General features: G+C 51.1%; 24 protein-coding genes across 24 annotated transcripts; 11 read left to right on the forward strand and 13 right to left on the reverse strand.

The window, feature by feature from the left end:
• Positions 1 to 238: 238 nt before the first annotated feature.
• Positions 239 to 4375, forward strand: MRS44_018341 (uncharacterized protein; the record flags this gene model as incomplete). Its single annotated transcript, XM_065616536.1, has 1 exon — positions 239 to 4375. The coding sequence occupies one exon, from the start codon at positions 239 to 241 to the stop codon at positions 4373 to 4375; it is 4137 nt and encodes a 1378-aa protein (XP_065472608.1).
• Positions 4376 to 5897: 1522 nt separating this feature from the next.
• MRS44_018342 (uncharacterized protein) lies at positions 5898 to 8041 on the forward strand (the record flags this gene model as incomplete). The annotated part of the gene is made up of 3 exons (XM_065616537.1): positions 5898 to 7664; positions 7718 to 7906; positions 7961 to 8041. 3 exons carry the CDS (start codon positions 5898 to 5900, stop codon positions 8039 to 8041), a joined length of 2037 nt encoding a protein of 678 aa, XP_065472609.1.
• Positions 8042 to 9765: 1724 nt separating this feature from the next.
• On the reverse strand, positions 9766 to 12263 carry MRS44_018343 (uncharacterized protein; the record flags this gene model as incomplete). The annotated part of the gene is made up of 2 exons (XM_065616538.1): positions 9766 to 11766; positions 12018 to 12263. 2 exons carry the CDS (start codon positions 12261 to 12263, stop codon positions 9766 to 9768), a joined length of 2247 nt encoding a protein of 748 aa, XP_065472610.1.
• A 1086-nt stretch (positions 12264 to 13349) lies between these two features.
• On the reverse strand, positions 13350 to 13832 carry MRS44_018344 (uncharacterized protein; the record flags this gene model as incomplete). The annotated part of the gene is made up of 1 exon (XM_065616539.1): positions 13350 to 13832. The coding sequence occupies one exon, from the start codon at positions 13830 to 13832 to the stop codon at positions 13350 to 13352; it is 483 nt and encodes a 160-aa protein (XP_065472611.1).
• A 390-nt stretch (positions 13833 to 14222) lies between these two features.
• MRS44_018345 (uncharacterized protein) lies at positions 14223 to 17413 on the reverse strand (the record flags this gene model as incomplete). The annotated part of the gene is made up of 4 exons (XM_065616540.1): positions 14223 to 15306; positions 15363 to 15957; positions 16019 to 16186; positions 16279 to 17413. The coding sequence occupies 4 exons, from the start codon at positions 17411 to 17413 to the stop codon at positions 14223 to 14225; spliced, it is 2982 nt and encodes a 993-aa protein (XP_065472612.1).
• Positions 17414 to 18718: 1305 nt separating this feature from the next.
• On the forward strand, positions 18719 to 20416 carry MRS44_018346 (uncharacterized protein; the record flags this gene model as incomplete). The annotated part of the gene is made up of 3 exons (XM_065616541.1): positions 18719 to 19587; positions 19719 to 20235; positions 20288 to 20416. 3 exons carry the CDS (start codon positions 18719 to 18721, stop codon positions 20414 to 20416), a joined length of 1515 nt encoding a protein of 504 aa, XP_065472613.1.
• Positions 20417 to 20562: 146 nt separating this feature from the next.
• MRS44_018347 (uncharacterized protein) lies at positions 20563 to 21669 on the reverse strand (the record flags this gene model as incomplete). The annotated part of the gene is made up of 1 exon (XM_065616542.1): positions 20563 to 21669. The coding sequence occupies one exon, from the start codon at positions 21667 to 21669 to the stop codon at positions 20563 to 20565; it is 1107 nt and encodes a 368-aa protein (XP_065472614.1).
• A 2506-nt stretch (positions 21670 to 24175) lies between these two features.
• MRS44_018348 (uncharacterized protein) lies at positions 24176 to 24939 on the forward strand (the record flags this gene model as incomplete). The annotated part of the gene is made up of 2 exons (XM_065616543.1): positions 24176 to 24187; positions 24568 to 24939. 2 exons carry the CDS (start codon positions 24176 to 24178, stop codon positions 24937 to 24939), a joined length of 384 nt encoding a protein of 127 aa, XP_065472615.1.
• A 758-nt stretch (positions 24940 to 25697) lies between these two features.
• MRS44_018349 (uncharacterized protein) lies at positions 25698 to 27414 on the reverse strand (the record flags this gene model as incomplete). Its single annotated transcript, XM_065616544.1, has 6 exons — positions 25698 to 25726; positions 25810 to 25993; positions 26211 to 26630; positions 26701 to 27044; positions 27097 to 27343; positions 27400 to 27414. 6 exons carry the CDS (start codon positions 27412 to 27414, stop codon positions 25698 to 25700), a joined length of 1239 nt encoding a protein of 412 aa, XP_065472616.1.
• A 2384-nt stretch (positions 27415 to 29798) lies between these two features.
• MRS44_018350 (uncharacterized protein) lies at positions 29799 to 33642 on the reverse strand (the record flags this gene model as incomplete). Its single annotated transcript, XM_065616545.1, has 3 exons — positions 29799 to 30474; positions 30672 to 32169; positions 32553 to 33642. The coding sequence occupies 3 exons, from the start codon at positions 33640 to 33642 to the stop codon at positions 29799 to 29801; spliced, it is 3264 nt and encodes a 1087-aa protein (XP_065472617.1).
• A 246-nt stretch (positions 33643 to 33888) lies between these two features.
• On the forward strand, positions 33889 to 35987 carry MRS44_018351 (uncharacterized protein; the record flags this gene model as incomplete). Its single annotated transcript, XM_065616546.1, has 2 exons — positions 33889 to 34837; positions 34891 to 35987. The coding sequence occupies 2 exons, from the start codon at positions 33889 to 33891 to the stop codon at positions 35985 to 35987; spliced, it is 2046 nt and encodes a 681-aa protein (XP_065472618.1).
• A 423-nt stretch (positions 35988 to 36410) lies between these two features.
• MRS44_018352 (uncharacterized protein) lies at positions 36411 to 36965 on the reverse strand (the record flags this gene model as incomplete). The annotated part of the gene is made up of 1 exon (XM_065616547.1): positions 36411 to 36965. One exon carries the CDS (start codon positions 36963 to 36965, stop codon positions 36411 to 36413), a length of 555 nt encoding a protein of 184 aa, XP_065472619.1.
• A 3174-nt stretch (positions 36966 to 40139) lies between these two features.
• On the forward strand, positions 40140 to 42578 carry MRS44_018353 (uncharacterized protein; the record flags this gene model as incomplete). The annotated part of the gene is made up of 1 exon (XM_065616548.1): positions 40140 to 42578. The coding sequence occupies one exon, from the start codon at positions 40140 to 40142 to the stop codon at positions 42576 to 42578; it is 2439 nt and encodes an 812-aa protein (XP_065472620.1).
• A 1094-nt stretch (positions 42579 to 43672) lies between these two features.
• MRS44_018354 (uncharacterized protein) lies at positions 43673 to 50933 on the reverse strand (the record flags this gene model as incomplete). Its single annotated transcript, XM_065616549.1, has 5 exons — positions 43673 to 44090; positions 44144 to 45150; positions 45456 to 45600; positions 45663 to 49502; positions 49543 to 50933. The coding sequence occupies 5 exons, from the start codon at positions 50931 to 50933 to the stop codon at positions 43673 to 43675; spliced, it is 6801 nt and encodes a 2266-aa protein (XP_065472621.1).
• Positions 50934 to 50972: 39 nt separating this feature from the next.
• On the reverse strand, positions 50973 to 54489 carry MRS44_018355 (uncharacterized protein; the record flags this gene model as incomplete). Its single annotated transcript, XM_065616550.1, has 2 exons — positions 50973 to 51522; positions 52199 to 54489. The coding sequence occupies 2 exons, from the start codon at positions 54487 to 54489 to the stop codon at positions 50973 to 50975; spliced, it is 2841 nt and encodes a 946-aa protein (XP_065472622.1).
• Positions 54490 to 54876: 387 nt separating this feature from the next.
• Positions 54877 to 58460, reverse strand: MRS44_018356 (uncharacterized protein; the record flags this gene model as incomplete). Its single annotated transcript, XM_065616551.1, has 4 exons — positions 54877 to 55955; positions 56013 to 57229; positions 57415 to 57422; positions 57960 to 58460. The coding sequence occupies 4 exons, from the start codon at positions 58458 to 58460 to the stop codon at positions 54877 to 54879; spliced, it is 2805 nt and encodes a 934-aa protein (XP_065472623.1).
• Positions 58461 to 58476: 16 nt separating this feature from the next.
• Positions 58477 to 62022, reverse strand: MRS44_018357 (uncharacterized protein; the record flags this gene model as incomplete). Its single annotated transcript, XM_065616552.1, has 5 exons — positions 58477 to 58623; positions 58688 to 59869; positions 61027 to 61418; positions 61477 to 61599; positions 61650 to 62022. The coding sequence occupies 5 exons, from the start codon at positions 62020 to 62022 to the stop codon at positions 58477 to 58479; spliced, it is 2217 nt and encodes a 738-aa protein (XP_065472624.1).
• Positions 62023 to 62310: 288 nt separating this feature from the next.
• MRS44_018358 (uncharacterized protein) lies at positions 62311 to 64680 on the forward strand (the record flags this gene model as incomplete). Its single annotated transcript, XM_065616553.1, has 1 exon — positions 62311 to 64680. The coding sequence occupies one exon, from the start codon at positions 62311 to 62313 to the stop codon at positions 64678 to 64680; it is 2370 nt and encodes a 789-aa protein (XP_065472625.1).
• Positions 64681 to 65548: 868 nt separating this feature from the next.
• On the forward strand, positions 65549 to 67285 carry MRS44_018359 (uncharacterized protein; the record flags this gene model as incomplete). The annotated part of the gene is made up of 4 exons (XM_065616554.1): positions 65549 to 65955; positions 66016 to 66137; positions 66190 to 66530; positions 66701 to 67285. The coding sequence occupies 4 exons, from the start codon at positions 65549 to 65551 to the stop codon at positions 67283 to 67285; spliced, it is 1455 nt and encodes a 484-aa protein (XP_065472626.1).
• A 3202-nt stretch (positions 67286 to 70487) lies between these two features.
• MRS44_018360 (uncharacterized protein) lies at positions 70488 to 76715 on the reverse strand (the record flags this gene model as incomplete). Its single annotated transcript, XM_065616555.1, has 4 exons — positions 70488 to 71140; positions 71325 to 74091; positions 74152 to 75700; positions 75754 to 76715. 4 exons carry the CDS (start codon positions 76713 to 76715, stop codon positions 70488 to 70490), a joined length of 5931 nt encoding a protein of 1976 aa, XP_065472627.1.
• Positions 76716 to 79149: 2434 nt separating this feature from the next.
• On the forward strand, positions 79150 to 80592 carry MRS44_018361 (uncharacterized protein; the record flags this gene model as incomplete). Its single annotated transcript, XM_065616556.1, has 1 exon — positions 79150 to 80592. The coding sequence occupies one exon, from the start codon at positions 79150 to 79152 to the stop codon at positions 80590 to 80592; it is 1443 nt and encodes a 480-aa protein (XP_065472628.1).
• A 25004-nt stretch (positions 80593 to 105596) lies between these two features.
• On the forward strand, positions 105597 to 109917 carry MRS44_018362 (uncharacterized protein; the record flags this gene model as incomplete). The annotated part of the gene is made up of 3 exons (XM_065616557.1): positions 105597 to 105996; positions 106041 to 109832; positions 109880 to 109917. The coding sequence occupies 3 exons, from the start codon at positions 105597 to 105599 to the stop codon at positions 109915 to 109917; spliced, it is 4230 nt and encodes a 1409-aa protein (XP_065472629.1).
• Positions 109918 to 111116: 1199 nt separating this feature from the next.
• MRS44_018363 (uncharacterized protein) lies at positions 111117 to 111335 on the reverse strand (the record flags this gene model as incomplete). Its single annotated transcript, XM_065616558.1, has 1 exon — positions 111117 to 111335. One exon carries the CDS (start codon positions 111333 to 111335, stop codon positions 111117 to 111119), a length of 219 nt encoding a protein of 72 aa, XP_065472630.1.
• Positions 111336 to 111979: 644 nt separating this feature from the next.
• Positions 111980 to 116923, forward strand: MRS44_018364 (uncharacterized protein; the record flags this gene model as incomplete). Its single annotated transcript, XM_065616559.1, has 4 exons — positions 111980 to 112464; positions 112530 to 113750; positions 113897 to 116717; positions 116771 to 116923. 4 exons carry the CDS (start codon positions 111980 to 111982, stop codon positions 116921 to 116923), a joined length of 4680 nt encoding a protein of 1559 aa, XP_065472631.1.
• Between the last annotated feature and the right edge of the window lie 7115 nt (positions 116924 to 124038).

The raw sequence follows: 124038 nt of genomic DNA on the forward strand, positions 1-124038 counted from the left end.
CAAGGAGTCAAGGGCTTCCCGCAGATTCTACCAGCTTCTCGTTCACTGATTTCACTACACTCTCGCTGATTCTACTACCTTCTAGCTGACTACACTAACCCCTCGGTTTGTCAACGCTCTCTTCGCCACTGGGCTTCTATCACCTTCTGTGTTGGCAGGCACTGGCCATAAGAAGCACGCCCTGGACTCGCTCTTGCGATTCAGTTCACGAAACAACATCAGCACATTACACTACAATATGTCAGACGGCAAAGACTCGAATCTGAGCGGAAATCTTTCCGGAGTTGCCAAGCTTGAATCCTCTGAAGGCTGGATCAACTGGAACGAGGAAATCCGAGATCTACTGGCCCTGTCCGGTTATGACGATCTCCTGGAGAGAAAACGAGACCCACCGGTTCAAGGCAATCTCTCGGACGTCGACTTCGAAGAAAAGCTAGATGCTTGGCACAATAGACAAGCACGGGCGTGCGGAGCAATTCGATATCGGCTTGGTTTCCGTCCCAAACAGGAAGTCCAAGGTCTCAGCAACTTGGCGGACATCCTTAAAACGCTGGAGCAGCACTTCAAACCCAAGGGTAGCAGTGTATTCCACGACCTCCAGCAAAAGTTTGATCGGCTCACTCTTGACAACTGCGAAAGTGTATCCGATTTCTCTCGGAAATTGCAGAAGACCCGAGACCAAATACTTCAACTAGACGAAACTAGTCAGATTGGACAACCACAACTGATAGACAAGTTTCTCAATGGACTTGGACCCAAATATCAAGTGTTCCTTACTGCATTTCTTCAGAGCCACAGCCTGCTACCCGAACAGAACCTCGAAGGCATCATCATCAAGGCAGCTACTACTATCGAAGAAGCTACTAGAGCTGCAGAGCGGGAGGAACATAGTCAGCGGATGCAACAACAAAACCAAGACCAAGAGGCAATCAAGCACGCTGCTATGGTCGCTGCCATCAGGGAGCAAAATTTCACGACCTGCAGCGGCTGCAAGAAGCTTGGGCATACCTCAGATGCCTGCTGGTTACTTCATCCAGAGCTCAAGAAACGCCTGAACGACAAGCGATTCAGGAGAAAGCAGCGCCAAGATCATCCAAGAACCAACAACCGAGCCAGAGACGTGGACCAGGACGAAGTTACAAATGCTCTCGCCATCCGTGCGGAACCCGTCATACAGCTGATGGCATACCAGGGCCAAAGGGTGAGCGATTTACTCGAGCAAGTACATGTGCTGGACAGCGGAGCTTCGATGCATACCTTTTGCAAAAGAGAAAACTTCAGTACCCTTCACCCCTGGAACGGCGGACAGACAGTTGGAATCGGCGAAACACAAATCACTCCTCAGGGTCTGGGAAACTACATCCTGCGGCTAAAAGGACTTGACGGTCCGCGACCCCTGGCGCTCGACAACTCAGTATACTCCCCAGAAGGACGTGTCAACCTTGTTTCGATATCTGCCTTAACAAAGAAGGGCGCAAAAATCTCTTTCGACGACAACCAAGCCAGGGTGATACACAACAATCGAGTAATCCTGACAGCCACTGTACGATCAGGGATCTATGTTGTGGACCAACCAGGCGAAGCGACCAACGCTGCCTTGGCGTCACTTGTTATTAGCGACCCCGAACTTCAAATATGGCACGAAAGACTTGGACATCTAAGCGAGAGCGGAATCAAGGCACTGAGGGGGATGGCACACGGCATTCACCCCATTCTACGCGGACAAAATTGCGAACCTTGCATAGCTGGAAAACAGAAAGAGAGACCACACCGAAAGTCAATCCGGAAAGGGACGTATCCGCTAGAATGCGTCCATGCAGACATTGCAGGACCATTTCCAGACACAGCATATGACGGCTCGCGATATTGGGTTGTCTTCGTGGACGATTTTACCCACATGGGCTGGGCATACGCAGTCAAGGAAAAGTCTGAGTTCACAAGGCGTTTCAAACATCTCCTCGATACATACGAGAGACCGGAACGTCGATGCCATTACCTCCACGTCGACCAGGGTGGCGAAAACCGCAGTGATCAGCTATGCACCCTCTGCGATAGCAAGGGCATCACAATTTATTACACCGCGACCGATCAGCATGAGCAGAATGGGATTGCGGAGGCCTTCAACCGAGTGCTTCAAGAAAAGGTTACACCTACACTCGAACGATCAAACCTGCCGCGAACACTCTGGCCGTATATCCTCTACGCGGCTGTGTATGTACGGAACAGGAGTCCTAGCAAGGCCCTGAACAAGACGCCATATGAGGCGTGGTTCGGAGACAAACCAGACCTCTCCCACCTCCGTGTTATTGGTGCGAATGGATGGGCAATATTGCCATCCGTCAAGAGACAAAAGCTGCGTGCAAAGACGATTCAATGCCGACTTCTTGGATATCAAGGCTCCAGTAACTACATTGTTGTGGACCATAACAACCGAGTCTTCATCGCCAACAATGTCATCTTCGACGAATCCAGCTTCCACAAGGTACCAGGGACACCTACTGGAACAAAGAGAACGAGAAACGAAGGACCTACCTTGTACCCAGAGTTAGAACTTCCACGCAAAAAGGCAGCTCTGCCACCACACGATACCAACCCACAGGCTGAGGAGATTATGTCGGAGAATGAAACAGACACTATTCACGTACGAACATCCGAGCCTCGCCATGACTCGACCGGGGTGACAGACCAGGACGAAGAGCTCCGAGTCTCACAGAGATCAACCAAAGCAAAACTTCCTTCGAGGTACCTGCTCCTAGGAACCAATACTCTCACTAACCTCATGTGCGCCCACGTTAATCTTGCGGCTTCCGTGGAAGACGAGGCAGAGCCCCGAACGATAAAAGAAGCCCGAGATTCTCTTCAGTGGGAGAACTGGTTCAAGGGAATGACTGCCGAGATAGACTCCATTAAGGAGAACGGAGTCTACACCTTGGCAAATCTGCCACCAGACCGAAAGGCACTGAGGGGCAAGTGGGTATTCAAACTCAAAAGGGGAGCTAATGGAGAAATCCTGCGGTCCAAAGCACGCTATGTGGTCCGAGGCTTCGAGCAACAAGAAGGAATCGATTACAACGAGACGTTTGCCTCAGTCGTCAAGCCTATGACTTATAAGGCAATTTTCGCTATAGCCGCAGCGCTTGACCTCGAGCTCGAACAAATGGATGTCAAAACTGCCTTTCTCTATGGGAAAATCGACGAGGAAATCTACGTTGGGCAACTAGAGGGCTTCGATGACGGAACCGGAAGAGTCTGGAAACTGCGAAAAGCCTTATACGGGCTGAAGCAATCACCTAGAATATGGTACCAGACTCTCTCTTCTTTCCTCCAAGATCAGGGATTCCAGCCTCTCGTCTCCGACATGGGTGTCTTCGTTAAGAGCCAAACCTACATTGCCGTTTACGTTGATGACCTGCTCATCGCAGGACCATCAAAAGGGAACATCGAGATGATAAAACAAAGCCTCAACCGGCGGTTCAGCATGACAGACCTGGGGCCTTGCCACTTCTACCTAGGGATGTCCATCACTCGGAACCGCAGACAGCGAAGACTGAGCCTCTCGCAAAAAGGGTACATCGAGAAAGTCCTCAAGGAATTCGGACTATGGGACTCCAAACCGACTGCGACCCCAGTGGCAACAGCGAAACTAGAACCCGCTCCTGACGATGACGAAGCTCACCCAGATCGCAAGCGCTGGTACGCTAAAGCGATCGGATGTCTGATGTACGCAATGCTAGGGACCAGACCAGACATTGCATTCGGCGTCTCCCTATGCAGCCGCCATCTCGCAAAGCCCACTAAGGCCCACGAAGCCGCAGTGAAGCGTATAATGAGGTACCTACGAGGAACCTGCGACTTCAAGCTCGAGTTCCGAGGAGATCTGCGCCCGTTGACCGGCTACACGGACTCGGACTGGGCCGGAGACACTGAGACTCGAAGGTCCACTGCGGGATATATCTTCAATGTTGGCAGCGGTGCGATAAGCTGGGCCGCAAAGCGACAACAATCAGTGGCGCTGTCTACCTGCGAAGCTGAATACATGGGGCAGACACAAGCAACCAAGGAAGCCATCTGGTTGCGAACCCTGCTAAAAGAACTACTGGGAGGTCTAAACGCCACAGACCAAATCGCTGCCACAATTATCTACGGAGACAACCAAGGGGCAATAGCAATGGCTAAGAACCCCCAATACCACTCCCGCACAAAGCACATTGCGATTCAGGAACACTTTGTGCGAGAAAAGACGGCCAGCGGAGAAGTTGAGATGAACTATATCCCAACCGACAAACAAGTGGCTGATGGACTTACAAAAGCACTTCCTAAGGACCGGTTCCAGTTGTTCCGGAAGGCTCTGGGAGTTGTCGGATCGGACGAGTAAAGCTATTCGGGCCAGAAAGGGGATCCACGCTACGAGGCTGTGCGATTTCGGGAACATATTCAACACATTGTTACCCCTAGCTCACTCCGCGAGGATCCAGTGGGAGTCTACTACCCGATTATCACATACAACGGCAGCTCGTCCAACTCACTTCAACCACCGCTAGAAGGCCAATAAATGGCCCGGCCGCATGGGTTGCAATTCCCGATCAGACCAAGACCCAGACATCTGGCAAAAGACGACTCGAAGGCTTTGGGGGCTGTACACAGTGGACCGAAGCCGGGAAGGCCGCTGCTTGGGTTGCAAGTCCCGAACTGGACCATGGACCTTGGTACTGCCAGCAGCCGCAGTTATTGCCAACGAGCACCAAGGACCCGAGGCTGCTAACACGGCCGGGAGCGCTGCTAACACGGCGTAATGGATCCGGCAAAAGACGACTCGAAGGCTCGGGGGCTGTATTCAGTGGACCGAAGCCGGGAAGTATAATGTATTAGAAGCGCATATAGCGCTCATTGAGGACGATACGGAGGTGGGCTGCAGTGGGAGCCTTGTCATATCTAAGACAATATTCCCCACGCGCCCAGGACTGTGTCGAGCCTTGACGGGTCCAACAGTACTCTTTCCTCTTTCACCCACGAAGGTGTTTTAAGGTTTTAATGAGACTGCTGAGATCTTAGACAGTCTAAGAACCCACCGCCTTGCTCGAGTGGGAGTGTTGGAGATCACAAGTGTGAGGCGACCAAGTCGGTGGCAAGGTGTGGAAGAAGGAGGAACATTCTACAAGAAATCGTGCCTGTACATAAATAGTAGTTCCCCTACTTCACTTTGAGATACGAATTAAGCAACCTGCATCTTCTCATTTCAACAAGCTGGTGGTCGCCGAATTGATGGCACATGGGCCTTTGATGGTTGATTTGAAGCTATTGATCGTTGAATTAAAGCCACAGAAGTGTCAGACACGCGTGTTCGTATAATAATGGGGACAGATGGTTAGAAGATGGAGAAGTGAGAATGATTGTTTTAGGATAATGATCATGTCTGTGACTGATCTGTAGATGGTTATCTCCTTGTTTTTGTTCTCCCCTCGTCTCTATATCTGAAGAGGCGAGGCCAAGATACTAGATCTGCTGATCCTGCAACAGGTCTATAACGCTGTTCAGACAATTCATGTATCACCGTGAGACATCTTCCCTTGAGGTGGCTGCCTGTGTAACACCATTATGCATGCCACTTCTCCAACAAGAAGCTGTTGAGCGTTGAATTGAAGCCGCAGAAGGTATTGATCGTTGAATTGATGTGCCAATTTGAGGTTTGGGACCCCTTTCCGTGCTTATATAACGGATCTTATTGGCACGGGGCCCCATAGGGACACGCCTAGGCGCGCCTCCACTCGCGAACGCGTAGGCGTGCAGATTATGTCAGCCCTCAATTTGGCTTAAACCCCACAGTCGCAGTTTCAGGGGCTCCGTCTGTTGCTGCCACTGCTGAACACAACTACAGTCTCCAGGAGCGGGCTTCCGCTATGGCCCAAGCAACATTTCCTGATGATGTGCTCCCGCCGGAGGGTACATACGATTCACGAGAGGCTCTACTCGCAGCTATCAACGAATGGGCAGCACCCAGAGGATACGCATTCATAACTGGGAGATCTTCGCGATCAACTAGTGGAAGGCAGATTGTTACATACGCATGTGATCGGTGGTGTCGTCCACCTAGCGCCTCAAAAGATCGCCAGCGCAAGACTACTACACGAGGAACCAATTGTCGGTTCTCAATCATTGCGAAGGAATCCCTGGATAAGGCGACCTGGTCTTTAAGGCATCGTCCGGACAGCCGATTTTCCTTACACAACCACGAGCCAAGCTGGCACAAATCGGCTCATCCAGTCCATCGGCAGCTCTCTGATGCGGACAAGTCAACAATCAGCCGCCTTACGAATGCAGGGGTAGCGCCAAAGGATATCAGGACTTATATCCGTCAGAACTCGAACACCATTGCAACCCAGCAAGATATCTATAATCGTATCGCAGATAGCAAACGAGAGCTGTGTGAGGGACAGAGCACTATACACGCCTTTGCTAACCAGCTGGATAAGGAAGGGTTCTGGAACCGGATGCAGCTTGATTCAGATGACCGAATCACGGCAGTGTTATTCGCCCATCCAGAGTCATTGGCATACCTCCAGGCTTATCCAGACCTACTTTTCCTGGACTGCACATACAAGACGAACAAATATGGGATGCCACTCCTTGATATGATTGGCGTTGATGCCTGCCAGCGATCCTTCTGCATCGCCTTTGCATTCCTTAGTGGCGAGACTGAGCAGGACTACCTATGGGCCTTGGACCGGCTCAGGTCCCTGTATGAACTCTGCAATACAAGGTTTCCATCTGTTATCTTAACAGACCGCGATAAGGCTTGTATGAACGCCGCAGAGATCTGCTTTCCATCTTCAATCTCGCTGCTATGCCTATGGCACGCGAACAAGGCAGTCCTCCGCTATTGCCAGCCGACATTCGTGCGCCACCAACAAGGATCGGAGGCCTATCAGCAGGGTCTGAGCGATTGGAGTGAGTTTTTCAACCACTGGCACTCAATTATGAAGTCACCAGACGAAGAGGCCTTTGATCAGCGCGTACAAGAGCTTGAAAGGCGCTACCTACCGCAATACATTGAAGAGGTTGGCTATATCAAGGCCAATTGGCTCGATCCATACAAGGAAAAGCTGGTGAAGGCTTGGGTTGATCAGCACCCTCATTTTGGTAATGTAGTTACCTCGCGGGTTGAGGGTATCCATGGGCTCCTTAAGAGCCACCTCAAGAAATCTACGCTGGATCTCTTCGAGGCTTGGAGGGCTATGAAGCATGCGCTTCTTAATCAATTAGCCGAACTGCGATCCAACCAAGCGAGACAGCAAATGAGAATACCAATTGAGCTCTCTGGATCACTATATAGTGCCATACGTGGCTGGGTATCTCACGAAGCTTTACGCAAAGTTGAAGAACAGCGGAAGCTGCTCTTGAAAGAAAACCTGCCTAGTTGCACCGGCGCATTCTCTCGATCTCACGGCCTCCCTTGCGCCCATACTCTCAAGGCTCTACAAGAACAAGGTCAAGCCCTTCGCCTAGAGCATTTTCACACGCATTGGCACCTCAATCGCCATGGTGTTCATCAGTTACTACTAGAGCCTCGGCATCGACCTGATCGAATAGCCGCCGGTTCGACTACTGGTAGACCGCAATCAAGCACCCAGAGAGAGCCAAGTGCATTCGAGGCAGTTCAGGCAACAGTACGGCCAAAGGCACAACCCAAATGCAGCAGATGCCACCAAGTAGGTCATAGAATGACTTCAAAGGCATGCCCTCAGCGATACGAGGAACTTTTGCAGTCGTCAGCATCGTCGGCGCAGGTAGGGGCAATGCCAGCGGCGTTGCCGTCGGCATTATCAGGGCAGGTACGACCAGTGCCGACGACATCTTCATCAGCACCATCTTTGCAGGCAGGGGAAGCTCTAAGACCAATGTCTTCAGGGTCATCAGGGCAGGCAAGGCCAATCAGGGATAGTGCTAGCTGCATTGTTGTTAGTATCGACGACACAGACAGTACAGTGCCGGCAGCATCATCATCAGCACCGTCGGCTCAGGCAAGGATGGTGCCGGCACCTAGGTATGATGACCCGCGGGCTATCTATCAGAGATATGTTGCTGCTCGAGATGCCTGGTACAAGGCGCAGCCTCGTGGCAGTATTAAAACCAACCAGCAATATCGGAGGGCGCTAGGTCTACCTCTGCGGTATGACAAATCAAGCTATCAGTGGTGTCTCGATTGGAAGCAGATGGGCAAGCGCTGCGATACGCCAACTGGCTCTAGAGATTGGACTAAAGAGGAGATGATGGCCTACCTAGATTGGAGCAAAGCAGAAGATGACCGGGTCGAGGCTCAGGTAGCTACGGAGATGGAACGCATGCCTTTTTCTAGTAGGAGAGGTATGTGTGATATTTGGGAGGCGGCAGCGGCAGATGGCGAGGCCCAGCAGGCTATTTATTCAGGTAGATAATCAACTATTCCTCACCGTTCGGGATCATAGGATTTTAGTACTCAGTAGTAGTAGTAGAGTTTATAGGATTTTAAGAACTACCTCAGAACTCGGAATTACAGCTGTGCGGGGTTTAAGCCAAATTGAGGGCTGACATAATCTGCACGCCTACGCGTTCGCGAGTGGAGGCGCGCCTAGGCGTGTCCCTATGGGGCCCCGTGTGTGAGTGTAAGAGAGATCTCTCTTCAATCCACAGGGTGATCATGGAAGCACTGCATGAAATGAAAATTGCTTAGCGCGAAGGTCCTCTGGGGTGTGCCCCCCCGGGCGAAATAAAATCCTTCCTTCCTTCCTTCTTCAATCCATACAAGCAGCATTTGCCCTTATAATTGAAGGGCGAGGATGATTCGTAGCTCTTCAATTGATCATATGTTGCCTATTGGCAGTGTATCAGCCTGCTTAAGTGAGTGTGAATACTACCACAGATGTCACGATGCGTGTGAATCACATCAACGCGTGCAATATATAAAGCAGTTCTTTCCCTCAGAAGAAGCCCTCTATTTCCTCCATTAAAGATCATCGTGAAGATGTATAACCGCAATCAACGCCAGCGTCAGAACCCTCGAGATATACAACCAACAAGAATGGCCCACAGACCGCCTTCATCATCCATCGGCGATGCCATTCCCCGTTCAGCTTTGGAGGTCTATTAATACTCTGCCAACAGACCCAACCTCTCCCACTATGCTGTATGCAGACCCCCAGGCGCTCGCAAGAGCCCAGGCCACTCAATATCCTCCTCAAGGGCAGCCAATTGTTATACAGGTACTGCCATATGGGTATCAGCTTACAGGAGAGTGGCATATTAGGTATCTCAATGACGTTCTTTCTCAACGGCAACAGCGCCCCAACCCGGATTTATCTCCTATATGGACTCACAATAGGCTTCAAATCCTCGATAATTCATACCGTACTATGAATATCATAGTTCCCGGCACCATATGGCCAACAGCCGCCGTTGGGGTAACTACCAACCTACCAGCTCTCCGGGCAGTAGAGGGATCAGGCATTCATATTTGGAACATTGATCAGAACGGCTATGTTTCGTGGATATAGCAGGGAACACAGTGATCTCATAGAATAAGCCGAGAATGCAATATTATGGTGTTGTTGCCGTACCTCTGGTTATATATATAATGGGCGATTACCAAGCCCTCTTAACCCTGTATATGAACTCGACTAGAACTCATTTAAAGTAAGCCATTGAACTATTATAACTATACTCGGAGATTCTCTCTTTCTTTCTCTTTCTAATGACATCTAGTAATTACATTCCCTATTGCTATTATAAATGTTAGTTGGGGGGGTTCCTATCTCTATACCAGCTCTCCTGTAATTGAAGATCTCTCTCAGCAGCATCCCATATCTCTCGCATGCCGCGGCGCCCTGAGAAAGGCTGCTCTGCCATCTCTGCCCCTACGTTATGTTCAACTCGCTCATTCTCAGCCTTATCCCAATCAAGATAACTCATCTTCTCCTCCGTGGTCCACTCTCTGATGCTATTTCCCTCCTTGCAATGCCTCCCCATTTGCTTGTAGTCAAGGCACCAATTATAGTCTGCCTTGCTATAACGCATCGGCAGTCCCATAGCCTTCCGATATAGCTGATTCGTCTTGTAGGCTTCCCGAGGCTGCTTGGCATACCAAGCCGCTCGTGCTTCCTTGTATCGTTGGAAGATGACACGGGGGTCATCGGCTCGTAGTGTAGGCGCCGCTGCCGTGCTTACTGCAGGGGCAGTTGCCAAGCGGGTGGCCGGAGAAGATACCACGTGAGTTGTTGTGCGAGTTGTTGTGCGTGTTGTTGTGCAGGCTATAGTCTCGGATATCACAGAGCCTGACGGAGATGACGGTGATGCTGAGCGGGTTATAGAGCGAGTAGATGTATGTGTTGTTGTTGTGTGCGTTGTGGTAGAGGTTTGGGCAGCAGCCTGCGATAGATGCTCGTAGCGTAAGGGGCATACTCTAGACCTCATATTATGACCCAGCTCGTGACATCTCGAACACTTTGGCGGTGCCTTCCGTTGTGTCGCTTTCTCAACGTACTCAAATGCAGAGGGCTCGCGCTGTGTGCCCGTTGGCGGCAGCGTTGATCTAGCCGCAATGCGATCAAACTGCTTGTGAGGCTCAATGATGAGCAGGGGGGTTCCTGAGCGTTGGAGACGCCAATGTGGATGGAAATGATGTAGTTGAAGGGGCTGATTTTGCTCTAGTAAAGCCTGGAGGGTATGAGCACAAGGCAGGCCAAGGGTTAGAGTGAAGACCCCTGTACACGGAGGATATTCCTTCAATAGACGCTCCCGTTGAGCCTCAACCCTTTGCAGGGCTTCATGCGAGATCCAACCACGTATGTTGCCATATAACACGCCAGATAGTCGAAGAGGTGTGCTGATATGCTGCCTAGCTTGGTTTGCCTCGCGCTCGGCGAGCTGGTTCGTCAGAACAAGCTTGATGATCCTCCAGGCCTCGAAGAGGTCGGCTGACGAGTCGTTCATGTGAGATTTGATAAGGTGATGAATGCCCTCGCATCGTGATGTGACATACTCATCAAAGTGTAGGTGTTGATTCACCCACGCCTTAATAAACCTCTGCTTATAGAGATCCAGCCAGGTCTCTATGATATAGCCCACCTCGTTGATGTGGCTGGGGATATAACGCTTCTTGAACCTCTCAAGCCTCTCGTCGAATATATCCTCAGTTGGTGAGGCTACAATCTCGTGCCAATGGCCATAGAATTCCTTCCACTCTTCATGCCCTTCAGGTTCGCTTTTATCCCGAATGAATGCAGGCTTACAATAAGTCAGGACCGCCTTATTGATATGCCACAAGCAAAGCATCGAGATTGGCTCGGGGAAACAAGAGGGAGAAGAAACCGCATTCATACAGGCAAGGCAGCGATCTGTGAGTATCACAGATGGGAGGCCTATTCCGTGAACCTCATACATCGACCGTAACCGTTCAAGGGCCCATATATAATCATCCTCTTCCTCTCCACTGAGGAATGCAAATGCAATACAGAAGGATCGCTGACAGGCGTCAACCCCAACTATATCAAGGAGAGGCATCTTGTACTTATTGGTCTTATATGTACAGTCCAATATAAGCACTTCAGGATATGATTTGAGGTATCCCAGTGACCGTGGATGTGCAAATAAGACTGCCACAACCCTGCCACTCTCGTCAAGGCGGATTCGACTCCAGAAGCCCTCGCTTTTCAGCTGATCAGCAAGGGCATGCATGTTGCTTTGACCCCTCGCAAGGTCCCGCTTGCCCTGTGCTATACAGTTGTAGATATCTTGCTGTGTAGCAAGTGTATCAGTATTCATGCGTAAGAAGGATCTAATCCCCTTCGGTGCAATGCCGGCATTGGCCAGTTGCTTGACTGTTGCTTCCTCTAGCCTTGATAGCTGACGGTGTGCTGGATGTGCCAGTGGACTGATGCTCGGCTCGTGATTGTGTTCACTGAAGCCAGCACCGGGACGATGCCTTAGACTCCATATAGTCTTACATAAGCTTTCCTTTGCTATGACGGAGAAGAGGCAACCCGTACGACGCGATTCGGTCTCGCGGATCCGCTTCCTCGAGGCTGAAGGTCTGCGCCCTGCTCCGCGGTCACAGTTGAAGATGACTTCACTTCTGCCATTCTTCGTCGTCCTGGATCTTCCGATAACGAAGGCATAGCCTCGTGGCGCCGCCCACGCGTTGATTGCTGTACGGAGTTCCTCCCGCGAGTCATAGTGGCCCTCGGGGGGAGGACATCATCAGGGAAGCAAAGGGAGGCGTCAATTGGGTCCATTGGAGCAGAAGAAAGGCGCGGTAAGTTAAACTGGTGCCGTAGAAGCCGTTGATCATTGAATTGATACTTGTCAACCTAGTACTGATCCACGAATGCAGACATTTGAAAATAAAAGATCAGTGTTGATTGAGAACCATCTCTTCTATATAAGGAGAGTCTAAAGGTTAGTCTTTAATAGTTAGAGCCGGTTGTTCCTAGCGAGTGTGCTTTGCAGCTGCTGCCAGAGCTGAGACTGCAGTGTTTGATCCTCCGGATACTCTCTATCCGGTTCGGATAGCCCCTATCCGTGTAACACTATTGAATGAGCGACCTGATCTTGACAAGTTTCCTCCAACAGTAAGCGAAGGTCTCCGGAGCTTGACAATACTGTAGAAGCTGTTGATCGTTGAATTGGTGGGCCTTCACCCTCTTACATAACAGATCTTATTTGCACCGGCCCCGGTGCAGGTATGAGCTCCCTATTGGCACGGCCGGCCGTGTCGAAAGTCACGTGATCTTAACGGCACGACCGGTCGTGTCTATATGAGGGGCCCTACGCGTCGCGCTCCTTATGTAATGAGCCTACGAGGTCGTGATTGGTAGTCACGAAAAAGAACTCTACCCCTGTCGCTTAAAGGAACTCTACCCCCTGTAGAGTGGGGCGCAAAAAGGAACTCTACTAGAGTTCCAGAGGTAATCATCCTGTAGGGTTCGGCATCCTATCTTCAGCAGCTGAAGCATGGTCTGCCAGCTTGAGGCTATTTGGTGTTAGTATCGCCAGGTTTGGCCGCTAAATGCTGTTGGTTAGTAAGTCATCCTGTCTGGTTTGCATCAAGTCTCCTTGTGTCCATCGCGAACCTAATCGCCGCCCGCACCGCTGGTAGGTTAGGTGTCAGACAACTGGCTCCACAGGGATCATTGATGGCATCAGTCAATTGATGAGAATTATCTAAAGAGCAATTGTACTATACAAAAGAGAATGACGTTGCTGTCTTATATAGAAGACGAAATCCGTGTGGAACGGAAATTGCAAGTGGAGGTCCGGAAAATAATCCGGTGGGCTATGCCGTGTGTGCGACAGGCTGATATGCAACACAGCGGCATAGCTTAGCGGGTCCGGCCAGCATTATCCGTCGCATTAACGTCAGCCTGGCCCGCCACCAGCAGCACCTCGACCACGGCCTCGCGTCCGTTCTCGGCGGCATAGCTTAGCGGCGTCCGATCATTGTCGTCGTTCGAATTGACGTCGGCGCCATTCTCTAGAAGGAGCTTGACGACGGCCTCGCGTCCGTTCCTGGCAGCCCGCGATAACGGAGTCTGTCCATCCACTAGCTTCGAGTCCGATCCAACTCCGTCCTTTGCGAGTAACATCTTCACAACCGCCACATGCCCGTTCTGTGCTGCGAACCAGAGTGGCGTACATCCATCCATGAACTTCGCAGTAGCCTTGGAGTTAGGTTTGACTTCATCCTGCTCGAGTAACCACTTAACTATCATCTCGTTACCGCTCTGTGCTGCCCAGGAGAGCGGTGTTCGACCATAGCTATCTGTCGCTTCCAAAGCACGTCCATTATCTCGTAATGCCATCATCGCATCTGTAATTATTTCACCCCACAGAAATATACCTTTTTAATATAGGGTGACAATAATAGTAGCTCACTTATCTAGAATAACGGACCCACTCTTATCCGACGAAAGCTGTAATACTATTTCTGTCGGCCCATACCGGAATATATAGGGTGACAATATTTACGGTTTCGACAGATTTACGGGTTTTGCAACCCCCTCTCCGACAGGAGAGGGGTCGGCCTTGTTAAGGTACGTACATCACAGACCCCCGGGTATATCACTTTTTGTAAATACATGATTTTGCCCCAGTCGCAATTATCAAGTTCACCCTTATAACGAAGTGACTTCCAAATCCTAGGAAATTGGCGTGGTTCAGAAGTACCGAATTTTGCGAATCAAGGGCCCCTTTTGCTAGTCATTGAAACCCCCCCCGTGAGAGCGCAAGCGACCACGGCGCCGCCGGACTAGAGACCCCCACAAGTACTGTGCCTGCTCGGCCTCGCGGGGGACAGTCGAGCCATCAAATGCCTCGACAAGCTCGTCCAGATGACTGTACACCGCCATCTGGTAGCTGTCTATGCCAGAACGGTCTACCAGATGGGGATCCGCACCGGCCTTGTACAGCAGCTTCGCGGCTTCCAAGTTCCCCCGCCACACGGCCACAAACAGCGGCGTCGACGAGTAGCGACCACCTCTCTTGTTCACGTCGACGTCGTTCTCCGGCCGCAGAAGAATCTTCAGGATCGGCACCATGTTGTAGGAGGCGGCGTAGTACAGAGGCTCAGTCCGGTGAATGGCATCCAGATCCAACATTTCCAGGAGAAACTGCACCCATGCCCCAAACGTGCCCGAGTTTGAGTTCCCCTTGGTCTTGAAGAAGGCGAGAATGTCATTCTCATCTTCCGACTGCAAGTCGAATCGTTCAGAATGGATCGGCCACAGCTGCGAGGCGTACCTGAGCAGCGGGTAATCGACGAAGCGAGCGTCGAGCTGGTGCCGTGTCGATACCGGTCCCGAGGTGAACTCGTCTAGGCTTAGGTATGTGAGGCACTTGCGCATAATCTTTCGATGAGCTGAGGCCGGATCGACGGCAAATTCTGCCACCGGCTTGGACTTGCGAATCCAGTCGGACAGAAGGAAGGTTCGAATGGAGTCGTGGGCCAGCGTCAGTTCATCATCGCTAGAGTGGATCAGGCCTTGGCAAATCTCGAGGAGCACGACCGGGTCGCCGAGTCTGGCATCGTTGTCCAGGAACCTGTCGTTTTCGCGCAGGACCACCACTTCGGCCAGCTCGCGCAGGCGTAGAGGGCGAAGGGAGAAGCAGAGCCATGTGAGAGCCTCGCGGGCAATCTCCCTGTCGTCAGCCGGGATTCGAGAGAGCATCGCGGCGTACGTCTCGTTAAGCGTGGTGGGGATGTCTCTGAGAGCGGCCTTCATGTCTCTGACCGTGCGATAGCGGCTGAGTTGATCCATGCAGAGCTTGGCCCACCGAAACCTGATTCACTTGCTTAGCTACAGCCGCAGAGAAAATCCATCGAGGGAATACCATACACTCCGTCTGATGACGTGCCTATGCGATGTGAAACCTCGCTCTGACTGATTGGATCCAGCCATTTGAAGCGGCCTTCGGTCAGGAGCCGCTGCTGGACATATGTCTCGATGTCCAGATTCACGGCCTTCTCGCTCATTTTCCTCAAGAAAATCAAGCCCGAGTCCCGAAATGGCTCGCGCGTGCTTGTAACCAAAACCCGCAAATTCGCGTGCTTCTCGCACAGCGATATGAGCGTCTCGATGATTTCGTCGTCGTATGGCGTCTCGTTCAGGGCATCGATCATGAGGTAAAAACGATCGAATTTGGCAAGCAAAAACTGCATGGCCTCTTGGATTTGATTGACTGTCATGTTGTTCTGAGGAATTAGCTTTGTGCCCGCCTTCATCATCGGCTGAAAGTACTCCACCACGTCGGGGTGGGCAGTTGCCATCTGTGCGAATATGGACCCAAAGACATTGTTGGTCAGTTGCGAGGCAGCAACGTCCAAGGAGCAGCAATGGAAGCCCACACCCTTGTGCGTCGCCTTGTCAGTTCCGCAACGGAGCTGCAGCTCGTCGATAATGCTGGAGAACAGAGTCGTCTTTCCCGACCCCGCTGCGACAAACCGTCAGTACCTTGTCTCTAAATTTTCTGATATTTGAGTCGGCTCACGCACACTTTCCAGTAATCCAGAAGAGCGGCTGCGCTGACGGGGCGCTGCTATCCTCCCACGCAGTCAAGTTGGTGTCCCAAATCCACTGGCAAGTCCCGCTAACTCGGTCCTTGCAGGCTCGCGAGAGTTCTTCGGCAGAGTTGACTGGGGCTAGCCATTTGACGACCTCGTCTGCCTCCTTCAGCATGATATTTGGCGAATAGCTTTTCCTCAATCTGGGCAAGCTCAGAGTCATGAGCCTGTGAAGCGCGGGTTCCTCGTACCTTTGGTTGAGCCGGGGCTGGAAGCGCTATGTTGGCGGACGGTATTAGAGCTTCTCTCCAGCGGCTTATCCGTCTGAGTGTACTGTTCCAGCAGCGCTTTTGCCACAGAGGCACCTGTCGCTGCTGCGAAGGCCTGCCAGCTCTTGTTCTTGTGGCTATCCGCGTAGTCGCAGACGCCTTTGACGACAATGCAGGGGATCTCGTCCCAGACGCCGGCACCCTCCATCTCGAATGCCAGGATGCCGTCGCGCTTAGCGATCCTATCGCGGTCCTCGCCAGACTTGAGCACCATATCACCCGACCCGACGGGCCCGACGAATATGAAAGGAGCCTGAGCTTCCTTAGTACGCCCGTTGCGCTCCAACTGTCGCTTCGTCTCGAGACGCTCGCGCAGCACGACGTATTTGTCGTCGCATCCAAGCTCATCGCACGACAGCTTACGGGATTCTTCACAAACAGGATCTGAGCTTTTGTGGCAATTCGCGCAGACGCATTGCGGTGAAAGATGATGCTTGTGGCGGAAGCTTGCCTCGAACAGTTTGTCCTTGTCGGCTCCGGGATAATGGTAGTTCGGTCGACGCCGTCTACCAGACGATTTTCCCTGGAACTGTTGGAGGAAAAAGGCTGCTCGTTGCTCGAGCCGCTCTCGTACTCGGTCTGTCTCAAAGCTGGTAATCAGATTGCGGATGTTCTTTGTCGGCCTACCAAGGCTGTTTTCGATAGTGTCCTTCACAGCAAAGCTGTCGGGGTAACGCTTGCCATGATCATATTGGATAACGCTCTTGCTGATGACTACGTCGCCTAGAAGTAGCTCTTCGTCCGTCCCTGGGTTTGGCACGCCGCCACAGATTCCTGTCAGTAGGACGAGCCTCAGTTCAGGGTAGCTTGATCGAAGACTCGCGACCGAGCTCGCGGCGCTGATTTTTCCCACATCGGACAGCAGAACCAACACGACGTCAAAGTTCCCAATGCGCCCAGTTGTGTATGTGTTAGTATCTGCAACGGCCCTACCATAGGGATCGCCGTCTTCGTCCCAGAAATGGTCGATGAGAAGTGAAACGGCATTATATTCGAGCGGCAGGGCACAAACGATAGCGACCTCGAAATCGCTCCGGCTGGCAGGACGGGAGGCCATCGAGACGACTAACAGGGCACTCGGTCATGCCATGAATAGCCTACTTCGTTGCCACGGCCGAGCCAGGGCCAAAGAGGAGGCTCAGGGAGACCCAGGGCTACAGGTAAATGACCTTGTATGAATATGTCAGGCGGAGGAGCACGTTTTCTTCATCCCGTGACGATAGACACGTGAAGGCAAGCTGGCCTCGTAGACGTCCAAGCGAAGTTGAGGAACGTTGTGCGGATGACGATAGACGGGCGGCTAGACATGTTGTTTAGTCTCCAAGTCTCGTGACTAGCAAAGACGAGGGTTGAGTTGTGCTGCCTAACGCAAGTCAGCCACATACAGAAAACTGATGTCAGGGTCTCAACCCGGCATCGCCACAGCTACGTACAGTACTTTAGGCGCCATATGGTCTGTGCTGAGAGTAACATTTAAGACTTTGCGATGGGCGAAGCGACGAAAGCAAGACTGCGGCTTGAGATTCGCCGATTGCATAATTGCAAACACAAGGTGTGAAAAACCTGTTAGGTTCCAAGCAAGGTGATGGGGTGAGGAGCCTGCATAATCTGAGGGCATACCGAGGTTGAGCCTCATTAATTCACGACCAAGTGTTTTTTAACCGCGATGCTAGGACGAAGTACTTGGTACGGTGTATTTTAAGAAACCAGCGGTCTCGACCATTTCAGCATCTCTCAGGCGAGTCAGCGCCCCGTCAGCGGCGCTCATCATAGTCTGACCACCATTGTGGCAGTTTTTGGAACCGAATATCAGTCGGGGTTAGGGGTTTAGGAGTGGTTTTGATAAGTTTCCCAGCCAAAGCTCGTGTCGGCCCATGCTTCATTTCCACAGAATATCGTTGGCGCAGAATGTCGCCAGGGTTTGCTAGGGTTAGACCCCTGCACGGCTCAGGGTTTGTGTTAAGGTTCAAGTTGGGGTAAGAGTTTCGCGACTCCGCCAGGGTTTTCTACGGTCGCACATTACCACATGGGTGACAAAACCATGTACGAAAATGACTGGAGCTATTTCGCACATAGGCTTTAGGCGTTTGTATATAGGGCTACAGTATTGATACGATAGCGCACTGTTTTGAATGTAGCAGAGCTGATGCCATACCAAGCGGTGCTGATGCCATTCCATCGGTGCTGATGCCATTCCATCGGTGCTGATGCCATTCCATCGGTGCTGATGCCATTCCATCGGCGCCGAAGCTCCGATAATGCCGGTTCAGAGGGGGCAGGATATTGCAGCTGGAAGCCTTGGAAGGAGGTATGAACTCCGACCTCTACCACGACCTCGACCCCCTGGTCTGCGTCTCGCACAATGCCGAGACCCCGTAAGGACTTGGAGCGCGTCAAGGACTTGATCCTCGAGCAGCGGCGAGAAGGACTATCCATTGACACTATATGTGCCCATCTCCGCGACGATGGGCACGTACTCGACGTCAGAACCCTGAAAAGGAGGTTAGCGGAATGGGGTGCCCAGGAGTACTCCCCCCTTCACTCAAAGATTGATACCAACACCTTCGTCGAGCTGATCAAAGGCTACTTCTACCGATACGGATATAGCGACACTTCCATCGTCCGTGATCTCAAGCGACGCGGCATCGAGATCTCCGAGCGGACTGTACAGGAGTATCGTCTGAAGCATGGCATGAAGCGGCGCTTCCGAGATCTGGCTGAACGACAGGAGGCTATTCAAAAAGCAAGAGAGTTCCTCCTCCAAGACGACCGTCAGTCTTCAAGCATCAGAGGATTTGGCAGGGGGTATCTATACCATTACGTCCGCATCCGTGCCGGCGTCCTTGTCGGCCAGAATACCTTATATCGCGAGTACCAAACGAACCCAGAGTGGAAGAAGCGCGCCGAACAAAGACGCCTTGCTGATTGGAAGCACCGGAAGAACTTCCAGGTTCCTGGGCCTAACTTCATGTGGTCTCTCGATGGGTACGAGAAGCTCAAGAACTTCGGCTTCTCTATCTACGCCTGTATCGACACGTACTCGAGAGCCATCATCTGGATATATGTCGGCAGGGGGAACATGACTGCGCTGAGTTCACTCAAACAGTTTCTACGGACCGTGTCGTACTCAGGGGTCCGCCCCCTTTTCACCCGCTCGGATCATGGTATCGAGACTCCTCTTTGGGCCGGAGCCCAGGCGATCCTCGCCGACCTTGATCAGACAGAGTTTCGGTATACCACCGAGGATAACGACTAACGAGTCCACAGGCAGGGAGCGAGACTGAGCTCCTGTCATATCTGGGGCCCAAGCACATCGAACCAACGGATCGAGTCTTGGTGGGAAAAGCTACTCAAGGTGTCAGTCAGCGCTGGATCGCGTTCTCACACGAGCTGATTGATAGCGGCCTCTTCCAACCAGATCGTCTTGCTCACCAGATCGCGGTGTATGCTCTCTATGGACCCATGATCCGCCAAGAGGTTGCGGACTTCATGGAGATGTGGAACGGCCATCGCATCCGGCCACAGAAGAATAGGGAGCATCTCGTCGCCGGGATCCCGATGGATCTGTATAAAACAAGCGAAGTGGAGAACTGGGCAGTCCATCTAGGGCCTGCGGCTCGAGATGGGCTTGCCCAGATGATGGCCGCTGTCGATTATATCGATATAGACGATCTTCTTGACCCAACAACAACGGACTGGTGTGATCAACAGCTCCGGGATCTTCAGTTCGATGGTCAGCTAGATGGGGAGCTTGATCATAAGCGGCCACACCTCGCGATCTACTTACGGCTTAGAGACAAGATTCAGGTTCATCTCGACTGCGGGGCAAGTCCGGTGCTGAGCATCCCAGAGAGTCCAGTTGGAGGGCAAGAGAGATTCGTACGTAAAGAAGTACTCCATCGCACTCAAAAGCTAGCTGACAATGCTTTAGCTTCAGCTCCTCGAGCTGAACTACCTTGAGCCTATTAACAATGGCCTCTCCGGAACTGAGCTACCTGGCGATATTATCAATAGTGTGGGCGAGCTGATGGGGGACCTGGGTCACCTTGAGCTAGAGTAACTACTATTTCCTCGTCTGTTTACGAGGATGCCGACTACTTGGCCTCCTCGTATCAACTCCTCGGGTTCCAGCAGCGGGACCATGGGCAGTGAAGGCAGGGCCAGCCGAGAGCTCCTTATCCTCTGCCTCTACCGAGAGTGCTGAGCTTATAGAGTCTCGAGCTCGTTTCTGACCCGCGCGGGTCTCGTCCACGTCGCTAGTAATAACCTCGATCTGTCTTCTGCGCTAGCTCTCGAAGGAGGTAGAACTGGGCTCAGGGAGGGGCTCAAGGAGGGCGAGTTGAACTCGCTCCCGACTAACAAGTCTGGCTGTACCTTCACCTCGGCCTTGACTAATTCTTTCTTGATTCCCTTCTCCTTTTTGAACGGCTTTACGGCTGACCTCGGTGTCTTGATATGACGAGGGGCCGGGACTTGTGGTCGAGGAGGCAATGGCTCATAGAAAACAAGGAAAAGGAGATATCTGCCCTCTGTTTTACTGAAACGAAAAGGGCAGTCCTCGCCGAAAAGCTCTGCGACTGTCTGTCTCTCCCAGTCGAGGTCGCTCAGCTCCGTGATACCCTCTTTAATATGGGCGTTCTGAACGAGTCTCTTGTCGAATTGAAGAACAGAAGAGAGGGCAGGCTTGTCCTTGAACTGAGGGAAGAAGATGCTGTCGAACCAGAAGTGGACAGGTAAAGATGGTTCCTCGTCGACGAAGGGGCGCAAAGCGACCTTCAGCAGCTCTCTAGCCAAAGACCACTGGGGCTCCTCGTCTTCGTCTAGTATTTCCCATGGGTCAGGCTTCGCAAGGAAGACAGTGAGACGCATCGAGATCTTCCGTCTGCTCTTGTTTTGGCTCTGTTTAGCCACAGCCCCACTGAGCTGCGACGAGCTCGCCCTCATGCCCTTCGCGATCCGACTCTGGGTAAATTTGGCATCTCGATACACGGCTGTGGGCCGCGGTGCTGCGAGGATACGGCCAGGGCCGTCTCCAGAGCCGGTGAAGATCGTCTGTGAGGGCGTGGAACGATCAGAGGCTGTTAGGTCGATAGACTGTATAGCGGAGGAGGTGGAGGCTGTCTCAACGTCTCGAAACGGGACTGGCGAGCTGTCGAGGATGGGGATGCTCGTGGGCCAACGCCTGCCGCAATATGGACAAAGATTGGACCCTGGGTAGCTATCGCGGATGAAATCGTGGCTCCGTTGGTACGATTTAGGGGCCACGGTCTTCGGAACATCGGGACACGTCTGCGATAGGACGTGATCAGGCATATCTACGTACAAGACAAGGTCAGTCACACAATCTCATGATGGATAGACCCGAGCTTACTTTGGGAATGGATGGGGATGGCCCATGACTGCTACGAGGTGGCGATGGGCTGGGTATTGATGCTGGTGTGTATGTGTGAGTGAGTGAGTGAGTGAAAAAATTGTGACGCGTCACCAGGAATTATCACGACATATTCCCTAGTGGAGATGCCATCGAAATGGAGAGATACCTTCCGGATAGTGTGCAGTACTGTAGTCTTGCAAGGGTCCACAAAATTACTAAGTATTTTAACATGGTTGAGGCTTCCCAAAAGGGTTTTGTCACCCATGTGGTAATATGCAACCGTACTATACCTCTTCCAACACTTCGTGCCACTTTACCTAGTTAGCAGCTAGGCCGAGTATACCAATAGCTGGGTCAACAGCTTGCAAGTGTTGGAATAATTGGGAGCTTCCCCCTCACTTCAGGGTCACATCACAAAGTCCTAGATTGAAAGTTGAAAGTCCTAGATGGAATCGCATGGGATATAAGCCCCTAGGGAGCTCTCACCATGACAATAATAATAACAACCTTGATTTTATCAATTACACCCAGCATCACTGCGCAATTCAACAACACGCACGCACTGCTTCGTGGAGCAGCAGCGCACAGCCTTAGTATGAAATAAAAATATTATGTCATAGAGATACATCCTTCGGACTGTATTACACCCTCCCCACCGCCGGTGAGGGTGTCAGCATATTTTATGTGGTCCACGTGGATTTGCAGTGTAGTGGGTCCGACCCTTGCTTCCACCGCCATCAGAGCTTCCTGTGGTATCACAATCACCAAATCGACCATGCCACAGGAGATCGGAGAAGTCAGGAAACACTGAGAGCTGTAAGGCCAGCTCCAAAAGGCCTTCCCTTGTTGTCGAGAATGATCGGGAGATGCTGGTGGTATTTCGGGGGTCAGGACGGCCGCACCGGAACAGTAAGCGACCAAGGTGGCTTGAAGACTATGAAATGGATGGATATGTAAGAAAGGATAGTCCTTCTACTGGATTTCAAACTTGAAGATATTTGATGAGGTTTCTGTTGAGTTCTGGTCGGTTGAAGTCAAGTGTGTAGGTTGGTGTAAATCCGGCGGATCACCGGATCCGGCAGATCACCGGGAAATCCCTTATGCAGCGTACCAGGGGACCAAGCAACATATCGAGCCTATCTCCTGAGTGCGCGTAGCCCTCCGAGCCCGTACCCCGCTCCAGTGTTAGACTTTTAACAGTTAGTGCAGTATTTAGGGCGTTATAGGGCACCTGGCTGTTAAGATCGTATGAGTATGCTACTTTATTCTTCACCAACATATAGAAGAGATCAAGGTATTGCTCCTATCGGGATCTCTAATTGGTTCAATAGCCTTAGCGTGACCTTAGCGGAGGGCTACGCGCACTCAGGAGATGATATCGCACTTTTCGGCGTGATTACCCCGCCGTTACATCATCAATTTCCTGCTAGAGTTGTTTAGTTCCTAGTACATTGTGCATAATACTAGGGTACTTACCTCTACCGTGTCTCTTGCCAACTGTGAATGAATTCAATTATATTGGCAGTGGCATGTACATTTACCACCCGAGCACTGACGACATTTAGCAAATATTCAAGCCCAACTGCTACTTTCAAGCATGTATCTCTGGTACCCACCGTAGATCTACCACAATTCAGAAACCCATTACACCCAACGTCCTTACAGCAATTCGAGACGCAGCTACCTGCAAGATGGTGAGTAAATTGGTCTACGACTTTTGGGAGAGAAGGTAAAGAGATTGTACTGTATGTGCATGCTCGAGCCTCGAGTGAATTGGGATCGCCTTCAGCAGCCGGAAGGGCAAGCGAGAGGCCCAGAAAGAGAGGGAGAAGCTTAAATACATGCATATTGGCAGGTGAAGATGTGTTAATGTTGTATAGTATAGAAAAGTCCTAGAGCTGGCGATGAAAGCATTGAAAAATAATCTCTGCTTAGGCGTATTTATACCTAAAAGACAAGACGACGGACGAACAAAAATATCGCACATTAGCCAGTCGGGTCATCAGAGTCCGAGTGCTCACATGCCGCCACTGTCGGTGTAACTCTCGGCCAAATGCCTGAGGAGAGAGTGACACCAATGGGGTCCTTCAGAATAGGGGCGGCTCAAATTGAACAACCTAATACCAAACAGTATGATTCCAATTGAGATTTACTGTCAAAGTACAAAGCTATGCACGGTCTCCGTCGATTGCTCTTTTTTGCCCCTCCTAACGAAAAATGTTCCATTTCAAGAGAGGCATACAAACCCTTACTAAGGCCTTGTACCTTTACGCCTGACTGTCGTAACAAAAGTCTGAGAAAAAGGCTCACTATATACCGCTAGTCCTGTTAAAACATTTAATACGACGCTACGATGCATAACTTGGGGAAGGGCACATCAAATCAATTCCGAATGCAGATCGGCTTCCCGTATATGCGGGGAGAGTAATAAGCGGAGTAATAAAAATGCCGTTAGGTGTAAGCCCTCTTATTTGGTAGGAATAGTATCAAGACCTGTCGGGAAATCAGAGGTCCGATCTTGCTGTCACTGCTTCGACGGCTCTACTTCATTAGAGGTGACTACAAAGTCTACAATCTCTTTTACCTCAATGAATCAAGCTCTTCTATGAAGGTTGAATCTAATTAATCATAACCATCATTTAAACAGGTAGTTAACCTTTCGGATCAAACATAATCTAGCATACTTAAGTAAGAGTCCTACTCCGCGATATGCAACCCCGCGAGGTGTTGCCTTCTCAGTTCTGCTTGGCTTGGCTGAAAGAAGATGCATACTTTGGGTGTATTTAGTTTGTCATCATGGGACTCTATACTACCGTTGCTATTCTGGGACATCAAAGCTGGATCCGGTGAACAAGGCGCCTTCCAACACACGGGACCTCGGCAGCGGGCACACTTCGGCCAATTTACCAGATAATCCGCGGGTCAGCGCACCCCATGACGGCGAGGGTGGGGTGTTCCAGTACGACTTTGGAAAATCCATTCAAGATCAGAAATTCCGAACAACAGGGTTCTTGAATCAGCCTCCCAGACTCCTGCGAGCAGCTGTGAATGAGCTAGGGGCCCAATATGAAGAGGAAGGCCATCAACTTGAAGATGCCATCAACGTCGCTCTCGAGAAAACACACCGGCTGCGGAAGAAGTACAAGCGACCGGACCGCAGCAGCGACAGGCTGTATGGAAGCGGAGTCATCCATCCTCCAGACGATTAATCAAGCTGTGCGGCAATCTGTGGTGATGATCCATCAAACTTGATATTAGATTCGCGGGTCCGGGAACCTCTGGGCTCCCGTAAGCGCGGCTTAATTTGTAATACCGAACATTAGAAGCCTACATCCGTACCAATTAAGATAGGAAGCGTCCAGATCTAGGATAGTACCGTATCAAGATGTCTGAAAGACGCACAGTTTACCCGTACCCCGCTCTCGTGCCCCGCTGGCAAGTAGCAACACATATATAAAATGTCTATGATATCCTTAACTTGCTTGAGTAACCTCATTGTCTGATATTAATTTGCATTAAGTAACACACTGCACCAAAACAGGACAAACCACTTCACGTCTAGTATACACCTGATAGTATGCGCTTCTTCGCCGTAGCAACTCTGCTCGTGGCCCTAGCCGCTGCGGCGCCGACTGATGAAGTCGAAAGCCTCGTATGCCAGACGTCCCTAATTCTTCCCCTCTTCTCGCTCCAAGGCATATTACACATATAAACTTTAGCTAACATACGTGGTTTGCAGGAGAAGCGGGCTTGTACCAAGCGTAAGTCGGATCTTTCTTTGTTCAGCTAATAGCGAGGAATTAACGCAATTACCATAAAAGAGGGTTGCATATCGCAGTGCTGCAAGCAATATGGCGACTGTAACTTTTTTACTTGCTCGGAATCCTACTGCGGTGGACTCACCCCTGTCTGTAAATGTGTATGCAGGAGGGTGTGAGAGATTGTGTGCTGGACGGTCAGGTGGGGATTAGAGGTGGAGAGAGAACATGTTGCATACTGTTTCGACAGCAGTAGTTCATTATTCATTATCTCGCAAAATGAAATATGCGACATCTCCAAATCTTGTGACCGTTGCGGACAGGGAAGAATCAGATGTCTTTGTACAATCATGTTGCTCTCCATCTCTGTGAAAATCTGGGTGTTTGTGGCCTCAGCGGGGTCCTCCCTCTGACATCCTTCTCTGGCCATGCAAAGTCCGAACCGCTGCCAGTTAAGGTTTCGCAATCTGTCTTCAACGTTGCGTGTTGTCGAGTCGACCTGTGGCTATCGCAAATCGTATAGTCGCGCGGACTGCGCCTACGGCAGCCTATAGGGGTCACTGTTGCAAAACCCCAAAAAGCACGTTCAAAACAAATGGGTTAAGAACGTAAGTGGTCCCTAAGCTAGGTCCCCTGCGGGCCATCGAGCCATCGAATAGTTGGCGTATTTTTGGAGCAGTGCTTCAAGCGGTATAATTTCTAGGCCTAACCCTGCCAAATACGGGCAGTTTTCGCTCAGCAATGACCCGTGTCATGACCTCGCCTTCGTCCTTCTTTATCCTCAGGAGCGACTGCACATCGGGAAAGGGAAGAGCAGGATGATGTTGAAGGACATGGCGGAAAAGGTCGTAATAGGCTTTCTTGTCAAGTGAGCCGAAGAAGCCGGCCTGGCGAGAGGTAGGGGCAGCTGAATCGTCGCCGTCGCTACTGTCTCTTGGGTAGAAGAGCTGGCGAACGTCTGTGGCGGTATAGGTGTTGTTTCCGAGACCGGTGGCTAACTTGGCCCAGTCTGAGACTTGAATGGATTCGGCGGCAGGGGTTGGCAAGGTCTTGAGGGTTTCGAGCACTTGATAGAATGTGTCGAACCAATACTGCTCGTATGGAACAATAGGGTCGCTCGCGTCAGCCTCGTAAAGCTCGGCCTAATAAGGTCCACCATAATGATGGCGATGAATTGATTTCACCTCCGTAATTATAAGAAGAGTCACTCACGTCATCGATTCTATAACTGGCCATACGATCCCATATGGAGATATTAAAGGTTGCCCTCCCTATCTGAGTCCTGCACCAGCGGGTGATTATGGGCCTCCATCGCTCATTCTTCCACAGGGCGACAAGTCTGCTGATTGGAAAGCGGGTTTCACTGCGTAGACAGAGAATATCCAGCATCCTTTTCTCAAGAGCTTGTTTATTCTTGTTTTTCTGAGGGGAGAAAAGGGTGGGATCTCGGTCAGAGGCGGAGGCGAGCTGCAACCAGATCTGGCCATGACTGTCGGGCAAGGTAAGGTCGCGACGGTTGACGCGGAGCTTAATATCCAACTCGACGGGGAGAGTGTCTGGGGTCAGGCTAGTCAGCGTCTGATGATGATGGCGATAGTAAAGACGCACCCTTATTATAAAACTCGCAGATCCACCATAGATCGTCTGAACCTAAACCAGTTTGCTTTGCATAGTCCCGCAACGCTTTAATGCGATATTGGCCGGCCATAAGTTCGGGCTTCTCGTCATTAACGTCGGCCCAGTGCTTAAATGACAGTACGGGATGTTTAGTCAGATCATCATGATGATGGGGGTGGCGATCTGTTCCGGCAATAGTACTGATGATGCTGTCGACGGCGGCGGCACTGCAGGTGACCTAGATGTAGTTCTCCTCAGCTCGACGGGCGAGATTGCCCTAGCGAAAGGACCGACAAAGGTGGGCGACATGATTACGGTCGAGGGGTCTGTTGTTACCGCGAGACCACGAAGAGGTAAAGAGGTTGATAGGAAACTAGGCAGTGGCAATACGGTATGGTTCTGCCTGCCTTCTCACTAAGTCAACTTCTGTGAATAATAGCGGAGAAGGCTTTGGTGGTTTAGCGGAGTCGGAGGATAGTTATTATTGGTGGCCAGCGGGTGAGCCAAGCCGGGGGTTAGATGCGGGTGTAGTAATGGGGAAATGATTAGTAGTAGTATCGAACGGGGCGAAGCTCAAGCCCAAAGTTATCGGAAAGGTCGGAGAGCCGGAATTAGTTTCTCTCTAATCCTCTGCTGCCTGTTCTATATTAACTTGATGAAAAGGGACAGGCAAAGTTGGATCGTTCTATAGAGGACATGAGATACCCTGGTCTGAACACTGATTTTCTAAAACAATCCAGTTCGACAAAGGACCATCATCCTGGGGCTGGGCAGTCTGCGGTATTGTCAATAAGTATTGGCGAGCACGATAGGCTCGAACGCGAAGTCGGGTGAGTTCACGTTCCGATAAGGCTGGGTTTCACCTCTTCATCCGTGTCTGAAGGACCCGAGATTGCGGCAGCTACAGCCTCGAACGATCCTTGCATCAACAGCTCTGCCGCGCTTGTTAAATCAGCGTCGGGACAAAACACACTGCTCGTTCGTCTTGTATCTGTCGGAGAATATATTACCGGAGCGGCCGAAAACGCAGCTATGGGAGAAACTTGCAGAGAAGTATTATAACCGATGGAGGAATCTCGAAAAGCAGAGGTTTCCGGCGGGAGGTGCTGAATCCTGGCTGACGAGGTGGCAGGATGGCCCCGACGGGAATGCTCGTGTAGATGATCTAACAGGATGTGGGACTATGAGTCTAATGATGGGGAGAACTTGAATTTGCAAGCCCTACTAACTATTGGTAACATCGGCCTCTCCGTGATAGACCTGGCTCACTAGCCGGATAGTTTCATAGCTGTCGGCTTCTAGGAGTTGCTAGGCCCGGCTCTGCTGACGCAACTATTGGCGCCGTTTTCTACCACGGTTTCGTTCTCGCTGTTTCTTAGATTCGGATGAAACGGATAGAGGCGCCATGATCCCTTAGCGAGTTCGATCTTAAGATAGGGCAGAACAAAATCGCACGCTCACAGATTTGCGGGTTTATTGGACCCTCTATTTCTGGGGGTGTTTTGGTATTATTTATGTTCTAATTTAACGCGTCCCAACGGCCGTATTCTTCAAGACCTGGTAAAGGGGCGAGCTTAATTTCGAGTCTTAATATATAATTAGATGGGCTGATAGGGCTACGAAATGATGACTGGTTTTAGGGGGCGCCTGCTGAGAGTTTGCGTGCTGACGATGAAAAAGCAAACATGAGGTCAACTCGGCACTTGCTTTCCTTCAGGGCCACTATATACGGTGATCTAGGGTAAGAGCATATTGCGCAAAACGAAAACTTGCCTGTTTTAGGACGTCGCTGTGGAGCCGACCAGGATACCGTCCGGTCCAAACCAGGATACCGTCCAGTCCAAGCCTTGTTCTCATTGGTCGAAGTATGACGACAGCTTGACAGGGTTATAACGATATTTTATAAACAGTCTTTCTGAGTTCAGATAATACTTTCGACTTAAAATAGATAGATACAAATGCCTTTTATTACCTATTTCATGGTTATAAGTAAGAAAAAATAATCTTCGTAATTGCGATAGAATCTTATTGCTCCTAGTCATATTTAGTCTAGCTAGCTATTTTAGGACATCACTATGGAGCCAGCAGGGATACCGTCCGCTCCAAGCCTTGCTCTCATTAGTTTAAGTCATAGACAAACGACCAGGGTATAACTATGATTAACAGGGCTGCCTTCGTCTTAACAACGGAATGGATACCTTCTATTTGCGAGTTTCTTAGTCAAGAGTAAGGGGAAAATAGTATTAATATCGATCAATTAATTACGCTTTTCTCTATCTTTTCATCCAGTTATTTCTATATGCTTTAGTATATTTGAATTTTAATAAAATAAAATATCGCCGTCGACTGCCTCCGTGAATTCCACCGTCCCCGCGGACTTAAGCCTAGCGGGAGCCCGATTCGCATGTCCAAATATATACTTCGCACACACTATGTTATATATATCGCGATAATCTTCAGGCAACGTTCAACCCACACGTCATCTTAGGTATCAAATACAAGACCAATAAATACAGGTGGATCGTTCATCAATGATAATAACTCCGTTCGCAACTCGAGGAGCTCCTCATCTGAACGAAGATCTAGCTTATAATTCCATGGATTTTCCTGATATTTATACGCTGGATTGCGGACAACCCAGCCAAGTTTACAGAGGATGCGATTATTAATTCCTCTATATTCTAAAAGATTCGTCAACGTAGAGTCGTCGGATCGGTCTCAGATATAACCTTACCCATTTTTTTCATCATTTCGGGGATCCTAAGAACCATACCATCATCTCGATCCCAAGGGAAGCATTGCGAGTAGAGGAACCAAAGCATTCGAGTCATGAGTGTCACAGCTAAAAGCTGCCTATTCCTCCGAGGGCCGGGCCCAAAATTGTTCTTGTTTTGCGGTAGTGTAGGTGTGTCTGTAGACGACGTAAATGTCAGTACTATCATCAGCAAGAGATCACATAAAGGATCCTCAAAAGCCTGCTCGAGACAGTAGCGAGCATGTTCGTAATGCGCCAAGATTTTCTGATTGCCGGAAGCATATAGTTGTCGTGTGAAGTCGAGTCCTTCTTCAATAGTTCGCGGGATTTCGGTGAAGGGAACAGGACATCCAAAGTCGATTGAGGAAGTCCGCAGCCTCGTTTCGGCAGCATCAGTCTCAGTCTCAGTCCCAGCCTCAGTCTCGGCCTCGGCCGCATTTTCCGGCAGTAGACTGACGGGAAAGCCTGACATGTAGACATTTCCGCCGAGTAGCCAACGATCCTCCCTGCAAAGCTTCATGTCATCCTCCCATTTCCTCCACTGATGTAACCCGGAGATGAATGGACGAATGGGATTGAGTTGGCCTGAGCTGTTCGGCAACCTGGTGAACAAGCTGTGCATATTGTAGTGTGGAATTATCCAAAAATGAGGCAATGCGTGTCTTCCTAGAGATCCTTTCCAGCTTTCTGCGTCAGCGGCGCCAAGGTGTGTCTCGATAGACGCATGAAACCTTCGAGTCAGCTGTCGATAATAGCAGTGATCCCAGAGTGTGCGGGCGATCCCATCGTCCCAGTCGAAAAGCCCCTGCACCCTATCATGTAGGCTCTTCCCAATTTATGCGGTCCTTTCCGTGTATAAGACAAATAAGGTGGCTCGCCAGCCAAGGTGTGGATGATTTCATAGCTCAGTCCTCGGTAACCTTCCCAGGCCGATTCGTGCTCGCTCTCGAAGCCTGAGTCGAGAGCAGTGTTGGTGCCGCAGGTTTGTCGAATGACTTGGAGCGCAAATTGCCGATAAATCATCTTCCGCATGCGGTCCAAGATATCGGGATAAGCACTCGGCTCGCTGGTCCGCAGGTGATCCTCCAATTCTCCGGCTTTACAATACTCCCGGCTCACAGATTCCACGTCCTTCCAATTGCGAAACACTCCCTGGAGTCCATTGAAAGTGAATGTGGTTGATGCCACGAGGTCGTCATGGAGGTGAAGATCAGACCAATTGAAAAGATCAGGAGGCAACCAAGCGAGGCCTGTCTGACGCATACTGCTCTCGAAATCTAGACCACGGAGAGGCTTTCCCTGTCGGTTCTTGTATGTGCCTTTGAACATCTGCGAGCGCTTTGCAACATGATGACAGTTGACGCTGGCTTTCAAAGAACGAAGAAGGATGGTGACCATGATCATGTTTCTTTGATGATCTTCCCAATTGGCATCGCGCCGGCTTCTTCGAGCCCGGACAAATCCGATAGCGGAGAGCCAGCGATTAAACTCCCATCGCATGAATTCGTTCACATGAGCAGTTGGCAACACCCAGAATGGGCGATGTGGACCGCGAGGGTGTGATGTAGAAGGATCTACAGCTGTGAATAGTTCCCAAGAGATTCGATATTCTTCTCGAACGCCGAAGCTCGTCTCCATAGAACTGTCCAACGCGAATCCTATTCGAGACTTCATAGCTTGAAATACTTTACGAAGCCGTTTGAGTTTCGGTGCAGATTGGAGCGAGGTCGCCAGCCCGGCGTTGCGATACTGCCGAGCAGCCACGATCCAAGCGTCGAGTAATGAAGATGGACATGTCAGCCCTTCTAGGTTCAGTTCACCGAACAGCCCACAGTCCCGCTTCGAGGCTGTCGAAAAGAGATCCTTATTCACGTTGTAACGTTGAGCATAAGCAATACCTCCCTTGCGCAGGGGGTGCGATCGGCGAGCCTCCACCCTAGCGCTACCTGCTTGGCCGGTAAGATTCCAGTTGAAATGTTCCGATAATATCAATGGTTTGTCGGCGCTACACCTCATCGAATGGACCCAGGACGCCAAACATCGGCTTTTGTGCAAAAATGTGCACTTCTCTGAAGCTGCAGTATCTTCGAGGCCAACATCTACCCATGTATTGGACAAATCGGCTCTTGACCAATCCAACACTTGATGAAGGTGAGTTGTAATCTTGGCACGGCATTCTTGAAATGTTGGAGATTTTGCTTCCAGCTTGATGTTCTTCGCGCTGAGTACAATGAACATTCCGCGAAACATGGCGAGTTCGGGTTGCTCAGTGTTCTGAGTCATATGGTGCCAAATCGCCTGCAGGTATTCTTGAGGAAGGTAATGATGCATATCCATTCTGTTAGGAACCATCCCCCGCAGGTTTCCCGTTGGCGACTGTAGACTTTGCTCTCCACATCATCGAAGGAAAGGGGATGATGCTGGATCACATCAGGTGGACAACAGCGACGAATCGCGGGCAAAAGAAGTTGGTTGATCCACATCCGCCGTTCGTCTTTAGTAAGGTAAGTAGTCGTTCGACAGACGTGGGAGATTCCGGGGAAGAAAACATATACGCCAAATTGAGGAGATTGGCGTCCACTGCCCAGTCGAAGGTGAGGGATAAGGTGTAAAGCTGTTCCTTGGTGGAAGACATGAATGCTGCTTCCAAAATTCCTTGAAGTTGGCGGATGATATGAGACGTAAAGCCCACGATTAATTGATAAACATGGAGCCCAGGAGATGACGCTGTCCACATCCCAAGTACGTTGAATACTGGGGGCGATGTTTTGAGACCTCTGGATGTCAAAGTTTGGGCGGCTGTCCCCACCACTTAGTATCGAGGACCAATCTGGCTGAACCTGTTCGTTTTCGTCTATCCCAGCCTGAGGTGACGCAGTACCAATTGCATCTGGTACCGCAAGGTTCCGCCAGTAGTCAGCCATTTCCTTTAGACCGAGCCCGGGCCGTGCACCCTCATTGGCATTTTCCTCTTCTTCTTCTTCCTCTTCCTCCTCCTCTTCCCCTTGGCAATCGCACAGACGCCCCCAGGTCCTTTCTAAGAAACGTTTTGCCAAGTAGAGATCCGACTCGGAAGGAACACTGGCGTCATCGATGTCCATCTCACTTTCAGCATCTGAGACATCCGATTCGGAGCTGGAGTCTGTTTCAAAAGCGTCTTCTAACTGAGACTCGACGTCGGACAGCAATCCACCGCCAGTTCCGTCTTCTTGGTCGGTTGCGTTCTCATCGTCCCGTATTCTACTCGCGTCGTTTTCGACTGCTTCATGTGCATCTGGGTCGGGTAGGGTGCTTGTTCTCTCAGGCAACAACCTCAGTGTGCTGTCTTTCTGTGAGGAACCCGGCATAGTAGCATTGTGCAACCGTGAGTCCGAAGTTTCGCAAATGTCATCATCTTCGATCGAGTGATACTGGTCACCATATGGTCCCATCTCGCACGATCTCGACGCCGCGTCTCCTAACGGGCTAGGCGAATTTGAGCCAGTCTCCCTAGTTCTGTGGGGTTCGAGGCTGGTGAGTGGCATCTCGGTTCGATTTGACCTGCTAGCGGCATCCACCAGTAGGTCAAGGCTGCTTGTTGACTCTGGGCGACGTTGCAGCGAGGATGAAGGTGGCAAACCTTCTATCGGTTGGGGGACATAGACTTGAAATCGGATATCTCCATGCACCGAGGAGTTCCGAAGCCGCCGTCGGGCGCGTTTAGCAATGGCATCTTGCCTTGCTTTCTCCTCTGGGGTCTCGTACTTTCGAGGCCGCCCACGCTTTTTAGGTGCTTCGGGCATAGTGTGATCAAGATGCAGTATTACAATAATTGACTTAGGCTGTCTTAAAGTTCCTACAGCTTGATGAAATGAGCTTGCCCCTGAGTTGACCGCGAAATCCTAATTAGGCTAGTGCGTGACCGCGAAAATCGAATGAAGTTAGTGTGTGACCGCTAAATTCTGGTTGGCTAGAGGCTATAAGCGCTAAGTCCCGAATAGGCTAGCGTAGTGACCGCGAAACTCAAAAGGGCAATTTCGACTGACCCGATGGCTTCGTACACAAGGCACATCACGGGGTGTAGAATTGAAGACGCCGCCAACACCCTTCGCCGCCGTAGGGACCCAGAAGCGAAGCCTGTCAGCAAGATGTGGTACCCACGCTTCCGTGAGGATCATCCGGAACTCCAGAAGACCTTCCTTAAGGCCGTCGAGAAGTCCCGTGAGTCCTGGGAAGCCGGAGGCATCACCGACCTTAAAAGCTGGTTTGAACGACTTGCTGAGACCATCAGGATCTTCAGGATCGGCGCCTCCGAATGCTGGAATGCAGACCAAGCCGGGATCAGAGTCGGCTGCTTGCTTGAGCGGGTACAGTGCCTCGTTGTGCGCACGAGGAGGAAGACTCGCGCCCAAGTGCTCGACCCGTCGAATCGCGAGACCGCTACCCTCATCGGTACGGGCAGCGCTGCTGGTGACACGACCCCCCCTTGGATCATCTTTAAGACTCTCCCGACGCTAGATTACGCCTATGTGGATGCTAATCCACAGATGAGATTCGCGAAGTCTGAATCTGCCTTCTCTAACGGCGAGATTACATTGGAGTGGGCACAAGACTTCAACCGGCAGTCTTGGGCGAAGTCTGCGACTGTGAAGCGCCGCGGGCTGCGATTCGAGGAGTGGTTTGGCTGTGACGAGTTTCTGAGAGATCCTGTGAGGAAGTACGTTCAATATGACGTTCCCCCAGTTTCTCATGATGATATTGACGGGGGTTTTCGGCTTCTTATTCAAGATGGCTTCTCAGGGCATGGCATCTTTGCCTTTAAAGAATACTGTATGAAATTCAGTATCTTCGCTATTCCTTTGCCTCCTCATTCTACTCACTTTCTTCAGCCGATGGATGTAGAGGTCTTTCAGCCGATGAAGAATGCGCATCAGAAGATTCTCCGCCAAGCCCTACGCAAAGGCAATAGCTCTTTCTCTCGCCTTGACTTCGTGAGGGGTATCCAGGTAAGAAAAGCCATCCTTTATGAGAAGAATAGCTTCTGATCGCAGCCCTGGAAAGGAAATCATCGATGCCGGATTTACCCCCTAAGAACATCATCTCAGGCTTTGAAAAATCAGGCCTCTTTCCCCCCAACGCAGAGCCCGGAGTCACCTACCTCCTCAAGAAGCAGATGAAGGCGAAGAAAGCAGTTGATCCTGCCTTTTCCTCGCTTTTGCCTTCAGAAACGCGCTTCCAACGCGCCTCTGATACCGCGAAGCAAGTCGTGGAGAAGTACCGCGATCTCCTCAGCTCTCCAACCCGCGCTGGCCTTCGAGAAGTCAGCAAAGTCGTCATAGAAGCTTGCCTCCTTGAGGAAACGGTGACGATGTATGTGGATGACCAAAGAAAGCGGATTGAGAAGCGATATCATGAGAAGAAGAGGGGGAAAAGAGGCAAACCTGTAGGCGACTTCGCTCACAACGTCAGCCTCCAAGAACTGCGTGACCAGCAGGAGGAATTCCTCGCTGAGACCCGCGAAAAGGAACACAGGCAGCAGATACGTGCCACTCGCTCTATTCTTCTTCGCGAGATCGAAAAGCTTAAGGCGGAGTGGCGGGAGAATAAGGAAGTCGTCATCAACGGCGTCACTAAGAAGTTGCAACTCAAGAAGTGGCTCGAACACACAGGGAAGGATAAGGAATATCTATCGATGGATACACAACGATCCCAGATGACCCAACTGCTCAACGAGAAGACTGACGGCTTCATGATAGATACACAGTTGCCGCCGGAAGTCAGTGAGTCGATCCGTCAAGCAAATTATGCCCCGAAGCCCCTCAACGCCGTTGACTGGACCGCCCTCGCTCGAAGCGACGATACTATCGATTTCAACCTCGGCGGGCCGGCTAGCGATGAGGAAGATGAAGAAGAAGAAGAAGGAGAAGAAGATGAGGAGGACCTTCCAGTGATCGAGTTACCCGGACTTCGCGATAACCGAGCAACGCCGCCTCACGAGCGATCCTCGCCGCCGCTCACGCCCTCATACGAGTCATCTCCATGGCCAGAAACCCCCCTCACGCCGTGCCCTACGCGTCATCAGCCTCAACAACACACATCTCGCGGGTGGAGGATCAATGATATGATCTGGCAAGAAGAGGCCGCATAAGAAGCCAGGGCGAGAGCCCTGGATGACGCCGGTACAGCTAATTTTGTTTGAGGCACCGTCGGGCACAGCAGAAGGGCCTGGGTGCCCAAGCAGCAGCTTCTATAGCTAAATGAAACTCAATCCAAAAGCCATTCCTTTCGGCATCACGAGAGACTTCAATTTCCCTCAATTGGTGGCTTTACAATGACTTTGGACAACATGAGAAAGTCAGAGGATAAGAAAAGCGGCAAATCACAGCCAAAATCGGGCCCCGCCGACGTCCCGGGGTTTTGGGGCCAACTTAGCTTGCTAAGTTGGCTCGCCCGGGCTCGCCCCGCATGAGTCAACGGGTAAAGTGGTAGATAGAAGCATCTATCTATCCTCACTATTATCCCCTCATGGCCGGAGTGGAGGAAAATAGGCTGCCAAAAAAATAACTGTTCATTAGGACTTTAGGCAGAGTGAAGGCTGGCTAAAAGCATTCCAAAGCAGCCTCCTGCGCTCCATCTCCGCAACTCCACATTCGTCGACAATGCTCACAATGTTCTGTCCAACACCATCCAGTAAGCCATTTTCTTTTTCGACCTGACCAACTCGTCTTCGTTTCTTCTTGTACTGACTTTCCAGGTAGCAATGGAATAATTCCATCGCACATGTCAGGTCTTCTATGATGTTGATCATTTTCTTGGCAATACTCTGCGATAATTCCAACTTGGCGCCATTCTCCATCGCGGGCTTCCCTGGCTTCATTTCCTCAATTTTTGGAAATAACTCATTTAATGCCGTGTTAAGCTTTTTCATCCGCTTTCTCAGCCGGGCACGATAGCTGACGATTAGAAATGCGGGTAAAAGATCCAATTTGCTCACACCAATGATATCGCGGCCATGGCGAAGCTGCTCGTAGATTCGCATTGCGTCAAAGTAATCCAGCTGCGAATGACTCGGAGGACTTGGCTCGGAGAGGTTGTTCAGATATTTCTGAAGAGATTGGATGGCCATATTGAGCTGCGGAGTTGCCATGATCTAGAATATAACGTCTTGTTGATGGTACTGGACAGAAAATGGTTTGGAGGATTGATCTATTTTCTGAAATGCCAAATAGCAAAGGGACTTGATATATACAGTGGTGTGAGGTGAGAGTTACTGAATGAAAATGTCGAGGAACGATACCGAAGCAAGCTTGACCTCGGGGGTTTAAAGATTTGAATGTCATCGCGAATTCACTTGAATGACTTTTCCGGAAAGAACCGAGCTCGTGGGTAGAGAGCAGGTGACGAATTTTCCGTGGCCCTAGCCGGCACAGTCAAAGGCTTCTGACCCAGTAAAAGTTTATGAACTTACCGAATTGTTTCATGTGACAGTGGCATTTAACAGGGTTTATACATCCACGGCTGTTTATGCCACGGAAAGTCTCGCTCATCAGCACAGATTAGGAATCTGTTAGCCCACAACTTTAACTTGCTTGCCTTCTGGTGTTCCGGCCATGCCATTCAGGTGCTAGGGCTAAAGGTCTAAGCCTTAAGTCCAGCCACTGTCCCTGGAGCACCTTTGTCCTTGCGTCGTCTCCGGTGATTTTTCCTGGCTTCCACACTCCGCATTATCTCCGTATCTCCATGTTCTTTGATGACGTTTTCAATTTTCTGAACACCACCATTCCATGTCTCATTTTCTTTTCGGCTTCAATAATTCATTTTCGTTTTTTTGGTATGTCGGGAGAAGATGGTAACTTGATGGTGGCGTCAGATAAACCTAACTCTATGACGTAACTATTAGCAAAAAGGATGCAAAACACAACTAAATTCAGGTATTACAAGGCCGCTGGTAGCTATTTGTGGAAACGCCGAGTAAATGGGGAATTCATTGGTCGTCGAAAATAGGAAGCAGAAGCCAAGCTCCCGCAGAGCAAATGGGACATGAGAGACTGACGCACGTGACGGTGGCACTACAATTTCGAGCATCGTGACCTGGTCATCGTGCCTTCTGTTGATGACGTATCTCCTGAGTGCGCATAAGCCTCCGGGGACGAGTTTCACGAGCCCCAGTGTTATGCCTTTAACAGCTAGCGCCGATCCTAGGTGCTTTGAGGGAGCCTCACTGTTAAGGCCCTATTGTGAGTCTACTTTATGTATAACCAAAAGAAAGAGTTGAGAAAGGTACACCTCTATCGAGGCCTCTGGTTGGTTTAACACCCTTATCGTGACACCCCCGGAGGCTTTTGCGCACTCAGGAGATATGGACTTCATTGGGTCAAGTACAGCGTGATGACGTCCCCCCCAGCCCACTATTTATTCCCATGGCTGATTATTCTCATTCCTGTCTAGTCCATTCCAGGCTTGTGCACTTGCTTTACGTTCTCTGCAGACATTTAACGAACACCTCATGGTGACACCATGCGTTACCAAGGGCCAATTACGGGATCAAGAACAACGCCAAGATCGCCAAGAAAGCAATCACATGCAAGCCAACGGATTTCTATCCCCCACAATGAGTCTTGACATTGAGCTTGTCGGGCTCGCATAAATTGCCCTTTTATTGGTGACCTCACGCAGTCAAGAGGGACAGAGTGTGTAGTTTGGCCGCAACGGGTCACCTGTCACTGCGGTCTTATGCGTAAGCGTGTTAGACCGCAGCGTCAGAGAGGGCCCGTCCGCGCTCCCTCGTAGGGAGGCAAGTGTCTGTATATTGTAGTAGTGCTATATACTAGAGGGAAGGTGGGGGGGGCATACTTGGGCATTGTAGAGTAGAGTGGAGCCCGGGTAGAGTGGGTAGAGTGGTGGGTAGAGTGGGTAGAGTGGTGGATAGAGTAGTGGGTAGAGTAGTGGGTAGAGACCCACTCTACTCTACAATGCCCAAGTATGGGGGGGGGTGAAAGTCGAGTCTTGACTGCGTGAGAGATGACGAGACACCTGCCGAGGCGAGCAATTGACTCCCCGTGAGGCAGTTGCAGGAGGGAAGAAACCCCCTCAGTGAATCTTCCGAGCCGGGAAGTCTATTGTGCAGTGTGGTCATCACGTGAGGCAACCCCAATAAAACTACTCCCTTATTATCCTCTTTCATATGCTTGGTCGGTGCAAAATAGCTGTTAGTCACACCAGGGCAGTTCCAGGAGGTATGGTGGATGGTGGAAGCCGTTCAGGAGAGAACCCAATGAATTATCCTGCAGTGTAATGAACGGACGATTATTTGGGAACAGAATTAGATGGATGTGCAAGAGGGAAAACACGAATGCTTCTTTCTCGGTCTTCGAGGCAGCTGAGCGGCTGAGCGGCTGCGCGGCCCACGGCTTGGGTTGTCTCACATGTTTGCGGTTAACTTCTGCCTTGGAGCAGCCACTCGTGTCTCTCAATCTCTCACCAGTCACCCTCCGAATGGCACCGGGGAGATTTACAACTGCAAGGGATTTGAAACATGACTTACCATCACTTCTCAATGTTCTCTAAAACATGCGTGTGGCCAATCATTTTCACTACTTTAGTTGCCTCTAGGGAATAGTTATAAGTCTGTAGCTCACTGCTTGATTAACTGCCGACCTGCAACTCGAAATCCAAAGGCGTACGTGCCACGCGACAATGTGTACCGTAATGGAGCAACCGGTAGCCAGGTGAAAAACGTTAGGTCGTAACCGCATGAAATCCGCTTCAACTCAAGTCCAATCTTGGGGGCTGCGATGGCATATCGACCAGCGACCGCACGATGGAACTGAGTGAATGCGTCCATCGTCACCACAGCCACGACTCATGCATAGGTCTCTGTCAGCGACAACGAGTTCGCAAATGTGAGCGTGGTAGAATGGATGATGAGATAAAATGCAAGTGCAGCCTTGCCTAGCCGAAGCGCTGCTGTTGACACAGTCCTCTTTGGACAACCCCGCAGATGAATAGCTGTCGCACTGAGCGTGCTAAAAGGATCAAGGGTCAAGTAAACGATAATGAGCAGCAGCTGTGTGTTGATTGATTGTTGTCTGAGGTTGTCTCTTGTGCGGGGTACCCGGGGGTCTGTGATGTACGTACCTTAACAGGCCGACCCCACTCCTGCTGGAGAGGGGGTGACGAAACCCGTAAATCCGTCGAAACCGTAAATGTCTCATACAAACTTGCACGCGCACAACTCAACCAAATCGATTCCAATCAATTCGACATTTTGCATACTGAATTTCCAGTAAGTGAAGTTATTATGACCCAAGTTTCAGCGAAGTCCAGGCAGGCTGCGGCGCGGGCTGCGCGCGCCTATCTAGCCGGTGCGGGGTTCACGAAGACGACTCGGCGGAGCCCTTCACGCCCCTACAGCATTGAAGACGTTGCGAGGCTGCACAACGCCAACAAGCCTCTAACTGTGAAGTATCTATATCTCCTGAAAGCAGGAAAGCCGCTCCCTTCAGAGAAGAAGCGGCCTGCTAAGGGAGGACGGCCTGGGGCACTCACAGCCGCCGAGGAACGTGCCCTCATCGAGTTTATCCGTTCAGTCGAGAACTGTGCATTCCAGGTTACAGAAGCCTACATCCTCAATTATGCCTGCTTCCTAAGGAAACACCGAGTTGGAGTGTCTGCGGCTCCGGTCTCGTCAGCTTGGACTCGCCGGTTTAAGAAGCGGCATCCGGAGATTCAGTGTACCAAGCCGAAGGTCAAGGAGATCACCCGTGCCGGTGCAGAGCTCGATATCGAGAGAATGGACCTTTGGTATGACAACCTCGAGATGACGATGAAAGAGAAAGATATCGTGCCTCGCAATTTCTGGAATTTCGACGAGTCTCCCTTGAAAATCGGTTGGGTTGACGACTGCCCGAGAATCTATTCCATCCGCAAGAGGAAGAAGTCTCGACCCGTGAGCTTCCAACCCGGCAACAAGGAGTCATTTACAGCGGTGGATGCCATCAGCGCCGCAGGGCTCGCTATCCCTTCATTCCTTATATTCCAGGCGAAATCGCTGCTCGAGGAATATGCCTTTGCAAACATCGATGACGAAGTCGTTCTGACGCATACGGAGACCGGCTCTAATAACCACCATCGTGCGTTCCAGTGGATACAACACTTCAACCGTCATTCCTTCTCTCGGAGCAGTGATTTTGACGGTTTCACTATCGAAACCTGGTTCGGATATAACGCCGATCTCACGAGAACTTCCTGGACCGAAGACATCGCCTTCAGGGCATCCAAGATGACACGGAAGTCGGCCCCGGTGCACAGGCTGCTTCTAATGGATGGGTTTTCCGCTCATGAAGATCCTGACTTTCTCTGGTACTGCAAGATGTTCGATATCACCGCCTTCCAGCTTCCCAGTCATACGAGTCACCTCACACAACCTCTTGACGTTGGAGTCTATCAGCACCTCAAAAAGGAACAACACAATGCTCTTACAGACTTCATCATCGGCGGCGGACTTCGGATGACACGTTTTGAGTTCCTTAATATGTGGGATCGTATGTATCGAGCTGCCTTCCTGTCCTGTCACATCTACACGGGCTTCCAGAAGTCAGGGTTATGGCCACCGAATAGAGAAGTAGTTCTCGCATCGCTACGGCAAGCAGCTAAGGATATCGAGGAGCCGATGTTCCCTAAGCTAATCCATCCAGTTACGCCGAGAAAAGCAAAGAAGGACCTCGCCTCTATCCGTCATAAGTTCACCGACTTCAGTAGCCCTACCAGGGCCAAAATCGAGCATGCCGAAGCCGCCTTAGACTACGCTATCGTCGCCAAGTTATCACATCAGAGGCTCGTTAGTCTCCAACGGGAGCGCATCCGCATTCATGCCCTGAGAACGCATACACTTCGACGGGTACCGAATCCAACCGACAGCGCCCTCTCCTTCGCCGAGATTCGAGAGAGAGTAACAGACCGAGCTCATGATGACTGGATTAAGGAGTTTAAGAGGCAGACTAAGGATCAGAATGCATGGATGCAAGAACTACGAGAACAGGAATCAACACGAGGAAATCCAACTACTCCAGCTCTCCGCGGTCGAGCGGCAGCTCGAGCAAAGGCAGCCCGAGCACTCGAAGAAGCACAACGACTAGAGGAGCAACGCCGAGCTCTGCTCACGAACGAGGAGCTCGAGGCCCAGGAACGTTTCTACTTGGAATGGCTTCAAGCTGACGAGGAAAGGCGTTCCCTGTTATATACAACAAGCCCAAAGAGCTTGGTTGACTCCATCCCCGAGATCGACACTTGGAGGGATGAACAGACTGCCCGCCGAGAGGCAGTGGAGGCTGCCGCCGGTGCCGAGGACGTTATTGTAGTTCAAGATCTTCCTTCCTCGCCGGGTGATTTTCTCTCGGTAGAGTCATCGCCGGAATTGCCTCCTTTACCCGACGACGAGTCAATGGATGAGGATGAGGTTGAGATCTTCACACAGCCACGGGTTGAAGGAACAACCGCAGTTATTTTAAATATTTCTCAGAGGCCATTTGCGATCGTAAGAGACGTTGAAGATGACCCTCAACTACATGAAGTCAATTACGGAGGATGGGGCTACAATCGCATGCCAACTCGCTACGACGATGCGCCTGAAGGCGGCGAAATTGAGGCCACCCCGGGCGTCAGGATTGCTGCGCCGGGGTCGCAGCGACGGAACCGCCGACCGGCGCAGGTTGGCTACAACACAACCAGAAGTAAATGAAGTTCGTTAAAAGTGAGGATATCCTTTATCCAAATTCTCAGATACATGCAGGTATTTTCATTTTAATTGTAGCATGCGAATTGATCGAATTGTGGTACAAAACAGTTATGTAAGGTATTTACGGTTTCGACGGATTTACGGGTTTCGTCACCCCCTCTCCAGCAGGAGTGGGGTCGGCCTGTTAAGGTACGTACATCACAGACCCCCGGGTACGTATGTATGTATGTATGTTTTACCGTAGAAACTCGAGAAATTCGTGGTCTTGGCAAGGTGGAATGGCGCTAAATTTCCCCACCCGCTATACCTAATTAGGAAAGGCGGCACCTCGCAATCCGACTTCAATCCCTCTGATCCTAGCCCTCAGAAATAACACTCATAACAACGCTCAAAAACGCCCTCAAAAACGCCCTCAAAAACGCCTCTTCAACGATGAATTTAAACACAGCCGGCTTCATTGATATCATCTATACGTGGCCTCTCATTAGCTGGGCTGCATGACTAATCATTTGATCAGATATGACGTACGATTTCGCCAACGCGGCCTGCTTCGAAGTCGACAGACAGACTTACCGCCTCAAGTACAGAGATCCCTCTTCCCCAGGAGTCATAACCGGCATTTCCCTTACAAATGAGGGCATTCACCACGCTTAGATAAGGGAGGGAAGTCGGTGAGGCCTTAACGATGTCTTGGAGGCAGGGAAGGAGGTATTATGCAAGGTTGAGAGGCGCGGCCGGCGTTGGAGGAAGTAGGACTTCAGGCTAGGGGTCGAGAGGGAGTGGCAAGAGGGAATTGCGTTCTATTGGATCGAGGAGGGAGTCCCTAGTGATATAGTAACTTCTTCTCCCATAGTAATTTCGCCTTGAGAGGAAGTACCGAGGTCTACAAGCTGATTGATCAGATCATCCCTGACTTCTGATCTCGTGAAATCCACCGTGAGTCCCCTCTCTGAAGCTATTCGTGCCAGCTCTTCGGTGGAAAGGGAAGTCAGTGACTCAATAAGGTCATCTTCAGGAAGGCCTAGTTCTTCTTCATCAAACGCAGCCGCTATTTCTTGGTGCTGTGCCTCTCCTTCTGCCGGATTAGAAGCTATCTCCTAGTTGCTGAAGTCAATCTCTTCTTTTCCAACGTTCTTAATACTGATCTTCCCCTCCTCACTTCTATCAGGCCGTAGGCCGATTCCGCAGGAGAAGAAGGCCTTCTGTACCAGCTCCGGCCGCTCTAGAAGTCGCTCCCAAGCACGGCCGACGATATGTGTTGTCATGACTCGCTTCTCAGTAGGGGTCCACGGCTTGGAATTGCGCGAGGGGTCGTTCTCTCTTTCGGTGATCCATTCATCGGCAAGCTGCTGTAACCATCCCTTGAACACCTTGTTAATAGATACGTCAAGCGGTTGAAGAAGACCCGTACAGCCCGGAGGGATCATCGCCGGCAGGATCCTTGACTCCCTGACGAGGGAAGTCACGTCGTCAGTCTTATGGAAGCTGGCTACATCCATGACGAGCATGAATTCCCTGTGCGCCTGCTTGCAGGGATAACCTCCTCGTTCAGCCACTTCAGAAATAACTTCTCGTTGTTGTAGGCGGTAGGATTGAACTCGACGGAAACGCCGGGGTGATAGAGATGACCTTCTCTCTGCATAATCTTCCCCTTCGGCGGTTCAGCGCCCTCAAAGATAATCTTAGGCTTCAGTCGGCCCAGGCCGTCAGCGAAGATTGACAGCACAAGAGAAGCTTTTCTCTTGCTCCAGCCGCTTCTTTCGGTCTTTCCAGAGACGGTCTTATCGCCCTCGAGGGCGTAGGTCGAACCATCGAGGTACTCAAAAGGAAGAGGGGTTTCATCCACGTTAAGGATACAGTTATTGTGAAAACGGCGCTTTGGGGAGTCGAGAAGGTCGGGAATCTTCTCTCCTAGTTGGTAGGGGAATTTAGGAGGGACTAGAGGAGGAGGGGATGCCTTTCTTTGGGTATTGCGAAGGAGGAAGCGAAGGAAGCTATTGATAATCTTATGGTACTCTTCTGGGGTCTTCTGGGCCTGGTTAGTGACTCGACGTTTAACGATGCGATGCCTCTTCTTGAAGTTTAGGAACCATCCATTTGAGAATCCAAATAGCTTCTCTTGTTCTGGATAGAGCTTTTCAAAGAGGGACTTTGCTGTAGTACGGAACCAGGAAATAGTGACGATTTTCTTCTCTGATCTCCGCTGAACGAAGCGTCTGAAAAGCTCGTCTTCGAGCTCCGGCCACTGCGGCCTCCAGTCTGACTGCGTAGGGGCGTCGCCGAGGATCCTGTCACGGTGCTTCCACCACTCGCGGATCGTGTTCTCCTTGACCAGAAACCACTTCGATGCCTCAGAAAAGTAAGGTTGACGATATCCTTCGATGACCTCGACCCGTTGAGATCCCCGGGTATTAGGATTTGGGTCATAAATGCGATGGTTGAGGAGGAAAAGCAGCACCCGCACTTTCTTCGCGCGAGAGTAGGTTTCTTCTTTGCGCTTTAGAGGGGAAAATGGCTTTGATTTGCGCTGAGAAGCCGGCTTTGGCTTTGGACCGCGCTTGCGCCTCGGCGTCACCTGCAAATTTGGATCTAGTGGTTCCAACACCATTCTGACGACCTGAAGATATCTCAGAATGCTTCAATTGACGAAAAAGAGTGGAAATTGATTGCCTTTAGTGAGGTATTAATCTGATACCGGATTTGTGTTGAGCCTCATCACGCTTGGCCCTAGAGGGCATAGCGAGCGGGGCTGTGAGCCGGATCCACCTTGCCAAGACCACGAATTTCTCGAGTTTTTACGGTATTACGCCCGGGAGAACTAATCTCATAGGGCCGCTAGATACGCTAAGCCAATTACACTTCCGTCGTGTTGATCCTGACCACAAAAGAAAGCCCAACTTCTCTCTCCGATTCTTTTTGTTCCAGCCTCGCTTGACTCTGTTTGACAGGCCTGCTTGAAGGCCGGTTTCTCCAAGTGTTCAGCATCCTATCCCCAGCAGCTGAAGCATGGCCTGTCAACTTGAGGCTGTTCAATATTAGTAGTCAGCTGTGGTGTTAGTGTTTAGCATATTCTGTTTCCCTTTTCACCTCAGTCTTCCTGTCGCCATTGCAAACTTGACTGCCGCTCGCACCGCCTCTAGGTTAGGTGCCCATTTGGACCCATCCGCCGCCGACTTTCCACCCAGAAAGAAGGAAAGGTTTCCCATCATGCCTTGTCCCGCTTGTCGCATGCCTTCACGTTCCGTGTCCCATCTCGAGCATCGGAAAAGGAAGTGCTCCATCGTCTCTGGTGCGCGTCCGCACTCACACACGTCCGACTCCGCGGCTCCTATCTTGCTCAGGTAGCTGTTGATCCTCGCCATTCCTGTACGAAGCTGCGAGAGCACGTCGGCTTCTTGCCTCTTCAGGATATCGTACAGCGCTTTCGTGTGCTTGCCTGGTAGGGCTCGGTCGATCCGCTTGGAGTAGCCGCCCACTCTGTCGGGTAGTCTCTGTTGCTGACGCAGCTGCGCCGCCACCAGTCTGGTCCGAGTGGAGCGGGCCTGGTACGGCAGCGATTGCGGCGTGCATTCTGCTCTGGTTGCTCTCTGCGCCTGTCTCTTCGCCTTGCGGCCGATGATGAGGTCGTCGTCCCGGGATGGTATCCATATCATCTTGACCCTGTTATTTCCCTTTCCCAGTCGTTCGGTGTGCTCATAGATCTGCCGGATGGTGATCTGACCGGATTGCTGTCGTGGCCGTGCGATCGCTTTCAGTGACGACTGGCTGCTTGACAACACCGTGAGTTCTCGATGTTGCAGACCATCGGGCATGCATCGCAACGCCATCGCTATCGCCTCCAGTTCGGCCGTGTATGGGTTCTGGTCGTCTCGTGACCCGAGGGTGACCGAGTATCTGGCCACTATCTTGCCTCTCTGGTCCGACGATCTGTATGCTACGATGCCGCCTATGCCTACGAGCCCTTCTCTGTCGGAAGCACTGGTCGCAATGACAATGTCGTTGGCGCTTTTGGCTGCTGTTATCGCCGCTTCACGATCAGCCTCGCATACCGTCGACACACGGCTGTGCCACGGTGGTACCGTATAAGCTTGGATCGTCTCCATCCGCTCGATACCGCTCCCTTCGTGCGCAAGTACTAGTCTTTTCAACGGTGACATGTATCTCCGACTCACTGACACCCTGAGTGTTGCGAGCGGATGTGTCTTTGGTAGGGTCTGGATGTTGATGTATAGCCTCGTGCCGGCCTGAGCATATCGCTCGCATACCGTCTGGATGCTGGCCTCCGCTTCAGCCACTGCCGTCGACACCGTTCGAAAGGCGCCTGTGATCGCCTGTGCCCCTACTTTCTGTGCCCTGTTGAGCCAGGTTAGTTCTCTTTCGCCGCATGCATGCGACCACACGACGGAGGCGTAGTCCATGACCGGGGCAACGGTGGCGACGAAGAGCTGTCTGGCACTGTGCGGTGAAAGCATCTTGAGTCTCCTTAGACATATGGCTGCTGAAAGACCTTTAGAAGCGGCCTTGGCCATGTGTTCCTTGAACCTGAGCTTCGTGTCCATGACCACTCCCAAGATCTTGGCCTTCTGCTTCGGCTTGACTTCCTCTCCCTTGATCGTGAACGGCGCATCACTGGAGCGTTCAGCGACACGTGTGAAGTGGATGACGGTTGTCTTGTCGCATTCAAACGTCGCTCCACTGCGTCTCTCCCACGCTAGTGCTCGGTCAATGATGGCCTGCATGCCGTCCCTGTTCGCCTCCGCCGTCGGCCCTGTGACCCAGGCTGAGTAGTCGTCAACGAACGCGATCGAGCCGCCCTTCGAGTCGATCCTGCTCTGCACTAGGTCTGCGTTGAAGAAGAGGAAGAGCACAGACGACAGTGGCGACCCTTGCGGAAGGCCGGCCTGTGGCAGCTCCCGTCGCTCAGAAGTGTAGCCGTTCACGACGATGGTGGCCGTGCGGTTTGAGCAAAACGCATCTATCCACTTCACAAGCCCCTTGGGGATGCCTCTTGCTTCGAGTCTTTGCAGTAATCTGTCCTTGAACACTCCGTTGTAGGCACCCTTGACGTCGAAGCTAACCAGACTGAACACTTGGCGGTTCCGCCATGCTTTGTAGACCTGTTCCTGGAAGAGCAGCAGTGCCTGCTCTGCCGACCGCCGTTTTCTCGCCCCAGAATGGTTTGTGGGTAAGAGTCCGAACCTCTCGACGACGTACGAAATTCTGTCAGCTACTACTGCTTCGAGGATCTTGCCCAGCGTCGACAAAAGCGAGATCGCCCTCCATGCCTTTGCGATCCTGTAGTTTCCCTTGTCCGGTTTCTTGAGCGGAATGATCTTGGCGCTCCTCCACTGGTCCGGTAGTTGTCCTTCGCCCAGTGAAGTGTGGAACAGATGCATAACGCGCTCCTTCACCACCGGCCACAGCTGTTTCCACACCATCGCCGGCAGCCCGTCTTCCCCGGGCGCTTTCCACGCCTTGGCTTCCATGATCTTCTCCTCCACTTCCTCCATCGTCAAGTTCGGCATGGCCACTTCTCTCCGCCGCGGTCGCGGGCCTTCGTCTTCTATGGTTGCCGGCAGCGGTGGGAAGAATGCACTGAGCAATTCTTCCGCCTGCTCGGCCTTGTCCTGCGTCGTCATCCCGTCCGCTCTTTTCAATGGGGGAATCTTGTCACTGGCCATCCCGCCTCCGGGTTTGAGGTACGTGGCGGCTTGCCAGATGTTGGTCCCGTCTGCGAGGAAATCATCCCAATGGGCCTTCTTCTGCCTTTTGATGGTGTCGTGATACTCCTTGGCTGCTTCCTTGGCTCTGTTTTCTAGGTTGTCAATCCGGTGGCCTACACGGCGCTGGGACCTCGCCAGGTTCCTCCAGAACGTATACGCCCTTCGAAGCCTCGTAAGGTCTGTTGTCCACCACCTCTTCGCGTACGGCGATGGTTTAGCCCGTGGAACCAGTTCGTGGACCGCATCGAGAACCACCTCCATCAGCCTGTCCGTCTGTGCCTGAACTCCGCCGTCCCACGGAAGTGGTGCGAGCTTGTCTTTCACCCTCTCCCTGATCGCATTCCACGGTGCATTCTTGAAAAGTAATCTTGGCTCAACCGTCCTTTCAGGCGTCGAGAGGTCAAACTCTGTTCGGGTTGCCCTGTGATCTGACCCGTGTTCGGTCGGGTGGATGCCGCAGTGGACCACCTCTTCTGCCAACTCAGACGATGTAAGCATCAGGTCGATCGTGCTTTCGCAATCTGGCCCTTCCCAAGTCTTCGTCCCTCGCGGGAGAAGACTGAGTAGGCCATGTTCGTCCATGAGGTCGATGATCGGGCCCGCCTCGCCTTGCCTCCTGCCTGTCACCTCATCGCCTCCCCAGAGTTGGTCATGTCGGTTGAAGTCGCCGGCCAGAACGACATCCGTTCTTCTGCCGGTGCCGTTGCGGAAGTCCACTATCGTCGTGTGCAGTTGTCTCACGGCCGTGCGTAAAGCATTCTCGTCCCTCCCTTCCACGTACACAGATACCACCAAGACTTCCCGGTCAGGCAACCGGAGTATTGCTCCGGTTAGGTCAGCCGAGGGTATCGGCACCTGTTCCGCTTCTAGATCACTACGGATCCAGAGCATGCTGCGAACCGCCCATTGCATCTCGTGTCTCTTTGTCGGTAGGAATCTCGTCCAGTTTCTGTGATTGTTCGGTACTGTCACCAACGCTCCATCAATGCTCAAAGCGTATGGTTCGGCTACCGCCAGCACCGCATATTCCCGCAAGTCTCTGTCGTTCATCATGCTCAGCTGTACCACATCCCTCTTCCGCACGTTGAGCTGGAAGATTTTCAGATTAGTGCACATCACCATGTAGTCGCCGCACTCGGCAGTGTCGACTGAACGACTCGTGCGGCCCTCCGCATAGAATGCACTTCGGCTCGACCGCCTGGCACTGCCCGTGGTGATGTCCCGTCTCCGCGCACTTGCCGCACCGCTGTGCTTTCTTGCAAGCGAACGCCTTGTGACCGGCCTCCCAGCAGTTATAGCACTGGGCCGGACCCTGGCGTCGCTCAAAGACGTTGGTGCTGGCTGACTCTCCGGCAAGATGGAAGTACCTCTCCTCCAGTAGACGTCGCGCATCGCCCGCCTTCGTAACGTAGATCACCATCGAACCGTATATTTTCCCATTCTCCTTGTCACTGAGCCAGTGCATCTTGGCGATTGTCACCTCATTCTCCTTTCCTAGTGCCTCCGCCGCACCTGGCAGCACGTTGCCGGATGGATCCAGCACCGCAGTCCTGTTTGCGCCGTCAACCTTAACCGGGTACAGTTGGTCCCTGAGGACTCTGGCGCCCTTGACCACCGTCTTCTCTGCTACCTCCCTGACAAGCTGCATCTCTGCTTCATCCCGGCAGATCACCTTGATGCGGTCTGCGTTCCTCGCGTCTTTCACCACGGCTGCGCACCGCCAGCTTTGTCGGCCGTCCATTGTCCGCACCTTCTCTTCGATCGCTTGACGGACTTCCCCGACTTGCGCCTTGCCTTTGTCCTTTTCGCTGACTCGAGATGTGTCAATGGTACAAAACAGAGTATCCGTGAATGATGATGGTGTTGTGCGCATGGATGAGAGAGTTTGGACGTTGCTCGGCTGGCTCGTTGGCGGGGTGCGGGCTACATCTGCATACGATGGTTGTGGGCTCGCCTGGGCACCGCTGGTGATACCGTCGGCCATCGCATTTAGTTGTTCCCTCATCTGTTTCATTTCTTCCGCCGCCTGGTTGCGCGCCTGTTCTAGCTGCTCCATCATCTGTTGCCGCATTTGCTCAAGGTCTTTTGCTGCCTGTTCCCGCATGGTTCTAAGCTGCTCAGCCGTCTGTTCTCGCATTATTCTCAGTTGCCTGGTGATCTGTTCGTGTATGCGTCTAAACTCTTCTGCCTTCTTTAGCTCTTCGGCTGCCTGCATCTTGATCGTCTGGATTTCCTGCTGGAGTTGTCGAATCATCTCCAGCTGATCACTCATCATCTGAGTTGCTGTTCGCTGGTTCTCCATCAATGCGTCCCACAGCCTCTCCAGCATTTGCTTCTGTTCGTTCATGAGATGGGTTGATGTTTCCTGGAGCATTGTGCGGAGCATCATCTGCACGAGCGACGCGTTGTTGCTTGCCGTACCTTCCATCTCTGATGCTCCGGCCCTGTCGCCAAACTCATTCTCTCCTTCCCGCGTTTGCGCCGAACCGGCCTTCTTTGACGTACCCGTCTTTCTCACAGCCGCCTGCAGGTTTTCCTGCAGTTTTGCTGTCGGTTTCGCGGGTCTTGAGGACCGACGCGTCGCGGCGACCGAACCTCCACCTTCGACCAGGATCTCCTCAACGGTCGCGTCCATTTCGCGAGGCAACGCTCCCGGCAGCACCGGCGTCTACGCCTACGCCCACCAGCTAAAATAAAGAGTGTAAAGAGTAGTGTAAAGAGTGTAAAGAGTGTAAAGAGTGTAAAGAGTGTAAAGAGTGTAAAGAGTGTAAAGAGTGTAAAGAGTGTAAAGAGTGTAAAGAGTGTAAAGAGTGTAAAGAGTGTAAAGAGTGTAAAGAGTGTAAAGAGTGTAAAGAGTGTAAAGAGTGTAAAGAGTGTAAAGAGTGTAAAGAGTGTAAAGAGTGTAAAGAGTGTAAAGAGTGTAAAGAGTGTAAAGAGTGTAAAGAGTGTAAAGAGTGTAAAGAGTGTAAAGAGTGTAAAGAGTGTAAAGAGTGTAAAGAGTGTAAAGAGTGTAAAGAGTGTAAAGAGTGTAAAGAGTGTAAAGAGTGTAAAGAGTGTAAAGAGTGTAAAGAGTGTAAAGAGTGTAAAGAGTGTAAAGAGTGTAAAGAGTGTAAAGAGTGTAAAGAGTGTAAAGAGTGTAAAGAGTGTAAAGAGTGTAAAGAGTGTAAAGAGTGTAAAGAGTGTAAAGAGTGTAAAGAGTGTAAAGAGTGTCGAGGTGGTAAACGCTAGCCGTCCCGCCACAAGCAAATCATGTGACCATTCCAAACTTCATGCGATGACTCAGCCGGCGATACATCGGGGGAGCCCATAGGCTCGCGGTACCCGCGAATTTAAAATTTCGCGGGTACCGCGAAAATGACTAAGCACAGTGCCATTTGCAGAACTGGTAATACAAAATGGGCTATCGACACTGTCTCCACGGGATAAAACAAAGCTCACCACTTACACATCCAACAGAGCTGACAGCTACCTTTCGCTATGATTGTTGAGATGGGAAGGTTCAATTTGCTTAATTCATATAAGAGCTACCCAAATTATACACAGCTATGACAGCCGGAGAATGTTCTAGGGCTTTGCCATCGAGTGATCGTCTAACACCCATGACTTCCAACAATAATACAGTCTTCTGTCCTACGGCTAGCCAAGTACAAAGCTTCTTGTTCCCTGCTGTCCGTTTCTATTCTCTTCCAAATGTCTTTGACGCCCCTTCTTCTATTAGCCAAAGGATTATCCCCCATCTCTTCAGCGACCTGGGATTCAATTCGCTCATCCTCAGCCTTGGTCCAGTCTAGATATGCCATCATCTCTTCTTTCGTCCATTCTCTTGACCCTGCCGACGTTGTACAGCGCTTGGACATCTGTTTGTAGTCCAGGCACCACTCATAGCTCTGATTATCATACCTGAGTGGGAGCCCCATCGCCCTGCGATATTGTTGGTTCGTCTTAATGCTGCCGGCCGGCTGCGCTGCGTACCACGCGCTCCTTGCGGCGACATATCGTCCATATATGGCCTGTGGCGAATCGTACCTCGGTGGCGATAGCGATGGCGGGCCAGGCAAAGGAGATGGTTCATGAACAGGGGATCCTGGCCGCTGAGAGGCGCCGCCGGTCGAGTTTTGCAAAGCCCCAGTCACAGTCTCTGGCTGATCGCCGAGGACCGCGGCCAGCAAACCATCTTCCGGCGCTGACGGAAACTCTTCCTCGGATACATCCACCAGCGGTCGGATTTGGGGTGGCTCGGGTTCAGCAACCGGCACTTCAACCGACTGCGAAAGTCCCGGGGCTAGAGCTTGTTGTTGAAGCAACTCCCCAAATCTCATCGGGCAGGCCCTTGCCGTCCTGGTATGACCAACCGCGTGGCATCTGCTGCACGTAGGCGGCGCCTTGCGCGCCATCTCAACGCTCTCAAACGCACTGGGTTCTCTTCGGGTGCTCTGTTTGGGGATAATGGAGTGTGTAAACGTCGGCTCAATTCGTTGGCGAGGCTCTAGAAGTGGTTGCGGAGTTCCCTTGCGCTGCAGGCGCCAGTGCTGGTGGAAGTGTTCAAGTGAAAGGACTTGGCCCTGCTCTTGCAAGGATTTCAGAGTGTGGAGGCAAGGCAGTCCATGGGATCTGGTAAAAGAACCCGTGCAAGTCAATGGCGGTGGAGGATCTTTCCTACTCAGCAACTTCCGTTGCTCCTCCACCTTTCTCAGGGCTTCATGTGATACCCAGCCATGCACTGCAGCATACAGCGGCCCCGAAAGTTCAATAGGGACTCGAATCTGCTGTCGGGCTTGGTTCGATCTCAACTCCGACAACTGGTTGAGTAGTGCATGCTTCATTGCCCTCCAAGCTTCAAAGAGATCCAACGTGGACTTTCTGAGATGGGATTTCATCAGTGCATGTATGCCCTCGACTCGGGACGTGGCTGTATTGCCGAAATGAGCATGCTGATCGACCCATGCCTTGACAAGCTTCTCTTTGTACTGCTCAAGCCAGAAAGTCTGGACATACCCGACCTGCTCGAGGTAGTCTGGTAGGTACTTCTTCTCGAATTGCGAAACTCGGTGCTTGAACTCTTCCTCGTTCGGCGCACCCATGATCGAATGCCAAAACTGGTAGAATTCGGACCAACCACTGGTCTCCACAGTATCGTTTGTTGCTGGGTCGGTGGAGCCCAGTTGATCTTGGCGGACGAAAGCTGGCCGGCAGTAACGGAGGACTGCCTTGTTCGCGTGCCAGCGGCAGAGCAGTGAGCAAGACGTAGGGAAGGAGATCTCAACAGCATTCATGCAGGCGACGCAGCGGTCCGTCAGAATGACAGAGGGCAGTCTGGTGCTGTGGTGTTCGTATAGTGACCTCAACCGATCCAACGCCCATAGAAAATCGTCTTCGGTCTCCCCACTGAGGAATGCAAACGCTATGCAGAAAGATCGCTGGCAGGCATCGACTCCAATCATGTCGAGCAGCGGCATGCCATGCTTGTTTGTCTTGTATGTGCAGTCTAGTAGGAGTATATCCGGGTAGGCCTGAAGATACGCCAAGGAATCTGGATGAGCGAATAAGACAGCGGTAACCCGGCCGTCTTCATCGAACTGTATTCGACTCCAAAAGCCTTCTTTATCGAGCTGGCTGGCAAGCGCATGAATAGAGCTTTGCCCTTCGCATACTTCTCTCCTAGTAGCTGCAATCCCGTTGTAGATGTCCTGCTGGGTCACCAAGGAATCGCAATTCTGTCGTATATATGTTCGGATATCTCTGGGAGCTATACCGGCATGGGACAAGCGTGACAGATCCGCTACAACTTCTTCTCCTAGCTTGCGATGTGCTGGGTGGGCAGAGGGATGCTGGCTTGGTGCATGGTTATGCTTGGAGAATCGCTTGTCCGGGCGATGTCGGACAGTCCATGTGCTTTTATCCAGGGATTCTTTGGCCAACAATGAGAACTCACAGCCAGTTCCTCGAGTGGCCGTCTTCCGCTGGCGCTCTATCGACGCACTAGGAGGATGACAGGATCGATCACAAGCGTATGTGACTGTTTGCCTGCCACTCTTCCCTCTAGTGGACTTCCCGGTGGTGAAGGCGTAGCCCTTTATAGCCGCCCACGTATTAATGGACCTGAAAAGGGCATCTCGTGACTCATAGCTCCGTTCTGGAGGGAGACAGTCTTCAGGAAATCTCGCTTTCTCTGCACGCGATGCTGGAAACATCTGAGTTGTAGCACAGAAGGATGACCGAAGAAGGAAGAACGTAACCGCGTCGTGGCGCAGGCCGCCAGGTCAGTGGTTGAAAATCGCTACGGCAACGTGCTTAGTCATTTTCGCGGTACCCGCGAAATTTTAAATTCGCGGGTACCCAGGGGGCTGACTAATGATAGGCCGCCCCTCTGTTCATCACAGAGGGGGCATCACAACCTGTAACTGCGTCACTGCTGTAACCGCCTCGCACACCGTAATTGCCTTATTTCTCCACCAAATAAAGCCCAATTTCAATAAAAAGGTTATCAATGAATAGCGCTTAATCTGATCAATTGATTTTGTCAATTTGAGCCTTCTTGAGGCTATTCCCACATTGTTGTGTGTAAGTGAATGTGATGCCTAGTCTCGGGCCCGCGACGGCGGCACGGGAATTGTCATCCCGGCCACCACAATGCACGCCTCGACCCTCTCGTCATCCGAGTAGTTATTAGGCACGCGATCATAGCCGAATCCGCCCCAATCTTCTCGGCGTAATAGATCTTCTTCTTGATCGCTATTTCCAGGCGAATAATCCCTGCTTCCGGCCGTCAAAGCGGCTTGTGTGAATCCTTCGATCTGTGTGTTCATGATGACCTCAATATCGTCACAATCCTCCTCCTCGTTGCCGGGCAATAGCGGCGTTAAGTCTCTTGATGATACCGAGAGCACATCTTCAGGTATGTTATCTAGCTGACCTCGCAAAGCTGCCGCCTCTCGCAAGGCTGCAGCCTTGTCAAGGTCAGCCAAATAGTCGGCGGCCTCGGGAATAGCTTCAAGAACATGCCGACCCCAAATTCGATGCTGGAAGTCCCGTTTTTCCTCGTCACCTTCAATCCAAAGGCGCCTGCGATTCTCTAAGGTCTCCTTTTCCGTCTCAGACATTATTCTCTGGCGATCGGCCTCCTGTGAAGCCATCGCGGCTGCTTCTGCGGCCGCCTTTTCCTTCTTTGCTTTCACGGCCGCGCCGCCACGGAGACGCGGCTGGCCATCGTCACGAAGGTTATGGAGGAAATTATTCTGTTGCCGAGTTAGTTTCTTAGACTCTAGTCTCCGCTGCTCTTCCTCTCGTGCTTCAACCATACGCTTTAACTCTCCTACAGTAAAAGCACCATCTTTGACGCCCTTAATTTGGCGTCGACTTCGTGTGCGGCGTCCCTCGAGTCGTATACGCTCCTTCTGTAATCTAATGACATTCTCATGTGACTTTTGCGTCACAATGGCGAGATCAACACACGCTTCAGCGCTCCGGATAACCTTCCGCGTTGGTGTATCAAGGAGGGATATAGACCTTTGAACAGAGAGATCAGAGAGTTGCTTTTTGACTCTCCTCGGAGTCACCTTATCCCTATTTAAAGTCACTGGGAATAGAGGCTTTTGTCGTTCTTCAGCGTACCGGCGCAGCGGGCCTAGGACGACTTCTGGGTTAATAGGGAAGATGCCTGACTTTTCATAGCCAACGTATATATGACAGGCCTTAAATGCGGCTGCATACATACGATTCCACTGGTTCAGAAAGTCGAATCGAGAGATCTGCATACCGCCGGCTATCATGAAGTCCCTGAGAGCGCATTTTTGTTCATTTTTAAGGTGTTGATAGACGCCAACGTCAAGAGGTTGCAGACGATGACTGAGGTGACTTGGGAGGCGATACGGGATAATATCAAACATTCCACAATACCAGATAAATTCAGGATCCTCATGAGCGGAAAAGGAGTCCATCAGTAGGAGCCGGTATGAGGTCGGGGCCTTCTTGACTTGGTAACGAGGTTTGAACGCATATTCCTCGTCAAATTGGGACTTCGTGATAGTCGTCGGGTAGCCAAACCACTCCTCAATAGAGGATCCGGCGAAGGTCTCGCTGGCGGCAAAGGAACAGCGGTTAAAGTGTTGCAGCCACTGGACAGATCGATGAGAGTTATTATAACCCGTATCTGTGAATGTGAGGACAACACGCTCGTCAATATCAGCACGCGTATATTCCTCTAATAACGTCTTCGCCTTGAGTATCAGGAACGAAGGAATTGACCTCCCAGCTGCGCTGGCGGCATCAATAGACGTCAAAGACTCCTTATTCCCGGGCTGAAAGACAGTCGTCCGTGTGTTTCGTTTCATCCGGGTAGAAAAGAGCTTCAGGCTACCATTTACCCACCCAATTTGTAAGGGGGTCTCGTCAAAGTTCCAAAGATCGCACTTTTGGATACCAAGGGTGCTCATCAGGGCGTCGAATTCCTTGAACCAATTGTCGATGTGTTGTATATCTGTCTCGGCAGCGGCACGGGTGACTTCTTGGACCTTTGGGGACTTATGTTGAAGCTCTGGATGACGCTTTTTGAACCTCCGTACCCATGATATTGATACAGGAGGCTGTGGGTTATCAAATCGGTGTCCCCGAAGGAAACTAGCGTAGTTACGGATAGAGGTTTCTGACACAGCAAAAGCGCTACTCTCAACTGAACGGATGAAGGTCACTAAAGCCCGTTCTTCCGGCCCAGTCAGCGCCGATGGAGTCCCTCCTTTGGAGTCAGAAGGCAGCGGTTTCCCAGCTTTTAATAGATATATATATTTCTTAGTCAGGCCGGCATTTGCGTGGTGAAGCGCGGCGGTGTCACTGATGCTGTATTTGCCTGGGGAGGGGTTCGCCCGAGTTGTCGGTGGCGCGGACGCCCCGGATAGATACGCATGCGCCGCACGCGCCGCAGCAGCGCTTTCTTTGCTTGAAAATCGAGGCATAGTCAATTTCAATTGAAAATAAAGTCAGGCTTTAATTTGAAGCTATTCGGACTTCAATTCGTGGAGAAATAAGGCAATTACGGTGTGCGAGGCGGTTACAGCAGTGACGCAGTTACAGGTTGTGATGCCCCCTCTGTGATGAACAGAGGGGTTGCGTAACTAGCTTACCTAATCCCCTGGGTACAGAGTGTGTATGGTTTGGCCGCAACGGGTCACCTGTCGCTGCGGTCTTATACGTAAACGTGTTAGACCGTAGCATCAGAGAGGGCCCGTCCGCGCTCCCATGTAGGGAGGCAAAGTGTGTATATTGCAGTGGTTCTATATGCAGAGGGAAGGTTTTTTTTTTTGGGGGGGGGGGGATCGAGTCTTGACTGCGTGATAGATGACGAGCTACTTGCAGAGGCGAGCAATTGACTCCCGTGAGGCAGTTGCAGGAGGGAAGAAACCCCTGAGTAAGCCCTCCGAAGCCGGGAAGCCTATTCTGCAGTGTGGTCGTCACGTGAGGCAACCCCAATAAAACTCCCCCCTATCTCCTGAGTGCGTGCGGACCTCCACTGTGGTAACGATGAGGGGGTATGGCCAATTAAAATGTGCGAAATAAAAGGTACAAAATTCCCATGCTAAATTAGGTGGTGATAGAAGTCCCAGCAATATTTGCTTTGACATATCGCAACATCACAGATACGGCATCCGAAGGTGGTCTGACTACGCACCTTAGGCCGCTTCCTCTCCTTTTCCTGATTGCCGCTGACCTCCGTAAGAGGGCTCCATTCCGAGGCGTTTGTTCTCAGCTGCCCCTGCCGACACCCTTGACAGGCTAGGCAGTCTGATTTGGCATGACGGTTGATAAAATTGATCTCCCGGTCCACGTGTTTACGCTGTAATTCGGCATCCTGTAGATCACGCTCGTCTCCTGCTCGGTAAAGCTGCCTTGCCTGACTATCATGACCGTAGGCGTTGAATAATTCGTTATAAATGCACTCTCGCCACTGCCTGTGATTCGTGTATCTCTTCCACTTTGGCTGCCCGTGAAGTTGAGCAACATAGCTGTTAACAAGGGCCACATCAAGGAGGAAGGTCCAGGCTAGTGCTTGCCACGGGCCCCGGCGGAGGGCATGATCATACTTATTATAATATGACCTCAGCTGATCACCACGGTCAACATGGTTCATCTCGTCGTTGTAAGCAGCAGCCACTGTCGGTATGTTGATCATTTTGACAGCTTCGTTCCTAAAAAAAACGGCGTATCGGCTTGGCCTCTGACTTCTTGGATGACGGCTTCTTCCTCTGTCGGACAACACGCTCATCGTCGGCGCCGGTAAACACGGTAGACAAGAATAACACAAGCTTAGTGTCCTTCCAAGCGATTTGGTTGACCTGTGGTTACAGCACGAAGGCGAATTAGTAGGGATTCTCAGCCAAAAGTGTCTGAAGTCAGTACCTGGTTGTCAGGGGTTGGTATCGCCTTGACGGCATTAAATTCGTACATTTTTTTGACCTTGCCGTCATCGTTCTTATCCCTGACTAATTCCTCGTGGATGCCACTATTCGCACGAGCTGTGCCAGTGGCCCCGTAGCCCTGCTTGCGGAGGTTGCGGAAGAGAGGTGGGGACGAGAAGAGGTTATCCACAAAGACGTGATATGTCGATTTTGGCAGTGTTTTTGTAAGGCCAATAACGACGGCTTGGGTCGAATTCACTGCTTCATCATCGTCTTCTATATCAGGGGCTTCCTCTGCGGCCTTGGCTGAGACCTTCCTTCTTTTCCTAGGCCGGGCTTGTGAGGGTTGTGAGGGCTGTGATGATAATATCTGCGTTGAAATTTCAACGCCAACGGCGCCATGTTCTGCATCTTTGATATGCCATAGCCAGTGAATAAAGAAGCCCAGCTGGGCTATGACCCAAATCTTGAAACCCACAGGGTCGGGCTTGCTTTTGATAGTCGTGGTAGCGTCACTTCTGCCCGTATAGCGGATTATGCACTCATCGATAGCTAGGTGGGACCCAGGCCGGAACAGCTGCATGGATACGGCTTGTATGTGCTCAGACCACTCTTCAACGCCTTGGAATACCTTCGGAAGTGGTGCAGTCTCGTCAACTTGGGTGTGGTCAAAGGGGCGAAGGTGCCTGTGGATAAGCTGAAAGTTATCGTATGAGATGAACTTAACAAATGAGTGCTCAGCGCGTTGAATGCCGGGCTTGGGGCTCTCCCAATAGCTTCGTATCTTCTTTTCCTTATGCACTCCCATATAAATAAGCACTGCAATCATCGTCATCACCTCTGAAGCCGTTGGACCTTCCCATTTGTGGAGTTTTGAGGTTCGCTTCATTTCGGTTTTCCAGCTGTCGATCCAGCCGTTCAATTTGAGCCACGAGACCCAGCTTCTCGTATAGACGACCCATTTTTCAACGAGGGATATAGGGAGGAAAAGTTGGAATAGCTTCAGAGGCGTTGGAGGCAGGGTGTTGATATGAAATTTACGTGTTTCCACTTGGAAGGGCTCGAAGCTCGTGCCTTGGTCCTCTTCGGCCGGAAAAACCGCGGCCCGGGTTGAATCATTGGGCCAAATGCGATGGCTGTGCCGTTCATCGAGAAAGCTCGTGTCATCATAGGGGGTGATGACCTGTATCTCGTCTAGAGTTGGGGGAGCTCATTGATGAGGTCAAAATAATTTGATGGTGTTTAGGGTGTGAAATGGCATCAATTTCTTCTCGCATTAAACTTTTCGTACCCCTCACGTACTTACGAGGTGACCGAGATAAGTGGGGCGAGTGACTTTGCGGAGGTCCGCACGCACTCAGGAGATACTGTGCACTTAAAAATAATAAACCTTAAGTATTTAAAAATAGCTATAAAATAGCTGGAAACTTAAAAATAGTATTTTTAACTATTTAACTAAAAAGAAAATTATGACGTATTTTTTTTTTAGATTTTTAAAAAATAACATTATTTTTTAAAAAAATAAAAAACTTAAAAAAAAACAGTGCGAATAGAATTTTATCTAATAACTTAATAAAGAATTTTATCTAATAACTTAATAAAGAATTTTTTTTAAAAGTTTAAAAAAATTATTTTTAAACTACTAATATATTAATAGTCTTACTTACTAATTTGTATCTGTTTTAAGCTTAACTTCAATTTTTAAGAATTTTTTAAGCTTAAAGTGTAAATACTAAGAAATTTTAACTGCGTGTCACGGCCCATGCCGCGATCGAATGCGTGTCGCCACACGGCACGGATCAACGTATTCCGCTCACTCGCACCGAGTGAGCGGGACCTACTTTCTCACTCCGGGCAAGTGAGAATGTAACACTATCTCACGATGGGCATCGTGAGATGCTCCCCAGACCCTACCTATAAAAAACCACACAACATCCCGTAGATAGACACTCTCGCTACCTCAGCTTTCAATACAACTTGATTACTCAGGAATACTTCTTGACATTATCAGACGTGATTCGCCACCCTACACTCAGTACGCCACGCCCCGTTGCAACTGCCAACATAAACCAAATCAGGTTACGGTTTACTACGTTGGGAACCTTGACCGTCACACTGCGTTGCTCGCTTGTCTGCGCCGCCCGCTTATCATGTACGTTAGGTATAAGTCTTCTAGTATATATAATAAAAACGATTAAAAAAAAAGCTATTAAATTAATATTAGGATATAATGCTATAATATGTTAATATTATGTTCTTTATTATAATTAAAACCCGGCCCTTAATAGGATAACTAAGAAAAGAGATAGCAATAGACTGTCGAGACATTTGAGCATAAACTCTGCCGTAGATATCGAGCTTGTAAAACTCCAGCTCAGGCATGACCATGCCCGAGGCTGTGGCCCTTGGGAGCTTGAAGAGCCGCCCCAAGCCAGCATGCTCAAAGTCCCAGCCCAGCCAGGACCAGCTTGGAAATCTCACATGATGGGACGAGCCGTCATCATTGTACACGCATTCTTCTGCCACGCAGCGGGCACAGTCGCCACCCATCCAAGGCAGCGACTCGTCGAAACGAAGGTAAATAAGATGACCCCAGTGGCTCTCGGCAAGTTTGTGCTTCAGGTAGAGCCGCCGGAGATAGCCCTGGATGGCTTTTAGGGAGTCCGATTGGTTCGTTTTGCCGCGCTTCGCGTACTGTGTGATTACTCTCTTTTTAAAATACGGGAACTTTGCTATAAAGGTTTATTGCTGTCTCGTGATCGGCATCATGTTTGTCTTAACAAACTTTACCGAAGATCAGCTGCTTCAAGATCTTGGCCACTCTTTCCACAGACCCCACAGCAGAACGTCTGCTCGGAACTTGGGAGGCTGCTGCTGGCGAAGGCTGGGGTGTCTTGCTGGCAGAAGCCTTGACTGGAATATGGTTAGCGTTAGGGCTCAAGGCCGTGGCAACGGTGAACTACGTGGAAGGAAGAAGTTCTCCACCAAGAAATCTGCAAAGGAATTCAAGCTCGAGCGAATCCCCTCTTCTACCGCTTCATCGTCGAAATCGATAGAGTCCTCCACCATAAAGTTTACTGATCCGAAGAATGCTTGCAAGAAATTGCATCGAGAATCTTCCGAGCGAGCATACTCATATGTCAGGCGAATCAGCTTGGCACGATTGTATGGTTTCTCTACGGCCGACGAGCCCTCGAAACGGTTGATAATGCCAGTAAAAACGCGCTTGGCCTTGTCGCGTTGACAGGGACTCAATGGATGCCCTCTACCGGTAGAAAGGTCAATGACTCCTTCAAGTGAGGATTGATGGCGGTGGTGAGGCGCAGGAGATCCCATTATTGATAATCTTGTCCTCTCAGCTAAGGTTAGAAAGGGGAAAGAAGTGCAGCGAAGGAGGACAACGCTTGATAAGCCGATGTATGGGAGCCCATAGGCTCGCGGTACCCAGGGGATTAGGTAAGCTAGTTACGCAACCCCTCTGTTCATCACAGAGGGGGCATCACAACCTGTAACTGCGTCACTGCTGTAACCGCCTCGCACACCGTAATTGCCTTATTTCTCCACGAATTGAAGTCCGAATAGCTTCAAATTAAAGCCTGACTTTATTTTCAATTGAAATTGACTATGCCTCGATTTTCAAGCAAAGAAAGCGCTGCTGCGGCGCGTGCGGCGCATGCGTATCTATCCGGGGCGTCCGCGCCACCGACAACTCGGGCGAACCCCTCCCCAGGCAAATACAGCATCAGTGACACCGCCGCGCTTCACCACGCAAATGCCGGCCTGACTAAGAAATATATATATCTATTAAAAGCTGGGAAACCGCTGCCTTCTGACTCCAAAGGAGGGACTCCATCGGCGCTGACTGGGCCGGAAGAACGGGCTTTAGTGACCTTCATCCGTTCAGTTGAGAGTAGCGCTTTTGCTGTGTCAGAAACCTCTATCCGTAACTACGCTAGTTTCCTTCGGGGACACCGATTTGATAACCCACAGCCTCCTGTATCAATATCATGGGTACGGAGGTTCAAAAAGCGTCATCCAGAGCTTCAACATAAGTCCCCAAAGGTCCAAGAAGTCACCCGTGCCGCTGCCGAGACAGATATACAACACATCGACAATTGGTTCAAGGAATTCGACGCCCTGATGAGCACCCTTGGTATCCAAAAGTGCGATCTTTGGAACTTTGACGAGACCCCCTTACAAATTGGGTGGGTAAATGGTAGCCTGAAGCTCTTTTCTACCCGGATGAAACGAAACACACGGACGACTGTCTTTCAGCCCGGGAATAAGGAGTCTTTGACGTCTATTGATGCCGCCAGCGCAGCTGGGAGGTCAATTCCTTCGTTCCTGATACTCAAGGCGAAGACGTTATTAGAGGAATATACGCGTGCTGATATTGACGAGCGTGTTGTCCTCACATTCACAGATACGGGTTATAATAACTCTCATCGATCTGTCCAGTGGCTGCAACACTTTAACCGCTGTTCCTTTGCCGCCAGCGAGACCTTCGCCGGATCCTCTATTGAGGAGTGGTTTGGCTACCCGACGACTATCACGAAGTCCCAATTTGACGAGGAATATGCGTTCAAACCTCGTTACCAAGTCAAGAAGGCCCCGACCTCATACCGGCTCCTACTGATGGACTCCTTTTCCGCTCATGAGGATCCTGAATTTATCTGGTATTGTGGAATGTTTGATATTATCCCGTATCGCCTCCCAAGTCACCTCAGTCATCGTCTGCAACCTCTTGACGTTGGCGTCTATCAACACCTTAAAAATGAACAAAAATGCGCTCTCAGGGACTTCATGATAGCCGGCGGTATGCAGATCTCTCGATTCGACTTTCTGAACCAGTGGAATCGTATGTATGCAGCCGCATTTAAGGCCTGTCATATATACGTTGGCTATGAAAAGTCAGGCATCTTCCCTATTAACCCAGAAGTCGTCCTAGGCCCGCTGCGCCGGTACGCTGAAGAACGACAAAAGCCTCTATTCCCAGTGACTTTAAATAGGGATAAGGTGACTCCGAGGAGAGTCAAAAAGCAACTCTCTGATCTCTCTGTTCAAAGGTCTATATCCCTCCTTGATACACCAACGCGGAAGGTTATCCGGAGCGCTGAAGCGTGTGTTGATCTCGCCATTGTGACGCAAAAGTCACATGAGAATGTCATTAGATTACAGAAGGAGCGTATACGACTCGAGGGACGCCGCACACGAAGTCGACGCCAAATTAAGGGCGTCAAAGATGGTGCTTTTACTGTAGGAGAGTTAAAGCGTATGGTTGAAGCACGAGAGGAAGAGCAGCGGAGACTAGAGTCTAAGAAACTAACTCGGCAACAGAATAATTTCCTCCATAACCTTCGTGACGATGGCCAGCCGCGTCTCCGTGGCGGCGCGGCCGTGAAAGCAAAGAAGGAAAAGGCGGCCGCAGAAGCAGCCGCGATGGCTTCACAGGAGGCCGATCGCCAGAGAATAATGTCTGAGACGGAAAAGGAGACCTTAGAGAATCGCAGGCGCCTTTGGATTGAAGGTGACGAGGAAAAACGGGACTTCCAGCATCGAATTTGGGGTCGGCATGTTCTTGAAGCTATTCCCGAGGCCGCCGACTATTTGGCTGACCTTGACAAGGCTGCAGCCTTGCGAGAGGCGGCAGCTTTGCGAGGTCAGCTAGATAACATACCTGAAGATGTGCTCTCGGTATCATCAAGAGACTTAACGCCGCTATTGCCCGGCAACGAGGAGGAGGATTGTGACGATATTGAGGTCATCATGAACACACAGATCGAAGGATTCACACAAGCCGCTTTGACGGCCGGAAGCAGGGATTATTCGCCTGGAAATAGCGATCAAGAAGAAGATCTATTACGCCGAGAAGATTGGGGCGGATTCGGCTATGATCGCGTGCCTAATAACTACTCGGATGACGAGAGGGTCGAGGCGTGCATTGTGGTGGCCGGGATGACAATTCCCGTGCCGCCGTCGCGGGCCCGAGACTAGGCATCACATTCACTTACACACAACAATGTGGGAATAGCCTCAAGAAGGCTCAAATTGACAAAATCAATTGATCAGATTAAGCGCTATTCATTGATAACCTTTTTATTGAAATTGGGCTTTATTTGGTGGAGAAATAAGGCAATTACGGTGTGCGAGGCGGTTACAGCAGTGACGCAGTTACAGGTTGTGATGCCCCCTCTGTGATGAACAGAGGGGCGGCCTATCATTAGTCAGCCCCCTGGGTACCTCTTGACTGCGTGAGGTCACTAATAAATAAGGACTTAGGTACTCGTGGGCTCGACCTACGGGGGCCCACTCTTCGAGTGGGCGGCAAAATTCTGGGACACTAGCATTATTCTGGGACAGCATTTTTGTATGAGGCTCTTACTAAAGGAGGCCAACATTTAAAAATCTATAAATAAACCAATAAAATATATATAATAAAACAGGCAAGAGATTTATGATCCTTATGATCCAATTTGGTATCTAGAGAGGTTTTAAAAGAATCATCTAAAAGATTGCAATTTTCCCTTTCAGACTGTAGAAATCGCATTTTAGAGTGCTCCTCTTAGACAAATCAATCCTATGAAAAATCTCAACTTTAACCCCGTTTTTCTCAACAACAGCACATCAAAATATACCATGCAGTACCCACCTGCCGTACGCACTCACCAACCGTATAGCAAAAAAAAAATCTCCCCATACAAAATGCTTATTTTCACTTACACGGTGCTTGCTCAAAATTGAACTTGTTGACTTGAAACGATGTCTGTTTTATTGAGAATCTCATCAAGTTTGATATTATCAAATTGCTTTTTCGATCACGTGTGCGGTATGATCTCATGGCACTAATGTAAAATGTCTCAAAATGCCTCCCTCATCACCTAGCATCCCTGAAGCTTCACCAAATCTTTTCCTACACCAGCCTGCCTTCATCGCCTCGAAAATGCCCCAGATATCTTATACAGAGAACAATGTTATCGATGCTATACTAGATGTCACAGATAATGGCCTCTCGCAGAACCAGGCCGCCCAGAAGAATGGCATGCCTCCGACCACCCTCTCTGATCGATTAAGAGGCGTACCGTCAAGGCCAGAGGTCACACAGCCTGCCCAGCTGTTACCCAAGCCTCAGGAGTCTAGATTGGTTGCCTGGATACTTCGACAAGAGGCCTTGGGGTATGCTCCTTCTCACAGTCAAGTTCGCGCCACCGTCACTGCCCTCCTACGACAACAAGGCAGGGAAAGGCCTATCGGTATACACTGGCTGGCCAGGTTCATGAAACGATATCCATCAATAAAGACGAAGATCTGAAAACGTCAGGAGGCGTCTAGGTTCAGTTCTTTTACCCTGACCGCCGTCAATTGGTATTTTGATATCCGCGAGAGCGAGTATGGCTGGATCAAGCCTGAGAACACTGTTAATGTTGACGAGGGTGGTATCATGGCTGGATTTGGTGGGTATTTGTCGTTTTAATCATTGATTCTACTAATTCATTCCGAATTTAGGCTTGGATTCCTTGGTTATCGGCAGTAGCGATCCCAAGAGGAAGGCCTTCCTCAGAGGCCCTCAGTCCCGCGCTTGGACTAGCTTTCTCGAAGCCGTCACTGCAGATGGCCGTCTTCTGAAGCCGGGGATCATTTTCAAAGGCAGAGAGCTTCAGCAACAGTGGATTATCGATGAGCTCAAGGAGGTGGCCGACTGGTATTATATCACGTCCGACAACGGCTGGACCGACAACTATATCGTAGTCGAGTGGCTCAGAGAGGTCTATCCTCCCCAAACGCAACCGGAAGATGAGTCTGATGCGAGGCTTATCATATTAGATGGTCATCGAAGCCATGTATATGTGAGTATCTGTCTGTTCTGAATCTTGGGAACCAAAAATATCGCTGACTCCAAATCCAGGATGAGTGAATGGCTACTTGCTTTTTGAACAACGTATATTGTTGTTACCTGCCGGCTCATTGCTCCCACGGCCTACAACCACTTGACAATGGCGTTTTCAATGCCTCCAAGGCTGCCTATCGCAAAGAGCTCCAAAAACTGACAAGCCTGACTGATTCTGCGCCAGTGGATAAGGTCAACTTCATCAAGGCCTATGCCAAAGCCAGGGAAGTAGGCATGACGAAGAAAAACATACTCTCAGGCTGGAGGATGACCGGGCGGCCAATTTCACGACTGAAAGCGCTCATACATCCTGAGATTCAGCCGGACAAGAAGGAAACGACGCCTGCATCAGACGGCCACAGAGACGGGCAAGTCGCCTCTGATAATACGCCAAAGACCAGCCGTCATATCAGGGATCTAGGAAAGAACAAGAGCCCTTCGACGAGAAGACGGTACTCTGTGATATCGAAAGGGTTCGAAGCGCAAGAGTCAAAGATCGCCTCGCTAAGCGCAAGAATCACCAGTCTGGAGGAGGAAGTCGGCCGGTTGAGTAGAGGCAAGAAGAGAAAGGCGATACCAAATCCCAACAAGAAGTTCATGACATTAGCCGAGGCTCTAGTGTTTGGTGAAGCTATTTCTAACCCAATCCAGTCAACTGAAGAGGCAGAGGCTGTTGAGGATGTGACCGAGGTGGGAGGAGTGGAAGAGGATTAGGGTTCAAATTCGGAGGCAGAAGAGTTACCTGTCGCACGCACCCGCGCAGGCCGCGCAGTTAAAAGACCAAGAGAATATTAAAATACATTCGATTCTAAACTAAAAAATAGGAATTAATTTGTTTTTCGTATTTTTGGTCACTCTTTGTGAGGGGTTTGAAAAATGGCAGTTTGTATGGGGAGCTTTTTTTTTTTTTGCTGTACGGTTGGTGGGTGCGTGCGGCAGGTGGGTACCTGCATGGTAGCTTTTAGAGAGTGTCCATTCCATGAAACTTACGTTCAATGGCTCCACTTGTTGCTGGGGCGGTGCGTTACCACCAGGTGCCGTCCCTTTTCCTCCCGGAGCGCCGTCGCCGCCATCGCCTCCGGCCTCCCAACCCTCCAGGAGCTTTGTTCCCTCCAGAAGCATCGCCCCTTCCACCTGAAGGACCAGTTCCTCCCGCACCGCTACCTCCAGAAGGGGCAGACCCCGGGTTGTCCTTATTTGCCTCATATCTCTGATCTTCAAGATCCTCTAGTCCGGTTTCTTCTTCGTCCGGTACCATGCACAACCACTCTTTCGCCAACCCCACTCTTTCGCCATGCAAAAAAAAAAAAGCACCACCAAAACTCGTCAACTTCACTTACACGAAAGTTGGCCAAAATAAATAGCTACGTAAAAGAAGTTACCTCTATTGATTATAGAAATGATTGGAGGTGATTGTTTTGACTCCGTAATGTTGTGTGGGGTACGCGATATATGCAGGCCGTGCTATTGAAATATTGTTAGTCCGATCACCAAGCCGCTCACCGCTCCTTGTCGTGTTTTTGGCCTTTATCTTTGACGACGGCAGAAAAATGCCTACCTCGCGGCCTAGATGGGAATATACAGAGGACGACATGGCTGACGCCATATTGGATATTACCGATAATGGCTTTTCACCTCCTTAGGCGGCTCAGAGACGGGGAGTGCCGCGAAGGACTCTAATCGACAGACTCAACGGCCGCGGGGCGGTGAAAGAGCAGATTCACCCTCGCCGACGTCTGTCCAAGAATCAGGAGGACAGGTTGGCTTTCTGGATCCTACGCTAGGAATCCTTGGGCTATGCTCCGTCCCACAATCAGATCCGCGCCTGCGTCATGGGCTTGCTGAGATAGCAGGGCGAATATCCCGAATTAGGACGCAACTGGGTGACCAGATTTATCAACCGCCGCGCAGATCTGAAGACTAAGATGGGTAGACGCTAAGAAGCCAAAAGGTTCGACTCTTTCACGCCCAAGGCGGTTCACTGGTACTTTGATATCAGGGAGGGCCAGTATGGCTGGATCAAGCCTGAAAACACCGTCAACATTGACGAAGGGGGTATTATGACTGGTTTCGGCAAGCATCTATCTGTATACCTTATCAGTGCTTGAAATTTGACCGACTAATCCTTTTTACTTAGGCTTAGATAGCCTGGTTGTTGGAAGCGCGGACCCAAAGCAGAAGGCATTTCTCAAGGGACCACAGACTCGGAATTAGACTTCATTTATCGAGGCTATCACTGCTGACGGCCGCGCTTTAATCCCTAGCATAATATTTAAGGGGAAAGAACTCCAGAAACAGTGGTTTCTTGAGGAATTCAAGACGATAGCAGACTGGTATTATATAACTTCGCCTAACGGGTGGACTGACGATCATATTGGCGTTGAATGGCTTAAAAGAGTCTATCTGCCCCAGACCACGCCTGCCGACGACTCTGACGCGAGACTAATCATTTTAGATGGTCATGGGAGTCATGCAATGGTATATTCTTCGTTCTCTTTAGCCCAAGATTACTACTGAGCGACGGAAGGATGAATGGATGGCCACGTGCTTTCTGAACAATGTTTACTGTTGCTATCTGCTAGCACACTGCTCTTATGGACTCTAACCACTCAACAATGGAGTATTCAATGCCTCCAAAGCCGCATATCGACGAGAGTTGGAAAAGTTCGCTTCGTTGACTGATTCTACTCTAATGGACAAGGTTAATTTCATCAGGGCCTACGCCAAGGCGCGTCGAGTTGGAATGACTGAGAAGAATATACTCTCTGGCTGGAGGGTTACTGGGAATTGGCCAATCTCACGTGCCAAAGCGCTGCGGCATCTAGAAATCTAATAAGATAGGCCAAATGGTAGCCCAAGAGTGACTCCTGAACCTGGGCCGTATTTTGACTCGGACGATACACCATAGACGAGCCGCTAAATTCGCGATCTTGGGCTAAATAAATCACCAAAGACACGAAGACGGTATAACGTAATAGCTAAGGGGTTTGAGGCTCAACAGCAGACGGTAGCGGCGTATACTGCGAGGATTGCTAGCCTAGAGGAGGAATTGTCAAGCTCCGGAGACCCTCGCTTACTGTTGGAGGCAAGGATCACGATCATCGTGAACTTGTTCACGATGAGAGTGAACGACCACAACTAGCGTCAGGCAACAGCCTGCTGTCTATGAATCGGCAGACTGAACACGGGTATAAGAGACAGACTCTTGTCGCTCCTTTAGATAAGAGAGGACACGCTCATTTTTTAATCCTCAATCTACACTGATCTTTTGTTCGATATCTGCATTTATGTTTCGGTGCTAGGTTGACAGGAATTGGCTCGCCTGAAGAGAGGGAAGAAGAGGAAGGCGGTGCCGAATCCTAACAAGCGTTTTATGACTCTTGGCGAGACTCTAGCTGCTGGAGAGGCCATAGCCGAAGAGGAGACTCAAATTATGCCTGTTGTGGTGGAATGTGGCAGCTCAAGCGAGCCGGAGTCAGAATCGGAGGCTGGCTCGGTCATTGAAGTCAGAGGAAACCATACCCCATCAACCAACCACGCGATCAGGGCGGGTTATCAAAAGACCCAGGATTCAATAGATATGTGCATTTATTATTTATAAAACGAAAATTTTTGCGCATATCTATCATTTTGGTCAAGTTCTGTGTAAGTAAAGTTGTTGATTTTTGGTGGTGCTTTTTTTTTTTGCGTGGCGAAAGAGTGGGGTTGGCGAAAGAGTGGTTGTGCATGGTAATCCCAGTGCATTCAAGAGATCCGCGGCGCTCACCTGGCGAAGATCACCATCATCTCTGAGCTCGTAATATTTGTCTTCGATCAAATTTCTCATCGCATCATCGTGAAGATACGGGCTGAGAACAACTCACAGCGGCTGTGGGTAATTCTGAGATTCCGCCATCAGGTCAATGCTGGTGCTGGTCTACTGGGCAGGCCTTTCGATGGCGACACTAAGACTTTCTTCGTCTTCATCCTCCATCGGCCCTAGCGCAGCCAAGAGGCTCATGGCGCTTACTTGGCGAAGGGCTGCGTCGTTCTTGAGCTCGTTGTACTTTTCCTCGACTTGCTTTCTCGTATCGTCGTCGTCGATGAAAGGGGCCAGAGCTTCCCTCAGTGGCTGGGGGTATTCGGACAGTTCCACCTTCAGATCAGCCCCGACAGCGGCCCCGTGCGACTCTTTGTCGCCCATCTGAGGCTGGCGAATTTTGCCTTTGTCCATACTGCCAATCAGTCTCACCCGGTCCAACCTCGTCCTCCCTCCATCATCGTCGCCGTCCTGAATGAAGATGACAAGGCTGCTGACGTTTTGGAATTTGACCAATCGGAGAGCCACATTAGCTGTGCCCTCGCGGTTCCAGTCTTGCTTCTCTAGCGTAATGGCCTGAGTCGCAATGGTGTCTCCTGCATCGTCGAACTCCAGATTCTGCAGCTGATTGATGTAGAGGTGTATGGTTCTAGGCTTCACGGGAAAGTAGTCACCATAAGGTGGTAGTGACGTGAGCTGTCCCGGTTCTGTTAATAGACATGTATCTAGTTTGCTGCCCTTGGGGAGGAATAGGAGAGGGGCATACGAACCTGCAACGTGTGTAGCTTAACCGCAGACTGTAATGGGATGAAGAGCATCATTTGCGCGTCTACATCGCTCTCGACCCAATCCACGTCTGTGTGGCTACTGCTCTCTCCCAAGTCGCTAGGCCCCGACTTCCGGAAGAGCACATCCACGGATCCAAGAGTTCCGTCGAGGTTCAACAACTCGCACCCTTTCTTCTAAATTGATCCGTGAGATCTTGATATCCCTGAGGAAGGCTTGCTCCTGTCCATGCCGGAACACTTCCGCTTCCTTCCGCTTCGGGGCTTGCAGGAGCTTGAATCTTCATTCGTTCCTTAGGTTTGAACGTCAGAGTACTGATATCTGGATATGAGATGGCATGCCGGCCACTGTTCAAAAATTCCGGGTCGTCTACCGAGAACCGGAACAGCAAGACCCGTCCCGAGCTACAGCCGAGGACAACAGTTGATGCCGCGATCGCTGATGTCACTGGACGATACTCTGGCGGGAGCCAGAGCAGGTTCCGACCTCGATACGTAATCCATACGCTGTTGGCACTGATGCCATAGCCTTGACGTTGACATGGGTGATGCAGAGGACCGGATGCAGGCAGTGCAGAGGCTGGCGAGGACGAGGGCGAGAGCAGGTTGAGGTCGAACGTGCCAACATCCGTAAGAAGACGTGTGCTGGTCTCATTGAACCGGATATTATTGAGGTACAAACCTACCTCACGCGTGGCATCGCAGTGGCCCGTCGTGGCATCCCAGATCTTAATAGTCTCGTCCCATGACGCCGATGCGAGACGCTGGCCATCGGGCGAGAAGACCACCGAGTTAACCGAGTCGCGATGGCCCTTGAGCGTCGCCTGGCAGTGGCCCGTCGTGGCATTCCAGATCTTGATAGTCTTGTCGTATGACGCTGATGCGAGACACTGGCCATTGGGCGAGAAGGCCACCGACCAAACCCAACGGAGATGGCCCTTGAGCGTCGCCTGGCAGTGGCCCGTCGTGGCATCCCAGATCTTGACGGTCTGCCATGACGCCGATGCAAGACGCTGGCCATCGGGTGAGAAGGCCACCGAGTCAACCAAATCGCCATGACCTTCGAGCGTCGCCTCGCAGCGGCCCGTCATGGCATTCCAAATCTTGACGGCCTTGTCGTATAACGCCGGTGCGAGGCGCTGGCCATATGGCAAGAAGGCCACCGACCAAACCCAATGGAGATGGCCCTCGAGCGTCGCCTGGCAGTGGCCCGTCGTGGCATCCCACACCTTAACGGTCTTGTCCCATGACGCCGAAGCGAGACGCTGGCCGTTAGGCGAGAAGACCACCGAGTTAACCGAGTCGCGATGGCCCTCGAGCGTCGCCTCGCAGCGGCCCGTCATGGCATTCCAGACCTTAACGGTCTGATCTCGTGACGCTGATGCGAGACACTGGCCATCCGGCGAGAAGGCCACCGAATCTACCAAACCGCCATGGCCCTCGAGCGTCGCCTGGCAATGGCCCGTCGTGGCATCCCACACCTTAACGGTCTTGTCCCATGACGCCGAAGCGAGGCGCTTGCCATCGGGCGAGAAGACCACCCAGTAAACCATATCGTCATGACCTTCGAGCGTCACCTCGCAGCGGCCCGTCATGGCATTCCAGATCTTGACGGCCTTGTCGTATAACGCCGGTGCGAGGCGCTGGCCATATGGCAAGAAGGCCACCGACCAAACCCAATGGAGATGGCCCTCGAGCGTCGCCTGGCAGTGGCCCGTCGTGGCATTCCAGATCTTGATAGTCTTGTCGTTTGACGCCGATGCGAGACGCTGGCCGTTAGGCGAGAAGACCACCGAGGGAATCATATCGTCATGACCCTCGAGCGTCTCCTCGCAGTGGCCCGTCGTGGCATTCCAGATCTTCACGGTCTTGTCTTGTGACGCCGATGCGAGACGCTGGCCATCCGGTGAGAAGGCCACCGAGTTAACTCTGCGGCTATGACCTTCGAGCGTCACCTCGCAGCGGCCCGTCATGGCATTCCAGATCTTGACGGCCTTGTCGTATAACGCCGGTGCGAGGCGCTGGCCATATGGCAAGAAGGCCACCGACCAAACCCAATGGAGATGGCCCTCGAGCGTCGCCTGGCAGTGGCCCGTCGTGGCATTCCAGATCTTGATAGTCTTGTCGTTTGACGCCGATGCGAGACGCTGGCCGTTAGGCGAGAAGACCACCGAGTTAACCGAGTCGCGATGGCCCTCGAGCGTCGCCTCGCAGTGGCCCGTCGTGGCATTCCAGATCTTGACAGTCTTGTCGTATGACGCCGATGCGAGACACTGGCCATCAGGCGAGAAGGCCACCGAGTAAACTGCATAATTATGGCCCTTGAGCGTCGCCTGGCAGTGGCCCGTCGTGGCATCCCAAATCTTAACGGTCTTGTCCCGTGACGCCGATGCGAGACGCTGGCCATCGGGCGAGAAGGTCACCGAGTAAACCATACGTCTATGGCCCTTGAGTGTCGCCTGGCAGTGGCCCGTCGTGGCATCCCAAATCTTGACGGTCTTGTCCCAGGATGCCGATGCGAGACGCTGGCTACCGGTATCTGGCGAGAAGACTACCGAGTAAACCATATCGTCATGACCCTCGAGCGTCGCCTGGCACCGGCCCGTTGTGGCATCCCACACCTTAACGGTCTGATCTCGTGACGCCGATGCGAGACGCTGGCCATCCGGTGAGAAGGCCACCGAGTTAACCCTGTGGCTATGGCCCTCGAGCGTCCCCAGACATGCATTCCAATCCTCTGCCATAGCCGGTTTAGCTACGATCCAACTTGGTTCTTCCACTTCGAACAGTCTCCTCATTATACTGCGCCTAGGACTGAATATAAGCGCCGACGCATATGCCTGAAGAGGCGCCTTCCCTATTGCCCATCCATGCGATAGAATAAATCGCCGTGCATCTTGAACAAGGTTGAACAAGCGGGTCCCGTCAGACCGTTCCTAGTAGAGATATGTAATTAGCATATTGGTTTCATACAATGATAAAGCCAATCCACCTACTAGCAATGTCTCAAGCTTCATTATCGCAACCACTCCTTCCGGCATGGCTCGGAGAAGGCTAAGCGCCTCGAGCCAGTAGAGGTACTTCTTGCTGAGAAACCGATAGACTGTGCCGTCGTCGTGGAGGTCGTCGATGGGGATCGAAGCCTTGTGTGAAATGGCATCGTTTAGGTGGTCAACCCAGTACACACACGAGTACCGTGCCGGGACTAACGGATCTTGGTCAGGCTGGCGGACGTCATCGATAGAGATGCCGGGGTGGTATAAGTCGTATATATCACATCGGAACGTTTCGGACATGATCTGTAGTGATCTCGAGAACGCAGAGTAATGAACCTTTCCGGTCCCAGCAGGAAAAATTGCCTGGAACGCCTCTGTGGATAAATAATCCTTCGCTGACTGGTGGACGATGTAGACATCCTCATCGCGTATTGTAAGGAATGAGCCGCAGTCGGTTACAATCTTCCTAACGGACTGAGGCTTCTTCGAAATCTCGATTGGTAGGCCAGAGAGAAACCCTAGTTCATTAAGGCTAAGCGGCCGATATGCTGTGCACACTGTCGAAAGCAAGTGTCCGCATAATTCTAAGTATCCTGGTTTAAGCTGTTGGATCTGCATCACCATTCGACCGTAGACTGCCTTCAAGTCCGACGGCATTTCGTGAACGACCTGCAGTACCTCCCAGCTTTCCAGCTCTTTGAGCTCTTTGATGACAAGAGACACCCACAGAAATGTCCCGTTGGCTTTTTGTCGCATCGCCTCTCGGAGTTCATCTTGGCGGAGTTGATCGTCCTGTATCGAGGGCAATTGGGATACACTGTGCTTGATATATGCATCGACAGCCTGCGACACACATTCTGTATTTCGGTTCAACTCGAGACTGAGTCTCGACCGTGACCTATCGACGCTAAATTTCTGCTCGATGTCAAGTATGTTCCGGCTCGAGACGATCCATTTAACTCGGGATGATGACGAGTGCTGGTCGATGAGATCCAATAGCTTTGATAAATCTTTCTCGCATTCGTCGAGCGCGTCGATGATCAAGAAGGTACTTTTTAAGTTCGGATCTCGCAGAATGTCTGCAAAGATCTTAGATAAGGCCCACCAAGCATTCACGTCCTCGAAGAGCCCTTTGCCAGCGTGGTCGTACTTTTTCCGCAAGTGCGGGATGAGCGATGATTGCTGGACGACAAGGAGGTAGATGAGGCCGCGCAGCACAGCCGTTGCGTTATTGATGCGCGAGTCGGTGCCCTGGCAGAAGAAGTAGGACAAAAGTTTCGCGGTCTGCTTTTTCAACTCGTTGATAATGCCGCAGAGCAACATGGTCTTGCCCTTCCCGGGATCGCCTTTGATCCAGAGCAGTCGGCTCCGTTCATCATCGTGCCATTGTTGGAAATCGGCGTTGTTGAGGATCCAGCGGTACGAGTCTTCTAGCAGGCCGCCCTTAGTCTGCTCGATGCGCGTCTTGTCGTCGCGGGGATCGGTCGAGCGCAGGTCTCCTAGGCAGCGGTCATCTTGTCGGAGCCTCTCAGCAGGTTCAGAGACATTACTAATCTTCATCAGCTATGACGAGCTAATTAACTATCGGATACCGGTACATACCGCCTCACTTGATCAACTGGCATGTGGAAGAAGAGCTGTCTCCCATATGCTGCCGCCACCGCCGCTGCATATCCGTGCCATTGGTCATTCTTATGCGTGTCGGCATAGTCCGAGATCCCACGGATTACCATGCATGGGAATGCACCCAGCGCACCTGCTGCTTCCGTCTCAAAACATATCAATCCGTACTCTCTGACCAGCCGGTCCCTTAACAGAGCATCCTTGACCACCAGTTCCCCACATGCAATGTTTCCTCTGTGGACGACCACAGACGGCTCGTTATCCTCATCATCAGCCGCTCGCGGGACCCTGCGCGCAGGGTCGCATTCACACTCATCGCAGGAGACTCCAGGCTTGAGGTGTATGTAGTCTGCTTCGTATAGATGGTCCAGTTTTGGGCCTGGATATTTGAACCTTCGAAGTCCTTCAATGGTCGTGTCAATCCTCTTGATATTCTCTTTAACGGGATCTGTACGCGACCGGGCTCGCCTCGCCGCTAGATCTTGCGCAGCATTGAGGAGCACGTCCGGAGGTGGGGCGAGGGCACCGGTACGTTCGAAATGACCGTCCTTGGCTCTTCCCTGATCGTATTGCACCGCGCCGGAATGCCCGGCTGCTGGTTTACTAACCACGACATCTCCAAGCCGGATCATTCCATTGTCTGTCTTTACAGGCACGCCGCCCCCAATACCAACCAGCAAACCGAACTTGAGATTTGGGAAGGTTGTCCTCATCTGCGTGACAACCTGAGCTGCGGCTTTGTTGTCCGCTTGGGGAAGTCCGGCGACGACGACATTATGACCCGCGATGCTTCCAAGGGTATACACGTTGCGATCCGTTGGAGGCTGTGGCAGACGGTCATGCTCTTCGTCCAGCATCTCCAATGCAGCAATCTGCTCCACCTCCAATGGGCAGATCCATCCCACCTTGTAGTCATCGTGGCTCAGCTTTCTCGAGATCATGGGAATAGCAGCAATATCCTGATACTTGGGCTCCGGTATCGCGCTCGTAAACTATCGACGCGCGCGAAGATTCGGAAGGACGTTTCTCAGATAATAGGAGATCTTCAACAGCGCACGGCCAGGATTCTAGACATTTCAGCCTTTGTTAGGAAAGCCAAACCAGAGTCGTAAGTCATTTGTAGGCCAACTTACAGGCTAGGCTCGCAGCAAGGAGGAAGGAAGGACGAAGAGGAAAGGGAGGAGAGCCGAAGTCCAAGACGGCGTGCGACGAATTTAAGTGGTGTAGTTGGCTTAGCAGCCACTGCCACATTGACTACGTCAATAGGGCGTCATTGTACAGTGTGGTAGCATCTCTTGTGATTCAATGGCAATACCTATGTCCAAGAAGGGTTTCGAGCGTATCTTTCTTTCGCTTGTCCACCAGGTGGGTCTGTAGGTGAGCCACCACTTCGTTTTGAGTTTCCGGAGGCAGTTCGCGGAGTTCGTCAACGACCTCGCCCCAGGGGATCGGGAAATACGTCCCGCTTATAGCCTCGACATGACAGTGACCCTGCCCTCCGGATTACTGAGCGGATGGTGAGACGCTTATGCTCCATTTGGAGAGGCGAGCGAGTCGTTTGCTGGAGAGCTATGGCTAGGATGTGAATTCTGAGGCTAGGTATATGCAATGATGCTAGGATAGTCAGCTGATTCCACCGTTTTGTCAAGGTCATCCATAAGTGCGAACGGAATGCAGGAGCAGCCTACTGCTATAGCTGATGGTGATGAATAGCCTATGTAAACCTTGCGTAACAAGCAAGAGCCAATTTAGACTTTTCATCCTCGGCGTCAATACTTTAGGCAGGTAAAAGCTATTTTTAGCCACCCCTCCACTTGAACTGTGGGGGTAAACCAAGCCGGCACTTTGTCTACCCGTTGGCGAAGGCCCCACCAGCCAACTTTCGGGGCAGGCTCCGCGCCCCTCAGTTGGGCACAAAAGTCGCGGACAGCCACAAAAGTCGCAGACACCTCAAAATACCGCACGTGAACTCAAACACCCTCAAAACCCACCAAGAAACAGCCATTTCAGTTCAATCCAAGTACTCAGATATATGAGATCATTATGGCTCGAGTCTCGGCTAATCTACGGATCCAAAATGCCGTCAATGCGGCCAAAAATAACGAGAGGCGCTTCACGCGTGCCACCCGCAACACCACCAATAACGGCAGACGGCAACCCGGCTCCTATTGTTGCATATGCCTCTACCCAGATTGTCACACGAAGTGCAACACAAGAGTCAGAGTGGTGTTACAGATCTGTTGCAGGTCCGACAGGTCTCGTATCACAGCCTCGTCTCGTCGAATATAATGAGGACGAGGAAGGACGAAGACGACAGGAGAGAGTTGAATCAATCACTAATCTATTCTCCGTCTTGAGATTATCATTCATCTTGACTTACCACCCTCGTATCCGACAACAGCCGCAAGAGTCATTAGAGAAGAAATTGCCTACCTGCAGTAAATGTCATATAGAAGGCCATAGAAGGGGCGCAAAATGCTGTATTTTGCGTGGTCAAGATAGCCCATAAATACAGAGCCCTTAGGGCACTGAGGGAGGAGTTATAGCGGGCTGTTGCTGACTAAGAGCCAGCGGTGCAGTGTACGGGGCTGTGAACGTATGAGACCCCGCATGTTGAGACTGTATGACTAAGATGGTCCGATCTGCTGGTGGCAGGGATGTGGATACTATGTGAGGAGCTGTGCTCCTCTCGGACACATGTAACTTAGACCTTTTAACATTACTAACAATTATTCGCTTCATCACTGCAATCATCGTCATTACCTCTGAAGCCGTTGGGCCTTCCCATTTGTGGAGTTTCGAGGTTCGCTTCATTTCGGTTTTCCAGCTATCGATCCAGCCGTTCATTTTGAGCCACGAGACCCAGCTTCTCGTGTAGACGACCCATTTTTCAACGAGGGATATAGGGAGGAAAAGTTGGAATAGCTTCAGAGGCGTTGGAGGCAGTGTGTTGATGTGAAATTCGCGCTGTTCCACTTGGAAGGGCTCGAAGGTCGTGCCTGCATGTTTTGCTACTGTACAAAGGATCGCTTGTAATTTACTAAATTACACACTTTCCGTCCGTGCGTTGACCCCCTGCCATAATTTTCTTCATGAAATTACACACTTTCTGTCCGTGCACACTGGTTGGTCCTATGTTTGCCGTAAACCTTGACGTTTCTTTTGTTTATGGCGCTATTGCTGCTTTAGTGGTGGCATACTTAGAGACATAGTAGTAGCACCTGACAGGGACTATATCATTTAATATATTCTTTTTCTCTGCCTCCTTTTCCTTTTTTATTTCCTCTTCCTTTCCATTTACCGCTCAGAGTCAGTCCTAATACCTCAAATTAACACTTCTATAGCACGGCCTACCGCCCGTCAGAGACTTTCGCGATGTCAGTCGAAGAATTCCTCTCTAAGCTCCAACTCTATATCGACCCTGATGCCCCTCTTCTTATCTGCTGCCGGAGCAAATGCCTCTGTGCCCTCTCCACCGATGGTTCACGTGTCACCACACACCTTAGAGACAAGCATAGCGTCCCAGCGGATGCCAGACGGGGCCTGACGAAAATGCTCAAGGCGCAGGGTCTGCTCGATTTGGATAAGGCTCTCCCACGAGAGGATGGCTCGCCCGAACATACCCACCTTCAAATTTACGACGGTTTCGACTGCAATGGGTGCTCTTTCCGCACAGTCAGCCTCCAATCAATGAAACGTCATTACTCTGACCCAGGGATGCGCGATCAATGCCGCCATTACGGTAAAACTCGCCCCTCGAGCGAACTCGACGAGCTATTCCGGTACGTCTTTCTGCAGACGTGGGTAAATGGCCCTCAGCGACAATACTGGATTATCGAACGTAATGGCAGTCTACTGCGGCCGATCGGGGGCCAGCGGGTTCAAGAGCATCTAAGATCAATGCGGGAACGCGAGCGGGAACGTGAGCGCGTACGGACGACGGCAGCGTTCGGGGTTAGAGACTATCACAGCGCATCATCAGAGCAGCTACAAGCACCGTCACCGGAGCTGTGCTTGGGACCGGCGAGCTTAACATTTGCCGAGAAGGGCCCTTGGATTGAGCGGACCGGTTGGGAGGAGATGTACCGAGGCAAGGATCGCTCGATGCTCTCGGCCTTGATGGAAAGGCCTGATGTCGGACCTCGCGGTCTAGGTCACGATCTTGTCCTCGGCTACAGCAGTACAGACAGTTCAGGAAAGGACGTCATTATCAGCCCAGCCGCAGATGAGCGAAAGATATCTGCCACCCTGGATATGTTCGATCGAGTGATGGATCGGTGCGAGGAGACAGCAAGAAGGACCAGCCGGGGCATCCTCTGCTGGTTGCGGAGCAATCGAGCGTTGTCGTGCTACCCAAAGCCATTCACGTTCGTGAGCAGCCCCTCGACCACGAAGGTGTATCGCCTTTGGTTCAAGAGATGCCTTGCTCTGACGCTGCGAGTCTATCGTATGGACTCAGCCAATCGAGTGAAGTTCATCGGGTCCCGCCTCAGCAAGAAGCAGCTACGACACTTGGAGCTAGTATGGAACCATGCCTACTGGACGAGTCAATTGACAGATGCAGGCGACGCTGGAGCAGTAGATGAACAAGCATATCTCAGCTCTGCTAGGGAGAATCGCGGTCCTCTTGGAATAGATGGAGACATGGCGAGTATTAATGGCGACGGCGATGAGGAAAGGTGGACAGATGATGATGACGATGATAGTGATGTTGATGAAGATGACGACTACGACTACGACGATGACGAGGAGGAGGAGGAGGGGGGGATGCCGCCGAAGAGACCCAAGAAGATGCGGCAGACAATGCGGATGCACTGATCGGAAGTCGGACGGGAACCACGAATTCTTCGAAACAGGACCAACTGGCAGAGCTGCTAGAATACTTATTTGGGCTGACTATATCCCTCTGCACTCAGACTCTAATCAACAGCCAGCCGAGCTCGACAATATTCATCTATGCTAGCGGAATCCTTGGCTTCTCTTCTACTTCGAAAGTCTTTCTCCCCGCCCGATCTTACACGAAATACTTATCTGGATTGATATATATCCAGCGGCTCATCTTCCTCGAACTCGCTCTTCCTCTACGTCGTTATACAAGGCTCGGGATCGCTCAACGGCCGCGCATCAACCAGCTTCAGCGGCTCGAGGCCGTACGACAGACCTATATGGTAAACGGCGCTCAGTCGCCTTTCGAGGAGATGATGAGTCTGCGGAACTACGGCCGCGTCTTGGCTCGAACAGACAGCCCTGCATTTCTCTTCCGCTGGAGTGACGATGCCCAAACCATATTCCACGGAGATATTATGAAGATGTCTATGAGTAACTTCCGTCGTCTACCGGAATACTTCATAGAGCAGGCCGAGGCCCTCTGCGACGAGCTGATGCTCAACTGGAGGCCTTCCGTCGACCTCACACATATCTAAGATGACATGATGGATATGACGCAGGGCTTCTCGTTCGTGAAGCATGCAAGCAATGGACTGCAAGAGGCATACCTGGAGCTCTACGAAAGAGATTGCACGACCCGGCTCCGTGGTTTATCCAGGGCGGACTCATGGAACAGCAAGGCCACATTTGCCTGGTTAAAGAAGGAAGAAGCATTCCGGAGTGCCCTGGCAGGATGCATGCATCTTGGAGGCGGTCAGGTACCCCGTTGCAAGGAGCTTCTTAGCTTGTGGTGCGTCAATGGCGAGTTTGGTCCAAGAGGGATCTACATCTACAATGGTGCCATGGTCTATATCATACGTCACCACAAGGCAAAACGATCGACGAATCGTGAATTTGTTGTCGCTCGATTCTTATCTGCGCAGATTGGCCATCTACTCTACAAGTACCTAGTGTACATCCGACCATTGGTGGATATGCTACACCGAGAGAGTTGCGACGAATCTCGGGAAGCATACAATATTCCCCCTACTTTTCCGGGCCGAGATAGCTCCTGACAGCAAACCTTGGCCCACCGGCCGATTCACCTCTGTTCTCAAAGCAGCAACCGAGAAGGTGTGGGACTTCCCTGTGAATTCTCAACTACTCCGGCAGTTGTGCATTGCAATCTCAGAGAAGCATGTACGCGAGATATATGAACCTTTCAATAGGTTCGATGATACTGGGGCGAACGCAGACCGTAACGTGGTATTTGCCTGGCAAAGTGGGCACCGTCCGCTGCAACGAGGATCAACATATGGTCTCGATGGTGCTTTCCCAACGAAACTTCAGCCGCAGCTTCTGCACCTCTATGAATGGGCCTCGACCCGGTGGCATGAGTTTCTTCACCTTCCAAGCAAATTTCTCCCGGCCAAAACTGATCCGAATCGGGGAGAGGGGCAGGGGCAGGGGCGACAACCGCTGCTAGGCTCCTCTAGCCCTCTATCCGGCAGGATAGCGGCCAGCTGGGAGGTGCTCCCTGCCACAGAATCTGTGTGCGACCAACCCACATCTCGCCGAGCCCACGCCCAAGTTCCTGGACTCCCGACCGCTCAGCCTCACCCTCAAAGTGAGGATGGCCAAGGTGCTATGTCACATGCCAACCCGGACGTAGGCATGCATTCTTCCCATGATGTCGTCCTTGCCTCCGGCGGCGGGTCCAGCATAGGTGCTCGGAACAAAATACAGAAGCGGAAGCGGGATGACAAGGGGGCAGCGGCAGACGATACAATCTCAATATCCTCAGCCGAACACGGGGGCCCAGAGCGTCAGACCCACGAAATCGACACAATCCCACGGGCGTCATCCCCACGAGCGTCATCCCCACGAGCGCAACAACGGCCAGAGAAACGGAGGCGTAGACGTGATGGCTATGTGGCTGGACACTCATCACTCAAGTCGACAACCAATTTACCTACGCCGACCCCCGTGCAGGCAGTAGAGGCGATCACTGGGTTGGGAAGACGGGGTGCCTTAGACGCCGGGCCCTTGTTCGGCCGCCTGTGGGAAGTAGCCTCTGCGGAAGAGATTGAGGAGCGGCGCTCCATCCTTCGATTTCTCGGCAGATACAACACCACCGAGGCAAACAAGTTCCGTCGGCAAGACCAACTTGCTGAAGTGGTCCGCACGGTGGAATGGTGGGGGCTTGTGGGATGTCCTCTCTGTTTCGCCGCGACAGGACAACGCGAGCCCGACCATGATATATATTCGTGTGAGAGTGGCATCGATGGGGAGAGGGCTAGATTGCTTCTTCTATGGTTAGAGCAGTTAACCATACCTCTGTCATATGATTCTCCGCGTCGAGGCGATTGCAGCATATGTGCGCCATTCCATCCGTGCCGCGAGGTGTGTTTTGGCATTTTCATGGGTGAAGCTAGATCCTCGGATCAAAGGACATACTGGAGCAGGAAATTGGAGGAAAAACCTGTTCCAGACGGCCACTGCGAACACAGGCCTGTTATCCGACAAGTGATAGCTGCTCTGTGCGTGTACGACAATCAGTTTCTTGGTAAACTCGTCACCACACTGGCTTCAGATCGAGACGGCATGGACCTAACCATCGAGACCGACGCTCGAGGATGGTTTGAGCAACGAATAGAAACCATCCCGTACTGGCGATTCGCGAATATTATCCAGATTTATGAATCCCTCGTACGCGCATTCTACTTCCGCCGGAACAAGAGCCAGGGGCTCGAATCCCTATGGGGATTCCCTGAAGAGCCACCAGCGCATATGCGCTATACAACAGAGCTAGAACCAGACATGGAGTTCTTGGGTTGGAACTATGCCGAGGAAGTGAGAGGTTGGCAGGCTTCCCTTGACTGGTGGAAGGGCAAGTGTGGCTTCTGTGCAGGCCGTGGTCTTCAGGGACAGCAAATTCGGCATACACTTCGGCAGTGCAGGAGGGGCGGTGCGGCTCATGTGAGGAGCAAACTTGGTATTGCAATTTATTGCGAGGGATTTCTCCCGGCGAGCGGTTGTAGGCATTGTTATCTCCCATTCGACATCTGTGGTAGCTGGGTACAAAGGAGAAACGGCGAGTGGGCGATGATAGATCCAGATCATCTTCGATGCCATTATGATCCATATCTCATGGTAGATACTATCATTGGACTATATCACTGTGGGAGGGGGAAGTTTAAGGAGGTATTTATGGAACGAGCTAACGAATATTGCGAAGCGCATAACTTGCCGATGAACTTCGACGAAGAGACTGTAGCTTGCAGTTTATCCCAGCGCGTTATGGTTGATGGAGTGGAGGGTTCGGAGATGATTCGCATACTTACAGGATTAACAAAGCAAGTGCGGGCTATGGTGGGAGACGGAAACCTCGGGGCTATTGATGGTGCTACGGATAATAGTTCAATTTCTACATCCCCTATTCCTGTATTCCATTCGTCCTTACCCAAGCTTTGTTTCATCAATCGTCCCTTGCAAGGATTAATTTCTTGGCGATGGTTTCGCCAATCAAACGCGAGTAGGTTAAAGTACTCAAAGTTTGCTCTCACAGCTCAGCTTGACGCGAATCATTACCTGAATCCATAAGAGTAAGCTCTAATTCACGCGTATTAATTTAATTACGCATACCGCGACACGCGACCCATAGAGACCATCAAATATGCTCTGCTGCGTCAGTCGCCCCTATGAGCTGCCCCAGCTTGTTTTCCAATATCCATTATCTCCAAAATAAACTCCTTGCAACTTTTGATTATAACAACCGCTTGCTTCATACAATGGATGCCCTGGATTTGATCTACTATCACTCTCCTCTTCAGGTACTCATATGCAAGTCCTGCGAATCTACTTTCGCGACCCCTATTCGAGACCATATACGCACATTCCACAAGGAAATCGCTCTTTCCAAAATACAAATTAAGGAATACGAGGCATCTTTCCAGGCCTTGCCTCGTATCTCAGACCGCGTGCCCATCCGGAACCTGCAGCCCAACGCACAAGATCCTGCAATTCCTCATCTTCATCTCTATCTTGACGGCATCCTCTGCTTGTGCTGCAACGGTCAGAAGCAACCGTATGTATGCCGCTCTGAGACCCATATGCGGGAGCATCTTCGTTTAGTTCATGGACGCCGACCTCATCGCCCTGGCCATCGCTATAAGCATAACATTATCCAAACCTGGCAGGAAGAAGGAGTTGCTAGAGCACCAGTTGCCTGCCAGACGCTGTTTAAGGCATCAAGCAATAGGCGCTTCTTCCCGGTTCTAGCCCCGATGCTATTGACAACATCGGATGGGGCAGCCCGGCTAGCGGACGGCCTCGGCAAGCTGGATGGCGAAGTCCCAGTGTGCCCCCAACCTTCCCTGAGCCTGGAAAGACTTGTGGAGGAGAAACTCGCTCAGGCCGCTTGTCCAGTTGCGGCTTCGACCAGAAATATCCAGGACCATTTTCAACTTGAAGTCAATCCGACCTCAGAACAGTATCGATGGCTTCAATTTACAGAGTGGACCCGGTTTTTGGCAGGGCATTCGCTAAGAGCCGCAGTGCGCTTACTTGACCTGCCGATGGAGCGCTGGGGGAATGACAACTTCGATGCGGACGATGCCCAAGGCGATTACGTTCTTCGAAACATCCTGACTTCTTTGGTACGACTGGTAGAACGAGCAAGACAGACAATATCGGAAGGTAAACTCAATGTCTTCGACCAACACCGCCTTAACTCCTTCCTTCCGCGCCGTACATCAGCCAAGCCTTTCTTTCATAAACTTCAGGACAAGTCATACAAAAAGTATATCAAAGTGGCGCAAAAATTGATCTGCTTCGTGTATCGAAGAGCCTGGGAGGGGACTGGCCCAAACCTGTCCTTTCAGCTCACCGAGGATCAAACCGCTGCATTGACAGAGACTATCCATACGGCCACGCTGCTACAAAGCGCAATGGCTGACGAGAATGACCTTGAGTATATGGAAAAAATTCAGACACGACTTGAAGATGACCTGTTGATACTCTATACGTCACTCTTGGACCACGCTCTGTATCGGGACATCTACGAAAGTCCCGTCGTTGGCTTTTTCGCGGTCCTTGCCATCCAGGAAACAGACTCTGGTGTTCCGTTACCCCAGCCTCGCCTATGCGAAGCTATCAACTACACGCCGTATCTTTCCGCATTTATCAAGATTTCCCAGCTCCTCGTTGCGGAGCGAGCATTATTGGCGGTCCAGCGAGATGAATTTGACTACCCAGGGTTAGCATTAGAGGATATGCAACATCGGTTCATGGTGGAAGGAACGAGATCTCCTGTCTGTTGGGCGCAGAAGCTTCGAGCATATGGCAAGGCCATCAAAGACACAACGACGTCGATTGGACATATCCACTGGTCAGATGATAGCGAGACTCTGTCGTACAGGGATACTCAGTTTACCATGACGCAACTACGCAGTCTTGTGGCGACCGAGCTTGAAATGGTACAGAATCAGCTTTCAGAACTTCTCCTGATCCACCCGGATGATGATCGGGAAATGGTGGTACCTCCACTAAGTCTCCGATCTCTTGGTGATAACCCAGCCGAGTCGGCCCCAGGGTGGAGCTTCGTATGCCATATCAAGAACACAATATTACATGGGCACGAGAAATGGCTTCTCAATCGGATTCTCCAGACTGACTGGCTCCGCAATGATTTCTTTCGGGTCCCTAGTAGAGCTATATGGCGCGATCAAGCCGTAAGCGAATACGTTGCGAACGTCGAGAGATTTCTGGAAAGGCTGCTCCTCCTCATCCATATTACAGGCGGTCAGCCAGCGAGGGGCACCGAATTACTTTCTATTCAGCATCGAAACCCGTTGGATGGTCAAGGGAGAAGAAACATCTTCCTTGAAAATGGGCTGATCAACTTCGTGACCTACTATCACAAGGGCTACAACGTCAGCGGATCGACCAAGATCATTCACCGATATCTCCCGCTTGAGATAAGTGAGCTTCTGGTGTACTATATTTGGCTGATTGTTCCATTCCTCGATCAACTGCGGATATTGGCGAAAAACCGCAGGATAGACAAGCTAGGCTCATCATATCTCTGGGGAGAATTGGCTCAGAAGTCAGACGGGTCGCCCGCTGAGGATACAACTCCCCAGTCAGGTCCAGGAGCAGCGAGGGAACAGCCGTGGCCATCGACTAGGCTATCCAGGATACTTGTTCAGGAATTCCAACGACTAATTCCCACTAAGGTGACGATTCCGATATGGCGTCACGCAGCTATTGCCATTTCGCGCCGCCACCTTCGCCAGGCCAAGTTCAAACGAGATTTCATAGAAGCCGTGACGTGGGCGTGGAATGATGAGATGGCTGCTCACTCCACAAAATTAGCTGGGCTAGCATATGCTAGGGGTTTGGATGAAGCCCCAGGCCACGTTGTAGGAGCAAAGGCAGAGTATCGCCGGATCAGTCGAGAATGGCATGCTTGGCTTGGCTTTGGAGGATATCAAACGAAAAAGGGCCAGGATGATAACAACGTCGCGGCCAGAGGGTTGAAAATTGTAGCACAGGAGGTGAATACTTTGGTCGGTGACAGATCAGCCTCAAAAAAGCGGGAATTTGTCCAACTTGAGGCGGATAATCTATGCCAATGCAAAAGGGTGAGGTGTGAGATAGGCTGATAGCGACTTTCAATAGTTTTCTTGTTTATCTTTCATATTTTATAATGCAGGATTTACTATTTCCGAATATTAATCTTTAGATTCAACACGCAACAGCCTAGCAAATAGCTTCTTCTATCTACAAGATCTCCGACTTCTTTGCTGCCGGTCATGCGAAGCCGCGGTGACACGAGGCAGGATTCGTGCTCATCTACGCAATAAGCCACATAAGCTTATCAAGAGGCAGATTGACAAGGTCAAGCAGTGGGCCAATACACTGGACCTCGCCGATGGCGAAGAGGAGATCCTTGCTCTGCCATCTATCCCAGATGACAGTCCGCCGATCGAGGCACTCGGCAACCCGAAGAGCGGAGGGTTTCGATGTACGTTTACAGCAGACTGTCGGGCCATAGGTGCGGACAAGAGAAGAATCCGAGAACACCTTTCGAAAACACACGGGGTCGAACTGAGTGCGAAGCCCGGTCCACGACCTGCCGGTACCGCCGAGGAAATCGAAGGGTCTGCCTACTGGAGGAGTGGTGTGCTCTATCAGCAGCTATTCGCCAAGGGACCACGAAGCGAACTATTTGAGGTCGCTAGAGGACAAAGCCTAGCAACATTAGAAGCTGAGCGGAGCAAGGCGGAAACTGATATTCAGCAAGCCACCCAGGTATTTCAAGCGAAGGCGAAAGAGGTTCGCAAGAAGGAGATGGAGGCTATTGAAGAACAGGGCGACTTAGCCGCGCCAAATTCGTGGCTACGTCGACTAGGAGCAGCAACCCATCTGAAAGACTTTAGCGATAAGAAGCAGTTCCTGAGGGATCTTCTTTCGCTGAAGCATACCCTGAAGCCCGACGAGCCCGAGGCCGAGGATGACACCGAGCTCCAACACATTCACGCGGCCGTCAGACGTCTTATCCGGAAGGCAGCAGCTGCTACTAGGCCAGACGTCATCTCATGGAATGTTCTGTTCGAGGTCAACCGCAAAGAGCTACACAAGGAGCGCAGCACACCCTTTCACTTCCGATTTAAACGGCAGACTCGGAAGAAATACATCGCGGTGTGCCTGCAGTTTTTTGCCTACGTCGTCCGGGCCATGTCGTATAAAGACGCAGCCGATCGGCCACCTTTCAAGCTTACAGAGAGGCAATCCGCGGCCTTCGACACCATGATGGACCACGCCGCAGAGCTCGCAGATACGCCAAAAGGGCCCGGAGACGTGTCGATACTATCGCGGATCAAGGAGTTGCATACTATGCTGGAGGAGGCTGCACTTGCCTTTTACGTCTCCATCCTCGATCACTTCACCAAGTCCACCGAGTACGATAGTGTCCTCGTCAGCTTCCTGATGGTGTTAAGCATCCGGAACGATAATACCTGGGAGAGCTACACCAATTTCACACCAAAACTATCCGCCGTCATGGCTATCTCCCGGGTATTTCTTGTCAAGTACACTGTCGAGACGAGAGCCAGGTACATTCAGCGCAGGGTAGAGCAGGGCCAGACAAGGGAGGAGGCAGAAGAGAACAGCCCAGGTCACTTTGAGATCATGTCGGAGATGACACGCCGCTTTCTAGTCGGTGGCGCCGAGGGTTGGGATACCACGCCGACGCAGTTCATCATCCGGCTGCGCAACTATGGAATGGCGGCCGATGGCAACAAGGCAATGCCGGGATCAGTCAGCTGGGATGACGAAAACGCCGTCTATAAGGGCATTCGTATCAATGTCCTCGGCGTACAGTCCATGCTACACACTGCTCTCCGGCGAGCCGAAACGTTGCTGTATAAGCACCTGCTCTTCTGCGGAGAGTACGATGACCAGTCACCCGTCGAGCTTGGACTGCCCGAGATCCCATGGGGCGAGATCATCGACAACGCTGCCGATGCAACCATCGGCCACTCGTTCGTGAGCACACTCTTCCAGCTACTCCCGGACAGCGACGGCTGGGCCTTCCGCAAGGTGTGGTCCAACCAAACACTGCGAAGGGCTTGGCTTGATGAGCATGCGGACCTAGAGTTCAAGCTCCGTGAGAAGAAGGCATGGCAGTACGGGGAGTTCCTAGATGAGTTCTTAGAGGTCCTTCTCTTCCTCGTTCATCTCAGTGGTGGACAGGCAGCACGGTCCTTGGAGCTGCTCACACTACGGCATCGGAACACTGCCAACGGCGGAATACGGAATATCTTCTTCGACCGCGGACTTATCATGCTTGTGGCCGGCTACCACAAAGGATTCTCGAAGACTGAACGACTTAAAGTCATCCACCGTTTCCTCCCACGTGAAATCAGCATCCTAGTCATCTATTACCTCTGGCTTGCATTGCCATACTGGGAAGATATGCAGGCGAATGTATGGGAAGTAACCGAGCTGCCTGCTAACCTCTGGGCCCCGGAGGAGGCCCTCGACGACTTGAGCTTCCATGGTGGCCCAGATGGCTATGGATCTGGGTCTGGAACGAGCGATGACGAGCACGAGGGTGGTGCTAGGGGAGAGCCCAAGGCCAGCGCACGTAGGCTGGGCCCTGGACCACATTGGACCTCTGCACGGATGACTCGCATAATGAAGAGGATGAGCCTTGTCGGCTGTCAGAAAGGGTTCACCATCAGCAGTTGGAGGCACCTCTCGATCGCCATGACGCGCCGCTATTTCCGCAACGGATCAACCGCTCATGCATCTCTCATCGAGGATGCAGACGAGGGTTACGGTAGCGACAGCGAAAGTGACACAGAAGAAGATAGTCTCTGGGATATGCAGGCTTGCCACGGATCCTTGACTGCGGGATTGGTATATGGAAGGCTCATCACAGAAGGCTGCTTCGAGACAAACGAACGGCGCGTCAACTTCCGGTTCATCAGTGAGGAGTGGCACCGCCTACTCGGCTTTCCGTCAGCCACCAGCGGATTCGGGGAGGTTCTACGACCGGGTCGCAAGCGAAAGAATCCATCACTGCACCACGAGGCCATGCGGGACCTTCAACTGAGGCGGTGGAAGACTCTGCGGCGAATCGACATCGATAGGGAGCTACGCCGCCTCTATGGGGAGGACACCCAATTCCGGGGCAAGCAGCGAGAGGCAGTCGACGCCATCATGATGAACAGGAGCCCTGTTGTGGTGGTTATGGGAACTGGCGCTGGGAAGAGCCTCTGCTTCATGCTCCCGGCGGCCAGTTGCCCCGGTGGGCTAACAGTGGTCATCGTCCCGCTTGTATCTCTTCAGGGAGATCTCATAGACCGATGCCGGAAACTGAACATCTCATGTGCAGAATGGAGGAGTGACCGGGCACCAGGCGACGTATCAATCGTCTTCGTGACGCCGGAATCAGCCATGACGAAGCGGTTCTTGGACTTTATCGAATCACGGCGTGCCGTGGCTAAGGTTGACCGGGTCGTCGTTGATGAGTGCCACACGATCCTGGAAGGGACCCCGTCATTCCGGCCCAAGCTACGAGAACTAGGTGCCCTCGCACTGATAGGGTTGCAGATGGTCTACCTCACGGCAACACTCCCGCCAACGCTGGAATATGACTTCTTCAGCATCGTCAACGCCCGGGCCGAGGACGTCGTCATGATTCGGGCAAGAACGACACGCGGCAATGTAGTCTACAGCGTCATCTCAGTTCCCGCAACCGCGGCCAGGGAGGCCACTGCCGCCATCGTCAACCAGGCAAAGGAGGTGATTGACCGAAAGCTAGAGGAGCACCCATGGCCAGCCAAGATCATCGTGTATTGCCAACGGGTCGATGCGACAGAGGACCTGGCGAAGGAGCTAGGGTGTGATGCCTACCATCGAGAGGTTGACACGCGAGATGGCAAGGCAGAGAGGCTGCGGTTATGGATGAGTGGCTCAAGGCGAGGACAATATGGCGAAGGGAGGGTGATCGTGGCGACAAACGCGCTCGGCCTCGGCATCGACGTGCCCGACATCCGAGCAGTGGTGCATATCGAGATGCCACGTACGATGGCGGATTACGCGCAGCAGAGCGGGCGTGCCGGTCGTGATGGGCAGCGAAGCGAGGCGATCGTCATCCGGCTCGACGCTCAGGGTGCTTCAAGAAGGCAGCGGCCCTTGGTGGCCGGCGAGGCAGCCTTGGAGGACTACACCAGCGGTGATGTGTGTCGACGTGTGGTGCTGGACTCTGTAATGGACGGGCGGAGGGACCGGGTCGCCTGTGAAGATGGAGAGGAGCTGTGCGATGTCTGCCAGGGCCGAGCTGGGGAAGGCGGCCTCGAGGATGGCCCCGGCATATTAGAAGATGAAGAGGAGGCTGATTTGCGGGAGCGGGAGTTGAACGTGCAAGGTGCCCGACATCGGGCCACAGGTCTTGCCGTCGATGAGCATCAAGGCTTCCAGGAGTATCGACGGAAGCTTATGGAGCAACGCCTTCGCGGCTGTATATTCTGTTCGCTGTTGCATGCCTCGGAGGATGATGATGGAGCACACTCAGCGCTAAGATGCCCGAATGCAAGGGCGATAGGAGGGGTGATGACGGAGGCATATCAGCTCGCAACGAAGATGGAGAAGTTCCTGCGGCGAGGGGGAGTGATGGAAGATTTTTCCTGCTGCCCAGGCTGCTTTGTGCCCCAGGAGGTATGTGACGGCTGGGAAGACAACGGTGTGGAGGGGGGATGGAGGCGAGTTGTAAATGGGAGGTGTCAGTATGAAGGCGTGCTGATCTCTATAGTTGCCTGGGTGTGGACGCAGCTACCTGGCGAGTCTATGGAGCTCTTTAGTAGTCTAGGGTTCTCTGATAGGGTTGAGTGGACAGAGAAGGAAAAGAGGGAGCAAATATGGAGATGGATGGGAAAAAGGGTGATATGGGCAGATAGGGAGATATCCCAGCTATGTATAGTATTCAGCGAGATAATAGGATAGGAATCAATAAAGCATTACTAAGGAGGAAAGGCATATTTTTTAAGGGGTATATATTTATAAAGTGCTAGTTATTCTCGCCAGGTAATATTAAAGTAGATAAGCGCCACTGAAATATATAATAAGAATATCACTTTGCCAAGCGAAAACTACCCGTATTTAGCAGGGTTAGTCATAGAATTATATACCTCTTTCAATGCCTCCATACTCGATGATAATAACAACCGTGAGCAGCAAATAAGCAGAGCAGATAATAAGACAAAGAGGCGCGACGCGCACTAGCCCTTTCGGTACTGCCAAGGGGGGGGCATTTACGGCTAGGCTTATAGTAAGTCATTGCGTATATGATATGACATGCCGGAAGGAAGGGGGAGGCTGCCGGTATTCTAGGCTGCCTTTATGATGTATCTTTAAGACCTGGCAGTGCCTACTGTACGCAGTCGTGCTGGTAATTCGATCAATTACACAGAAACTGGTCTGTGCACGTTGCTGGGTCGTCCGTGCACGCGTCGCGTCTTGTTGTATTTCATCAAATTACCTTAAATATGGCCCGTGCACGCATCACGTCTAGAGACATCCCTCTACTACTGCTTCTACTTCCTCTCTCGTCTCACCTCTTCTATATACAGTACTATACCTATGCTTACTATAAGTAGAAATAGAAATAACAGCTATCAGCAGAATGGCTACCCAGGCGCTACTCAGCAACCTCAACCTCTTCCACGATGCTAGAGCGCGTGTCTTGATCTGCACCCAAGATGATTGCAAATTCGCATTATCCAACGGGCCATCACGCGTCACGACACATCTTCGCGACAAGCATAACATTCCCACCGAGGCAAGGAAAGGGCTAAGCCGACTTCTTAAGTCCTTATCTCCACCCGGCCTTCTAGACCCCGACGAGGCGCCACTTCGAGCCGACGGATCTTCCGAGCACGACAAGTTGCGAGTCTACGAAGGCTTCGCATGTATCCACTGCCCATTCCGCACCATTAGTCGCCAGCTAATACGGCGCCATCTATCCAGCCCGCCGGATGACTGCCGTTTCAAAGCCGATCATACTCGACCCCGCCCCCGCCGCGATCTCGACCAGCAGTTCGAATGTGTCTATCTACAGACATGGACGACCGGGTCAACGCGGAGATACTGGATTATTAAGCGAGGTGGAAGTGTCGTCCGGCCGGTGGATGGCCCGGCAGTTCAGGCCCACTTGCGAGCCGTGCTGACGCGGGAACTCGATAGACGACAACGTCCCGCTGCGGCGGAGCCGGCGGGGGAGATGACGGCGTTCGCACTACAGCGGCCCTGGATGGAAAGAACCGGCTGGGACCAGACATACAGAGGCAGGGGCCGCCGTCAGGTGCTCGCGGCCATGACACGGACGTTCACCTCCCCCGGCGGACGGGAACACCTCCTTGGACGACGCGGAGTATGCGGGCTTGACGAAGATCTCGTAAGTCCGGGTGGGGACGAGGATAGGATTGCCTCCCTCGTCCGTCTCGCCGACGTGATGATGGACCGATGCGAGGAGACAGTAAGAAAGACGAGCCGGCACGTGCTCTGCTGGCTCCGAAGCACGCAAACTTCGTCTATCTACAGCAAGCCCTTCACGCTCGTGCAGCAGGCATCATCATCGGGCAAGTATCGACTTCTGCTTAAAAGATGCCTAGCGATGGTCTTTCGGCTCTATCGAATGCCACCCGACACGCGCATACAGGCTGCGGGCCTGGCGCTAAATAAGAAGCAGCTCCAGTTCTTGGATGCTATCTGGGCCCATGAGGCAGTTGGGGACTCAGCCGCCCTAGAGAAGCTCGCCGGCAAGTACAGGGGTTCGGCTCGACGTGGCCAAACGGCTGCAGGGCATGGGGAGTACAGACAGGATCAAGACGAGGATGATGAGGGCAATCTTGAGGAGGACGAGGAGGACGAGGAGGACGATGAGGAAGAGAAGGAAGAGAAGGACGACGACGACGACGAAGACAATGACGACAAGGAGGACGAGGATGGAGAGTTCACCACGTGGATGAATGACCTGGGTGAAATAAGTGATGACGAAATAATAGATGAAGAGGCCGGTGCCGGTGCCGCCAGAGGATCCCCCGAAGAACTGGTTGAGTTACTCTTTGGCCTGACTCTAGCACTTGCCACCCAGCCGGTGATCGACGGCCAACCACAAACGACGGTGCTGATCTATTTCAGCGGTATCCTAGTGCTACATACCAAAATCAACTTTAGTAGAGTTGATTTATTTTGCCCCACTTCACAGGGGGTAGAGTTGATTTATGCCGGGGGGTAGAGTTGATTTTCAGAAAATCACTCGACAGGTCGACAGGGGGGTAGAGTTGATATTTACCAGTGGTAGAGTTCATTTTAGCAAGGGGATAGAGTTGAATTTATGATTGGCCATAAACCTTGCCATCCAATTGAGGCACGTCATACGCGAGGAACGCTGGTACGCGTCGCGTAAGACTCGTTGTAATTAGCATTTAGGGGGGCAACCGCAATCGGAAAGAAGTTGGAATTTTTAACTGTGGCACTTCAACTTTTCGATCACCACACTGCGCCACGACGATGAGCTCTATCATAGAACGTGGCTCGTCCGGTGCCATCTACCCGTTCGTTCTACTTCTTGAATACAAGCTCCTTGTGTGCCAGTTGTGCCAGTTTGGGTGTGTTGCAGATGAAGTTGCCACGCACTTGCGAACACGACATCACGACATAGACCCGGAAAGTCGGCGCAAGCTAGTGGAAACCATACAAAAATTGCCCCATGTATTACGAAATCAGTCTCAGCTAGATCAGCTGCAGTATCCACCACCGACAATCGAGCCCATTGCTTGTCTTGGTGCACCAAAGCCGGATGGACTGAAGTGTCGAGCATGCGGCCACATCGTACGTCAGGTTCAGAAAATTCAAGCTCATTGTGCCAAAACCCATCAATGGGTCAATCCAAGGTGCAGAGGACGACCACCAAAGGAATGCCCAATACCTCCCACTGAACTGCCGTGGATCGAAAACATCACATGCCAACGCTTTTTCCCCTCCAGGGCGGGCAGCAGATGGTTTGAAGTCAGTCAAAATACTAGTCGGCAGAGAAAGAAGAAGAAGAAGAAGTCGCAAGCGAAGCCAGCTTCCTCAAAGCCGCAGGCGACGATTCAAAGTCTTCCCCCAGAAGCGTCCGTCCATCTGAGGCAGATATTGGAACGAGAAGAGGGATACCAGGACGCCATGAATCAGCCACGTATAACCAGCAAGGATTCAGGCAGTGAAACTTTCGAGGCTACAAGTCTCTGGTTGGAGAGAACTCAATGGCCCTCTATGTACCAAAACGCTCGGCGAGACATATTACGGGCGTTGACCAGACTACCAAACCGGCAATCCCTGACGATAGACTACACTTTGGGTCAGGGAACCCTTCAGGGCGACGCAGACTTTACAAGCCCACACGAGGACGAACAGAAGATATCGTGTATTATGGGAGCATTGGACTCGGTCATAGATCGTTGCGAAGATACGGTTCGCTACACCAGCCGTACCCTTCTCTGCTGGCTGCTCAGCTCACGACTTCAAAGCCCCCGGGAAATTCCCTTCGGTCTCGTGGCAGAGAGGAATAGCGAGCTCAGATATAGGCAGATTGAGAAAAAATTCTTGGCCTTCACTTTTCGGACGTACCGAATGCCAAGCTATGCTCGACAAGAAATTGCAGACATCAGGCTGAACTCGACACTCTCCGCTCGACTAGAGCAGATTTGGAACCATAGAGTCTGGGACCTATTTGACACGTCGAAGGGGCTCTGGCCTAGGATGGAAAGTCAGAGTTGTTATGGTGGCATTGGAGAAACACTTGATGATGCTCCTATCAGCGATGATCGATCCAACAGGGACGCATGCGATGTGTTGCAGGATGGAGAAGGGATGCACGGTGATAGACAAGATGAAGAGGGGATAGCGGGGATGATGATGATGACGACGTGGAGGACTGGGAGCTCGAAGACGACGAGGATGACTACAATGATGATCCTGGATATGACAGCGACCTTATCGGAACCAACAAAGAGCCCCATTCAGAACCGCTTATCAGAGTGGAGGGCAAGTCTGCCAAGCCAGCATTCGACGAGTTCCTTGAGCTTCTGTTCCACCTATGTCTCACGCTATGCACCGAGACATTCATCGATGGGCAGCCAGGCTCTACGTTGTTGGTATACTTCAGTGGGGTTCTTGGGTTCTCTGGAGACTGTCGCAAGTTTCTACTCGCCCGGCAGTACTGCCCCCAACTGTCAGGAATCATCTATATCCAGCGCATATTGCTTCTGGAGCGTGCATTACCGCTACGTCCATATCCCATTGTCGGCATTCCGCAGCGGCCGCGGACGGAGCAGCTCGAGACCTTGAATAAAATTCGAGAAAAGTACATGGTTTTAGGCTCGCAATCCCCAGTCGCAGAGCTGGTGAGCCTTCGAGACTTTGGCCGCAATGCTGCCCGCACCGAGCCACCATCGACCCTCTTCCACTGGAGCAGTGACGGCGAAATAGTCTCTGACGGAACTCTCAAGCTGACAATGAGAGAATTTCGTAAACTCCCAGAATACTTCATCTCACGGGCGGAAGCACTATGTGATAGTCTTATGTTCGGTATGAAACCCGATGTCGACCTTTCAAAGATCAATGACGACATAGCTAGTTCAGAAAGCGGCTACTGCTTCGTGGAGCACCCAGGGAATGGCCTTAAATCAGCATACCTGGATCTACTCGTCCAAGCTTACACTTCGAGCAAGAATGGACTTGCTAGGGGCGGCACCTGGAAGTGGCATGCCGTCGTATCATACTTGAAACGAGTGGCCGAGATGGAGGAGCAGCTCGCCGGTGGTCTTTACACCGCGTGTGGTCAGACTCCGCGAGTGCGCGAACTCTTCAGTCTTGAATGTGAGAACGGTCCAAGCACGACTTGTGGAGTATACGTCTGGGCGTGTTATATGGTATACGTCATCCGCCATCACAAAGCGAAGCGACTGACGAATCGCGAGTTCTATGTGGTCCGCTTTCTGCCGGTCAGGTTGGGCCGTGTTTTATACTTGTATCTTGTTTACATCCGAAAGCTGGCCAATTTGCTGCGACGGGAGCAGGTCGGGTATATCGAAAGCCACCAGGAACACCCACAAACGCGACTGCTCTTTCACAGTAACGGAAAAGCATGGCCCACTTCTCGCCTCACAGGTATTCTTACCAAGGCCACTTTGGAAGTTTGGCAGCAGGCGGTCCATGTTCGTCTGTATCGCCAACTAGCAATAGCAGTCACCGAGAAGCACGTCCGTGAAGTATACACCCCATTCAACCGATACGATGACAGTAGCAGCGATTCTGATGTCAACGTCGTATTTGCTTGGCAAAGCGGACATCGCCCACTACAGCGTGGGATCACATACGGACTTGATGGGGCGTACCCTTTCCGGCTTCAGCCACCGCTGCTGCGTGCCTACGAGTGGGCCTCGACCCGTTGGCATGAATTCCTTCATCAAGCAAGCAAGAAGCTGCCTTTGTCATCTCAACACGCGCCTACCACCCTTGAGTCACTCACCACATGCCACAAGCGAACAATTACCGATGCTTCACTGGACTCTATGTCTATCATAGACCAAACTTATCCGTCCAAGCGACCAAGAGGATGGGAAACTATCGGATCACTAGTAGAACGGAGTTCAGGATCTATGCCGGCACCGGAACTAGAAGACGGGGGTGGTGAAGTCTTATTTCCGCCAGATGACGAATCCTCCTATGCTACTCCACGACTTCTTGAAGGAGAAAATCCCGCATGGATAGACCGCGTTCTCTGCGTCCTTGATGAGCATCAGATTCTCATTTGTCTCCTCTGCAAGTTTGCAATCGGGCCGGGCAAGAGCATTGTCCAGCACTTCCGCAAAATGCACCGATTCAAAGGCGACGAGCTTCAGCAAGTAATCTCTTTCTGCAGTGGCAGATCTTTCCAAGATCCGACTACGGTGCCGCTGCCAAATCACCAAAGCAGGCCCATCCCTGAGCTACCAAGATTGAGAGGGCACAGCTGCAAGAGTTGCGAGTATTTGACTATGAACCGTAAAAATATCCTTAGCCACTGTAGTCAACTTAAGCATGGAGCCCAACAGGCTGGTGAAAGAGGATGGAAGGATGTTACTATTCAAACGTTTGCAAAGGGTAAATATGCGCGCTATTGGATTGTGGAAGAGTAGAGCAATTTATATGTTTGGATGGAATATGAAGAGGGTAAAATTGCCATCGGTCTTTTTCATAGTAAATTTATATTTATCTTATATTCTCATTATATGTAGTAGGGGCCCCTGATGATTGGATGACTGGCTGAACTTGTGCGGCATGCGTCAGGGGTTTTAGCTCGGGGTTAACTTGAGGTTCAGGGAGGTTGACGTCGGGTCGGGGTTGTTAGAGAAAAAAGGGGACATCAATCATCATAATAATAATCATTTAAATTTAAGTTTAATCAGGCATGCATGCATGCATGCATGAGATGGGACGCTGGCAGCACGCATTTAAAAGGGGTGGTGTTGACACTGCTTTGCAGAACCTCCACCACCACACCACCACTACCACTACCACTATCATCATCATTATACTATTATTGTCATCCACCTCCTGGCAATGGCAAAGGCAACGGAAACGGTGGGAGAAGACGAGAACCGAGAGGGGGGACGTCAACACGCAGCGCCGAGTGAGGTTCGATACGCAACACAAGGTATGCATATGCCTAACGTGTAGAGTGGCGGTGCCTCCAGGAAGGGACCGCATCAGCGGGATTGTCAGCCACTTCCGCAAGCAGCACCAGCTCAAAGGAGAAGAGCTAGCCCAGGTAACCGCATACTGCTCGGGATTGCCGTTACGGGATCCACACACGATCCAGCTGCCAGCCGACGGCAGCGCACCGATCGAGGATCTCGCCGTGCTAGCGGGCTGCAGGTGCACCGTGTGCGGGTACCTGACGATCAACCGAAAGAATATACTCGCTCATCCGAGGAAATCGGACCACGCAGACATCGGGGGTGGCTGGGAGGCGGTGGAGCTCCAGACCTTTTCGCAGGGACGCTTCGCGAGGTACTGGGTCATCGAGAGGCAGAGGCCGATGCCGCGGGACGCTGTGGTTGAAAGGGATGCAAGCCGGTGCTCAGATGAATCGGAGCCGGGCTCGGATGCCGGTGGGTATTATTATGGGGATGAGGTTGATGGGGGGGATTGGGATGGGATGCTGACCCAGTATGGCCGTGTACTCAAGAAAGAGGAAGACGAGAGGCGACGGACCGCGCAGAAGCCCGGCGGTATCGACCACGACTCGACATGGATCAACAAGACGGGCTGGGCCAAGCACTTCCAGGGGCGAGATCTCAAGAGGATCTACCAGCTCGGACTAGGGCCCAAGTCCAAGGCCGTGCGGAGAGGCATGCGAGACGGCGCCGAACGCGAGGAGCAGGAGACGCTGGCGCGGCTTATCGAGAGCTTCGATCGAGAGATGTCGAGGTGCGTCGGTCGGCTGGAACGGGTGCCGAACGAGACGCTTCGCTGGCTGAACAGCATCAACCCGGAGACTCCGGTAGGGCAGCCGTTCAAGCTGAAGGAGCATGAGAGTTCCAACGAGAAATATTGGGCGTACGGGGGGCGGTATCTATGCCACTGCTGGCGGGTGTGGAAGCTTGGGCGGGACAAGGCACAGACCGAGGTCGGGATACGCTTCACGGACGAGCAGTGGGGCCGTTTATGTGCCGTTGTGGAGGCTCTCGATAATAATAAGGTTGGCGGGGGGTACCGGGGCCGTCGGGACCCACCATGGGACGGAGCGGATGCGGGTCCACAGTCAACGACGACCGGCGCGGGCGCCGCGACGACAGCGGCAACGACCCCAACGGCGACAGGGAATCGGCCAGCAATGAAGGTGGCGAGAACGACGACGACGACGACGACGACGACGACGACGACGACGACGACGACGAGGATGAAGAAGAAGCGAGGCAGCAGCAGGAGGAGGAGAGGAGGAGGGCGGTGCTCGACCGAAGGGTCTTCCAATTCTTCATCAGCTCGATCAAGCACAAGGTAGCATACGACGTTCATCGCAACCCGCTCGTACACTTCACGGCGGTGCTAGGCATTGGCGATGAGAGAACAGGGCACTCGTACAAGCGACCAGCCGGCTATACGGGGCAGCTGGCAGGACTTGTCTGGTGCGTACGTATGCTGATGCTGGAGCACATCTTCGAGGAGGAGCCTGAGGAGCCGGAGGAAATGCGGTTCGAGGTCGTTGAGAAATTCCAGGAGGAACATCGAGAGTGGCTCGTCGACGGATCTTACTCACCATTCAGCACCATGATCGGGTTGATGGCGTACGGCAAGGGCCACCGGAAGAAGGACGGCGGCATGCCGAGCGTGATGTGGGAAGAGAACGGCGAGGCTCTGCGATACTTGGGGCAGCGGCTGACGATCGACGAGTTCCGGAAGGCGGCCCAGGTGGCGGTCAGGGAGGCCGAAAAGCTGCTGGACCGGCTGACGTACGGCCAATGGGCGAAGGTGAAAGCGACGATCGAACTGGGGCGGATCGTCGACAGCTTGACGTTCGAGGGTGCCGGGCGGTCGTTTGCGACGAACGGCAGGAACCAGTGGCTCCGGCCGGGCCACCGCAGAGTCGCCGAGCTGGGGAAGGCCAAGCTCTGGCGGCAGGGCCGGGGCTGGAGACGCAGAGCCGTGCAGCAGTTTCTCTCAACCTTCCGGCTCTTCGCAATGGCGATGGTCGTCGTCACACACATCTGGTGGGGGATGCCCGGGCGAGGCCCGGAGATCTTGACGATGCGGCACTATGACTCACAGCAGCTCATCCGCAACGCGTTCATCTTCGACGGACAGATGATGCTCATCACCGACCGGGACAAGAGCCGGGCAATCCGCGGCATCGGCAGGAAGGTGGCACGGTTCCTCCCCGAGCTGCCGACGAAGATGATGGTCGCGTACATCGCGTGGCTCATCCCCACGGCGAGGATGCTGCAGGAGCAAGCGGGCATCCAGGGGCCCGGACCGTCTCTCGAAGGCTTTCTCTGGGCAGATGCGAGGAAAGGCCGATGGGACACCGAGCTACTCACCCAGCGGCTGAGGCTTCTGACTGCCGAGCATACGGGTCTTACCATAGGTATTTCGGAGTATCGACACGTCGGGATCGAGATGGGCAGGAAGGTCCGAGGATTGGCGGTGAGGCAGGTGGAAGTGGGCATCGGCGACGAGGCCGACGGCGAGGAGAACAACATGACGGCTGAGGTGGACCCGGTCACCGGAGAAACACGGGGCAAGCGACGGTTTGAGTACGTCTTTGACTTGCAATCAACGCACGGCAGCGTGCTGGCGCAGCGCTATGCGGTAAACATCCAGTTCCCAGACCAGCTGCAGCCGCAGATGGTGGCCACTTATCGAGAGATCAGCCGGTTGTGGCACTGGTTTCTCGCGAGCCCGATAGGGGATGATGATGATGATGATCATCATCATCAGGGCTGCTCCGACATTTTGGGGGCGACTGCAGGCAAGGGTGCTGCCAAGCGGAAGGCCGTTGAGATCGAGGCGGCGGGCATGGGAGAGGAAAGCAAAAAAAGGAGGAAGGTCGGGACAGCCGAAGCAGGGACGGCAACGGTAGGAGGAGGAGGAGGAGGAGGAGGAGGAGGGGCAGTGGTCGGAGGACCAGGCGCTCCGCTTCAGCAAGGACTACAACGGCTTCTAGGAGAGGGCGCGAGTTGGAAGTCTGACGAGCAGCACGAATGCATGGTGAGAATCATGGACATGAGGAGGGGTGAAGTGCTGATCTGCGTGCTTCCAACCGGTGGTGGCAAAAGCATCTTCTTCATGCTCCCCGCGGTTGCGGAAGAGACTGGCACCAGCATCGTGGTGGTCCCGTTCGTGGCGCTGATGGACGACATCTTGGATCGGGCCCGCGAAGATTTTGGTATCGACTGTCTGAAGTGGGAACCGGCCATGACTGCGGGAAGAGACGAGGCTCAGCCGGATGCGCGTCTCGTCGTCGTCAGCGCTGATCTGGCAAACTCGCCCGAGTTCATCAGCTACGTGGATAACCGACGGGCGCGAGGCTTACTCCGCCGCATCTTCTTCGATGAGAGCCACACTGCCATCGTCGACGCCAGCTACCGGGAGCGGCTCGAGTCGCTGAAAGGGCTGCATCGATACGACTGCCCAGTGGTACTGCTGACGGCTACGCTGCCGGTGAAGATGGAGAAGTGGTTCCGCAGGCTGATGCTGGCAGAGGACGCGGCAATAGTCCGAGCTAGCACTGCTAAGCTTAATATCCGGTACCGGATCCGGAAGGTCAAGGGTGGAGCGGCCGCGGTTGAGAAGGAGGTCATCAAGGCGAAGCTTCGGATCGAAGAGCGGATGCAGAGGGGCCAGAGAGGGGTGATATATTGCCGAACGAAGAAACAATGCGAGGCGTTGGCCGGCAAGCTGGGATGCCCGTTCTACCACGCCGGAATCGAGGATAAAAGCAGGCGGCGAGCGATCTTGCAGGAGTGGGCTAGGGCCACCGGCGAGGGACCCGGCCGGTGGATCGTGGCGACGACCGGGCTCGGGACGGGTATCGATATCGGCGGCATCGTCGGGGTGATCCACGTGGAGCAACCGTACGGGCTCGTTGACTTTGTGCAGCAGACTGGGCGCGGGGGGCGGCGGAGGGGGAGGTGGTGGACTCGGTGATTGTGCTGGGCAGCGGACGAGTGCCGCGCGACAAGCACAGCAGTGACATCGAACATCTCAACCGCCAGGCGATGGAGGAATTCATTAATACTTCCGGCTGTCGACGAGTGGCACTAGGCGTGTTCATGGACGGCAAGGGATTGCAATGCGACGAGATGATAGGGGCAGAACGGTGTGATCGATGTGAAGAGCGGGCAGGTGAGGAAGGGGCTATGAGCTTGACGAGCAACCGGCTAAAGGAGCACATCAAGAGGGAAGCTTAGGGGCGTCGAGCGCTAGAGCGATGGCTCGACGAGGCAGACGGCAATTGTGGGGTCTGTCTGGTGAAGTGGCACAAGGACGGGCGGCGGGGAGGTAGAGAAGAGGAGTATCAACACCGGCTCGACCGGTGTCCGATCGTGAAGGCGGAAGATTATTTCGCGTGGCGAGGACGGCTCGACTTTGCGGTTCATAGTTGTTGCTGGGGCTGCGGGCTTCCGGAAGGATGGTGCGCTAAGCTGGTTACATGGAAGGGGCAGGAGAGGTGTCGATATCGCGATCAGGTGATGCCGGTATTAATGGTTGTGGGGAGAAGCGCCAGGCTTCGCAGGATGGTGATGGAGGAATTTGATATTGATGCGGCGGAAGATGAGGATAAGTATATCGAGTGGATTTGCAGGACTAGGCGGTTGTACGGGGCGGAGATGACGAACGGAATCGCGGTTTGGGATTTGATTGTTCGGCAGCTTTGCACGCGAGGTGAGTGCTGACGATCGGGGTTGTGTTTGAGACGTCTCGCGGGGATAGGTGGATCCGGATGACAGGAAGGATTGAATGATGAATGATGACGGTTACTGGAGCCGTAATTAAAGCAAGCCCGTATTTGCAATTGGTGTCAATTATTTTATATATATATATTATTATTATTAAACTAAAGAGATAGATTAGATTAGATCTAAGGCGGGAAGTGAAGCATAAGCGGCGATGATTGATGTAGGGTAATGGAGGTAAGCATTAGGGTGCGGTGCAAGTGACTGTTTTAAGGCGCGGGTTAGGGAAGACGACGGAATGAAAATGATAAGCGGGTGGTTTTGGAGAGTGGTTTATTATTATGGTTCCAGTAAGGAAATGCTATATCATGTCACATCGTGTCATCATCATCATCATTATGTAGTGGCATAATAATGATTGGGGTGTAAATAGGGGAGGCGAGGATAGTGCAGCGAGGCACGGAGAGAAATTAGTAGGTGTAGGGTAGGTGAATGGAGGAGAAAAGAGTTAGTGAGTATAGAGGTAGGAAGGTAGGCAGGGTGGATTTATTTCACGGGGAGTTATCGGTAGGCATAGCAGCATTTAGTTATTAATGCGGGGTTGGGAGAGGGAAGGATGAAGATAAGGTAGGAGTAGGTGAGGAATAGGGAAGATAATAGAAATATAGGAAGTTTAAAATTAAGAGGGTTTGTTTTATAGTTTAAGGGTATAAGATAGGATATTAGGACAGGGTCAGAAGGCATTAAGAAATGTAGGCCGAGGAAGAAGGCAGAATGATAAGGTTATATGATAGAAAGAGGGTTGGGGTATAGAGAGAAGAAGTTATGAAGTAGAGTTAAGGGGTAGAAGGAAAGGTAGGAGAGTAAATGGTAAGTTATAGGAAGGGTGAAAAGGGAGTAGTGAAGGGTAAAAGTAAGGAAAAAAGAAAAGAAAGAAAAGAAAGAAAAGAAAGAAAGACAGAGAGGGGAAGGCATTAGGGACAGGTGTAGGAAACAAGCAGACAGCGGGGATAAGCGGTATAGACGAGATTGCGAGAACGGCAAAGGCAAGAGGATAAGGTTAGGGTTAGTGAGTTAATGAAGGGTGTAAGGGCGCAGAGGAAGTAGGGTAGGAGGATTGGTGACAAGAGAGGGTCAGGTTATAGTAGGAATAAGTAGAAGAAGGCGAGCGGGTAAAAGTATGGAGAGGGAAGTTTGGAGGGGAAAGTTTGAGGAGGCTTAGAACGAAGGTTGAGGCAGCGAGGGTGAGGCGGAAACGGAAGCCGGTACAGTAAAGCAGCGATGCAGGAACAGGTGTTAGAGATCAGGGTTAGGGCTGGAAGCGGTCGTAAGTTCAGGAGTTATTTAGCCACTATTGCTCGACGACCTTTCAGTGAAAGGTCAGACCCCGGTCAGGTTCGTAGGTACCTCGCAGAGCGTAATTTGCGTGGGAAATGACATGGCTTGATAGCGTGCGGTCGTTGAGTGAAGTGAAAGGTGATTCAAGTGAAAGGGCATAAGCTGATTGGACCAAAACTGGTGCCAGGGTCGCAATGAACAAAAGCAAAAACCAATACGAAACGCCGAGCCACTACAACGACGACGAGGACGAGGATATGATATGCATATACTTGTAGAATAACGAATTCGAAGTATAATTCTAAAAAACGAAGGGTGAAAAGAGACATCCGTCAGAAGGAGAAGAGTGTATTCCTACCCTTGTGAGTTATCTAACTCAAAAGCCTCACCGTCAGCCTCGTGTTTGCTTACGTATAGAGCGAAGGAGGGTGAATAACTAGCCTTTGCGCTTCTGGAGGGTTTGTGAAAAAAGGGGTAAGGTCTCTAGATTGTAAAATGAAGAACTGGCGTTCCCTTCCCTCCTTCCTTACTCTTTGCATCCTCATCATCCTCATCATCCTCGTCAAATATTTATATACTATTTATGATCATCATATACATATATTCATGCCGCGTATTCACAGCATGGGGTTAGATATTCTCCGCTATGACCCTGATCACCGGGTTGTTGTCTGCCGGCTATGCCGGACGTGTCTAGTCCCCAAGGCGGCAAGCTGGAGGAGCCACCTGCGGGCCGAGCCGCACCGAATGAGGGGTGAGGAGCTAAGGACGACCATTGAGCTCTTATCGAGTTACGACCTGCGCCCAGTAGAGGAGCTCCGTCAGTGGAGGCCAGATAGGACGAGACCTTGCCGGCCGATCGAAGGCCTCGCTGTCTTTACCGGGTATTACTGCTGCACGCGCGATGGCTGCAACTACTGCACACGGAGGCTCGCCAAGATGCACCAGCACATGCCAGCACATGGTATGAAGGCCTCGCAGCACCGAGAGGCCGTCCCCTCTGGAGAGGCTGCATGCTCCAGACGTATTTCACGGCAAAGGGACGCATCGATTACTTCATCGTTGAAGAACCCTCGTTATCGTCATCGCCATCGGGGGAGGTATCGGCCCTTAGATTCCTTCTGCCGCCGTCACAGGAGGAGGGGAAGCTATTCAATGAGCTAAAAGCGGATCTGGCCCAGGCATCCCGCGACCTAGAGGAGCAGGCCGGGGTTGTGCAGGACGTCGGGGAGTCACGAGCGGACCGAGTCCCGTGGCTCGTCCATACCGGGTTCCCTGCCCACATGCGGGGGCTCCGGGATGCCGAGATCCAGTCGTCGTACTCGCTGCCGCCGAAGAAGCTCCCAGGCGGGGACTGTGGCGGCGAAGGGGAGGACAACTCGGACCTCATCCGCATCCTTGTCGCGGCCGAGACCGTCCTCAGGGACGCCTACAAGCTCTGCAGCGATAAGTCACTCGAGCGGAAGATGACGCAGCAGCGGGCCAAGAGGTTGAATGAGTTCCGTGATGCCGGCGGCTCGAGCAGCGGCAAGCCCGGCGGGTTCCGCAGTTTTAAGAACGAATCCTCGCTGACCTCGTACTTCCGAAGGATGAAGCAGCTTCTCGTCTACTATTATCGGGTCGTATTCTGCGAGGACGGTCACTTCACGAGGGAGAATGAGGACCAAGTGTTGCCGCGGGACGTCATCGAACCAACACCTCAGCAGCAGCGAGCCATGGAAGGCATCATCGATGCCCTGCGGGAACAAGACGAGATGGCGAAGGAAAAATCAGCCGATGAGGAAGATGACGAGGAGCGCGACGCTGAGCTGAAGCATGTCATTCGCAACTTCTACGTATCCCTGATCTGCCAGACAGTCGGGAGCAGGCCGTTCCGGTCCGCGGTACTAAGCTTCTGCGCCATGCTCAGCCGGAAGAAGGCCTTTACACGGCGAGAGGCGAATGATGACGAGCAGCGCAAACGGTGCGTCTGGAACGAACCAGGCAACTTCAACAGCAACTTATCCGCACTCACGTGGACTGCTCAGCTCATCCTGTTCGACTTCGTGTGCTTCCACAAGCAGGACGACGAGGACGGGATACCCGAACTGCTGGAGAAGATGTGCAAAAAGTACTTCCAGCAGATGGCAGAGACACCCTTCGGTCATATCCTGCAGTGGCGGCTCTACCTTTTCGCAGCATCTCGAACGGCTTTCGCCAAGAACCAGGCACGCTGGTCTCTCGACGGCCAGACGATCGACTACATGGGAACCAAGCTACACATGGAACAGGTGTCGCAGCTGGTCGTATCAGAGTTTCGCCAGGCGCATTCGCTTCTGTATGATGAGCTGTTGTTCGGTGCGAATGATATTGCACCAATCGAAGCGTGGAGACTACAGGACGACCTGGACCTCGACGACTACGGCGGCTCGTGGCTGACGGACGAGAGGAATGCCGAGGTCCTAAAGGGAACGCAGGACGCCCTGCTCCGGCAGATCGAGCATAGGGCTGAGCTGCGAGGGGTCTATGTGCGGACCGATCAGGCCGGCGGGTTGAGCCTATGTCCGAAGGCAATGGCCTGCTACGAGGCGCACGTGCAAGAGTTCCTGAAGCGGATGGTGACGCTCATCCATGTTCCGCCGGCTCCTCCGTTGCGGGCGCCGGAGCTGCTTTCCGTCACCTACACCAACACAGGTCGTCGTCGATGCATATTAATCTGGGAGAAGATGGTCATGGTGTACGTGCGGTATCACAAGAGCCAGGAACAGGTTGGTGCCGAGACGGAGAACATCCGCTTCTTGCCCCGCGCGATTGGAGATCTGCTCTTGACATATCTGGCTCTGGTGCCGCCGCTGCGCCAGGTCTTCCTTCGTCAGAGAAAGCCCGGCGCTCTGCTGTCGCCGTACCTGTGGTCGAGCCTGGACGGCGAGGTCTGGAGGGACACCACGATCTCTTCTTGCCTTCGCAGGGCCTGCGCACGCGCCGAGGTACCGCAGTTCCAGGTGGCGTGGTGGCGCCAGGCTGCTGCTTCTATCACCAAGGAGAAGTTCAGCGCCAAGGAGCGGGCCAACTTTGACCTAGAGGAGATCGCGGCAGCTGAGGAAGTCGAGGATGAGGCGGCCCTCGCGGACCTGGCCGGAATGAGCAACCACAGCTACCGCACGTTCAACCATGCCTATGCTGGCAGCACGACGCTGACGATGAGCACGCTGCTCCATCGCGCCTACCGTGCATCGCAGAGCTGGCGCTCCCTGTTCCGGGTCGATCAACTTCTCCAGGGGAAGCGGCCGCATACGGTATCAGGGACGCAGGCGCAGGGGTTGCTCAATGCTTGCAAGAAGGCGCGGTTTCGCACAAGGCCGGCCCAGAAGGAGGACGGCCTGCTGAAGGTGGCTCGCAGGCTATACAACGACCCGGGGCTGCAATTACGTCGCCCAGGTCAGCGAGATGGCATGCTGGCGACATTGGGCCCGCGACCAGCCGAGCAGGTCATCGTTGTCCTTGCGACCGGATCAGGCAAGACACTAATAGTGATGGTTGGTGCTGCGCTCGAAGGCGCTGCGACGACCATCTTGATATTACCTACGGTGGCCCTCCGCGGTAACATGCTCGTTCGCCTCGGCAAGGTGGCGTTGAAACACTACGTGTGGTCGCCAGGGTCGTCCAAGTCGGCGCCGCTGGTCATCATGTCGGCCGAGGCCGCCTGCACAGAAAGCTTCCTGGAGTATGCCAACCGACTTGCGGACCGACAGCGGCTGGACCGGATCGTGATTGACGAGTGCCACCTGACCATCACGGCGAACGACTATCGGCGGTGCATGTCGCAGCTGGGCTGGTACGTGCGGCGGGTTCAGACGCAGACAGTCTGGCTGACGGCGACGCTCCCGCCAGACTACCAAGAGCTCTTTATAGAGCATAATAAGCTCGTTCGGCCGCATATAGTCAGGGAGTCGACGAATCGGCCGAACATCCGGTACATCGTACGGCGTGAGCGAGGCTTGGGCACCTTGTGCCAGAGGGCGGCTCGTCTTGTCCAAACCTGCTGGACCCGGAAGGACCTCTTCGAGAGCGAACGGGATAAGATCATCTTATACTGTCAGACGAAAGAGCTCGTGGCGGAGCTCGCCGACCTGCTGGGGTGCCCGTCATACACGGCTGACTCTGGTACGGAGGAGGAGAGGAGGGCGGTCATCGAGCAGTGGCTCAGTGCTACGGACCCGCCTGCTGTTGTAGCCACATCTGCGCTGGGCCCCGGCTTCGACCATCCGCACGTCCGGTGGGTCATCCACGTCGGCGCCCCAAATCTAATGACAGAATTCTCGCAGGAGTCAGGCAGAGCCGGTCGGGATGGCAAAGTAGCAGAATCCATCGTCTTACTTAGCGCGGCCTGGCAACCGCAGCTAGACCGGCAGCTGGGGGCAGACCAGGAGGCCATGCAGCTATACCTCACGCAGCAGCAGTGTTCGCGCGGCATCATGAGCCAATTCCTCGATGTGCGGTCGGACTGGAGGTGGTGCATGGAAGGCGATGAGCTTTGCGGCGTCTGTCCCAACCACCACATCGAACGCCGGCCGACCGATCTTGAGTTCCATCTACCGCAGCCCCAGGCGGAAGAAGTAGCGAGCGGGGGTGAGGGTGAGGGTGAACAGTGCTCCATGGCCAGCGAGATGGTTTTTACTGGGCCCAGTGAGGTTCTTCGCCAGGCCCGAGTTTGCAATGAGGTGCTGAGCCGATACGAGAGGGATCTTGAGACAATGATGGGCTGCTGTCTATATTGTCGGGTGGAGGGGAAGCCGTTTGAGCATGCAGCGGCAGCGTGCGCGCGACGCCATGATTGGATACGAGCGAAGCAGAAGGCACTTCGGGACTGCAAAAGCCGGGGTAAGGAGTGGATGGATCTATATGCCGTCTGTTGGATGTGCTATCAGCCACAGGAGATCTGTCGGGCGGCGGACCCGGACTATGACGGAGATGGTTCATGTCGATTCCCAGACATGGTCATACCTCTGTGTTTTGGGGCTTATAGCCGGCCACGCCGTACCGATTGGTTCCTGAAGCATTTTAACCAGACATTCAGGACGTGTCAAGAGTATATGTTGTGGCTTGGTAAAAGTGCCTCGCTGGGAGACAGTAGATGTACGCAGGCGAACTGCGTAGCAGCGCTTTTGTTGGCCGAGCTTGGGTGAAACCCGCCGCTAATAATAGATAAATAGTAGTTAGTTATAGAGCCTCTAGTTAAAATTTAAGAAAAAATAAAGAAAGGGATAGAAAAGATAAAAACGCAATATATAGGGGTAAGTTAAGGTCTAGGGTAGGACTAACCTATATTAATATAATTAAGGGGGAAAAATAAGGCTCTATATGGTAAAGAATAAAACCTATAAAGGCTATACTAGGAATTAAATCTTGATTATCTGGTTTATGAGTTAGAAATTCTATTATTAAACTATATAGCTTATTTCTCTCGACTAGGTTACCTAGTCTAATATTCATAATAGTTAAGCAAGTCTCTAACGCGATACTTATAACTATACCTCCTTACTATAATAATTGCCTTTCTAATAATGGAGATAGAAATATATATAGATTACTATATAAAAAGTTAAGCTCTGCAGCAGAATTTAGCTATATATAAGGTAGTAAAGAAAGAATATATCATAGACCTAACTATACATCAACGCGAGTTCGGGGGCGAACTTATGAAAATCACCATACTGGGGGAAAATGCGCTATTGAAGACAGGGGGGCGAACTCATGATAAATAGAGGGGGGTGAACTCTTGAAAACTATAAGAGAAAAAAATATAAAAAAGAGAGGGATCTAAAGATAACTTATATGCAATACTATATATATGATTATAAGGTATTATATCTTAAATTGCTTAAGCAGTAAGTGATTTAAGTTATGCTGGAGTTTTTGATGTGGTTGAAAGAGAGGGGAGAATCAGAGGGCAGCATGTAATATTATTGGGTGAATTACGTGGTCTGTGCGCAGCAGCACATCACAGAGGCAAGTCGCCCAGCTTGTCAGTAAAATACTAATAGTAGGAGAGAGAGACTACATAGCAGATAGCAGAAGCTATGCGCAGGCAAGAGGCAATTTAGTGATAAAGTCAAACGTGGCACGCGTGCAGCAGGAGGGTAACAGCAGCGTTGAATTTCGTTGTCAAGTAGTAGCTATAATGCCAGATCCAGCGCAGTTGCATCCAGTTTGCAGGGTGAAGAAGAAAGGCGACGTTGAAAGGCCGGGCCGCAGGGGGAAGCCGATGCTGATGTAGACGATGGCATAGAAGCCCGGAAAGCCGAGGCCGAAGCGCAGAGTGAGAGTGCCGTGGTCAAAGGTGGCGGCCACGGCGAGAGGGCCGATAGGTACAAGGGCAGGCATTTCGACAGACGACTTGAGCAGAAGTTAGCGCTAATTGCCGCATAGTAGACAAGAGGTTATTACCCGTTGCAAGAGAGTTGATGTTGGATCGAAAGGGGTGACTATGGAGACGGGTGAAATGGATTATGGTTGAGGTTGCTAGTATTAAGCCGGGCTGGTCGATGTGAGTATGACGATGAGGGAGGGAAGAAGAAGAAGGCAAGAGGTGAGAGATAAGAGAAGTTTTTATAGGCGACATGTGAACAAAGAGTCATGCGAACAAAAAATATGCCATCAAGAGAGATGCAATCAAGAGATACGCGATCAAGAGATATATAACCGAGCGATATGCGACCAAGGGGTAATATACTAGAAAGCATAAGGCAGAAATATAGTCAAGTTTACTATAAAGAAGCTTTATTAATATATAACTATATGCTATATTTAATAGGTGATTAGTAGGCTTAGTATAGGTAGTAAGCATGGTTCTATAGCAACCAGCAAAAGCAACTTCAAGTCGAGTTTCATAAACGCCACAAATATATAAACCCAAATAAAAAATAAGACCAGCTTCCATTTTATTCTTACCCCATAAAACATTATATCTACAGTTTATAACATATCAACACGGCAATCATTTACTTAGGAGCCAGCTATAAGACACCATGACGAACCAGCAAGGCAACTTAGGCAGCTCTATGCCCAGCATCCGGCCATTTATCTACTTGGACGAGTACCCGTTCGTCATCTGTAAGAGTTGCAGCATTGGCATCATCGCCAGCGAGGTTATGAACCATCTGAAGTCCAAGCATTCGCAGATTGATCGCAAGGACCGGAAGAGGATCAATGCAGCCATCATGACGATGGACGGTGTTGCCAAGGATCAGGCCGAGTTACGCTGTTGGGCTCTGCCGCCGCCCACGACCGGCCCGATTGTATATATCAAGCCGCCAAAGAACGACGGCTTAGGTTGCCAACATTGCCCATACGTCGTCCGAGATACAGTTCAGATAAGGAAGCATTATCGGGAGCAGCATGGTTTAACCAATGGCCCAAAGAGGACCGGCAGCACGCGGCGGGGTACTCGGCGAGAGCAGGATCCCGTGCCATGGAGGGTTGGGGTTCAGTGCCAACGGATTTGTCATTGGGGGTACGGCAACCGATGGTTCGAAGTTGGCCGGGTCGACGAGGGGGGCACGAAGACCATCATGACAGTCAAGGTCACGATGAGAACCCGGCCGCCGACATAGATCGAATGTACCACGAAGATACGCAGGCATTCACCACAGAGGCCAGAGAGGACATCCAGGGCATACACGACAAGTGGGAGGCCAACAGCTGGATAATGCGATGCGGTTGGGCCCACCATCTCGAAGGCATCAACCCCGACCATATGCTCGAGGTCATGCAGCCGATCCGACCCGACGAGCCCGTGCTGCAGAAGATGTGGGAGGTTTTCGAACGCGTGCTGGACAGTGCGTACGCCGCTGCGAGTCGTTGTCATCCCGGCACGGCCGAGTTGTTTGAGGTCCAGCGCAAGGAAGGTTCCATCACGACGAACGACCCGTTCCAGGGGCTGATGGAGCCAGACGCGTGGCAGCGTTACAAGGCGTGGTGGATGACGTTGATGATCATCTGGCGGCGGCTAGAGGGCCCGGGTTGGAGTGTTGCCGGCGACGAGGAGGAAGGCGACGAGGAGCAGCAGCAGCAGCAGCAGCAGCAGCAGCAGCAGCAGCAGCAGCAGCAGCAGCAGCGTGGTCCGTTCAGTGACGGAGAGAGCGACGGCGGCAGCAGTAACCACAGTCGCAGGTCCAGCGAGACGCCATCCGTCGAGCGAAAGAGGCCACCATACCGCATGACCATCCGGCAGGAGGAGCTGTGGAAGGAGTTCAGCCGAGCCGTGACGTACGCCACTAGGCACGGGGTTCAGCCCACGGGACAGTACAGCGATGCCCAGCTGCAGCGTGGCTGTCTCGATTTGGTTGTGCAGTTTCTCGATCATCCGTTCAAGACCGGCAACCACTACGAGAATATTATTATTAGTGCGTTGGCCGTCATGGGGATAGACCGAGAGGGTCGTGGCTGGGTGCCGGTGGGGAAGTACACGCCGATATACTCGGCCGTCATCAAGGTGGCCAGGTATCTGGTGCTGTACCAATCCATGCTGGAGCGGGAGGCGCAGGTGACACAGCTGCGGCAGTACATGACTGCCCGCCAGGCGAGGGAGGAGGCCGAGGGACTGTTCAGGATCGTGCGGCACAAGATGTTGCAGTTCATGATCCGGACTCCAGAGGGGGTAGCCGCTGACCCGACACCGATGAATTGGATCTTGAACACGCGCGCATACGGCATGCACATCCACTTCACGACTCCGGGCAGAGAGACGATCGACTGGAGGGGTGATCAGATCATCCACGGCAGCATCAAGTTCAGGATGTATGAGATATCGGACATGCTGCACAATTTGCTGTTGCACACGCGGCAGACATTGGCCCAGCTGGTCGTGGGCAAGGTGGGGTGCCAGAGGAAGATGCAGGGCAGGGCAAGGACGAGAGAGCTGAGGCAGGTGACGGCAGGTGAAGGGGGGAGCATGAGGTGATGGGAGGAGGAGGAGAGTATGATGTGATGGCTGAAGAGGAGGGTGAAGGTTTACCCCGGTCACTGCCGCGCATACCATGGTCGAGGATAGAGGACCGGCACGGCGAGACCATGCTAGATCATTCATTCTTGAGCAACGAGGATAACGCGGATTGGGTCAGGCGAGGGGAGGGTTGGGTCAAGGACCAGATCAAGGGTTCGCCGGCCGCCCGGGAGGCGTGGACGACCATGTCGGAAGCCGGCCAGAGCGTATACCGAGAAGCTGCAGTGCGCGAGTATGGACGGCTGGTCGAGCAGTTCCGGGGGCAGTTGCTGATGCTGATGCATATGCTCGGGGGCCAGCCGGCACGGTCAACCGAGCTCATGGGGATCCGGATGTGGAACACGGCCAACGGCGGCGTCAGGAACATATTCATCCACGAGGGGATGGTGTGCTTCGTGACCATGTACCACAAGGGCTACCGCAGGTCGGGCACCGTCAAGGTCATCCACCGGTACTTGCCACGCGAGGTCGGAGAGCTGCTGGTGTGGTATATGTGGCTGGTGCTGCCGTGGTGGCAGGCGGTGCAGGGCAGGGTGAAGCAGCAGCGCCGGCGGAGTGCGTTCTTGTGGGCCGACCAAGTGGTCAGTGAAGACGGGCGGAAGGATAAGAAGCGGGTGTGGAATGTGAAGAGGGTGAACCGAGAGCCCGGGGGGTTAACGGTGGAGGAGGAGGAGAGCGAGAACGAGATGATGATGGAGGAGGAGGCCGCATTCATGGACTGGTTCAGCGAGCGCAAGTGGGGGAACGACCGTGCCCGACGGGTGATACAGCGCTACAGCTCACAGTTCTCCGGCCAAGAGCTCAACATCAGTGGCTGGCGGCACATCGCGATCGGCATCAGCAACCGGTACTTCAACAAGGCGTTCAAGCCGGACGGGGACGAATGGTTTGACGACAACAACGATGAGGGCAGTGGCTTTGCCGACAGCATGTATGATATGCAGGCCGGGCACGGGTCACACATCGCCGGGTTGGCATACGCGAGGTTGTACGGGCAGGGAGATCTGGGGACGATGAAGCGGCGGGAGGGGTTCCGGATGATCAGCATGCAGTGGCACCGGTTCTTCGGCTTCGGGGCGGAGGACCGGACGGAGTTGGGCATCGGGGATAAGCGGGGCCGATACGCCATCGACGACGAGCGGGACGGCATGCGGCGGAGGCGCTTCGACCGGCTGCACCGGGCCGACATGCGGGGGCAGCTCAAGCAGATGATGGGACCGGGGGCCGAGTTCAGGGGGTTACAGGAGGCGGTGATCCACGCCGTCACCCGTGGTTACTGGCCCATCGTGCAGGTGACGCCGACGGGGGGTGGCAAGAGCTTGACGTTCATGCTCCCGGCGTACTGCACGCCGGATGGGGTGACGGTGGTGGTGTCGCCGCTGGTGTCGCTGCAGGATGACATGGTGTCGAGGTGTATGAGGTCGGGCATCGACGCGTACGTGTGGAAGAGCCGCGGTGTCGTCCAGCGAGCGGCGGCGTTGGTGTTTATCACGCCCGAGTCGGCCGTCACCAAGGGGTTCCGGACGTTTGTGGAGCGAATGCACGGGCAGCACAAGCTTGACCGGGTCGTCGTGGACGAGTGTCACACGGTGTTGCGGTGCAGCAAGAAGTTCCGGCCAAAGATAAAGCGACTAGGCCAGACGCTCCGTGACTTTGGCGTGCCCGTGATATGCTTGACGGCAACGTTGAAGCCGACGGACGAGAGTGCGTTGTTCAAAGCGATGGAGTTCACGCTGGATCGGGTGCACATATTCAGGGAGCGAACAACGCGGCGAAACATACGGTATAGCGTCGACGTCGTGGAGGGCAAGGAGCAGGAGACGAGGAGGAACTCGATGAATACCGGCCGCAGGAGGATGATAAAGAGCAGCGGCGGCGGTGGTGGTGGTAGTAGTGTTGTTGTCAGGGTTAACCGGGAGGGCGAGGAGGAAGGAGGGGATGGGGATGATGGTGAAGACGAAGAGGCAGTGGAGCGTGCGTGCGAGATTGTCCGGCAGTGGACAGAGGCACACGGCGAGGGCAAGGTGATTGTGTACGGGGGAACCATCCGGCGAGTGCAAATGGTTTCAGAGAGGCTGGGTTGCATAGCGTACTGGCGCGGAGCCGGTGACTCGGCAGAGAAGGCTCGGCGGTTGCAGGAGTGGATGAGCAGCAGCGGGGGTGAGGAGGGATGGATCACGGCGACGAATGCGTTGGGGTTGGGCATCGACGATGGCAAGGTGCGATTAGTCGTGCACGTGGGGATGCCGCGGACGCTGGAGAACTTTGTGCAGGAGAGTGGACGAGGAGGGCGAGACGGGCAGAGGAGCGAGTCAGTGGTGGTCATACGGCGGGCGTGGCTCGAGCAGGAGGCAGAGAAGAAGAGGTGGGAACAGCAGCGGCAGGGGAAGAAGGACGAGTGGGAGTGGGATAGGGATGCGGTCGAGTTCGTCGAGGGCAAGTGTTGTCGACGAGAAGTGCTTGATCGGGAGATGGATGGCAATATTGACAGGTTTGGGTGCGTGGATGAGGAGGAGATGTGTGATATATGCGAGGCGGAGCAGGTGGAAAGAGAGATCGCGGATCGTCGCGACATGATGGGGATCACGGACGTTGACGAGGGGTCAAGTGCAGAGGCAGAGGCAGAGGCAGCGCTGGATTATGAGAGGAGTCAGCGGTTGGTGCAGCAGCGAGAGGTGGAGAGGAGGTCAAAGGCAATGCGGGAGGCAGGGGAGGTCATCATGTTCGAGAACATGCTGGCAGATTGGAGTGGAAGCTGCAGTGTATGCAGGTGCGAGGGTGTAGAGGATGTGTATCATGAGATGGAGGCATGTAGATGGAAGGGGTCAGAGGAGTGGCGGAAGGTGAGGGCGAGCATAACGCGGGCAGAGGAGGCGATGATGGAGTTGAAGCGATTCGCGGATTACTCGGCGTGTTTCAACTGCGGGTTACCACAAGATATATGCGAGCAGTGGGAAGCGGCGGGTGATGATGAGAGGTTATTTAGGAGGGCAAGGGGCAAGACATGTCAGTATAAGGGGGTATTATTTGAGATCATGGCAGTGCAGTGGGTGCGGGATATAGACTGGTGGTTAAGGGAGGTAGGGCGGAAGATAGGTGAGGTGATTGATGAGGTAGATAGCGAGCAGATGGGTAGATTATTCGAGTGGTTGGGGGAGTTGATTGAATGGGGTGGAGGCATAGGCGGCGGGATTCAAGCAAGTAGGGTATGTCAAGTAGTAGTGAGTTTGGAGAGGCAGTGGCAAGAGAAGGAGGGATAAGAAGCTAAGAGGTAAATAAGGAAATATAAATAAGAGAGTTTTTTAAAAGAAATATATATAATTAGATAGTAAGGGCAATAAAAGAAAAAATAAAAAGGTTTTATATAAAAGGGGTTAAATAAATAAATTAATAAATATAATAAAGGAATAGTTATATAAAACATAAATAAAATAGAAAAATTAAATAAAAATAAAAATAAAAATAAAAATAAAAATAAAAATAAAAATAAAAATAAAAATAAAAATAAAAATAAAAGAATAATTATAAATATAAGTAGAGAGATAGATTTAAGAATAAAATTAGGGTAAGGGTTTAAAGAGAAGGATAGGGGGAGTAGTTTATGAATATAGTTAGGGGGAGTGAGGTCCAGATACGGCCATAGAGAGCCGAGGCAAGGGATAGAGGTGAAATACCGAGTTTCGAGAGTGAGGTGGTTTTAAACGGAGGGGCGACGGCCGAGGGGTTGCGGTCGAGATGTCGAAAGTCCGAGCGTAGGCAATGGTTTCGGTCGGTGGTGGAGGGAGAAAGGAAGAATTGAGGTGAGAGTTTGAGAAGAGAGGGGAGGCGGATTTATAGACGAGATGCAACCAAAGAGGCATGCGACTAAGAGATATATGACGCATGCGATGTATGTGACCAAGGGATATTTGAGGAGGAGATGAGGTAAGAGAAAGAGAAAGAGATGAGGCAAGTGAGGCAATAATAAGCGGGGAGATAAACAAGGGGAAAGGAGGCGAGGAGGGGAAGTAAAGTAGAGGGAAGAGAAGAGGGTAAGGCGAGCAAGGTGCGAGGTAGGCGAAGAAGAGCATTGCGATGTTTATAGCGAGCGGGCGTTGAGGATTAGATGAAGACATAGGCATAGGTGAGGGATATATCATGGGCCGATGGAGAAGGTGAAGACGAAGAGAAGATAGCGAGGGCGAGGGTGGCGATATCGAGGCGAATTATGAGAGAAGCAGGAGGTTGATCCGGCAGATAGAGACGGGGCGAGCGTTGGATGTGATAAAGGAGGCGCAAGATGCGACGGATTTTGAGGCAGAGTTGGACGAGTGAAGTAGGTGTTGCAATGTATGTAAGGAGGGAGGATATGATGACGACGAGGATGTTGAGCAGGGAATAGATGCGTGTGCGAAGAAAAGGTCGGGGGTGTGGCAATTGTTCACGGAGAAAGGCAGTGAAGTTGGGGAAGGAATGATTAAGAAGGAGAGGTTTATGGGTTGAGCCGCGGTGCGATGAGGCGTAAGGGGTCGAGGTATAAAGGTGAGTTTTAGTGGGTTGTAGTCGCATTAGATTTGTGATATTGGTGTGATTGAGCGAGTAGGTAGGGTTAAGAGGGAAAATGAAGCAGCGTATAACGAATCGAGGCATGGGTTGAGAGATATAACGGGGTTGAGTGAAGGGAGTAGAGCAAAGAGAGAGATATGTATAGGCGTAGAAGAAAAACATATTGGCAGGTGAGGTGGAGGTTAATGGTTATATAAGATAGGGGTTGATCATAGGTGCAATAGGTTAGACGGAAAACACGGTGCGAGTTATAGAGGGTAAGCATTGTAATTTTGAGGATGGATGGATGTAATATAAGGAAGGCGTTAGCAGAGCAGTAGCGACACGATAATAGTGGATCGATTGTGTGTAGACGCATGGGTTGAGGGTTAGGCAGGGTTTAGAGCGGGGTTACATACAAGGTAATCAAGTAATCAAGGAGATATAAGGTAATCAAGTCATTATAAAGAGACGAGGTAATCAAGTCATCATACAGAGGCGAGGTAATCAAGTCATCATACAGAGACAAGGTAATCAAGTCATTAAGATAGTGCATGGTTAAGCATGTAATCAGGGAGAGGCGGTGTAATCAAGCAATATAATCAAGCAATGTAATCAAGCAATCAGATAGATGGAAGTAATCGGGGAAATATGGCAGGATAGGGTTAGCGGGTAATCAGGTAGATCGGGGGATAAGAAGTGGTGGAGTGGGTTATATAGGAAGACATATAAAGGAGGAATAGGGGTCAGAGATCAGGGTTAGGGGCAGGAGCAAGCGTTAAGGTTAGGGTTAGCGGTGTTTTTAAGGGTTAGGGTTAGGGTTAGAAGCGTCAGGGTCAGGGTTATGTTTTTAGGATTAAAGAAAAGAGTAGTTTTTAGAGGTAAGTAAGAAGTAGGTTAGGTTAGGATAGGGGTTAAGGGGATAGAGTAGTAAGGGGTTTAAGATAGATAATATAAAGTAAATAAATAGTAAGTAAAAAATTAGAGTATTAAGAGTTATAGGTTAGTAGGGGAGTAGGTATAAGGTTTAAATATTATTTTAAGTTAGGTTTAATATAATAAAGCAGGGGAAAATAGTAGGGAGAGAATAGGGGAAGGTTTAGTTAGAGTAAGAAGTAAAATAAAAGGAGAGTATTAAAGTAGGGCGAGGAAGGAGCAAATAGTTTAGGTATAGGGATATATATATATATAGTAAAGGTTAGTAAAATAGAGTTTTAAGTAGTTTATATAGGGTTATAAGAGGGTTAGTAAAGAGAAGGGGGGTAGAAAAAGGAGAAGGGTTTTAGTTAATAAAGGATAAGGAAATAATAAAGGGTAAAAAGGTATAAAAAGAAGAAAAAAAAAAGAAAAATAAAAAGGGGAGTAAGAAAGGTTAAATAAGGTAAGAGGGAATATAAGAGGGTTAGAAATAGAGTTATTAAGAAAGGGTTAAGTAGTAAGTTAGGTATCCAGAAGGTAAGGGTAGTATTAAGGTAGATATAGTTAAGTATTAGGTTTAGTTAAGGGTTAGAGAGGTAAGTAAAGAATAGGAGTGTTAGAAGGATAGTAAGATAAGGGTTTATATTAAGGAGAAAAAGGTTAGTAAGTATAGGGTAGGAAAGCAGGTAGGGTAGGGTTTTTTTATAGCGAGTTATTAATAGTTAATTATTAATATAGGGTTAAGAGTAGGGAAGAAAAAAAGAAAGTAAGAATAATTAAGGAGTAAAGTAAAAGATATAAATATAAGGAGTTTAAGATTAATATAGTTTATTTTATAATTTAAGAGTATAAGAAGAGGAGAGTAAAAAAGAAATATAGGTATTTATTATAATAAGTTTAATAAAGTTAGTAGATAGTTTAGGTAGGGTTAGGTATAGAAAAGCATAGAAGTAAAAGCATAAGAGGAGGGGGTAATATAAAGGTTAGTAAAAGGTAGAAAAGTATTATTTATAGAGTTAAAGTAAAAAGTAAATAGGCAAAGTAATATAATTAAGAGTTTTTTAGTATTTTATTTAAGATTATAAGATAAGAAAATAAAGTTAAAGTTAAAGTAAGAGTAAATTAAAGTATAAAATAAGGTAAAAGAAATAAAAAGAGAAATAATAAGTAAGAAGAAGTATAAATAAGGCGAAGTAGTTTATAAGTATTTTATAGTTATATTAGGTTAAGAAAAGAAGTATAATTATTAAGATATTTAAGAGAATAAATAATATTAAAATAAAAAAGATTATAAGGATAAAGTTAAAAGGTATTAAAAAAGGTAAGAGAAGTTATTTATTTATTAAGTAAAATATAAGGATAGAATAGGAGGGTAAGTATATTATAGAAGGGTTAGGTTAAGGAAAGAGTTAAAAGGAATAAAAAGAGAAAAAAATATAAAAGGAGGTTAATAAATAATATAGAGGTAAGTAATAATTAATATAAGAAAAATAATATTTAAAAAGAAGGTATAAGTAAGTAGGTATAAAAGGTAAGAGTAATAAAGAGTAAAAGAAATAAAGTAAAAAATAAAAAAAGAAATATAAAAAGATAAATATTAAAGAAGGAAATAATAAAAAAGGTAAAAAAGTTATAATTAATAGAAAGGAGGTATAAAAGAGTAGGTAAAGAGGGTAAAAGGTAAGGGTAAAATAATTAAGTTAAGTATTAAGGTAAGAAATATAAAAGGGTAATAAAGTAAGAGGTTAAGTTAAAAGTTAAAATTAATTATAAAGGTTATAGTAGTAAGAAAATAAGAAATTAAGTAAGTTTTAAATAAAATTAGTTTTTATTTTATTAATTAATTAAAAAAAAATATATATATATATAATAAAAAGAAATAAAATAAAATATAAGTAAATTAATTTAAGTTTAATATATTAGGGATATAAAAATATAAATAAGAGTTAAAGAGGGTAAAAAGTATATATAGGGTAAGGGGATAAAATAAAATAAGGGATTAGTTTTATAAGTAAAAGTAATAATTAAGTATAATTAGAGTAAGTTTTATAAGTAAGGTAAGAAAAGTAAAAAGTAATTAGTATATAAAAGAGAGTAATAAGAGGGGTTAAAAGGGGGTTAATAGTTATAAGGAGGAATTAAAGAAGTTTAATAAGGAGAAGGAAAAGTTAGGTAGTAAAGTAAAGAATAAAGGGTTAATAGGGGTTAAAGGGGAAAGAGGTAAGTTTAGAGGAGTAGTTAATAGAGTAGGGTTATTTTATAGTTAGTAATAGTTAAGTTTAAGAGAAGAAGATAAAGAAAGAGTTTTTAGGTAAAGAAAGTAGTTTTAAAAGTTAAGGGGAAATTAAGGGTTAGGAATAGGGTTTAGAAAGAAGTATTATTAAGTGGGTTTAAAAGGGGGTTATTTATAAAAAGAAAAGGTAAGGTTAAAGGGGTAATAGAGGGGAGAAAGTAAGTTATTTAGGTTAAAGGGGAGAAGTAAAAGAGGCAAGGGAGGGGTTAAGGTATAGAGGAAGGTAGAGTAATATTAAAAAGTATTTAAAAGAGGGGGTTAATAGAGAAAGAAGGGAGAAGGAGTAATAAAGTTATTAAGTATTAAGGTTAGTAAAGGTATTGGGGAAATAAGAGGTTTTAAGTAGTATGGGAGGAGGTTAATTTAAAGATATTAGGGAAAAGAAGGGGAGAAATTTAAAGGGAGTATTTAAGTAGAGAAGAGGAAGAGGAAGAGGAAGAGAGAGGTTAGAAGGGAAGGGAAAGAAAAGAGTTTATTAAGAAGTTATAATAAGTTAAAGAGAATAAGAAAGAGAAAGGGATTTAAAGGGGTTTATAGTAAGAATAGTTTATAAGTAAGAAGTAAAGAGTAAAGAGTTTTAGAGTTAAGGGGGAGAAAGAGTAGTAATTAAGAAAGTAAGTAAATATAAAAAGAAGGTAAAGTAAGTTAAAAGGTTAGGGTTAGAAGTGAGTTAAAGTATTAGGGGTAGGTGGTGAGTGTGAGTATAGGAGTAAGGGTCAGGGGTAGGGGTAGGAGTAGGGGTAGAATAAGTAGTTATAAAAGGGTGAGGTAAAGGGGTAAGTAGTAAAGAAAGAAGAGGTGAGAGGAGTAAGAGGAAAAAAGAGAATAAGGGTTAGGTAGGTAAGTATTTAGGGGAAAAGAAAAAAGGGTTAAAAAAGAAAAAGAAAGAAAGAGGAGAGAAAGGATAATTAATAAGTATTAGGTTAAGGGGAAGAAGGAAGTAAAAGAAGGGAGAGTAAGGTATATAGAGTTAGGGAAAGAAGGGAAAAGGGAAAGAGGAGTAAAAGTAGGTTAAGGTAAGAGAGTAGGGATTATTTAGGTAAAAGGTAGTTAAGAGGAAAGTAAAAAGAGTAGTTATAGAGGTTAAAGGGAGGGGAGAGTATAAAGGGAAGGTAAGGTTAAGTTAAGAAGAGGGTAGGAGAGGGTAGAGAAGGGAAAAAGAGGAGTAGAGTTATTAAAGAGGTAAGGGGTTTAGGTAATATAAGAAGAAGAGAGTTTAGAGGAGTAGGGGAAAGGAAAAAAGAAGGTTAAGGTAGGTATTTAGTAAGGGAAGAGAGATAATAAAGAAAAGAGTTTAATGAAGTTTAAAGTAAAAAAGAAGAGAGAAGAATATATTAAAGTATAATTACGTTATTATTAAGATTAATAGTAATAATTAAGTTAAGGATTAGGGTTAAGTATTTATAATAAGGGTTAGAATTAAGGGTTTATAATAAGGGTTAGGGTTAAGTATTTATAGTAAGGGTTAGGGTTAAGGGTTTATAGTAAGGGTTAGGGTTAAGGGTTTATAATAAGGGTTAGGGTTAAGTATTTATAGTGAGGGTTAGGGGGAGTAATAAAGTTAAGGGTTAGGGTTAAGTGTTTATAGTAAGGGTTAGGAGGAGTAATTAAGTTAAGGGTTAGGGTTAAGGGTTTATAGTGAGGGTTAGGAGGAGTAATTAAGTTAAGAGTTAGGGTTAAGGGTTTATAGTAAGGGTTAGGGTTAAGGGTTTATAATAAGGGTTAGAGGGAGTAATTAAGTTAAGGGTTAGGGTTAAGTATTTATAGTGAGGGTTAGAGGGAGTAATTAAGTTAAGGGTTAGGGTTAAGTATTTATAATAAAGGGTTAAGAGGAGGGGTTAAGATTATAATGAGGGTTAATAGTTAAGTTAATTTAAAAATATAAAAGAAGAAAAAATAAAAAAAATAAGAAAAAAAAATTAAATAAAATAAGTTAAGATTAGAAGAGAAATAAGAAATAAAAAGAAAAGAGAGTAATTAAAAAAGTAAGAAATATGAAGGTTTAAATATATATAAGTAGAGATTAAAGAGTTAAAAAAAAAATAAATAAGTAAAATTAAAGAGGGAAAAAGAGAGTTAAGTAAAAGAATTAAGTTAAAAGGGGTTATAATAAAGAATTATATTAAGTAAGAGGGAAGTAGGGTTAGGGTTAGGGTTAGGGTTAGGGTTAGGGTTAGGGTTAGGGTTAGGGTTAGGGTTAGGGTTAGGGTTAGGGTTAGGGTTAGGGTTAGGGTTAGGGTTAGGGTTAGGGTTAGGGTTAGGGTTAGGGTTAGGGTTAGGGTTAGGGTTAGGGTTAGGGTTAGGGTTAGGTTAGGATGCTGAGTGAGGGCTCTAAAGTTAGGGTTAGG

This window comes from Fusarium solani, assembly GCF_023522795.1.
Source record: "Fusarium solani strain SB1 chromosome Unknown bctg00000015, whole genome shotgun sequence".
NCBI classification, from domain to species: Eukaryota; Fungi; Ascomycota; class Sordariomycetes; order Hypocreales; family Nectriaceae; genus Fusarium; species Fusarium solani.